The 144,179-nt window shown below is 44.6% G+C and overlaps 1 protein-coding gene across 4 annotated transcripts; it reads right to left on the bottom strand.

Moving 5' to 3' along the window:
- Positions 1 to 41,247: 41,247 nt before the first annotated feature.
- ASB5 (ankyrin repeat and SOCS box containing 5) lies at positions 41,248 to 118,438 on the bottom strand. 4 transcript variants are annotated; one of them, XM_068278771.1, is made up of 8 exons: positions 67,379 to 67,429; positions 66,738 to 66,822; positions 61,846 to 61,925; positions 55,838 to 55,945; positions 53,239 to 53,389; positions 51,662 to 51,796; positions 48,274 to 48,465; positions 41,248 to 46,386 (listed from the first exon to the last, which is right to left on the bottom strand). In XM_068278771.1, the coding sequence occupies exons 1-8, from the start codon at positions 67,385 to 67,387 to the stop codon at positions 46,241 to 46,243; spliced, it is 906 nt and encodes a 301-aa protein (XP_068134872.1). In that variant the 5' UTR covers positions 67,388 to 67,429; the 3' UTR covers positions 41,248 to 46,240. The 4 variants fall into 4 exon arrangements, with proteins under 4 accessions (XP_068134872.1, XP_068134870.1, XP_068134871.1 ...); XM_068278769.1 differs by lacking the exons at positions 66,738 to 66,822; positions 67,379 to 67,429 and adding an exon at positions 118,201 to 118,438; XM_068278770.1 differs by lacking the exons at positions 66,738 to 66,822; positions 67,379 to 67,429 and adding an exon at positions 68,847 to 69,110.
- Positions 118,439 to 144,179: the final 25,741 nt, after the last annotated feature.

The following is a 144,179-nucleotide window of genomic DNA, read 5'->3' as shown; positions in this document are numbered from 1 at the left end:
TATATCCACTTGGTGAGGAAGAAGTAAAGGATCTGGACAATTCACCGTCAGTTGACGCATCAGTAGTCAGATTAGCACGTCATATGACCCTACCCAGAGAGAACTCCACGAATTTTAAGGATCCCTTGGAGAGGAAGGTTGATAGTGAACTAAAGAAGATTTATACAACTTCAGGAGGTACGGTCAGACCGGCAGTGGCACTGACTGCGGTGGCAAAGGCTCTGCACGCCTGGACTCTTAACATAGAGGATGCTATACTAGCAGGTACAGACAGGGAAGCTATTCTTTCTGCACTACAGGATTTCAAAATCACAGCAGACTTTATAGGAGAGGCTGCGGTAGACATCGTTAGATGTTCAGCCAGAAACATGATATTCTCGGTCGTCGCTAAGAGAGCGTTGTGGTTGAGAGGATGGTCAGCTGACTTAGCGTCACGCCAAGACTGGTGTAAGATACCTTTCGACGGCAAGCATCTCTTCGGAGAGGAAATGGATTCTGCTATAAAGAGAGTCACAGGCGGAAGATCTGGGTTAATTCCCCAAGAAAGGAAGTCTAGAAGACAGAATCCACAGCAGAATGCGAAATTCCAACAGAATCGATTCAAGAATGCCAGGTCCTATAAACCAGGAAGGGATTATAAGAGAAACTGGCAGAGTTCTCAGAACAACCTACAGAGGCTAACCAAACAGAAGACTTCTAATGTTTCCTCAGGTCAACAAAAGCCCTTTTGAGGAGGTGTCCGCCCAGATTTGGCCAGTTGGCGGAAGGCTCCAGGCTTTCAGTCAAATTTGGACGGAACACGTTCACAACAAGTGGGTAGCCAACACTGTGACTTACGGACACCGTTGGAAGTTCAAGAGCAGTCCTCCTCCAGATTTTTTTATCCACACAAGAACTCCCAAGAACTCAGAGAAAAGGAGGATTCTATACGAATACGTAAACACCCTATTACAGAAGGAAGCAGTAACACCAGTACCGCAAAGAGACAGAGGAAGGGGAATCTACTCCCAATTATTCTTCGTTCTAAAGAAGACAGGAGACTGGAGGCCAGTCCTAGACTTGAGAGAATTAAACAGCAATATAAGGGTACAGAAATTCAAGATGGAGACCCTTCAGACAGTAACTCAGGCTATAAGGAGATGCGACTATATGCTTTCCCTGGATCTGGAGGATGCATACTTGCATATCCCGATACACAGACAATTCCAGAAATATCTACGATTTGCAATAGATCAGACACATCTTCAATTTACCTGCCTACCCTTCGGAATTGCCACAGCACCCAGAACCTTTACGAAGGTATTAGTCGCAGTAGTGGAATTGCTGCGGCTAAGGAACCTGAGGGTATACCACTACCTAGACGACCTACTGCTCCTAGCAGAAGATGTCCGGACTCTAGAGGAACACAAACAGATTCTAATGTCTACACTTCAAACCTTCGGGTGGATAGTAAACCTAGAGAAGAGCAAGCTGACTCCTACGCAGAATTTGATATATCTTGGAGCACAGATACAGACAGCGGACAATGTAATAAGACTCCCAACAGACAAGATTCACTCTGTGATCAGCAGAGTTCGTCAGATTCATTCAGCAAGTCATCTTCAGGCCAGACAGTGTCTCAGCATTCTAGGAACGTTTTCATCAACCTTTCTGATGGTGAGATGGGCCCACTGGCACTCCAGACCCTTCCAATGGGGCTTTCTCAGACAATGGGACAACTCAAGTATGCACCAGTGGATAGAAGTGACAGGGTTGATGAAGAACAGCCTGAAATGGTGGATGAATACAGAAAATCTGGAGAAGCACCATCAGCTTCAATCAGATCATCCCCTGATCATAACTACCGACGCGAGTTGCACAGGGTGGGGAGCCCACTATGGACATTTAACAGCCCAAGGGACTTGGGGCACAGAACAAGGCAATATGCCCGCCAACATTCTAGAAATCAGGGCAGCATATATGGCATTACTCAGTTTCCAGCACCTCATACAGGGGAAGAGCGTCTTATTGATGATGGACAACAAGACAGCTGTTTCATATGTCCGGAGACAGGGCGGCACAAGGAGTCTCGCTCTGCTTCAGGAAGTTTCCAAGATATTTCAATTTGCAGAACAGAATCTATGGAACATCACTGCCTCATATATTCCGGGCCAACAGAATCTGAAGGCAGATTATCTAAGTCGCCATACACTCGACAACAACGAGTGGAGTCTGAATCAGGAAGTGTTTCAGATGATATGCAAGAAGTTGGGGAATCCAGTCCTGGACTTGATGGCAACACCTTACAACAGGAAATGCAGCCGATTCTATTCCAGGTACCGATGTCATCAGTCGGAGGCAGTGGATGCAATTACAACCCAGTGGGACTTCACACTTGGCTATGTATATCCACCAACACCTATGATACACCGCATCTTGGTGAGGTTGTTGAGAGAGAAGGTTTCGCTAATAGCGATCATACCTCACTGGCCACGACGGCCATGGTTTCCACTACTTTGGGAGATGAGGACTCAGGCTCCAATACCATTGCCGGACAGATCAGACCTACTGAACCAAGGAGTGATTTTTCATCCCAACCCACACAGTCTAAGGCTGATGGCCTGGAAGCTGAAGGGCAAAGGCTAAGAGGTCTGGGATACTCAGAAGCTGTCATTGGCACAATTATGAAATCAAGAAAACACAGTACCAACACCAAATATAACAATATTTGGCAGAAGTTCAAAGAATACGCCACACTACAGAACTTTGATCCCTCAAAACCAGAACAACAGCATATTCTGGGATTTTTACAGACAGGAGTAGAGAAGGGTTTAAGCTACTACTCGATAAAGGGACAGATCTCAGCTTTGTCAGCTTTCACAGGAACAATTTGGGCTTCACTTCCGGTAGTGAAGCAGTTCATAAAAGGAGTCTTGAAGATAAAACCTCCTAGAAAAGCGATGTTTCCCAAGTGGGACCTTTCTCTAGTGCTGGAAGCATTATCTAGAACACCGTACCATCCATTAGACAAATGTACATTATGGAACTTGACATTAAAGACTGTATTTCTGGTCGCAGTTTCTTCCGCCAGAAGAGTCTCTGAACTCCAAGCCTTAGGCTCTACAGAACCTTACTTAACTTTCTACCCAGATAGGGTAGTGTTAAGACCAATACAACAATTCATACCAAAGGTCGCTTCTACATATCATCTGAACCAAGACTGGACGTTACCCACTTTAACAGATCCAGCATCAGAGACAATTCATCCATTGGATGTAGCTCAAGCATTGAAAACATACATGGATATGACAAAAGATATTCGCAAGTCGGATAGATTATGGATAATTCCATTCGGATATAGAAGGGGGCAGGCCGCCACCACTAGAACAATCTCCTCCTGGCTCGTAAGAATAATTCAGGACTGTTACAAGTCTCTCAACCTGGAGCCTCCCGGGCAACTTACGGCGCATTCGACGAGAAGCATTTCTACTTCCTGGGCAGCCATGAACAGGGTTTCAGCAGATACCATCTGCCAGGCGGCTAGTTGGACCACGATAAATACATTCATGCAGCACTATAGAGTGGATATGGCGGCCAATTCTTCACTTAACTTTGGGAAAGTTGTATTAACTGGACAACCTTCTTAAATTAAAGAATTTTGTTTTATCTGCACAAAGTATACAGTCTCCCTCCCTTCTTCAAATTTCTAGTTACATCCCACAGGTGTTGACATGGAGGCATAGGGAAAACGGAAAATTGTATACTTACCTAACGGTAATTTTCCTTTCCCGATGCCTACATGTCAACACTGGGATTCCCTCCCTTCAACTTCGGCGAGTCCGAGGTCCACATAAGACTAGGGAGGTGGCTCATTTCAGACTTTTTATAGATTGGTCCTCCGGGGTAGAGTGGGCGGGGCATCTACCCACAGGTGTTGACATGTAGGCATCGGGAAAGGCAAATTACCGTTAGGTAAGTATACAATTTTCCGTTGTCACTGCATGCCAGAACTGTGCAGGTACATTTATGAACTGTGCGAACACAGTGAAAGCAAGCGCTTGTTCATGGGTACTTTCTGCACAGATGCTGTCTGAAACTCATGCCTGCGCAGTTCATAATCACTATGTGCCGTTCTGAGGAACTTCCCGACGTTCTGGCAATGCATCCTTCAGAAGCATCACTGAACACTTTCAGCAGTTATTGTTGTGCACAGGCAGGTGGAAGAGCTCACATACAGGGAGAGTGGAGTGGACAGGGCATTCTACACTCACTCACGTTCAGTCAGAGGGGGGGGGGGGGGGTAAACAATGCAGGAAGTTAGCCCTTCCAAACAGAGGGACTTTTTAGTATTTGCACTCCAGGACAAACATTGGCAAAGAAGGGGCTACTGTTTACTTTAGTAAAGTTCAAGTGGTGTCCTTAACTCCTTTTTTGCCAATGTATATACTGTCAGTTACCATGATGTGCATGATATCCTCTTTAGATCTGTGGGGGGCAAGTTGTCTGCATATTATCTATGGGACGGGGCATAATATATGCATTTGATCTGTGGGGGACCACATGCAACTAGTATAGAATGTTGTTGCCAGATTGCTAACAAATCAGCCTCGCCACTGTCACATTACACAGATTCATCACTCCCTGCACTGGCTACCTGTAAAATGGAGAATGCTCAATTTAAACATTTAAATCCCTACACAATTTGGGCCCTGGATACATGAAGGCCTTGCTGATGAAATTTGCTCCGCACCTCACAACCTAACCTAACACATAAACTTGGTCATTCCCAGAGTGCACCTCAGAACCTGGAGCCAGAGCTTTCTGTCATGCTGCCCCTACCCTTTGGAACTCCCTACCACACCCAGTAAAGACAGCTCCATACCAGGAGATATTCAAATCCAGACTGAAAAGCCACTTGTTTATCCTGGCATTTGCAGACTTATAGAATTCTTCATCTGTACCACAATTTACCAATCATACAATTACTGGTCTGATTCATGCTTATGCACTTTGAGTCCTATGGGAGAAAAGTGCTTTACAGATGTTAGTTGTTGTAGTTATCTGCATTTGATCTGTGAGGGACATGTTATCTGCATTTCATGTGTGTGTGATCATGTATGTATGGGGGGGGCGCCATAGATTGTCAACCAAAAGGCAGATGGGGGGGGGAGGGGGGGCACCACAGGTTTTCTTGCCTGGAGTGACAAAAAGGCTAGAAGCGCCCCTGCCTCAACTGCTAGGCACCAGAGCCGAACACTGCTCCCTGCATCTATGCAGTCACACTATGTGGCTGCCAGAGCACAAAGCTTGCAACGCCAGAGGCTAACCTGAGAAACATCACGAGGTCTGATCAGCTGAGCAGTCGCCACCTATGTGTTTGCGGCCACGGGCCCAGGCAGGCACTTCACTGCTTCACTCTTGCTCAGAAGTACTACCTGCTGCCTAGAAAATTCCCACCTCCCATGCTGCCACTCTCCAGACCAGAGAATCAGCTACAATGATACTCCTGTTTAAGCTATGGCGTCCACCCACATGGCTATGATCTACACATTGGGACTCCACTGACACCGCTGCATGGTATGCAAAGATCCACCTCAAACCCATGCAGACCTCCCCTTCCCCATCCAAGAAGCAGTCATATCAGGATCCCTGCCATTGCCATGATGGTATCTGCATCTGTGTGCCTCCAGACCTCCTGCCCCAGCTGCTGCCAGTGTCATGGGAGCGCCTGGGAGTGAGAGAGAGAGCTAGCTGTGCGGAGCAGGAAGGAGGTGGACAGAGAGAAAGGCCGTAGCAGTTACCCAAAGAGTGAGAGGGGACCCGGCGGCCATACAGTGACCAGCGCAGAGCAAGTAAGGACAGCAGCAGCCGGTTGGACAGCGACCGGTGGCCGGAGGCGGCAGACCCTGCCCAGACCCAAGCTAGGCCGGAGGCAACAGACAGATGAGTACAGGCCTGAGTGCCAACTACAAGCCACAGGGTCTGTTCAGTCCTTGCTGCTGCTGAAAGACATTAGTAACCTCCCTAAAGTCCCCGTATAGCTGACTCAGCCACCGCTTTGCATTAAAGAGGAACTGTAACGTGAAAACGTCCCCTGGGGGGTATTCACCTCCGGTGGGGGAAGCCTCAGGATCCTAAGGAGGCTTCCCACGCCGTCCTCCGTCCCTCGGGGTTCTCGCTGCAGTCCTCTGTACAGCGGTGACGTCATTATTTACCTTCCCAGCTCCAGCGCAAGCGCTCTGACGGCTGTCGGCTCCGAAGTAGGCGGAAATACCCGATCGCCGTCGGATCCACTCTACTGCGCAGGCGCAAGTTTCCGGCGCCTGCGCAGTAGAGCGGACCCGACTGAGATCGGGTATTTCCGTCTACTTCGGAGCCGACAGCAGCCACAGCATCCCTGCTGGAGCCTGCAAAGGTAAATAGTGAAGTCACAGTCGGGTCTGTCGCCGGCTGTTCGGAGGGCTGCAGCGAGGCCCCCGTGGGACAGAGGACGGCGTGGGAAGCCTCATTAGGATCCCGAGGCTTCCCCCACCCAAGGTGAGTACCCCCCAGGGGCGTTTTTTAATTTTACAGAGTCTCTTTAAGTCCTGGTATATACAGAGATATTGTTCCTGTCAAGTCTGTTTTAAATCAGAAGTTAAAGTTATAAGTTCTTCAACTGTTGATGTGTTCTGCAGAATTACAGACAGTTTGAGATTTAGGGAGAACCTGACAGTATTGAAGAAGATAAGTGGAAGAGGAGTTGCATCTTGTCATACTAAAGTGTGCTGCAGGAGAAACCAGGTGATACCTGATCAAAATACAAAGTCAACTAAGTTGGAGTACAAGTTTTGCATCCGCTCTAAATTAGAGTTTATTCGGCTTTGAAGTCAAAGTGCAATTAAACAAAGTTATATTGTAGGAGGGTGATATTAATGGTATAGAGGGGTGCATCGGTCACTTTATATTTTATTTTATTTACTTTTATTTTGTTCTAACTCTTTCTGATTATTTGATTTATATTTGATTTTTTTTATCATTTTGGGAGGCCTTATCCTAAGGGGAGGTATTGGAGATAGAGTGCATTGAGTGTTACAATACAAAGAGTAAAGAGCCTAACAGATCTGTAAACAAGTTGAATGTCCTATTCAGGACCAACCAGCGAAATTGTGAAATCCCCAAGGTTTTGCTGAGCAATATAGCTTGGACTTGGTTAGAAGGGACTGAGAACTGTTTAGGAACTGAACTGAATTGCTCAGTAGACCAGCCCCTTTCCCCCAGCCCACGCCCAACAACGGTACTGTGTGTTACATATGCTGTAAAGTGGATTGTTGTACAAAAATGACCTTTGTAGCTCAAATAATTTGTAACTAACCTTTTTTATTCCGCAGCTTTTACTGGTGTGTGTTTTTACTGGCTTTGAAGACCAGGATATTGTATTATTTGACCTTTGATGTGCAAGGAAAGTGTATTGTGACATTGAAGTGTATTTGGTTGATTCATCTATACAGTGACCACTGTTGGGTCATGAATACATCTTTGATAATTTCATTTGAGTCAGTGTCCGGTGGATTCCACTCAGACGGGTGCCTGGTGGTAACGGATAAATCGGGTTACACCTGTATTTTACTTTTGTGCTTATTTGCCTGCATAGCCCTGGATGGGTGCGTCCTCAATCGCACTCCCTGTCACTGGGAGTGTCCTGGTTTCATTTTAATGCATGATCCATTAAACATCTACTGTATATGACTCTGTAGCCTGTCAGAGTCAGTCGCTGCACTATCGTTGACGGACCTTCTGTAACTAAAAATCTATATAGAGGAGACTTGTCAGGTATAGTAAACTACATGACATATGGTTTAGTCCTCTTTTCCCCTTATCCGTAACTGCCATGCCTGTGCAAACTCACACCCTGTTCCAAAGGGCCCCACACTCTCTACCCTTCAGCCAGGCATTCGGGGAGACAGGTGTCATTGCAGTCATGGCTGCGCAATTAGCCACTCTCCCCTTCCATTCAATCGCTGCTGCTGGTTCTGCTAGTACGGCTGTGCAATGAGCCGCTGGAGCCGCTCTCCCTATGTATTCAATCATGCTGCTATGCCTGCTTGCAAGGATGTGCAAGCGCAAAGCTGCTTTAGGAGATTGGGTGCATAGCTCTTTCCCTGATCTCCTAAAGCTGCTGTAACGATCTATCAAAGATCAGTGTCACACTGAGAACCTTGATTATTAGTGATCCGCAGAATCACTAATAATACAAGAATTTGCCCGATTATATAGCAATCTGCGGAATTGCTAATAATGCGGGCTGATCAAAAGGTAGTAGACACAAGAAACAAATGTAGCAAGATACAATACAGTGTAAATTCACAAGTTTGTGGAAATGTCCACCACACTGTAATTCCTCAGAGGTGTGGTTACCTCTGAATGGGAACCCCGTGTGTGAGATCCTCCAAGGGAAGCAGTGGAGGAGTCTCGGCCTCTAGCAGTAATGGTTTGCTAGGGGAGGGCGTCTCAGAGAGGCAAGCCTCTGATAGAGACCCTACACTGGGGGACGTTCCACTGAAGGGAGAAAGGTCAGACAAAATGAGGTTCGGCAACAGATCAGGCGGCAACAGTACAGAAACGTTAGACAAGAGAATAGTCAGAAACCAAGCCAATAGTCGATAACGGTACGGGCTGGAGAAGCACAGAATCAGGAAACGGAAGGATAGTCAAGACCGGCACAGAGTCATACACAATAAATCAATATGGTTCAATATGCGTATATATTGGCGATAAACCAGTATATAACGCAATATCAAATACAAAGCTAGCTAGGTGTGACAAGAGCCAGGGTCCTGCCGGATTATCACACGGGAACTGACTAGGTCTGAGTGCTGACACAGGGTATCGCAAACACAGACGAAGTGCAATTGAAAAGCACTTCCTTAAATACTGCCTGGGAGAGAAGTCCCCACCCCAAGCAGCAACCAATCAAAGCAGGCTAAAAATGTCAGCTGACCTCCAGGTCAGCTGACACGCTTTCTAGGGGTATAAAGGCGTGACTGGCGTGCGCGCGCACCCATTAGAGGCAAGATGGCAGAGCCCTGGTGAGCAGCACGCCGGTGAGTTTGGCGCGGTGCGCCCGGAAGGTCTTGCGCGGCGGACAAATTTCCGCATTCCACATTGGAAGGTCCGCCTGCCGGAATGGATGCGACCATATTTCCGAAATCCGTCCGGCGTCGTGGAATTTTCATTACAGTACCCCTCCCTCTAGACGTGGACTCCGGACACGTCCCACCTGGCCTGTCAGGATGAAGCTTATGGAACCGTTTTCTAATATTATCTGCATGTAAATCACCTGCTGCAACCCAGGATCTTTCCTCAAGAAATGCAATGCAATTTCTTCTCCAATGCACCAAATACTGCAGTGAACCACGAACTCGACTGGAGTCTAAAATCTCCTCAACCTCCCATTCAGGTTCACCATTAACTATGAAAGGTGAGGAGGGGAGGAATCCACCTGAACAGCCGGCTTCAAGAGTGACACATAAAAAGCTCTCCCCACCTTTAGAGAAGGAGGTAAAATTACTTTGTAAGTAACGCGATTAACCCTTTCGGAAATTGGATATGGTCCAATATACCTGGGCCCCAGTTTCGCGGACGGCTGTCTCAGAGCTATATGTCGAGTTGATACCCAAACTTTGTCTCCTGGTTTAAACTCCCACTCCGCAGATCGTCTCTTATCTGCCTGCCTCTTCTGTATGCAAAAAGCCTTTTTCAAATTCTCTCTGACATTAGCCCAAATCCTTTTAAAAGATTTCTGCCACTTCTCCAGAACAGGGAACGGAGAGGCCGTCACGGGCAAGGGAGAAAACTTGGGAAACTTCCCATTGACTATTTGAAAAGGCGCACACCCAGAGGACTCATTCCTGAGATTATTATGTGCGAACTCTGCAAATGGTAGAAACTCTGCCCACTGGTGTTGGGCATCCGCCACATAACATCTCAGGAACTGTTCCAAGGACTGATTGATCCTTTCCGTCTGACCGTTGGTCTGCGGGTGGTAACCCGACGAAAAAAACAATGACATACCCATCCTCTTACAGAAACTCACCAGAATCTCGAGACAAATTGGACCTCTCTGTCCGAGACGACGTTTTCCGGAATGCCGGGTAATTTGAAAATATTTTGAACAAAAAGATTAGCTAATTCTTGAGCAATAGGGAGACCACTCAAATGGGCCATCTTACTGAATCTGTCTGTGACTACCCATATGACAGTCTTTCCATTGGAAACAGGAAGTTCTCCCACAAAGTCCATGGAAATGTGCGTCCATGGCTCCTGAGGGGAGGGCAGAGACTGTAAAGTTCCGGCTGGAGCCTGTCGGGAGGGTTTGCTCCTAGCACAGACAGTACAAGCTTTAACAAATTCCTTGTAATCAGGTTGAAATGATGGCAACCAGATAGATCTACATAAAAACTCTTGGGTTCTGGTAATGCCAGGATGTCCGGCATCCTTATGTCCATGAAACAATTGCAGAACTTTGGGACGCAACTGACAAGGAACATACAGAACCCCTTCCGGTTTCCCTTCTGGAACTTCTAATTGAAAAGGACTTAGAAGGCTAGCAAGATCTTCAACTATTTCGGTGGCGGCCAGGATGATCTCTTTGGACAGAATACTTTCTGGAGAAGGAGATGGGGCTGTTTCAGACTCGAAACAACGTGAAAGAGCGTCTGCTTTAACGTTCTTACTCCCTGGTGTAAATACAATTATAAAATTAAAACAGGAGAAAAAGAGAGCCCATCTAGCCTGTCTGGGGGTGAGTCTTTTAGCTTTTTCAATGTACTGTAAATTTTTATGATCCGTGTACACAGTTATTACATGCTCTGCCCCCTCCAACCAGTGGCACCACTCCTCAAAAGCAAGCTTGATGGCCAACAATTCCCTGTTTCCAACATCATAATTCCTCTGGGCAGGAGAAACTTCCTAGAAAAAAAAGCACAGGGATGAAGCTTGTTTTGAAGTCCTGAACGTTGAGACAACACTGCTCCAACTCCAACCTCCGAGGCATCCACCTCCACTATGAATGGATAAGCAACATCTACATGACGTAGTATAGGAGCAGAACCGAATGCCTCCTTCAGAGAGGAAAATGCCGCACATGCTTCCTCTGACCAATGAGTGGCATCAGCCCCTTTTTTCGTCAAATTAGTAAGTGGAGTTACCACAGAAGAGAAACCCTTGATACATTTCCTATAATAGTTCGCGAATCCCAGGAAACTCTGTAGTGCTTTAAGCCCAGATGGTTGTGGCCAATCCCTCACAGCAGAGACCTTCTTGGGATCCATAGACAACACTGTCGTGGAGATAATGTATCCAAGAAAGGCAATCTCCTTTGCCTCGAAAACACATTTTTCTAATTTTGCAAATAATTGATTCTCCCTGAGTTTTTGTAGCACATACTTAACATGTTGGCAATGTTCAGTGAGATTTTTAGAAAATATCAAGATATCATCTAGATATACAATTACGAAGTGACTCAGTACCTCCCTAAAGATCTTGTTAACAAACTCCTGAAAGATTGCAGGAGCGTTACACAACCCAAAAGGCATCACCAAGTATTCGTAATGCCCCTTGGGAGTGTTGAATGCCGTCTTCCATTCGTCCTCTTCCCTAATACGAATCAAATTATAGGCCCCTCTCAGATCTAATTTTGTAAATACAGAAGACTCGGAAACTTGTGTAAACAGATCATCGATTAGCGGCAGTGGATAACGATTCTTAATCATGATCTTATTTAGACCCCTGTAGTCAATACAGGGGCGCAAACCTCCGTCTTTTTTTTTTGAACAAAAAAGAATCCCGCTCGCACAGAAGATCTCGAAGGGCGGATGAAACCCTTCTGTAGATTCTCCTGAATATAATCATCCATGGCCAGTTTTTCCGGGTGGGAGAGGTTATATAGGTGGCCCCTAGGAGGCATGGTTCCTGGTTTCAAATCAATTGGGCAGTCAAAAGGTCTATGAGGGGGTAATTGATCTACTGCCCGAGGACAAAAAACATCAGAATAGTCTTGATATTGTAGAGGCACTCCTTCTACATGAACCTTAGTAGAACATAAAGCTACTAGCCGACCCGCGGCGTAGCATACGCCGCATAAGAGGGTAGAGGGCAGGAAGGGGGTATTGGGCACAGCGGCGGGGAGGGGGGTTGGACCCCCCCTCACCTGGGTCCCCCATGTGCACTTCCCCTCCAGCTTAAGCACAGTAGCAGCCACCACTATTAGTAAGAGGCAGCGGGCGGGGATGACTCACCTTTTCCGTGTTCCATCATGCGTTCCACTGTCATCACTTCCTGCAATGCCGCACACTGTATTGCTGTAATTTGCCTTTTTAAAACAGAAGGAAATCTGCAATAATTCAGCTATAAGTGAACATTTGTGGTTACCCACAGTACACTGCTACTAAATATGCAAATTACCCCTTTTCCCCCTTGGTAAGCCAAGCAAGCATCCAAAGCTGCCGGTGTATAGCAAACATTAAGCTTTAAATTTTACACAGTCATATCAACCCCACAGGTAGACAGCCTGTTTCAGACTTTTGGTCCTCATCAGTAAATGGCAGGGATTGATACGGCTGTATGAGCTAGGGCTTGGACCAGTACAACAGAGTAACCAAGCAGCTCAGGGTGACCCAAACCACTCGGAATGTATAGGGAGATAAAAGGGACCAAAAAGACCTCCTACTAAAAAAAGCAAAGCTTGGTGTAATTTGCCTTCCTAAAACAGAAGGAAATCTGCAATAATTCAGCTATAAGTGAACATGTGTGGTTACCCACAATGCACTGCTGCTAAATATGCAAATAATTCATTTTCACCCTTAGTAAGCCAAGCAAGCATCCAGAACCACTGGTGTATAGCAAGCCTATAGCTTTAAATTTTACACAGCCATATCAAACCCACATGTGACAGCCTGTTTCAGACTTTTGGTCCTCATCTGTACATGGCAAGGATTGATAAGGCTGTATGAGATAGGGCTTGGACCAGTACAACAGAGTAACCAAGCAGCTCAGGGTAATCCAAACCACTCGGAATGTATAGGTGGATAAAAGGGACCAAAAAGACCATCTACTAAAAAAAATCAAAGCTTGGTATAATTTGCTGTCTTAAAACAAAAGAAAATCTGCAATAATTCAGCTATAAGTGAACATTTGTGATTACCCACAATGCACCGCCACTACATATGCAAATTTTTCCTTTTCACCCTTGGTTAGTCAATCAAGCCTATAGCTTCAAGTTTTACACAGTCATATCAAACCCACAGGTGACAGCCTATTTCAGACTTTTGGTCCTCATCAGTACATGGTAGGGATTAATACAGCTGTATGAGATAGGGCTTGGACCAGTACAACAGAGTAACCAAGCAGCTCAGGGTGACCCAAACCACTCGGAATGTATAGGGAGATAAAAGGGACCAAAAAGAGCTCCTACTAAAAAAAGCAAAGCTTGGTGTAATTTGCCTTCCTAAAACAGAAGGAAATATGCAATAATTCAGCTATAAGTGAACATTTGTGGTTACTCACAATGCACTGCTACTGAATATGCAAATTATCCCTCTTTGCCCTTGGTTTGATTTGACACTACTTCTTCTTCTTGCTTGGACCAGCCCCTTCTTTTTGCTTGGACCGGCCCTGGGGGCAGGGCGCTACTTCTTCTTCTTGCTTGAAGGTTGAGGCACTTACTCTATTATATATATAGATACTTTGTAGACAATGCTGTGAACAATAAGGAGACCAAGTAGTCAGCTGCCCATCCCTCCAATTAAACTCAGGAGAATGTAACCGTAACCAGGTAAGCCTAATATCACTGTAGAGGTAGACATTTTTAAAACAAAGAATTGTATGATCTCTTTGTGCAGAACTCCTACTTGAAACGAGAGAGGAGGTGTCTGGCACAGTGGGGACTTTCCTTGTAAAAGAGAGTCGTCAATTGCCGTAACGTACAAATGTTTTTCCACAGGAAGGACAGGGATATTTAAACTTAAAGCAAAACTCAAATCTATAAAGTTGGCAGTTGAACCAGAATCAGGTTTATAATCTAGTAGGTGGTGCGATGGATATAATACAAAAATTTTGCGTTTTCAATAAAAGTGTTTTATTATAAACAATGTTACAAACAGTAATTTATGCACCTCATACATATCCTCAGTCTGAAACATGCAAACATACACTCATACGCAGAGCTTGCTGGTTCCCCCGTAAAAATATATATATATGTAGGGATCACCAAAACAATTACTATTAGTAATGGGCGAAAGTCACAAAAAGTGATAAAATTGTATGATAAAATCTCACAAGATGTGGCAAGGGACTGTCACGTTCCTTATAGGCATAAAGTGCTGCTGGGACAATGGGGAACGCTAAACAACGTTACCAGAGATCGCTGAAGGTATTGCTCCTTAAATCCAAAGAATTTTGTTTCCTTCAATGGACAAACTCTTAATACTTTGTATACAAGCTATTGTGCAGACAGATCTCACCGCTCCCCACGATCTCACTTGTCCAAGCTCCGAAAAGTCCTCGGCTGGAATCTCCTCTCTAAGTCCAAATGATTCTTCCTTGTGCGTAGATTTCGTCACTCGGAGAGCAGCGCTTTATGCCTATAAGGAACGTGACAGTCCCTTGCCACATCTTGTGAGATTTTATCATACAATTTTATCACTTTTTGTGACTTTCGCCCATTACTAATAGTAATTGTTTTGGTGATCCCTACATATATATATATTTTTACGGGGGAACCAGCAAGCTCTGCGTATGAGTGTATGTTTGCATGTTTCAGACTGAGGATATGTATGAGGTGCATAAATTACTGTTTGTAACATTGTTTATAATAAAACGCTTTTATTGAAAACGCAACATTTTTGTATTATATCCAGCGCACCACCTACTAGATTATAAACCTTGTTCTTTTCCTAGGTGGGGAAAGGGGATATCCCCACCCTGGTGGTTGCAGCAGGAGGCAGCAGTTTTTTTATTGTGATAAGATAATTTTCTTTTAAAATAATTTTGACCCATATATGAAATTGGGCAGCGCCCTCCAGTGTGTTTTTTATTGTAGTTGAACAAGAATCCACAAATGCTGTGGTAGGAGAGTTTCACCCTTCCCAATTTATGGAGCAGGACAATAAAATCTTTTCTTGTTTTGGAGGTGAAACTAGTCCGCTTAGGGTGGTACCCCCAACCACACCTAAGCGGAAGAGTTTTCCGACTTCCTACCACAGTTTTGTGCAATGTGGCCCCTCTCTCCGCAGTACATGCAGAGACCCTCTCTGCGTCTTCTTGTCCTTTCAGCCTCCATGAGGCGCCCGTGGCCTAGCTGCATAGGCTCCTCAGTGTCAACTGTTGCCGAGCTACTAGCACCCGAACCCTTAGGATACATAGGGTACCTGCCCTACTTATTGTACCTAAGACGTCTACCTACTCTAATAGATAACGTTATAGCCTCATCTAGATCTTGAGGCTCTGGATGGCTGACCTAGCTACTGAAAATTTCTCAGGAATTTTCATTTTAGGCTCACTAGGAGCCGGGGGAAGGAGGTAGGACGTTTAGTGGTGGTTGCAGCCACTGGACAGTCTCAGTCAGCTGGTTAATCTGAGCTTGCTGTGTAGCCACAGTAACCTTCAGCTGTTCTAACTCTGCCATTACAGTCTGAAGCTGATTGGCCACCCCCTCCATCTCACTTCTTTATGGTCTATGTTTATGTAACGATCTATCAAAGATCAGTGTCACACTCAGAACCTTGATTATTAGTGATCCGCAGAATCACTAATAATACAAGGATTTGCCCGATTATATAGCAATCTGCGGAATTGCCAATAATGCGGGCTGATCAAAAGGTAGTAGACACAAGAAACAAATGTAGCAAGATACAATACAGTGTAAATTCACAAGTTTGTGGAAATGTCCACCACACTGTAATTCCTCAGAGGTGTGGTTACCTCTGAATGGGAACCCCGTGTGTGAGATCCTCCAAGGGAAGCAGTGGAGGAGTCTCGGCCTCTAGCAGTAATGGTTTGCTAGGGGAGGGCGTCTCAGAGAGGCAAGCCTCTGATAGAGACCCTACAGTGGGAGACGTTCCACTGAAGGGAGAAAGGTCAGACAAAATGAGGTTCGGCAACAGATCAGGCGGCAACAGTACAGAAACGTGAGACAAGAGAATAATCAGAAACCAAGCCAATAGTCGAGAACGGTACGGGCTGGCGAAGCACAGAATCAGGAAACGGGAGGATAGTTGTGAAGAAACGCGGAAAAGCCGCCGCATGGACGCAGGATGAGGCGGCTGTTTCCGCGGCTGGCATAGCGGAACACGGAGAAACCGCCGCGTCTGACGCGGCGGTTTGCGTGCACAGGCCTGCTACTGACAGTCTGACCAGGCGCGGGGAGGCCACCGCATGTGCAGATAGCGGTGCGTCTCACCCCGCATGCAGGCCAGCAGAGACATTGCAAAGAGTGACTGGTGTGGCTGGGACTGATAGCCCACACAGGTTCAGAATGACGCGCGTGCGCGCTGAGAGACAGAGTTTATATGACAGCCAGAAGAAGGTCAGCTGACCAGGCTGGTCAGCTGACATTTCCACCACTTTTCATTGGTCCAGCACTTAGGGGAGGCGCTGGAAGCGCTGATGTATATATACTGTGTGCTGGTCAGTTGTCTGGCGTTGCGATCACTACGTGGTAGCACTCAGACCTTGTCAGTATCTGTGTTCTAGCATAGTTTCCAAAGGTGTTGATGATCATGGAGCTCACACCTTAGCGTTAGGAATATTGAACTGTATTATTTGTTATGACCTTCTGCTTGCCTGACTAATCCTCCTGAACTCTGATTCTGTACCTTGCTATTTCTGATATCCTGTTGCCAAACTCTGCTCGTTCCTGGACTCTGTATTTGCCTCCTGATTCTGTACCTCGCTATTCTGATACTCCGTTGCCAAACCCTGCCTGTTCATTGGATTCCGTATCTGTCTCCTGAATCTGTACCTTATCTGTCTGTGTGTTGACGACCTGGCTTGCCCGACCTCGAGAACTGGCCTTACTGTTAGAGGCAGTTCACAGACCTGTTAGTGACACCCTCTCACTGGTGTCACTCACACTCTGTCCTTCCTACTCTCAGCCTAGCTCCTCCCCCGGGAGAGTCTAGGCCAACGGAAGGAACATACTCCTGTGCAGTACTCTAAGTATTGCTGTTGCACTTAACACTCACTTGTTATCTCAGGTGTCCAGAGGTTAGTAGATATATCTGATTATCGGTGATACTGCAGATCATCAATAATCGGGTATATTCTGTATTCTCGGTGATACTGCAGTTCACCGGTAATCAGACCCTCTCTGTGTTACACCGATCGTTACAATAGTCAAGACAGGCACAGAGTCATACACAATAAATCAATATGGTTCAATATGCGTATATATTGGCGATAAACCAGTATATAACGCAATATCAAATACAAAGCTAGCTAGGTGTGACAAGAGCCAGGGTCCTGCCGGATTATCACACGGGAACTGACTAGGTCTGAGTGCTGACACAGGGTATCGCAAACACAGACGAAGTGCGATTGAAATGCACTTCCTAAATACTGCCTGGGAGAGAAGTCCCCACCCCAAGCAGGCTAAAAACGTCAGCTGACCTCCAGGTCAGCTGACACGCTTTCTAGGGGTATAAAGGCATGACTGGCGTGCGCGCGCACCCCCTAGAGGCAAGATGGCAGAGCCCTGGTGAGCAGCACGCCGGTGAGTTTGGCGCGGTGCACCCGGAAGGTCTTGCGCGGCGGATGCGGACAAATTTCCGCATTGAAAGCTCCGCCTGCCAGAATGGATGCGACCATATTTCCGCAATCCGCCCGGCGTCGTGGAATTTTCGTTACAGCTGCTCTGTGTTTGCAGGTCCTTGCAAGCAGGCATAGCAGCGTGATTGAATACATATGGAGAGCGGCTCCAGCGGCTAGCAGAAACGGCAGCAATGATTGAATGGAGAGGGAGAATGGCTTATTGCGCAGCCGTGACTGCGCTGACAACTGTGCGAGGGCCTTTGGCTGGAGCAAAAGAAAGTACAGTGCGTGAGTTTGCACAAGCTCAGATTCCATTTACATTGCAAGTACATTGAGCACTAGTTGAAGGAATGGAGAGACAGGAGGTCAATCGGCACTGCAGGTGCTTTGTTCCGTAAGCAGGCACAGGTACAGTACAAAAATCATTTGAATAAAATTAGTTCACATACCATAAGGTGGAGTGGAGTGATGCGGTGGCCGGTGGGTGCTGGGGGAAGGTGCCTGACGGCCGTTTCGCGCTACAATGCGCTTCAACGGAGGCGAATTTGCAGGGCAGGGAGCCTCTTGCCGAGCTTAAATACATTATCAGCTCGGCGTTCGGCGTGTCCGCGCCGTTTGGTGCCGCCCATAGCTGCTCTGATTGGCCAGAAGAGCGGTGGAACGCGTGTGCGCTCCACCGAAGTGTGCTGGGATATCTGACGTCATGTCAGTAAGAAGGCTCATGCAGTCCACACTTATTAGGTGGCTGCGGATACTATTGAATCCTATAGAGCCTTACAAATGGGCATAGATTGCCATCTAGTGGCCAAATGTTGAAACAGCCTAGAAAGTGCTGTAAATTTAATGTGGATAACACACCTTGTGTATTTTAAATAGGAAGTGATATTTAAATATTGTGATAATTAATATAAAACTACATACAATTGATGTGGAAATATAAAAATATTTTTTGTGAACATGGTTGATAAGCTAAAATTGATTGAAGTGTGTTCATAAATATGTGGTAGTGTTATGGCTCGTAATGAGCTTCACATTAAAAAGGGGAGAGAATGGCCACTGTGCACAACCTGCACTGGAGCCATTCATAGGTGCTATAGGTGTCCATTAATTTGGTATGGATGTAGGGAAAAGTAAAAGGGCAATGTTAAACATTGCCCGTATGGAGAATTAAGTGAGGGAAAGGAGGACAATGTTAATTGTCAGTACTTATTGGGATTTAAACTGATCAAACAGCCCATTATCATTTTTGAAGGAGCAAATTTTTATTTTAAAACAGGACGTGGGTGGAAAACGTAAGGATAGAGAAGGAAGGTAAGGTGGGGGTGGTGGGAAGGAGGGGAGGGATGAAGGGGAGGAAAAAAAGGGGGGGGGGAGAGGGGGGGAAAAGGAAGGGGGAGGGAAGGGAAAAAAAGGGGAAAAGGTGGGGGGGGGGGAAATCAAGGAAGGGAACGTTAAAAAACGTAGCCTGGGAAAGAGGTCAGGGATAAGGCTGAGGGGAAAAGGGGAGGGGGAGGAAACAAATGGGCAATAATATAACATGCGATTGTCCCGGGGATATAGCATCTTTCTATGGGTGGGTACTTCAGTTCATGGGTCTAAGAAACATGATAGATCGGTAGCATCGTTTAGGCCTAATGGGCCCATTGCATCTGTCCGTAGGATTAATAGAGCTTCCTCTCTTTTTAAACGTTTTTCTTGGTTTCCTCCTCGTGATCCAGGGGACATTTTGACGATCCCTGCAAATGTACGTAGGTCAGAGTTCCCTTGATGGGCCTCTCTCATATGACTTATAACTCTAGGGGATCCATGTCCTGATCTTATGGAGTTATAGTGCTCTCTAAATCTCCTGTTGAGGGATCTGGTTGTCTCTCCTATGTAAAATCTGCCACAGGGGCACCACAACGCATACACTGCATAGTCCGTCTGGCAGGTAATAAAAGTCTTAACGGAACGTTGAATATGGCCAATTTGCTACAAGCCTCCCGTACGCATAAAAGGGCATGAGATACAGTGACCGCACTTGTGGTTCCCCCGTGGCTGTGTGCGTGTTAGCCAGGTTTCTCTTGAAGGTCTATGATATTCGCTTCTGCTTATTAAAGACCCAATCGTAGGGGCACGTCTCAAGGAAATAAGTGGTCCTCCTTCCGCCAGTGGTTTTAAGACTGGATCTTTGAGTAAAATGTCCCAATTTTTCTTAACAGTTTCCATTATTTATAAAGTTTATGAAAAACTGCGCCCACTGCAATTCAGTATCCACACCAACCTATTCACTATTCAATATATACATCAACCAATTAACTTTTGAGTCTTCGCTATCAAAAAGTCCACAGTCTGGTTATTGAAATGTTTGTATGACAGCGCTCCTCTTCTATCTCCTCTTTGCCTGCAAAATCAGAATCTGGACATAGTGCATTACTGTTGTTTTGTTTATATTACCACACTCCTAGTGCTAAAACGTGCGTTCACCCGTGCTCCACTTCAAGTGCAAAGGTTCTCCACACCACCCCTATAGGGTATATGCTCACCAGATAATGCTGCTTTAAATGCCAACAAGGTCTCTACTATGAATCAGCCAATTGTCGATTTGGTTTTCAACTCCAGTATGTTTTAATTCAATCCTCATAAAAATATATAAAAAACAGAACATAGCGGTGGTGATATAAACAAAACAACAGTAATGCACTATGTCCAGATTCTGATTTTGCAGGCAAAGAGGAGATAGAAGAGGAGCGCTGTCATACAAATATTTCAGTTTCCATTATTTGGTCGGACATGGCTGTGTACTCAAAGGAAAATGGTACTTTATTAGTTGGCATTGAGGGCTTATTATGATTTTTAAGAAGAGTCCTCCTGCCTATCTTCTTCCAGTGGCAGCTGCCCCTAAGCTGCAGTGCCAACTAACTCTTTCTCCCTTCTCCTTTTGCCTACATTGAGCACTAGTACACTTTTTCTAATGAATCACTCCATAAGGGACGTTTGAAAAGCAGTATGCCATTGGTGGTCCAGGGGTTAGGGGGAGCAACATTGCTTACCTATAGGGGGCTGCTGCTGTAGCCCCCCCCCCCCCCCTCTGTAATGGTAGCCATCAATGTCTGCAGCTGGCCACACTTCAAAGCACTGGCCTGTATAGCGCGCACTCATTGCCACAATGCATGCTAGGAGCTGTAGTCCGTACATCTCCCTAGTGGAAGATGTACTAACATCTAATTACTACAGCTCCTTGCATGCATCTCCCAGCATGCATTGCAGACAGGAGCACACTATACAGGCGGATCCTTTAGGCTGCTTTCACAGTAAGACGTTACAGGTGCACGTTAGTGCAGCCTGTAACGCAGCCTAACTCACAGCAATGTAAACTAAATGGGCTGTTCACAGTGCCCACGTTGCATTACATAGTAACGCTGCACGTTCAAATACAGTGCAGCAGTGTGTTCTAAGCGGCTTTAGCCGCGTTAGACCGCTTGCCCGTGTGCATTAATTAGCCAGATGGCTAATTAATATTCACTGCACTGCTGACGTGCAGTGTTTTCTTCCTGGAGCGGCCGATGTGTGAACACTCCGCATCATGTGGTCCCGCCAGCCAATCAGCGCCACGGAGACCACAGTCCGCACAAAGAGCTGCATAACGCTGCTCACTCTGACGTCCTCCGCAACACCACCAGGCGTTGTGTTAGGGGCACGTTATGCGACCATAACGTCCCCTAAAACGCAACGTCCTGGTGGGAAAGAGGCCTTAAAGTGCACTCAGCTGTGAACGGTGATGGCTACCTCCAAATGTCAGGGAATGAAGAATTGTTAAATATTTAATCAATGCTGCACCCTCTAACCTCCAGCCCCCCAATGGCGTACCAGGCGATAATTGCTCACATGCTTTAACCACTTCGGGACCACAGTCTTTTCGCCCCTTAAGGACCAGAGCCTTTTTCTCCATTCAGACCACTGCAGCTTTCACGGTTTATTGCTCGCTCATACAACCTACCACCTAAATGAATTTTACCTCCTTTTCTTGTCACTAATAAAGCTTTCTTTTGCTGCTATTTGATTGCTCCTGCGATTTTTACTTTTTATTATATTCATCAAAAAAGACATGAATTTTGGCAAAAAAATGATTTTTTTCACTTTCTGTGCTGACATTTTTCAAATAAAGTAAAATTTCTGTATACATACAGCGCGAAAAATGTGGACAAACATGTTTTGGATAAAAAAAAACCCATTCAGTGTATATTTATTGGTTTGGGTAAAAGTTATAGCGTTTACAAACTATGGTGCAAAAAGTGAATTTTCCCATTTTCAAGCATCTATGACTTTTCTGACCCCCTGTCATGTTTCATGAGGGGCTAGAATTCCAGGATAGTATAAATACCCCCCAAATGACCCCATTTTGGAAAGAAGACATCCCAAAGTATTCACTGAGAGGCATAGTGAGTTCATAGAAGATATTATTTTTTGTCACAAGTAAGTGGAAAATGACATTTTGTGACAAAAAAAAAAAAAAAAAAAAGTTTCCATTTCTTCTAACTTGCGACAAAAAAAAATGAAATCTGCCACGGACTCACCATGCCCCTCTCTGAATACCTTGAAGGGTCTACTTTTCAAAATGGGGTCATTTGTGGGGTGTGTTAACTGTCCTGACATTTTGGGGGTGCTAAATTGTAAGCACCCCTGTAAAGCCTAAAGGTGCTCATTGGACTTTGGACCCCTTAGCGCAGTTAGGCTGCAAAAAAGTGCCACACATGTGGTATTGCCGTACTCAGGAGAAGTAGTATAATGTGTTTTGGGGTGTATTTTTACACATACCCATGCTGGGTGGGAGAAATATCTCTGTAAATGACAATTTTTTAATTTTTTTTACACACAATTGTCCATTTACAGAGTTATTTCTCCCACCCAGCATGGGTATGTGTAAAAATACACCACAAAACACATTATACTACTTCTCCCGAGTACGGCGATACCACATGTGTGGCACTTTTTTGCACCCTAACTGCGCTAAGGGGCCCAAAGTCCAATGAGTACCTTTAGGATTTCACAGGTCATTTTGCGACATTTGGTTTCAAGACTACTCCTCACGGTTTAGGGCCCCTAAAATGCCAGGGCAGTATAGGAACCCCACAAATGACCCCATTTTAGAAAGAAGACACCCCAAGGTATTCCGTTAGGAGTATGGTGAGTTCATAGAAGATTTTATTTTTTGTCACAAGTTAGCGGAACATGACACTTTGTGGAAAAAAACAATTAAAATCAATTTCCGCTAACTTGTGACAAAAAAATAAAATCTTCTATGAATTCCCCATACTCCTAACTGAATACCTTGGGGTGTCTTCTTTCTAAAATGGGGTCATTTGTGGGGTTCCTATACTGCCCTGGCATTTTAGGGGCCCTAAACCGCGAGGAGTAGTCTGGAAATCAAATTCCGCAAAATGACCTGTGAAATCCTAAAGGTACTCATTGGACTTTGGGCCCTTTAGCGCAGTTAGGGTGCAAAAAAGTGCCACACATGTGGTATTGCCGTACTCGGGAGAAGTAGTATAATGTGTTTTGGGGTGTATTTTTACACATACCCATGCTGGGTGGGAGAAATAACTCTGTAAATGGACAATCGTGTGTAAAAAAATCAAAAGATTGTCATTTACAGAGGTATTTCTCCCACCCAGCATGGGTATGTGTAAAAATACACCACAAAACACATTATACTACTTCTCCCGAGTACGGCAATACCACATGTGTGGCACTTTTTTGCACCCTAACTGCGCTAAAGGGCCCAAAGTCCAATGAGTACCTTTAGGATTTCACAGGTCATTTTGCGACATTTGGTTTCAAGACTACTCCTCACGGTTTAGGGCCCCTAGAATGCCAGGGCAGTATAGGAACCCCACAAATGACCCCATTTTAGAAAGAAGACACCCCAAGGTATTCCGTTAGGAGTATGGTGAGTTCATAGAAGATTTTATTTTTTGTCACAAGTTAGCGGAACATGACACTTTGTGGAAAAAAACAATTAAAATCAATTTCTGCTAACTTGTGACAAAAAAATAAAATCTTCTATGAATTCCCCATACTCCTAACTGAATACCTTGGGGTGTCTTCTTTCTAAAATGGGGTCATTTGTGGGGTTCCTATACTGCCCTGGCATTTTAGGGGCCCTAAACCGTGAGGAGTAGTCTGGAAATCAAATTCCGCAAAATGACCTGTGAAATCCTAAAGGTACTCATTGGACTTTGGGCCCTTTAGCGCAATTAGGGTGCAAAAAAGTGCCACACATGTGGTATTGCCGTACTCGGGAGAAGTAGTATAATGTGTTTTGGGGTGTATTTTTACACATACCCATGCTGGGTGGGAGAAATAACTCTGTAAATGGACAATCGTGTGTAAAAAAATCAAAAGATTGTCATTTACAGAGGTATTTCTCCCACCCAGCATGGGTATGTGTAAAAATACACCACAAAACACATTATACTACTTCTCCCGAGTACGGCAATACCACATGTGTGGCACTTTTTTGCACCCTAACTGCGCTAAAGGGCCCAAAGTCCAATGAGTACCTTTAGGATTTCACAGGTCATTTTGCGACATTTGGTTTCAAGACTACTCCTCACGGTTTAGGGCCCCTAGAATGCCAGGGCAGTATAGGAACCCCACAAATGACCCCATTTTAGAAAGAAGACACCCCAAGGTATTCCGTTAGGAGTATGGTGAGTTCATAGAAGATTTTATTTTTTGTCACAAGTTAGCGGAACATGACACTTTGTGGAAAAAAACAATTAAAATCAATTTCTGCTAACTTGTGACAAAAAAATAAAATCTTCTATGAATTCCCCATACTCCTAACTGAATACCTTGGGGTGTCTTCTTTCTAAAATGGGGTCATTTGTGGGGTTCCTATACTGCCCTGGCATTTTAGGGGCCCTAAACCGTGAGGAGTAGTCTGGAAATCAAATTCCGCAAAATTACCTGTGAAATCCTAAAGGTACTCATTGGACTTTGGGCCCTTTAGCGCAGTTAGGGTGCAAAAAAGTGCCACACATGTGGTATCGCCGTACTCGGGAGAAGTAGTACAATGTGTTTTGGGGTGTATTTTTACACATACCCATGCTGGGTGGGAGAAATAACTCTGTAAATGGACAATTGTGTGTAAAAAAAATCAAAAGATTGTCATTTACAGAGGTATTTCTCCCACCCAGCATGGGTATGTGTAAAAATACACCACAAAACACATTATACTACTTCTCCCGAGTACGGCAATACCACATGTGTGGCACTTTTTTGCACCCTAACTGCGCTAAAGGGCCCAAAGTCCAATGAGTACCTTTAGGATTTCACAGGTCATTTTGCGACATTTGGTTTCAAGACTACTCCTCACGGTTTAGGGCCCCTAGAATGCCAGGGCAGTATAGGAACCCCACAAATCACCCCATTTTAGAAAGAAGACACCCCAAGGTATTCCGTTAGGAGTATGGTGAGTTCATAGAAGATTTTATTTTTTGTCACAAGTTAGCGGAACATGACACTTTGTGGAAAAAAACAATTAAAATCAATTTCTGCTAACTTGTGACAAAAAAATAAAATCTTCTATGAATTCCCCATACTCCTAACTGAATACCTTGGGGTGTCTTCTTTCTAAAATGGGGTCATTTGTGGGGTTCCTATACTGCCCTGGCATTTTAGGGGCCCTAAACCGTGAGGAGTAGTCTGGAAATCAAATTCCGCAAAATTACCTGTGAAATCCTAAAGGTACTCATTGGACTTTGGGCCCTTTAGCGCAGTTAGGGTGCAAAAAAGTGCCACACATGTGGTATCGCCGTACTCGGGAGAAGTAGTACAATGTGTTTTGGGGTGTATTTTTACACATACCCATGCTGGGTGGGAGAAATAACTCTGTAAATGGACAATTGTGTGTAAAAAAATCAAAAGATTGTCATTTACAGAGGTATTTCTCCCACCCAGCATAGGTATGTGTAAAAATACACCCCAAAACACATTATACTACTTCTCCCGAGTACGGCGATACCACATGTGTGGCACTTTTTTGCACCCTAACTGCGCTAAGGGGCCCAGAGTCCAATGAGTACCTTTAGGCTTTACAGGGGTGCTCAAAATTTAGCACCCCGCCCACTTGCCAGGACAGTTAACAAACCCCACAAATGACCCCATTTTGGAAAGAATACACGCTAAGGTATTCCATGAGGGCCATGGTGAGTTCATAGAAAATTTTATTTTTTGTCACAAGTTAGCGGAAAATGACATTTTGTGAAAAAAAAAAAAAAAACACAAAACCACAATTTCTGCTAACTTGTGACAAAAAATAAAACATTCTATGAACTCACCATGCACCTCACGGAATACTTTGGGGTGTCCTCTTTCCAAAATGGCATCATTCGTGGGGTCTGTCCTGGCATTTTAGGGTCTCTGCAATCATTACATGTATGGCCAGTATTAGGAGTTTCTGCTATACTCCTTATATTGGGCATAAGGGTAATGCACTGTGGGCTGAAAGGAAAAATGAACGTCAAACAATCAATCAATGTGGATGCCAAAAAATTTTGAAAAAAAAAAAAGAGGAGGAAGGCGTCTGCCAGGACATAGGAGCTGCCGCCCCAAAAATCCAAACCCACCAGCTCGTATGCCCTGGCAAACCTGATTTATCCATTCACACTGATCGATGTGGATGAACAAATCATTGCCAGAGTTCTTTTTTGATACAAAGTGTTTGCCAAAGCATATGAATCCCCAACACCACTCCTCGGCCCATATGCCTCGGCAAACGTATCTTTTTGACTGCGGAGGAGAAATCTCGTCCTGCAGCGCTACATGCACCGACTTGTGTGTAAGCTGACAGACGCGCAATGTTCTGTCAGGATGCACCATCAGTGCTGCAGCTGATTGGTCGGTCTGGATAGAAAAAAAGACAAAACAATACAAAAAGGAGGGGAAGGCGTCTGCCAGGACATAGGAGCTGCCGCCCCAAAAATCCAAACCCACCAGCTCGTATGCCCTGGCAAACCTGATTTATCCATTCACACCGATCGATGTGGATGAACAAATCATTGCCAGAGTTCTTTTTTGATACAAAGTGTTTGCCAAAGCATATGAATCCCCAACACCACTCCTCGGCCCATATGCCTCGGCAAACGTATCTTTTTGACTGCGGAGGAGAAATCTCGTCCTGCAGCGCTACATGCACCGACTTGTGTGTAAGCTGACAGACGCGCAATGTTCTGTCAGGATGCACCATCAGTGCTGCAGCTGATTGGTCGGTCTGGATAGAAAAAAAGACAAAACAATACAAAAAGGAGGGGAAGGCGTCTGCCAGGACATAGGAGCTGCCGCCCCAAAAATCCAAACCCACCAGCTCGTATGCCCTGGCAAACCTGATTTATCCATTCACACCGATCGATGTGGATGAACAAATCATTGCCAGAGTTCTTTTTTGATACAAAGTGTTTGCCAAAGCATATGAATCCCCAACACCACTCCTCGGCCCATATGCCTCGGCAAACGTATCTTTTTGACTGCGGAGGAGAAATCTCGTCCTGCAGCGCTGCATGCACCGACTTGTGTGTAAGCTGACAGACGCGCAACGTTCTGTCAGGATGCACCATCAGTACTGCAGCTGGTTAGTCGTTCGCTCGGTCCACCTGGAAGGTTATTGGATGGAAAAAGAGAAAAAAAAACCCAAAAAACAAGCAAGCAGCAAAGCAATTACTTCATTAACATTAATAACCTTTGAACTTTTTTAATAAAAAACTTAACATTGCAAACCAAACATTAACTTCTTTGCTTACCTGTTTTTTGTTTTTTTTTAACTTACCTCCCGAGGACAAACCTCTCCTCCCCCATGGAACAATGTGCGAAGTGCAAATCGCACAGAGTTGTGGCGAAATACATTCCGCAATTTGTCCCAAGTGAAAGGAGAGGTTTCTGGCAGCCCTGTGTATTAGGGTCTCTGGAAACCCGATGTTTGGTTTCACACTGCATATTGACATATCCGGTGGGTCGAGCCCGCCGCACCGTATCGTCCAAAACAGACCTTCAGGCAATACCACAAGAGTAGCATTCGGCCTAGTAATGAACTGCGTCGCCATAGACTAACATGACTTCCGCGCCGATCGATATTGCCACAGAAGCCACGCAGTAACGTAGGCATGCACTAGCGTTAAGTCAAGCACTTCCGGCGTAGGGGGGGACCGCAAAGTGTGACTTTTGCTAGGCATTTTGCCCTAACGCATCGCAGCAGTGTGAAATAGCACTGAGAGACCCTTGTGTGCCTACCGCTGTGTGTGGAGTTCCCTATTCTCTAATAGTGTACCTGCTCGTGGTACCTCTCAAAACACTCCCCTAGGCATAGGCCAGGCTGGTCAGGACAGGTGGGACAATAAACAGTGGTGTCACGCCTTATTCCAGCCCTGCTGCAGACACGACAGCGTTTTCTTCGGATTCGTTGACCTGGGGTAGTCGGAATTGGATAGGCGTAATGCCTTCCATGTAGCCGGCTAGTTGCATCTTGGGGTTGGGCCACGGCACCTCCTGGATACAGGAGTTCCATCACGATCTGTTTATTAAATTGAATAAACGAGCCAGTTCTCCCAGCCTTACTGTAGAGAACAAAGCTGTTGTAAATTGCCAATTGAATGAGGTAAAAAGACACTTTTTTATACCAGCGTCTTGTTTTTCGAGCAACTAAATAGGGCGCTAACCTCTGGTCATTGAAGTCCACCCCTCCCATGTTAGTATTATACTCGTGGGCGACAAGGGGTTTTTCAATGACCTTAGTTCGCCGTTGAATTTCAACTGTCGTGTCTGCGTGAATGGTGGACAGGAAGTAAACCTCCCTCTTGTCCTTCCATTTCACCGCGAGCAGGTCGTCAGCACACAAGGCGGCCCTCTGCCCCCGTTGAAGTTTGGTGGTAATGAGCCGTTGGGGGAAGCCCCGGCGACTAGGCCGCACGGTGCCACAGCATCGGATTTTTTCTATTTTTAAGTGCTGAAAGAGGGCCACACTTGTGTAATAATTGTCCACAAAAAGATGGTACCCCTTCTGGAACAAGGGTGACACCAAGTCCCACACAACCTTTCCACTGCTCCCCAGGTAGTCAGGGCATCCGACCGGCTCCAATTTTGAGTCTTTTCCCTCATAGACCCTAAAATAAGATGTATAGCCTGTGGCCCTTTCACAGAGCTTATACAGTTTCACCCCATACCGGGCGCGCTTGTTTGGGATGTACTGTTTGATGCGAAGGCGCCCGGTAAAGCGTATGAGGGACTCGTCTACGCAGATGTCCTGGTCAGGGGTATAAGCATCTGCAAATCTGGATGACAGGTGGTCTATGAGGGGTCGAATTTTGTGGAGCCGGTCAAAAGCAGGGTGGTCACTTCGATGACAGGTTTCGTTGTCATTGAAGTGCAGGAAGCTCAGGATGTTCTCAAATCGTGTCCTGGACATGGCAGCAGAGTACAGGGGAACATGATGTGCTGGGTCCGTAGACCAATAAGACCGCAACACATTCTGCTTTACTAGTCCCGTGTGAAGGATAAGGCCCCAAAAAATTTTCATTTCGGAAACTTGGACTGGTTTCCACCGAAAAGGCTGGGCAAGGTACTTTTCTGGATTGGCGGTTATATATTGTGTGGCCTTACGGTTGGTCTCTGCCACAATTAAGTCCAAGAGATCCTGGGTGAAGAACAGATAGAAAAAGTCTAGGGCCGATCCTAGATTATCTGTCTCCACCTGGACTCCAGACTGGGCGGTGAAAGGGGGAAGTACGGGTGCGGCGGAATCAGGGGATTGCCAATTTGGGTTTGCCAGCACCTCTGGTAAATTAGGGGTAGTACGGGCCCGTCTTCTTGGTGGCTGCGACTGGGATCTTACTGCACGTGCCACCGAACCAGTTTCAACTTCCATGCTGGTGCTCGCCACTTCACCAGGGTCTACGGAAGTACTGGTGCTAGGTCCAGGAGATGTTGTGCTGCTGGTGCCTGCCCCACTATGAAATCTCAGACCAGCACGAACACCACTCTGCTGCCCTTGAGGCTGATCCTGCGCCACCTGCGGTCCAACAACATGGGGTGTGGTACGCCTGGCTTTAGCCGGGACCTCAACCTCGTCATCACTATCGGTCAGTGAGCCACTGCTCAATTCAGGTTCAAACTCTGACCCGGAAGATTCGTCGAATGAGGCGTCCCAATCGTCCTCATCCGACTGGGCCATGTACCTGAGAACCTCATCATCGGAATACCCCTTTCTTGCCATGGTGGGCTGCTAAATTTAGGGGGTATTCCTCTGAGACTACGCAGAAAAAAGAGCACCTACCTAGCAAAAGGGAGTATTTGAGAGGTAGAAAGCTGTGCTCACTGAGTTTTGATAAAAAAAATAAATCAAAACTGAGGTTTACAGTGCCACAGCTATTGTACAGTGTTTTTTGCAGTGATCAGAAAAAAAATTCTGTCACTGCGGTGGGGCGGGCTGAACGCAAGTGCAGGCGAACGATCAGGCCTGATCGGGCAAACACTGCGTTTTTTTTTGTGGATCCTAGTGACCCTAATAGATCTGACTGCGATCAGTAATGATCACTTACAGATACTATATAGTACCAATGTTGATTAGCGACAGTGATGACGCTAATTAGTGACTGTGGTGCAGTGGGCTGAGCACTAACTGACACTTACAAAGGGGCCTAGCTAACTGGCCTAACTGCTAACACTAGTGATACTAAAAAAGTGACAGTTTTCACTGTTTTTAGATCACTTGGATAGTGACAGGGGGGTGGTGGCGAGTGGGGAATCGGAGGCAATCAGAAACAATCACAGGACAATCAAAGGCAATCACAGGGCAATCGCAGGCCAATCACAGGGCACTCAATTCCCGGGACAATCAAAGTCAATCACAGGGCAATCAAACCAATCACGACACAATCAAAGCCGATCACAGGCCAATCAAAGCAAATCACAGGCCAATCACAGGCCAATCACAGGGCAATCAAACCAATCACGACACAATCAAAGCCGATCACAGGCCAATCACAGGGCAATCAAAGCCGATCACGGGACAATCAAAGCCGATCACGGGACAATCAAAGCCGATCACGGGACAATCAAAGACGATCACAGGCCAATCACAGGGCAATCACGGGACAATCAAAAAAATCACGGGACAATCAAATACAATTACAGCACAATGAAATTGAATGTCAGCACAATGAAATTGAATGTCAGCACAATCAAATACAATTGCAGCACAATCAAATACAATGCACTGGGAAGGTGATTGGGGGGGGGGGGCTGAGGGCGATCTAAGGGTGTGGGGGGTTGATTAGGTGCCCGCACGGGGCAGACTGGGTCCTGATCTGGTGGGTGGCAGACACAGGGGGTGACGATAGGAGATCAGTGAGGGATTACAGGGGAGAATAGATGTAAACAATGCACTGGGGAGGTTATCAGGAGGGGGGGGTCTGAGGGCAATCTGAGGGTCTGGGTGGGTGATCAGGTGCCCCCAAGGGACAGTTTAGGGTCTGCGCTGATGGGTGGTGGTGACAAGGGGTGATAGACAGGTGATAGATGGGTGATAGACAGGTGATCAGTGGGTAAGGCAGCTATATAGCTGTATACACTATACAGGGGGGTGGTCTGGGAGGGGGGTCTGGGGGGGATCTGAGGGTAGGGGGGGTGATCAGGGGACCCTAGGGGGCAGTTAGGGACCTAACCTAGGGGATAGCGTCCCTAGATAGTGACAGGGAGTGATTGATGGGTTTTATGGGGGTGCTTGGGTGCAAAATGTGGTGTGCTGGGGTGAGCAGGGGGGGTTCTGAGGGCTGGGGTGGGCGATCGGGTGGTCTGTGTGGGTAAAAACGGGTGTTGATATGCTCACAGTAAGGGCTGCCGTCCTCTCTGATGGTCGCACGACGAGTGACCATCAGCGGAGGAGGCAGCCAGTATAATACACTTTGTTACAATAACAAAGTGTATTATACTCCTCTGATTGGCCGGATCGCCGCATTTGAAACCCGCCGGCGCTGCTAATTGGCCGGCGGGTTTCCGTGCAGAGTGGGCGGAGCCTATTGCCGGCGGCGATCGCGTCATTGATGACGCGATCGCCGCACAGCCACCGCTGATGCCGCCCCCGCCGATGGGCGTATTGCGGTCGTTTGGGCCCGGACTTTGCCGCCGCCCATCGGCTGGGGGCGGTCGTTATGTGGTTAAAGTATGTATGAGAGAATTGTCCCCATCAGGGATCCAGAAACAATCCCTCGGGTGGCAATTTGCAGAACTATGTTGTCCAGGCACATCCTGTGCCTTGAGGCCAGTGATTTTCTGTTGCTATGAAGAGGGTGGCGGGCCAATGGCATACGACAGAGCAGCTTTAATCATTTGGCAGGGCTACTAAAAACATTGCAATGATCGTGCTCGGCAATATTGATCGGCGGCCGATCTACACACATAACGATCGTTGGCTAAAATGGTTGTTATTGGCCGTTTCAGATAATGGTTATCGCATGTGTCTATATAACTTTAGAACTGGACCCACTAGCAATCATCGATCACAAATGCTTAAAATTTGCAACTTGTAACGAAAAAAAAAACACCATGATTTTCGGTTTGAAGGAATGCAATTTTGCCTCTCCATTCCATTAGGTGCAATTGCTCGAAAAATGCTGCAGGCTTATCACTAATCATCTGGCAATTTGCATAGCGAATCATCCTGATAAGGTTCTACTGTTGTAGCTCTTTGCCGGACACCAGCAAGTGCCAGCACTCGGCAAGTGCAGGAAAAGTGCTCCTAGTGGTCTCCAGCCCTACAGCTAAGTACACACGTGAGAAATGTCACCCATCCGGGAAGGAATGTGCTGTACAGACACATGAGGCTAGCGATGTGTTCTGTTGCTATGGAGAGGGGTGGAGGGACAATGATGGGCGGAGGATGGATCAGCTTCAGTTGGTCAGCAGGGGGAGGGGTGGAAACAGCATTGTGATCGGTAACGTTTGGGCATTGGGGGTCGTTAAAGATGTGACAGGATGCGAATACAATAATTCCCTCCTCCAATAAAGAATTTAACACCCCCCTGTGGCACAACCCTCAGTTACCGGAACTGAACTACATTGATAATTCTAACCTCTGGACAGCTAAAGGTATTATTTACCTTGGCCAAGTTATCCATAATGCTAATTTTATACCATTCCATACTCTCCAAGCTAAATTTGGCCTTCCGCCAATCTTCGAATGTATGTATCTACAACTTAAACGCGCTCTTAAAGCACAATTTCCCCATGGCCTACCTAATACAAACGTGTCCCTGATTATGGAGACCCTCAAGGACGGTCCTATGAAACACCACATTGGGATAGTATATTCACTACTACTGGAATACCAGTCCGCACATACAATACAGAACTCCCTATCCAAGTGGACGCAATTGGGGGTACAGTTGGATGAGGAGGAATGGGAGGACTGCCTTTTTACCCCCAAGCTAGTTTCCCCGTGTGTGAGTGAAAGACTCATGCAAATTTATACTTTGCATCAAAGCTATCTAATCCCCTCCCAGCTGAGGAAGTTTTCTCCCTCAGCATCAGCCTCATGTCCTAAATGCTATGCCCACAACCCGTCCTTTCTCCATCTCATTTGGCAATGTCCTCCCATAGCAGACTTCTGGAAACAAGTCACTGACTTTCTACATGATGTGATGGGGTCTCCAGTAGACCCAGACATCAAAACCTGTATCCTCAACCTCCTGCACGAAGACACCCCTAAATTCGATAAAGTCCTGATCATGGAATCCCTATTTGCTGCAAAGTAGTGCATTACCTTTAAATGGTTGTCTCCGATCCCCCCTACCCTTGAAGCTTGGAAGAATAGAGTGCGAAAGCATCTGCCCTTTAAGAAACTAGTCTACGCCCATAGAAAATGCCCAAATAAATTTAATCAGGTCTTGGATAAATGGTTAACTCATTAAATCTGTGAAATTTTCTGTTTCAAGTCTTGTATTTGATTCTGGGTCCTCGGGCTCCAGGATCGTAGCTTGGTTCTGATGTATGATTTTATATTTCCTCTGTATAAAAGCCTATTTGTCCAGTGTATAGTTCCTTATACTCTGTATATTTTCTTCTGGTTGTCTGCATACAATGACTATTACCTACTCCTTTTTGTATCAAAAACAGAAGTTGGAGGAGCACTCATCCATAGGAAGGAACTGTTGTGTGCCCAAGCCTTGGATCCCTGTATCCTCAGAATCCTCAGTAGTCAAGTGTAGAAAGGAGGCTGGCACCACCAGAAGTAGAAAAGTAAAAATTAGCTCTTTATTGATCAGTCATAAAATGACAGCATGGTCAAAAATAAGGCTTTGGCGGCGACAGCCCGCTGTTTCGAGCTGCTATAGCTCTTTCTCAAGCCGAACAGCCCATACAAAGTTAGCAACAATGACCACAATGGGGAACAGGCAGTGTGTGATGTCATCAAAACATACCTCCCAGTCAGCTGACCAAGGACAGCCCATCGCAGCATGGCAGAGAAAGTTCCACGTGTATAATGTTGGGCATTAGTTCTAGGCGTGACTTGATTTGAGTCCCGCCATGATGCTATGCATTATATCCTCTTTTTGTGCATCCATTTTTTATGCGCCCTGAAGGCATTTTTGCGACGTTTTTTTCGCATTAATGTGGCATTTGGCATGAACAGTATGCGACTATGTTGCGTTCAGTACCACGCGTTATGCGTCTTTTTGTACGCGTCCATTATAGAGTTATGCGGCCAGGGGGCGTTTTTACGTCGGTTTGTACGCATTATTATTGCGTTGGCATCAGTAGCGGCATGCGGTTATCTAGCGTCCAGTATTACGCATTATGCGTCTTTTTGTACGCATTGTTTTTGAGAATGCGTTTGGATGGCGAGTTACGGCGGCTATTATGCATTGATATCGCGTCTATAGGACGCGTATTATGCGGACATTTGTACGCGTTTACCATGCCATATTAAGATGGATGGGCCATTGGAGCCTGTCCCTATTGGTGCATGTGAACTTTGTTTACAGTGCACTTCCTGCTTTTACATGTGGAACTTTCTCTGCCATGCTGCGATGGGCTGTCCTTGGTCAGCTGACTGGGAGGTATGTTTTGATGACATCACACACTGCCTGTTCCCCATCAGGTCCATCCACATGCCCTTGCACTCTGATTGGTGTTTCTGATTTTGAAATGATTGGCTAATTGATGCATAGACCAGTATATAAGGGTGTGGTCATTGTTGCTAACTTTGTATGGGCTGTTCGGCTTGAGAAAGAGCTATAGCAGCTCGAAACAGCGGGCTGTCGCCGCCAAAGCCTTATTTTTGACCATGCTGTCATTTTATGACTGATCAATAAAGAGCTAATTTTTACTTTTCTACTTCTGGTGGTGCCAGCCTCCTTTCTACTCCTTTTTGTATACTTGTACCTTATTCTGTACTAATTTTTCAATAAACACTTTTGGTTGATGAAAAAAAAAAAAAAAAGATGTGACAGGATGGATCCTTAACCACTTTACCCCCACGCGTACGTATTTCTCCGCCCCTTTTTCCATCCTTTAAAAACCAGGGACGGAGAAACACGTACTTTCCGCGTTCCCGACGCTGCCCGCGCTCCCGCTCGTAAACACGCCGCCCGCCGCTAGTAAAACCGCCGCCGCCCGCTCGCCCAGAGATCAATGAACGGGAAAATCCATTCCCGTTCGTTGATCTAAGCCCCGCAATGATCAGCTGCTCTCCTATGGGCAGCGCGATCATTGTGAGAAAAAACTCACGTGTCCAGCCTCCTTATTCTTCCTCCAAGCTTCCGGAAGGAAGCTTGGAGGTCGCATTAAAACAAAAAGTTACTGTGGCCATCTTGTGGCCAAATAGTAAACTACACCCTACACATTTTTCACATACAAATAAATGACTTTTACACATAAAATTAACTCATTACCTCCCACACTCCCCATTTTTTTTTTTTTTGTAATTAAAAAAAAATTAAAAAATTTACAATTAAAAAAAATACATAAATAGTTACCTTAGGGACTGAACTTTTTAAATATTTATGTCAAGAGGGTATAACACTGTTACTTTATAAACTATGGGCTTGTAATTAGGGATGGACGCAAAACTGAAAAAAATGCACCTTTATTTCCAAATAAAATATTGGCGCCAAACATTGTGATAGGGACATAATTTAAATGGTTTTATAACCGGGACAAAAGGGCAAATACGTTTCATGGGTTTTAATTACAGTAGCATGCATTATTTAAAAACTATAATGGCCGAAAACTGAAAAATAATTATTTTTTTCCCCACATTTTTCCTATTTTCCCATTAAAACACATTTAGAAAAAAATAATTCTTGGCATAATGTCCCACCTAAAGAAAGCCTAATTGGTGGCGAAAAAAACAAGATATAGTTCATTTCATTGCGATAAGTAATAATAAAGTTATAGACGAATGAATGGAAGGAGCGCTGAAAGGTGAAAATTGCTCTGGTGCTCAGGGGGTAAAACCCCTCAGTGGTGAAGTGGTTAATGACCCCCAATGCCCGAGCAATATTGATCTACTGCAGCTGTACACAACGATCATGGGCAGAAACTGTATTTATCGTCATTTTCAGCAGACAACATAGGTAGATACAGGTGCCCCTTAGTATTAGGTAGCCAGACACACCCTCAGTATTAAGCAGTTAGAGATGCCCCAAAATATTAGGTAGGCAGAGGAAGCTCAATATTAAGTAGCTTGAGGTGCCCCGACTGAAGGGAGATCTCATCAGTGGAATGCCGAGTGCTGGGTCAGTAACCTCTAATTTACACTCTCATCAGGGCTCTGCATAGATGAGGCAGGAGGGAGGCACTCAGAGATGGGACTGAACTGCCTTTCCACCATCATACGCCTGTAGACACGTGCCTACAGTGCCTTATGGCAGTGTTCCCCAACCCTGTCCTCAAGGCCCACCAACTGTGCATGTTTTGTGGAAATCCACACAGGTAGGTAATCAGCTCAGCTGAGACACTAATTATCTCACCTGTGATTGTGTGTGGTTTCCTGCAAAACATGTACTGTTGGTGGGCCTTGAGGACAGGGTTGGGGAGACCTGCTTTATGGTATATCTGGCCCTGACCACAATACACCATTGCCTTACTTATCTGAGTATGTTATAAATATTGTGTATTGTTTCACATAAAAAGACTAAATAGGAATATAAAAGTGAAAAAAACAAAACAAAACAGACAGACAGCCCCTCGGCTGTAAATTTTCCCGACCCAGTCATAAGCATGTGAGGCCTTTCCACAGATCCAGACTTAATTCCATTGGCGACCACATGAAACAGCTAAAGGAGAAAATCAAGGTAAAAGTCTGCTTTTTTATAATGGACATACATGTTATTCATTACTTTATTCTTGCCAAGAACATGAAACAGATAAAACTTTTTACATACTGTATATCAAATTACATTTTAATTCTCTGCCAGACATATGTGCAACAAGGTGTATTAATAAATATAGATATTATTTTGGCATTAGTACAGTATAAAAAGAAGTGTGAAAGACCAGCACAATTTGAGCGCAGATCTTTAATCAGGTGAAGAGAGTAGCCCAACATATAAACATTACACAGTGTTTTAAATCTTAACAATTATTCCAATAGATATCCAGCAGATTTGGTCACTCTGATCAAATCTGCTAGAAATCGATGCCTGATCAATTTCTGTTCTAAATCAATTTGATTTAGGGAGCATGGCAGTGGCAGCTTTCAAATTTGGGATGACTAACGTGCAGTGTTGGCAACTGAGCTTACACTCACCTGTCCTCGGGTGCGTGTCTTCTCTCCATAGCCACAGAGCACACTTCCCTGTCTCTTCAACCCCGGAGCACATATGTCCGATGACAAACACTAGAGGCTTCTAATGGACACATTAGATACATGCCACTGGTCCTGTAGTGTTTGGCCTCTAGTGATTGCCACGGGACACAGGTGCCCCAGGAAAGAGGCAGCTAGGGAAAGAAGAACCGTGGTGGCAGACAGGTAAGTGTGGTGCTGGTTACACACAATTCAATTCCCTGTCCGTTTGACAGGTATCGTATGGATATGTCCGTATGTCCTGATCGATAACGGGATCAATTTTCCCATCATAACTCTGCAAAATGAGTCCTGTTATTAAATGGTAGCAGATCGAACATATTGGAAAATAATCATTTGATTCCCATCAGTTGGACGGGAAATTGCATTGTGTATTTGTGTGGCTCCACAGACAATGAAAGCTGAAATCTACTGAAAATCTGGGTACAGTGTGTTGAAGGATTTGATCCTTCTCAGATCTGATGGTCAAATCTGGTGGCCACCTATTAGTGTATAGACTACAATTAGATTTAGCATTATAAAGTCACTGAGACAGGCATATATTTTCCTACAGAGATTTAGCTATATGCTGAGCTGTTTTATTTATCTGACTTTAATTCTGCTTAACTTAGTTATGGCTATTAAAGGTTTTGGCAAATATTTCCTGCAGGAAAAAAAATAAAAAAAAATCAAATAAGCATACATTAAACTTCTGTCCCTAAAATAAATATACAGTATACTTTTCTGTTTTCAGTTCTAACCTTCTGCCTGGAGACAACACCTATATACCTAGTAAATCAGTCTTTTATTTTAGAGATTGGCCAACCTTGGCCTTCACTCACTAAACTACGGCAAAATTGCTGTGCGCAGACAGCACACAGAAATATTACTATTGTCTACACAAGCAACTTAAGGTGCATTGCACACACAGCAGAACGTGCACTGTGTACATAACACACTTTATGCAAATCGTGTGACAAGTGTTGTAGCAACAGTGTTGTAGCAACAGAAGATGTGCAATGTGCCCACCACACATTACGTTGTTTGCATAGACAATGTGGTATACTTACTGTGCGCTGTCTGCTGTGCTCATCTCTGCAGTGATTTACCTGGGCTCCTCTTTTGAACTATCCATCTGTTGCCTCTAAGGCCTCGATTCATGAAAGTGTGTGCGGGTAATGAAATCCGTGCGTGAAAACCCCTGCGCACGGTATTTCACACTTCTGGGTGGTCATTCATAAAATTTTGTCAGTTGCGATAACAGAGCGGAGATCTCCCGCTCTAGGCTGGCGGTAGGCTGGTGGAAGGCATGCGGAAAGGTAGGAAGCTGCCCGAGTCCCTCCGTGCACTCCTCTCAGTGCTGCTGCTTGGGAGGTCTGTCCCATTCACTTGCATGGTTATCGCTACATCCCGAGGTAGCGGTAATCCCCGGCCGCATCCCGCTTGCGGTCATTTTTATGAATGGGCATTTTGATACTTTTGTTAACATAATCACCGCACAAGGCGGTGATTTCTTGCTCTGCTCACGAATGTCGGCTTTTCATGCGGAAAAAGCCTTTATGAATACACATTTTGCTGAGTTATCGGTAAAGTCCTCTGCTTTCAGCATTCCCGCATGCGGGAATGCTTTATGAATCGAGGCCTAAGTTGGAGTTATGTCACAGAGTGGCATGGCCAACAGAGGAAATAATTATCTACGCAATCTCAAGCAGTTAATGTTTAGGCAGTCTCAGGGCTGGATTTACCATAAGGCACTGTAGGCAGGAGCCTACAGGCGCCAAATAATAGAAAGGCAGCTTACTCTACTCTTTGACTGCCTTCCTCCCTCCTTCCCTATGCAACTTAATAGTACGGGTACCTCTAATACTAAGGGGCACCTGCAGCTACCTATGACAGGCAAGGGAAGTAAGGGAGAAGGGACATCTGGGTCAGCCAGCAAACTTGCAGTGCTGATTAGTTGGGGGTTGTAGGTTCATGGAGGGCAAAGTCTAAGGTGCTAACACAACTGTGCCTATAGGCTCCTGTGATGTAAATCCGGGCCTGGGCAGTCTAAGAAATTGTATGTGTATTAATATAGCTGGCCCTATGCTCTCCACTCCTTTCTCACTAATACCATTTATATAATAAATTTAGTTATATAATATAATTATATAATATAATTTAGTATAGAAAGTGTGTGCAGCAATGGGTAGTCACTTGAGGCTCTTATACTAAAAATTTCCAATAGCAGTCAAGTGAATATGTGATATGGTGTGCAGGCTACATTAACCCTTATACACTTTCCTCGATTTAGATATCAACACTTATACCAACATGTTTAACACAATACTACACAATCAGCCACTGCTTTGTCTTCCACATTTTAGCATTGGGTACAAAGGCTGAATAGAGGTAGATGTTTAAAAAGGTCTGTAGCTACAGCATGAGGGCTACTGTGGCTACTGAACACAAAGGGCAGCACAACTGCTGAGAGGTTAGTGCTCTTACCAGTGAGGCTTCGTTTACATTGGTAGCGTGCAGAGGCCTGTTTAAGTGCATGATAAAAAACGCATGCATTGATATACATTTCATAACGCGTTTCAGTACGCTTTTTTGAAGCAGACCCATGCATTTTAAATGCACTTAAACACACTTGAACACGTTTTTCTCCACCATGCGTTTTCCTTATTTGATGTAGCAGTTGTCAATAAAGATTTGGTTTTAATAAAGATTTGTTTATAAAAAGGTGTTGTTTTTTTAATTAGTGGTGAAAATTGCCTCTCTAAAGCCCATTGCTATGCGCTAAAAAAGCACACCCATTCACTTGCATTGCTGTGCATATCACAACGCACAAACATGCATGCAACACCACGTTTCATAAATGGACAGTAACGCAGTGCATAGCTGTGAACGTGGTACATTAGAATCAATGGAAAAAGCTGTACCTAGCAAAGTGCAACATGCTGTGTAAAGCATACAGTGACGTCCCTAGTGTGAACGAGGCCTAACACTGTAACAATCAATCTGATCTCCAGCAAGGACATATTTTGTATACTTCCTGTTCTCTAGCCAAGTGAGTATAATTTTCCTCCTGCAGACCAAGTACACACTGATTAATTGGCTCTCCCAACTGGCCCAACCCGAACTCGCCAAAATTTCTGTAAATGCTTGTAGTAAGGACATCTAACTATAAGCTTGTTTAGGGACAGTGACATATATGGAAAGCAACAAATGTTTAGTATACGTATGTAAAATTAACATGAGTCAAAGACCAGACACAGAACATTTGTATTGCGCTTTTCTCCTGGCGGAATCAAAGCGTCAGAGCTGCAGCCACTAGGGCGTGGTCTTTAGGTTGCGGCAGTGTTAGGGAGTCTTGCCTCACTGAATAGGTGCTGGCTTACTGAACAGGATGCGCTGGAATTTGAATTCTGATCTTTTGTGTCAGAGGCAGAGCCCTTAACCAGTACACTATCTAGCTACTGGACATGGAAATCCCATTTGTAAGCTCTTTAAAATGTTTCCACGTTGCTGCAATGTATACCCCTCTCTGAGTGTAGGATGAACTGGTTCACCACAATGTTATTTATTTTAGTAATAACTATGACTTTGAAAGGACATTTATACTGTTATAAATGGTTTATTATAAGCCCCTCGGATATCAGAAGACTGTTACTAACTCCTGTTGATTTAGGCAGGACAATTTATTGATTGCTACAGTATCTTACAAAAGTGAGTTCACCTCTCACATTTTTATAAACATGATATCTTTTCATGGGACAACACTGTCAGTGTACAGCTTGTATAATAGTGTACCTTTGTTGCCCCATCAAATTACCTCAACACAGCCATTGATGTCAAAAACACTGGCAAGAAAAGTGAGTACACCCTTAAATAAGGAATGTCAAAATTATGTCTAATTCATGGGCGGCGCTACACTGTATAAGGTCTCAGAGAAAAAAAACACATATATCAGTAGCTAAATATTGGCTGTACTTACATGACATATGCATTTCACTGTCCAAGTTTGGATTTCACAGAATTTTTATATAGTATTTGCAGAGATTGATGCTCCTGACAGTTCATGGCAGGTTCCATCTTTGACTGTATTGTCTGAAGCCAATTGTGATGTAATATCCTCCCTTACCTTGCTTCCTGATTGATGATTCTTTAGCCCTCCCAAGTCCCAGCCCTCAGACACTCCCACCAGTCTCTGGTCTAACGGGCAGATTGTCTGTCACTCAGCAGGGGGGGAGGGGTGCGGGCGATCGTGCTGTCAGTGGGGGGGGTGCGGGCGATCATCCCAGGGGCTGTCAGATGAACAGAGGTGAGCCGTTTTAGTTCGATACTGGGAAGTTCAGATCTTTTCAATGATTCTGATGATTCGAATCGAATCATTGAAAAGATCCGGATCTTTGAACCGAATCTTTGAATCATTTGTAGCAGAGTGAGAGGTGCAGCAGGAAGATTGTGCTTGTGCACAGAAGCTGCAGTTCCTGTTTCTTCCAGACATCCACTGTAAACCGAATTGCGGATGATTCGACACACAAAAAAGATCCGGATCAAAGATCCGAATCGTTCATGATCTGGACAACACTACAGTGCAGTGAATATTAATTAGCCATGTGGCTAGGAACAATAGCCGACTCGTGCAGTATACTCTAATGCAATGTGTGCACTGTGAACAGCACATTGATTTTTCAGTGCTGTGAGTTGGGCTGTGTTAAGCTAAGTACGCACATGGGAGCGTGTGCGTGACAGTTTGTCGACAGCTCGTCGCCAGGTCCCTCTGCATCCACACGGCAGCAGAGGGATTAGCGATGCGGCGGAAGCTGTCGCCGAGGTTCCTCCCCCCGCCGGAAGCTCCGTGTGCTGTGTGTGGGTAGCTGTCGCTAGCCCGCATACACATGCGGGACTAGCGACAGTTCCGGCGAGGTTGCGGCGACGGCTGTAGCCGGCGATTGAACATGTCAATCGCCTGGCGACAGCTCCGACGGGCGACGGTTCGGAGCGCGCGCGTCATACACACGGGCGAACTGTCGCCGCAACATGCGCGTGCCACGCGGTTGCGGCGACGGCCGTCCCCCGTGAGTATGGACCTTTACAGGCTGCTGTAACGTGAGCCTGTAACGTCCCACTGTGAAAGCAGCCTTAGGACGGGATAGGGAAACGAAGGGGAGGACCAGGGAGTGCAGTGGAGAGAAAAAAAACCCTCCCAGCATGCTCAGCACCTTCTGTTATGCGGCCTGCTGCCTCCTTAGCAGCCTGGGGATAAAGAGGATTGCTATTCAGCCAACAACGAAGTAAGAGAGATTTTTAACTTCAGTATTGCCTTTTAGGCTTCCTTCTAACCTGTTTAACACAGGAGAATAGAGGTTTAAATTAGCTTTTTTTTGCCTAACAGTTACTCTTTAAACAACTCCATGTCAGCCTGAGTCTATGTAGGCATTAAGTTAACCAAGGATCTTATCTATTTGCCATGAATACCTCACAATCCTTGCAAGATATTAATGTATCTGGATGACACTTATATTGGCAAAAAAATCTCTCTACCTCCTTCTGATTGTATTGTCAGTCAACAGTAATAGAGTCTGAAGAAGGCTTACACGCTTACTGTTTTTATTTTAAATCAGTCAATAAACTAGAGCTCAGAGCTTACAAACAATACGTTTTGAATCAGGGTAATAATCCTGCTTCAAAACTTCCTGTCTGTAAAATACAAGCTCTGGTCATCAGCAATGCTTATCTACTAAGGAAATACACACAGTGTCTCTCTCCCGCTTACCTCGTCCCCCTCCCCTTACTTGTAGAGTCGTGACACACAGGCTGGGGGCTGGAATGATTTGTCTGTGATCTGACCACACAGGAGTAGCTTGCTAGCAAACTAGTTAAGTCCCTCTGTAGGTAACTTTCCTTCAATAATAGCACCGTCACTTGGTCAATCTGCTCTGCTCAAAAGCAAACATTTGGTTCCTATCATTGTTGAACTAGTTAGCCTTAATTTTATCAGTTGAGGCAAAACATATCTAAATCTTGCCATACAAACATTGATTTTGATCACCCAAATGTGCCCCTCCAGCCAGCCATTTGAAGCTGGAGCCGCCACTGGTCTAATTAGACATTTTCCCACCAGGGTCATGTTGCTTGCTAGTGTAACAAGGTCTCTGGTGTGAACGGGTAGCAGGTGTATTAAATAGGGTGCTTTCACTCTCACACTCTCTTATACTGGTCACTAGAAGGTCAACATGGCATCTCATGGCAGAGAACTCTCTGAGGATGGCCTAGTTTATAAGAACATGGCCAACACTGAAAGTGAGCTGCATCAGACCATACAACAGTTTAGTTGAGTGCATGATGCCTGCTCAGCTTCATATCCAGAGATTGCCTTTTGCAAATAGACATATGAATGCTGGCAGAATTGCTGTAGAGTTTAAAGGGGTGGGTGGTCAGCCTGTCAATTCTTAGATCACATGCTGCACACTGCATAACATCCATCTGCATGACTGTCATCCCAGAAAGAAGCCTCTTCTAAAGATGTTGCACAAGAAATCCCGTAAACAGTTTACTAAAAACATGCAGACTAAGGACATGGATTACTGGAACCATTTCTGATTAGACCAAAATAAACGTATTTGGTTCAGATGGTGTCATGCGTGTGTGGCAGCAACCAGGAGAGGAGTGCAAAGACAAGTGTGTTGGTGGGAGTGTCATGGCTGGGAGCTGCATGAGCACTGAGGGACGAGCAGTGATCACATCGCATTCAGCTAGTTCAGCTATGACTTGGCTACTCAGTAGTCAGTTTTAACTGCAGGATCATCATATGGCTACATAATGCAGAAGAATAGATGTCCAAGGTAGGAAACAGCACTTCCGTTTCATGATATAACAGTGGATTCATATACATGGATTCACCACATGGTCCCTTTATTAGAAGGATAGATCATAGCCTGCATACCATGTCTGATTACCAATGGTAGTTTTTTGTATGTGAGGTGAAACACCAAAGAATATATTTTCATGAGATGTCTCTCTCCAGAGTTCAGATACCACAAATAAATCTATTGGGATGGAAGTTCAATACAGCCATAATCAACAGAAATGGACAACACTCAACTGATGTCTTTGGATATCTTTCTATTAGAGTCATACTGAGTTAAGGTGGCCATACACTTAAAGATGATTGATATCAAAATCTAATCAGAGAGTGATCTATTACCATCACACACTGTATGTAGATTTTCAATAGATTTGTGGAGTGGCTACTGCCTCCAGGTCTCCCCATCTACTGTGCCCGCCCCACCCTTTCCCGGGCCATGCAGAGTGTTGGCAGGGGAGCGTATGCTCACCTGTTCTCCGGTGCACTTCATCTGTATGCTTTCTCCATTGCCGCTGGGGCACCTGTACCCCTTGTCCCAGTTGCACATACCCTATGTCAGCATGAACATGCCATGGGGTCACAGGACACACGCACCCAGCAGCAATGGAGAGAGAACACAGAAGAAGCACGCCAACTAATAGGTGAGTGTTATCTCTTTGCTGCAACAGGTCTGAGGGAGCATATTTTAAATGGGATGGGTGGTACATTGGTTCTCCCAAAATATCACGGCTACTGCAGCGCACCCACCCACACCTTTTTCAAATGAGATCTTTCCAGCCTGAACGATCGATAGTTTCGATCAATTTCAGCTTTAAATTGGTCAAAATTATGATGGGGTGGCTACTTTGCGACATCAATCTTTGGCAGATTCAAACATAATGATTGAATCTGCTGAGAAAACCAAGCAAGTGTATGGCACCTTAAAGTGCACTGAGCATAACTTTGTACTTTTTAAAAAACAAAACTCCCCATAAGGGACGTTTGTAATAGTGTTTACTGCTGAGGGTCAGAGGGAGTACCATTACTTTCCTACAAGGTACTGATCCTCCAGCCCCTGGCCCGTCCAGCATCCTGTGACCCCCATACCCCCAGCAGCCCACACTATTATGAACCTCCCTTATGGGGAGGTTCAATCTATAATAAGTAGAAAAATAATGTGCAGTGCATTAAGTAGTTTTTAGAAGGTTTTGTTAATTAAAAGACGTTAAAGTTCAAATTTTAACCCCCTTGCCGGTCTAATTCCTGGGTTCCTTTGGCGATCAGAGTAAGCAGGAAATCCCGTTCAGAAAGGGATTTCCTGCCGGGCTTCCCCGGTTGCCATGGCGACGGGGCGGGATGACGTCACTGACGTCAGAGGGAATCCCGATCCACCCCTCAGTGCTGCCTGGCACTGATTGGCCAGGCTGCGCAAGGGGTCTGAAGGGGGGGGGGGGCAAGGTGCTAGCTGCATGTAACAAAAAAAAAAATATGCAAATCGGCCCAGCGGGGCCTGAGAAATCCTCCTGCGCAGGTTACCACGAGCTGAGCTCGGGATAACCGGCAAGGAGGTTAAAGACCAAAGGGACCTTGTTACTGTGTATGAAAATATAACTTGTATATACCATACACAAAACAATTATACAAATGAAGTCTCAGCTAAGCAAAATAATCTTTTACAATGATAAGTGCACAGTTATTGTTTTAGAGGTGAAGAGCTATATAAATCACTAAATCCATGATCTGTCTTGCTTGATGAAGGGTGAGTTTGACACTATTCACACATAATGTGCAGGTAAAAATTCCAAGCAGATATTAAAAGATTAAAAGTTCCTCATTTTTTCTCGATACTGTAAGAAACCCTTCAGTACAGTTGGCAGCTGCAGGTGTGAAATAAGATGTAATCTGGCTTGTCCAAGGCAGTTTCGGATGCACAGTCGGCACAGCTGACATAGTGAACATGGGTTGGCTAGAAAAAGATAAGAAAGAATGAAAAACACTGCTCATCTTACTATCAACATATACTGCACGATAGGGAAATAAATTCACTAAACTAACGAGCATAATGGTTAGAGATGATCAGGAAGATCCTAATGTAATGTAATTCATTGATCAACTCTAATAATGGCATTCTGTGAATAAAATGTGAAACAGTGGTTTCCACTACTGTTCATCTGGCTGCACCCAGACTCTTTGCCTGGATGTAGAGAAGCACCCAGCTGGTAAACATAGCTAATTTGTCAAGCTAAAAGCTTTGGAAGGTTTGGATGGATGAGGTCCCGGGGGGGGGGGTTTGGAGGAAGGTTGGGTTATGGTGGTAAGCAGTAGGTTTAGGTTTCTGATTACAGCATTGGGCCATTGTTTGAGGTTGGGCATCATTTCAATATTGTAAGTATAGGGTTAAGCTTAGATGAAAAGTTTAATTAGGATTAGGCTTTTGTAGGGAAAAAAAGTGTGGTGGTTAGAATCAAGGTTAAAGGGATGTAAAGAAAGTTAGGACTGGGACTGATATGCATGTGCATGAAAAATACTTTACATCTGCAATAAGGTTAGGAGTGAGGTTAGGGTTATTTTGGTTGGGAATTTTGGGGCCATGAGAGGCCATGCAGGATGAGTATTAAGGTGTGCGCTAATAAGCATAACATGCCACACCCAGTTGAACACATGCATACATTTATGCTAGTTGTACTGCCATTCAGCTATAAATTCATTTTCAGGAAATACATTTTTCCCTATGAGCCTGATGCACGATGTGGCGATAATTTTGATGAGTGCACTGTGATTTTACAGGTACTAATGCCAGGGAGTAGCATACATTCCGTTATTAGCGCAACATGCAGTACTGGAGTAAGGCATACAGTAACGTGTGGCTTACAGCACGATTATTATAGTAACATGCGTTGCACTAATAGGATAACGCATGCTGCTCCTTTGGCATTAGAACCAGTAAAATTGCTGTGCGCAACTTGCACATTGCAAACTTACCGTCGCTTCGTGCATCAGACCATATTACTCTTGCAGGTGGAACTGTGTCTTGGAGCCCTGTTGCAGCCTGCTTTTGAATCGTTCACTTCACACAGCAGAGAAAACTTGTGAGAAGGCTGTTTGCTAAACTGTACAGACTTGCCACTTCAGAAGTGCAGGCTGCCACCATAAACAAGGTTCTTCTGAGCCTTGGTGAGTTTCAGCATTTATATGGATTCCTGGTTTTGCAGCCCAGGTATGACACCTCCCACCAATGCCATGCTGCCTCCTACCCCATGCCACACCGCCACTTGTCCCTGCCATACTTTCTTCACGGATTTGAGGGGCTGCTACTATTCACCCACCCCTACTCCAATACTGAGATCAGGTAACTATCAGGTGAGGAAGCAAGAGGAAGAAACATTCCCACCTCACAATGAGATAATCAATCATATTCATAAGAGATTGCCACATGTATTCCTGCATTGTCATATTGCTGTATGTCACTCCTGAATATTGTCTGTAATTTTAACTAATGTCCAGCGCTGCGTAATATGTTGGCGCTTTATAAATACAATACATAAATAAGACATTTCTTTGACTATTGCTAAAAAGTGCTGGTTGCGGATCACTTTCGTATGTTATTTACATAACCACACTGAAACAAGAAATATGCTGCAATGTTAATCTTTTGCCTTAAGATATTTCTCACTCACTGACTTGGTAGCATCTGATCTGCTTATGCTTTCTGAGCCACTGACTCAACATGTATTAAAGACAGAGGATCAGCAATATAGCCAGACATGATAAAGGAATAAAGATGGCACCTTGCAAATCTCTCTTTCTATCTGCTTAAAGTAAGGTAGACTAACACGTGAGGGTAAAAGCTCACCTTCATACAGGAGTAACTGTCTTTCCACTGGACTCCTTGGAACAGCTACATCAACTGGCCGTTTGAAGTCTGTGTTTCTGGCATTAATGTCTGCCCCAAAGTCCAGCAATAGACTCACAATATCTGTACTTGCTTGCTGTGCAGCAGTGTGTAGCGGAGTATCCAAGTGTCTACCTTGCTGTACTTGAGCACCTAGAAGGAAGGGAAACACACTCGGTACCTTCTGAGGGTTAATACAAGTTGACAAATATACATTTTGGGTCTTATTTACAAGAGCAGATGTAAACAGTGACCTACCACATTGAGGCGGCTTTTACATCTAAGCGGTGTGGTGATCTGTACTGTATCGGTGTACTGGCCTTGGCTGAAAAACACCTTGCTGCAAATTGTAAATCTACCCATCTGTCCACTGATGTAGTATTTAATCTCCTACATAAGAGCATGTTGTCTGAATACATCTTGGCAAAAATTAAAGAGACCATACCTAACTGTTTTGAAAACTTAGACTCCATGGATAACGTAGCAAGACAACCTAAGCCTGCCCTACATCCTTTATTCCTTTTAATTTCCATTCCCCCGGCATATCATGTTTCTACTCTTGTTCAGGTAGGCAATCCGCACTGTGCTCCCTGGAGACTTGGTACACGTATCTCGGTTTGGTTCTATGTTTACTGTAGAATCATGAGTTATCCCTACCTGTCTCTACCCTTCCTCTCCCTCTTGCATTGGCCCAATAGGCTTGATGTGGCAACACTCTTGGGCCATTCCCAGCTATCCTACCCTTCCCCCTAGTATTGAAAAATGGGATTGGACAATTGTAATGTTTATGCTTTGTAAACACTGCTGCCCCCTTGTGTGGGGATCATTTGAGATATATGTCTTTGTAATTGATTCTATCGTTCGATAAACACCCTTGAAACTAAAATATGTTTATTGTAATTATAAAATGGAATTAATTTTTTGGGTGATCCTCACTGCTTTCTTGATGATTAATTGTCCGCAGTTCCATCTTGTCAGTAAGTCGGTTAAATCTCTTCAACCAGGTGCGTCTGACGTCACTGGGCAGCGGGAGATTCGCCAATCCAGGAACACCTGTACAGCGGAGGTACGAGATGCCGGAACCGCACAAGAGAGGGATACTGCTGGGCTGCAAAGGTCTGATAGGCTTCATAACCATCTGGTTCAAGTGAGTGCGCTTATATGCGCAGGTCCAATACGCTAACTGTCAAGGCTGTTTTACGCTATGTTTTGTTTTATTTGTTTTTATATGTACTGTGGATTAAATACTGGATTTATACCTTTGGAAAATTGGAGCAGTGGAATCTGTGGCCTTTGTGTTGACATACTAGACCCACCTGGATTCTGAGGTGGTGTCAATCTGGTGAGCTGCTATATTGAAGGGGTGTTTGTGGTTTGAGACACGGAGTGGAGCACGGCAATTCACATTGCATGCAAGGGTGGCTGCATGCTTATTGCAATATCATTTTTACAGTAAAGCACTATCTGGAGCCTTTCTTTCTAATTTTGCAGATCATAAGAAGAAGAGCGCTGTCACAATCTTTGTTTAACTGCTTTGAAGATAAGCAGCTAGTATAGGGAAAGCATCTGTCAGGAACGGAAGAGGTTAAACACTGCTGAAGGGCTGAAAGGGAAATTTTATTGGTTCCTCTCTCTCTGCTCACTACCTGGGTGGTAGAAACTTTTGTTCCACCTGCAAAGCCTGCACTTCCTATCAGCATCGGATCAGCAGGACCTGAAGCAGACAGGAGCTGTTTCTATTCCTCTTGTCAGTCACAGCTTATCCCCTCTGCTTGTGGCTTTCACAGTGTTACCGTTCTCCTATCGCCAGCCCAGAGCAGGCGGTAATTTTTTGGCTTGTTATCGCATGTTCTAACTTTTATGAATTGACATTTACTGACATATTTCCCACTCAAGTCAGTAATTTACCTCACTGCTCGGTAATTGTAGCTTTTCATGCGGTAACTGCTTTTATGAATTGACACTTTCCTAAGTGCTTGGTAAAGTCAGCTGTTTTCAGCATTACCGCATGCGGTAATGCTTTATAAATCGAGGCCAATGTGGTAATAGGTTTTTACTGCTTTCTCTATTCCATTCACAGTTATGCCCTGGCTGTGCTAACATTAGAGCCCACTGTGTCATTGCGGAGATCGAGGAATTATCCTGAGTCTAAACACAGACAGCAATAATGGCCACAATTCACTAAGACTTACTAGTGATAGCTAAGCAAGTGAAAACCTATCACTATACATCGATTAGTATTTTAAAGGTCCGTACACACGCCGGACTGGAGGCAACGACGGGTCAGTCGTCACCTCCCGCTGGGTGGGCGTTCCAACAACAGTCCGGCGTGTGTACGTACTGTCGGCAGACTGATACGGCTGTTTCTGAGCGATCCACCGGGCGGATCGCTCAGAAGCAGCCGTATCAGTCCGCCGACAGTGCGTACACACGCCGGACTGTCGTTGGAACGCCCACCCAGCGGGAGGTGACGACGGACCCGTCGTTGCCTCCAGTCCGGCGTGAGTACGGACCTTAAGTGTTATTCCACTAAAGAAGCTTGCCCTATTTACATGTAGTGATAAGTTTTACAGTGAGAGTGTTATCTTATCACTCACTTAAGTTAACACCTCTGTAGTTATTCTTACATGCAGTAGATAGGGAGTGGAGGAGCACATGCAGGCAGAATGTAGCTTGGCCCCTCCTGCTGCCTTCTCTGTTGGGGAGATTACAGCTAGCCTGCAGTAGGACCCTTTGTATGGCAGCCAGGGAAGAAGAAAGACAGGCGGTGTCTCCATGTGTAAGTGTGTCTGCGTATGTGGCTGTGTGTGTGTGGCTTTATGTCTATCTCTAACTTCCTCTCTGTGTGTCTACTGTGTATTTCTCACCATACATTGTTCTATTCTCTCCTTCTGCATAAAATACTAAAAAATTAAGCAGGCAGCTCCGAATCCTCCACTTTACATTTCAGTCTCTAGTAACACTCCACATAATAACAGCTGAGGGTAGGGGATAATTCCTTACACACTTTTGAGTTGTTATCACGTGCATTTCTCTCTGTGAAGCAACATCCCATCTTTAAGTTTAGAATTCAGTCATTATTCTAAGGACTTAGGAATCAATCCTTAACTTAAGGACACAATCCTTAATACTGCATGAGGTAAATTGCTTAGTGAATAATAGATTTATCACCATTGTGATGACAGTAAAAACATCTCAGAGTCATTATTAAAGACAGAAGATAAGCTTAGTGAATTGTGGCTCCATCCCTTCCCCACTGTATTCAAAACTGCAACATTGTTGGAGTATCAAGGTTTATTTTACTGTACATGTTTTAAAAATGTGACATGGAGGTTAGTTTTACACTGACCTGCATATAGAAGTTTCCTCACACAGGCTATGTGCTGTGCTTTACATGCCACATAAAGAGGAGTGCCCAGGTGAGGAATATCTTGGTCCACATCTATACCCCATGAAATCAGGGCCTCCAGACAGTCACTGTGACCTAGAAGTACACAGATTACATTAGAATGCATTAGTGGAAAATGTTTAACAAACCTTAAGCTGCTTCTAAAACCAGAATAGATTGCATGTTCTTCACTTTAGCATAATATGCTAAGACTATTAACTATGAAATAAGCCAATCCATTAAGAAAACAGTGATCTATTTTGCTTCTTGTTCACGACTCCCAATTTGACAAGGGTGCCATCCTAATCATCTGCTCATATTGCTTAACCTTTTCCCACTCCTAGACATCCTACTTTGTTATTACTGGCTGAGCCTGGTCAGCATGGCAGAGATGCAACTGAGATGAGGTAGGTAGGACACCCTGCTGACGGATTGCATATATTTTACATAAGCCACCCTGCTGACAGATGGCTTATATTTTACATGTGGCTGTAGGGGCGTAACAACACCCCTCCGTGCTCCTTGGCAAACAGATCAGCATGGGTCCCCTGCAGCCTCACGCACCCCCAAGGAGACCAACGGCTAAGTATGCGCAGTGGAGCACTTTGTGAAAACATTCACCTGTTCCCATTTTGTTGGGTTTTCTTCCCGCGTCCGAGCAGTTACTGTGATGCATGCCTGGATCCCGATGATGCATGTCAATGTCATGTAATCAGGAGAGGAGGCAGCTTAAAGGGATACTGTAGGGGGTCGTGGGAAAATGAGTTGAAGTTACCCGGGGCTTCTAATGGTCCCCCGCAGGCATCCTGTGCCGGTGCAGCCACTCACCGATGCTCCGGCCCCGCCTCCGGTTCACTTCTCGAATTTCAGACTTTAAAGTCTGAAAACCACTGCGCCTGCGTTGCCGTGTCCTCGCTTCTCCTGATGTCACCAGGAGCACACGGCGCAGGCACAGACCATACTGGGCCTGTGCAATACCCTCCTGGCGCCATCAGCATGAGCGAGGACACGGCAACACAGGCGCAGTGGTTTTCAGACTTTAAATTCTGAAATTCCAGAAGTGAACCAGAGGTGGGGCCAGAGCATTGGAAAGTGGCTGCGCGGGCACAGGATGTCTGTGGGGGACCATTAGAAGCCCCGGGTAACTTCAACTCATTTTCCCCTGACCCCCCTACAGTGTCCCTTTAAAGCAAGTGTCTGCTGGGAGGAGGAGGAGATGTGCTGAGATCAGGCATTTTATTGACAAGTTTGATCATTTCACCTAGGAGAAGAAGTTGGGCCTGTAGGCCATATTCAATTAACCTTTTCTTCTGAGTTTTCTCCTAGGAGATCATTTTTCATCTTCGATTTAGAATAACGTTTTAGCACTTTGCAATATAAAAAGTATCAAATAGTAGATGAAAAAGCAGTATCAAAATTATGTTTTGTTATTTTGACAAATAGCCCATTCCTGAATCAATTTTTATTACAAACACTGAAATAAACCTTGGTTGTTTCACAGTAACGTATTGCACTTAGATTTGGAAGTCGTAAATTACCTTTAGATGCTGCCTCATGAGCAGGTGAAGGAAGACATGGTTCCAGCTGTGCTTTTGCTCCATATTCCAAAAGCAGCTCCACACAGCTTGCGCTGCCTCTCGAGCATGCATTAAATAAAGGAGTCACCCCATCAATAGTTGTGGCATTCACCTAAAACATACCAAACATGCCTTGGGATAGACACGGTGACTTGCTTCAGAAAGACCTGATGAGCTCTGATACAAGACAAATATAAAGCAGCTCTATGGCACTCACGACAACGGACAAGGGGACATGATCTGTGTTTGGAAGAAAAATGTTTTTGCCATCTATTTACAAAGTGGCTCTTTACAGTGAAAGTGGTTAAAATCGGCAATATCATGCCTTAAAGAAGAACTGTCGCGAAAATCTTAAAATTTAAAACATATACAAATAAATGCATTTCTTCCAGAGTAAAATGAGCCATACATTACTTTTCTCCTATGTTGCTGAAATTACATTAGGTTGTAGAAATCTGACATTGCCGTTTTTGGTTAGTCCATCTTTTCATGGGGGATTCTCAGCATGGCTTTTTTTCTTTATAAAGACACTCCCTGAAAAAGATTTATACAAAGATGCTGGACAGCCTCCCAGCTCGCTGCACACTTTTTTTGGCAGTTGAACGGAACAATTGCCATTCAATTAGTGCTTTTGAAAACAAAGAAAACCCTGATAATACCCCCACCCCCATGAGAAGATGGACTAGCCCAAAATCTGTCGGTAATGTCAGATTTCTACTTCTTGCTGTAACTGACGGCAACATAGGAGAAAAGTAATTTATGGCTCATTTAACTCCGGAAGAAACATACTTCTTATCTGTATATGTTAACATGTATTTTCAATTTTAAGATTTTTGCGACATAGGTCCTTTAAGAAGTAGTTATGGCAAAACTATATCTGCATTTAAAGAGGGCTTGGATACTTTTCCTTGCATTGTTCCACATCTGCGGCTATAATTACTAGGTAATTCCAGGCAGAGTTTATCCAGGGATTTATTTGACTCCCTTGTTTAGTCGAAAAGGAATTTTTCCCCTTTTAAAAAGGATCCGTGACTGAGCGGAGCTATTTCTGCTGGAGCCTGAGCGGAAAGCTGCTGATGCGCCAACATGCAATGGCGACAAGCAGACTTTAGAATCCAGAGGCTTTCCCCTACTGTGGTAAGTACAGGCCAGGGGCAACTGTAAAGGTTTTTTTGCCTACCCCTGGATCAACTGGTGAATATGTGAGTACAAAAAGTGAGGATAACCAATTTCTCCTCAAAATGCAATGGATTGACATGGATACATATTCTAGTTTTCAAAAATTAGACCAACAATATCAATTGTAGTTTTTTACCTATACATCCTTGTTTTCTTCCTGGTCTGACTCATATCTCGGTATATATGATATCTTAAAGTTTATATGATTATAGCAATGTTTCCTGTTTTCAAGTCATGGTGAAATTGCTATTTAAGGCCCAGTGCACACCAAAACCGCTAGCAGATCTGCATAACACTAGCGGTTTTGGGAGCAGATTTCAGAGCGATTCTAGGCATGTTTAGAGAGGATTTCTAAACATACCTAGTGGTTTTGGCTGCGTTTTTGTGTAACAGATTACACAAATTGTTACAGTAAAAGCTGTTACTGAACAGCTTCTGTAACAAAAACACCTGGCAAACCACTCTGAAGTAGCGTTTTTCAGAGCGGTTTGCGTTTTTCCTATCCTTTACATTGAGGCAGAAACGCTTGCTACAATCCTCAAACCACCGGTGTGCACCATCTCATTGAGATACATTAACCGAGCGGTTTGACAGGTGGATGCGGCCGGCGGATAGCATCAAAAACAGCTCGGTGTGCACTGGGCCTAAGTGTAATATAGGTGTCAGTATCCAGTGCCTTGTGCTAGACAAATGTAGAGTACCTCTTGGAGTACCTACTGAACCTGCTGGAAGCACAGTACAAGCGTATGAGGGCTGTGCTGACACATGCATGTAAAAAGGGTGGCAGGAAATTTGGGCGCAGGGTGAAGCCGAAAAACGGCTCAACCTGCTGTGGCAAATTTCCCGACGGTATTAATTACTATTCCCCCTTCAAGGTGACATACAGTGAGGATAACGCTGGTGGACGAACTGCGCTGTTTTTCTCGTACTTTGGGCTTTGTCCTTTTCCGGTGCCCAAATTACTCACAGAGTGCTGCTATAGCCGTAATTTACATTATGGCCTATGGGGGTGCCCAAATGTCCTCTGCTGCGCAACGCCCTTTTTACCTGTCTCATGTCCTGACAGTAATGCCTGTTTACCATTTTATCTGAAAGAATTAACTCAAATGTGATGATTTACATCCCGACAGAGTATCTCTTGATTGCATGGTTGCCATAGTTGTGGGATTGATTCACAAAACTCTCATGAATTATCCCTCCTTATCTGTCTTAACTGATATTTTATCCCTCGCTATAGGTCAGATTCACTAATCGCTAGTAAAATTTACATGCGCACATAGTACGGTTCAGTGTGCGAGAGCTCAAGTGATTGTGGACTTTAACAACTGCACAATTAACGTTTCTCCTGCGTTTGCATGCAGTATGGTCTGGTGTAACTTACATGTGCTCCAGCTTCCAGAAGTGTTCTTGCACACCCAACATGATCTCCCAGGCAAGCTTCATGTAGTGGGGTCACATGATCTATAGTCAAAGTGTTGACATTGTATCCCTTAAAAGTAAAAACATCTGCAATTATTTATACAGCAATTAATTATTAGCATTTGTCATACTGATCCAAACACCTGTAATCAAACAGCGACTATTTTATTAGAAAAAGCTATGAATTGTAACCATCAAGATTTGCGAGGCCTAATTTCAAAGTCATGAGTTGGATGCAATTCGTTGCAGAGACCTAAGAACATCCAAAACACTTAAGGACACCAGAGAGCCACAGAATGCCACTTGAGTGACCAATCACACTTATTAGAATTAGTGTGTCTCATGCGGCTTAGCATTTGTCTCACATCTATCGCAATTCAGTGCAATGGCATTTGGCAGTGATACTTTTTTTCATGTGCGATTTGTGTTTCACATGTAATTGTGAGTCAATGGAAATGCTAAAAAAAAACAAACACATTTGTTTTGACTTTAACCACTTCAAGATCACAGGTTTTTCCCCTTAAAAACCAAAACAACTTTCACATTTCAGCGCTCCTCCCATTCATTCAGCGATAACTTTTTTGTTACTTATCACACTGAAATGATCTATATATTGTTTTTTTCGCCACAAATTATGCTTTCTTTGGGTGGTAGTTTTTGCTCTGAATTATTTTATTTTATATGCATTGTAAAGGGAATAATAAGGAAAAAAAGAAAAAAATGATTATTTCTCATTTTTCAGCCATTATAGTTTTAAAATAAAATGTGCTTTGGTACATAAAACCCACACATCTTATTTGCCCATTTTCGCCGGTTTATTACAACGTTTAAATTGTGTCCCTGGTACAATGTATGGTGATAATATTTTAACTGGAAATGAAGGAGCATTTTTCCATTTAGGGATTTTTAATACTTTTTCACTTATTACAAGAACTTTTTTTGAAAAAATATACTCTCATGACATCCGTATTACAAAAGTCCCTAAGGTAACTATTTATGTAAAAAAAAATTAGATGTAATTTTAAACATTTTTTTTTAACAAGTGTTTTATTTCTGTAACTGTGGGGCAGGGATGGAAGGGGTTAAAAGTAATAAAAAATAATAATAATAATAATAAACTTTCTATGGAAAACAGTATATTGGCATAAATAGGTGTATTTTACTTTTTGGCCACAAGATGGTGATATTGAGACCGTGTTTCTATTAATAGAACACAGCCTAACACGGAAGTGTCGGGTCTAAGAGCTTATGCGATGTTAATAAGCTCTCCGAAGACACAGGACGGTGATCGGGATTGAGAATCAAAAGATTCTCACATCCTGATCACAGATGGAGGTGGCTGCGACGGTGGATCGGCGGGAAAACAGCGCGGGGATCGTGAACGTGATGGTAAGGCAGTAGTACGCATATCTACGCCCCTGATCCGCACGTGAAGTTGAAGGCAGGGGTCACACTTGTCTTTCAGTTTCTGCACTTTTCAGAAAACTGAAAGACAAGTGTGACCTCTACCTTACAACAGCTAATGTAATTTATAGAGAAAACTGACAAATTGCGCAAGATGTCAGTTTTTTTTCTGCGCGCAAAATCTACATTCAAGTGTGACCTAGCTCATTGATTAACATGAGTTCTCAGTTGAAAACAGTTTTTCTATGCAGAAAACGCGCACGCAAGCCGACAAGTGTGACCCCTGCCTAAAGGGGCGTGGATATGCGTACCAAGGATCCTAAAGTGGTTAATTAGATTCCGTCTCCAAAAAATTACGGTAGCTTTATTAGTGTGCACAAAAAATTGCATTATGGAAAAAAATGCAAAAAGGTGCGCAGAAAAGTGAGATCACAGAGCAAAAATGAAAAAACATAGAATCGGGAAAAAAAGCAGGAAATCACAGGCGGAATTCACAGGGATAAGTGTGAAAGCTGCCTTAGGCTGCTTAACAAAATGATACCTGTGGCTCTACTAGAGGGAGTGGAGCAATCACAGGACTGATGAACTGTTCAGCTACGTTTAAAATCAGATTGAATTCATATTGCCCTTAAAGGGGCAATATGAATTTTTTAAAAAAGCAAACAATTAAGTGTCAGTGTGTAATCAGTTCACCACCGTCTGTAATCAGATCACCTCTCTCTATAAATAGGTTCTAAACATTTCACTAAATTTATGTTTAATACAGGTTTATCATGAATCTTTCTAAAGGTGGCCACACACCATATAATTTTTTAAATATCTGTTCAATTTAAGAATTGCAATCAATTTTTCTGACTGATTGTAACATTCCAAAAATCTGACCAATGTACCACACACCTGTGTTCAATTTTTCCCCAATTATGATAAAAATGATTGGAAACTATGACAAAATTGCTAGGATGTGTATAGTAATAAATTGACAATCTAACACACACCATACAATCTTTAGAAAGGTTGAAGAAAAATCTGGCATACCAGGTCGATCAAAATCGAAGAAAATGGGAAATCCCATCGGATTTTTCAGTCGAATGAAAAAAAAAGCTTTCGATTTTTTCGGGAGATCCGATCGTCTTTATCGAATTGCCGTAAAATCGGATCATTTTATTGTATCGTGTGTGGACACCTTAAGATGAGCTCTGCAGGTTGATCGGACCATGGGATGAGATGAATAAAGAAAGACACCTTGACTTACAGCACCATAAATCATACAGCACCATAAATCATACAGCACTCCCACGGAAAACAGAAAGGGTGAGATCTGCCTGAGAAAACTGCTTATCATACTGTATATTTATATATGTGGAGGTCGGTATAAGTGTGTTTAACCTCTTGAGGACCACAGGTTTAGTGACCAGGCAATTTTTTACAATGCAGGCCACTGCAGCTTTAATTGCTCACTGCAGGGCCATACAACTGAGCACACAAATAAATCTTGTCCCCTTTTCTTGCCACCAACAGAGCTTTCTGTTGGAGGCATCTGATTTTTTTTTTAATTATTCTTTATTTGTCTTTTAATTTGTAATAAAATTTACTATTTTATTAAAATGTATCCCTCCCACCGAGATCCAATCATACTGATCACCTCTCATAGGCATCAGCCTATGAGTGGGATCAGTTTCCATTAATCTCCTGGGGTCAGCTCCGCGACAGAGCTGTCCCCCGTACAGCGCTGCACCAGATCACAGCGCTGCACATGTAAATAAAGGTTTTTTTTCTTTCAAACAGCCTGCTAGCCACAATTGCGGGCTAGCAGGCTGACTGCTGCGGCCGCCCCTCTCCTCCTGCAGGGAACAGCCACTGAGTGTGTGCTCATTCCCTGCAAATCTTGTGCATCGCGAGGTGACGCAATCCTGGGTTAGGCGGTCCCAGGAGAGCCACTCTGCGGCTGCAATTCTGGGTGAAGTGGTCGCAGAGTGGTTAAACTAAAGGCCTGTTTCCACTTGGGATGCTTGTGCCCGATTTCACGCACACAAATACAGGTCCCGAATCTCACCCTACTGAAATCAGCAGCCTGCTTCTTTTTTTGTGTACATGTAAAAATTCTGAAGTACTGCTCAAGGTGTCAGAATCCCAATAGTGTTCATGGCTCAGCTACTAGGATTCAGATGCGTAATAACAGTGCACAAGTGTTGGCGCTCGTCTCAGAGAGGGAAGGACATCACTAGTGGAAATGGGCCTTTACAATAAATTATTTAGCCATTACAGTGGCAAAACAGTCTGCTTTGAGTGATCCCAGTAGTATATTATAAGGAAAGTAAAGAGGTATTCAACAGTTAATTACTTTATTTACTCCTAATGCAAACAAAAAAAACTTTCACCCCAAATTACATCTTAAGGTGGCCATACACTGGTCGATTTGCCATCAGATTCGACCAACAGGTAGATCCCTCTCTGATCGAATGTGATCAGAGAGGGATCGTATGGCCACCTTTACTGCAAACAGATTGTGAATCGATTTCAGCCTGAAACCGATCACAATCTGTGGAGCTGCCGCTGCTGAGCCCCCCTCCCCCCCCCCGCATACATTACCTGTTCTGGCCGGCGCGAGTCCCCGCTGTCTTCTTCCCTGCTCCGGCTACTGAACTTCCTGTCCAGGAGAAGTTTAAACAGTAGTGGGTGCTCTACTGTTTAAACTTCCTGCTGGGACAGGAAGTTCTGTGTAGCTGCAGGAACGGTCTGGAGCCCGAAGCGGAGAAGAAGACCAGGGGACTCGCGCCGGCCGGAACAGGTAATGTATACCCGCTGTATTGCGTCGGTCGTCGGGCATTCGAACGCCGCTAACGACGCACTCCCGACCCGCCGGCGACCGAGGAAAATTTTCCGCACGGATGGGTCGACGAGAATCGACGGGAACGATCGATTTCAGACGGAAATCGATCATTCTGTCAGCGGTGTGCGCGCCGATTTCACAGCCGTTTCGATCACTGTGATCGAAACGGCTGTATATCGGCGGGAAAATCGTTAGGTGTATGGGCCCCTTTAGATGCATGCCAGTTCAACATTGAGTGTGATTCCCCTACGAGTCCCTCTGCAAGTGGGACTCCATAAAACTGAGTATGTAGTGAAGCATCCTGGAGGGGAACTGGTACACCCATCTCTCCTCATTCCAGTCTCTGTAGTTCTGCTGCTACCCACCCACATGTCATTTGGGTTCAGTCCACTGCTACAGTAATCTAGCTCCATTTTGGGACCTGCTCTCCCCACCATCATCCCACTTAAATGTGGAAATAATATCTGCAATAAGGTTTAATCATGACATGGCAGTGTTAGAATTTAGAACACCAGTCATACATAACCTGCATATTCTAAAAGGCCGCAAGCAGAGAGGGGTGTGTAAGACATTAAAGAGAATCTGTATTGTTAAAATCGCACAAAAGTAAACATACCAGTGCGTTAGGGGACATCTCCTATTCCCCTCTGTCACAATTTTGCCGCTCCCCACTGCATTAAAAGTAGTCAAAAACAGTTTTAAAAAGTTTGTTTATAAACAAACAAAATGCCCACCAAAACAGGAAGTAGGTTGATGTACAGTATGTCCACACATAGAAAATACATCCATACACAAGCAGGCTGTATACAGCCTTCCTTTTAAATCTGAAGAGATCATTTGTGTGTTTACCTTCTTCCCCCTGCAGCTCTCATCCACTGAATACTAGTGACAGGCTAATTGTTTCTTCCTGCAGACAGCTCTGCTTTGTCTGTAATTCCTCAGTATGTGTCAGCCAGCTCCTTTCACAGCCTAACAGAGGAGGATTTTTATCCAGCTCTCTTCTCTCACTGATATCAGAGAGCAGAAACGCTGCTGGCTTATGTAAATAACACACACACTGGAGTGTGCATAGAGGGGCCTGGAGTGGGGAATTGCATAACAGATCAGCACAGAAGAGTTGGCAGCCTTCCAGACACAGGGCGACCAGTCCGACAGGGGAAAGATACATTGATTTATTACAGAGATGGTGATAGTAGAAAGTGCTGCAGTAAGCCAGAGCACATTAGAATAGGTTTAGGAACTTGTAGGATGGTAGAAAAAAGGATTACATTTTTGTTACAGAGTCTCTTTTAGGTTGGATGCGAAGACAAAAGGCTGGCCAATGTCAGATCTGAGGAAACACAATGGCTGAAACCAGGTAAGGTAGCTAAGTCAATTAACCTGTAGCATTACCCGTGTGTGCATTGTGCTCTACAGGGACACATGTGGGTGTAAGACCAATAGGTGGCAGACAGACCACACTGACAGCAGGTCCAGCCAGGGAAGAGCGACAGCTGAACCAGTGTGGGTATGGGACTGGTAGAGAGTATGGTCCCCTCTACGTTTTCTACAGTTGTCTAAGGGCAGGTTCACATGAAAATAGGGGAAATTAGAAAACTACAGTAAATTCTCCCCATGATGACCCACCAAAGCAGCTTGGAGGAGATCTCATTGAAATATAAAGTGGACAGCCTGGGGCGTTATGAAAGTTCAGCATTGTGGATATATACCCTGTATTATAATTCAGTTATATTTACTTGTGAGAGCAAAGTTTTCAGAGCAAGGAGACGCCCCTGGCTTGCTGCCTCATGCAGTGGTGATCGATCTGCCCAGGATCCTATAAAAGACAAAACAGCAAAAATCATGAGCAGTTAGTTGCTACATTGACATTCGTGAAAATGTATCCCCTCCCGCCCAGTTATTATTAGCCTATGACATCATAAAGCCTATTTATGTACCCCTGGTAATATTCCTGAAATATTCAAGGGGTATTTCTGCTTGTTAACTTCATATCAATAACATGTTTTTAAAACATACAGTAGGTAATTCTTTTAAAACCATTCATGCACTATTTGGGGGTTTCTTTCAACAAAACGAAAAGCAGCCCTGTGATTTCTATAAGGGGACTCAGCCTGGGAAAAGCTCTCAAATTCTGCCTCACAGCAGCACTGAGGGAGAATGATGTCATCTGAAGCCGTAACCCTTGCGTGACAGAAATGAGACACGTGTGCCATAAGTCACCACGACAGTACCAGTAGTTAGTGAACAACGACCATTATAAAAATAAAATAAAAAGTGCATGCTTTAATAGGGTTCTAAAATACAATCAAAAATAAAGTGCTAGATGAAACTAGTTTGACTTGAATGAACTGAGAAATATTAATGAGACATATTAGTTACCAGGGTAAATTCACAAAAGAATGGCAAGCTTTGTGCGTTCAGACAGGGCACATTACACAGGATTTACACACTTTATGTAGTGAGTTCCTGTAAATTGCATAACCCGCTTTATACATGCATCACATTGCCAGTTATTCAAACAACGTAAAGCTGGCCATACACTGGCCCGATTTGCCACCGTTTCGACAGCAGATTCGATCACTGGGATCGAATCTGCTGCCAATCGTTCGCGCTACACGCCGAATTTCGATCCATTTCATCCGATCCCGTCGATCGCTCTGTGCGGAAAATTACCGTCGATCGCCCGCGGGTAGGGAGCGCATCGCTACCGGCGTTCGAGTGCCCGACGACCGACGCAATAGAGCGGCAATACATTACCTGCTCCGCCGGCGCGACTGCCCCGGTCACCGCTGCTCCGTCTCCGCTTTGGTCTCCGGCATGCTTCAGTTCCTCCTGCCCGGCAGGAAGTTAAAACAGTAGAGGGCGCTCTACTGTTTAAACTTCCTGACGGGCAGGAAGAAGTAAAGCATGCCGGACCTGGGACCAGAGCGGAGACGGAGCAGCCGTGACCGGGGGCAGTCATGAGCAGGTAATGTATGCGGGAGCAGGTAATGTATGCGGGGGGGTAATGTATGCGGGAGCAGGTAATGTATGCGGGGGGTGGGAGCGGGCGGCAGCAGCAGCACCACTACAACAGATTGTGATCGGTTTCAGGCTGAAATCGGTTCACACTCTGTTTGCAGTAAAGGTAGCCATACGATCCCTCTCTGATCAGATTCGATCAGAGAGGGATCTATCTGTTGGTCGAATCTGATGGCAAATCGACCAGTGTATGACTACCTTTACTGTTCTTTGGATAATTTGCATAGCTCATTGTGTAAATCCAGCGCTATCTGCACACCTTAAATTTACCAGTCTTTTCTGAAGTTACCTCTTTGTATGCCAGTGTTGGATTAAATGAAAGGTACACACAGGTTTTTCTGTACACACAGGAAATGCTCCCTAAAGGGACACAGATAACTGTCACACCCAACTCCACCCTTCTCCACTTTTTTTTTTTTCATTTGTGTCATGTAAGTTCTTACATCACACAATTTTTGTTAAAATGACAAGAGCCAGCAGTGAATGGCTGTCTGTGCTTGCAAATCTTTCCTTTACAAAACAAACAGAGGTTCAAGCAGACCTGAACTAGGAACTTCCTCTCGGCTCTAAAAGATATGCAACAGCATAATAACCTTTAAAGAAAAACATTTCTTTGTTACAGCCAATACAAATCCTGCAATACATCTGCAGTGTGTCTACTTCCTGCTTTCATGGAAGAATATATATATATATATATATATATATATATATATAGTACATATTGTTAACATCCTGTGTGCAAATTATGTCATCTGTCAAGGCAGAGGAGATTCCTGAGCTGACACAACTGAGAGATCAAATTATGCTGGTGATTAGTCACAAATAAGGGGGGATTGGACAGGCTAAACTCTCTAAATACATACAGGGTGCATTTCTCTATGTTTTCCTTCTGTCCTGTGCAAGAGTTCAGGGCCACTTTCAGTACTATTCAAAAACCCTCTGATCTGGGTTGTTTCTGATCATTTTGGTGGACAGGGCATCTTTTGCTCTCATTATGTGAATAGGAAGACCGTAGCGCAGGTATGGCCCTCCAGCTGTTAAGGAACTACAAATCCCACAATGCATTTCCCTTTATGAGTCATGACTGTGGCTGTCAGACTCCTGCAATGCATTGTGGGGCTTGTAGTTCCTTAACAGCTGGAGGGCCAAGTTTGCCCATGCCTGCCATAGCGTATATTGATTAGGTTTGCTGGCTTAGATAGCAAATTAATGTGTTATGTTTCTCAGAATAATGTTATTTCTTCCAATACAGTAACTCTATAAAGGATTACAAATTATTACCAGGACAGATACACCTTACTAGTCCAAACTCACCTTTCCTATAGCTGTTATAAGGGATATGTAGTCAGTTATATTGTTTATGCACAGCCCGGGTATTTATATGTTGGAGAATATTTGTTGTTGAAACCCTGAACAGTGGCAACAATCAACACAGAACAAAGCTAAAATAATTATAGCCTAATAAGCACATTTACAGTATCTCCCATCTTCCTATTCAGGGGCTTCATATAGGTGTTAAAATTACTATCCATACTTTTCTTAATGGAAGTTGGGTATAAGAATTCCATAAAACACTGTGGGGTTGATTCGTCCGTGCCCGTCGTGTAAAGTTGCATGTTCCTGTGGGTAGGAAGATGGATCAGGGAACGCTTGTTCATTGGGTGACATCCCTGTGAGGTTCCCTGGTCCATCTTCCGGCGTCTTCAGGTGCACATTGTGCATGAACAGTTCTGGCTTACTCTGCAGGCGCAGTCAGGCCGCGCTCATGCTTGAAGAAGAGTGCAGCCCTGATCAGACCACTGACAAGCCTTTGATGGTAATATGTGAGGGTCCCCGCTCAGTGACAGAGGACCAGAGTACAGCAAGGGAAGCCTCATTAGGATCCAGGGGCTTTCCTCTTCTTGGGTGAGTATGTGATTTTGTTCCCAAGTTTCGGCTCGGGTACACTTTAAAGGAAATATTAAGTTAAAAAAGCAGTTTAATTTATCTGGGGCTTCTTGCCACACACTGGGGTCATCCAGTGCCTGTGCCGTCCTTCGACGACCCTCCAACCAGCAGCGGCAACCCGCGCAAAGCTGGCCGTCCACATTACGTCCCTATGCACGGCAAAATTTTGCACATACGCAGTATGGGAAAATCGCTGCTGCACATGGGCAGAATGCTCCCGGCAACGGGTGCGGGATCAGGCTGTGCGCAGGTCGAGGCCACGCATGCACAGTAGCCTCCAACTGGCCAGGTTTGCGGGGGTTGCCACTGCTGGCTGGAGGGACGCGGAAGGACAGCGGGCACAGAATGCTCCAGGGAGCTGCAAGAAGCCCCAGGTATGTTAATCAGGGATGGGCTTTCGAGTCCAAAAGGACTCAAATTCGGAATTCAAATGAAGTATAATTACTTCAGCTGTGACCAAAGGCAGCGGGGAGTCAACTTACCCAGAAGTCTTCGGGGTACGTCTGCGTTCCATAACACGTCATAGGCGTAATGAAAACGGCTTTAATTATGTCTATGATGCGTAATGGAACGCAGACATCCCTGAATACTTCTGGGTAAGTTAACTCCCCACTGCCTTTAATCACAGCTGAAGTACAGTAATTATACTTCATTTGAATTTCGAATTTGAGTCCTTCTGGACTTGAAGGCCCATCCCTGATGTTAATCTGCTTTCTTACACTATCCAGCAGTGGCTGGAAAGTGTAATGGTTATGGGCTCTGCCTCTGACACAGGAGACCTGGGTTCAAATCTCGGCTCTGCCTGTTCAGTAAGCCAGCACCTATTCAGTAAGGAGTTTCTTGGGCAAGTCTCCTTAACACTGCTACTGCCTACTGAGTGCGCTCTAGTGGCTGCCTTGCAAGCGCTTTGAGTCCGACAGGAGAAAGGCGCTATACAAATACTGCCATTATTATTATTGGGGGGGCTTAAATAACCCTTTAAGTCACTGAACCTACATGCGATGGTAATGGTTCTTCTCAGGCCTGCTTAGTAGATGAATGAAAACTATGCTAATGACAAAGGCTCAGATACAAATAACTTCACTTTTAGCCAGATGCGTATCTAGAGGGGTGCAGGCATGGCTCGTGCCATGGGCGCCACAGCACCAAGGGCACCATGCCTGCCCCCATACCTCCCCATCACACAGAACTCATACCAGATTAAATCTGTTATCAGGGGAACATGGCTACTTAACTTATGTATGTAGGGGGCACTTTGCTTAGTGTTAGAAAAGAGGACAGAGAGGGAATAAGAAGAGATAGTTCCAAAGAAGTAACTTCAGCAATATCCAGAGCCAAAAACACAGTCAGCCATAACACATGTACACAAGAGAGGATGCTGTTTTCAGATTCAAAGGGGGCTCTGTTGGAAGGGGGGGGGGGGCAATTTTGCAATTTTAGTGTTTGCCACAGGCTCTATATTACCCAGATACGCCCCTGCTTTTAGCCTAGACTTTGAAGCTTTTTCTATATTTTATATTAACAGTACTTTATTCAAACACATTGCTCAAAACATACAGCAAATAAGACTATTTAGTTGGTTATTTAGTGGGTATTATTAATATTGGTAACTCTTATCATAAGGTCAGGGCAATTAAAAAAAATTTCAATTTTGACAAACCTGAATCAATATCCAGGATAACACCTGCAGCATTCCAAACATTTTCATTACCGGTATATTCATCAAGAAGATCAGTTATAGATGTCTGAAGATGGAGGTCACAAAATACAGTTCAGTAAAGCTGCTGCCGATACCCTAGCAGGTTTTGCTCATCAGAGACCAGTACGTAGACAATAATAAAATCTTGAGGTTGCCAACAGAATACATACACATAGAAATATCTAAACACATCCAAATGTTTTATCCAACTTCAATCTCCCTAACAATGCCGTGATTATGGTACCTGATGCATACCTCAACTTTAAATTTGAAATAAATTGTGAATCAAGCAGCAAAATTGGCAATATATGCAGACTGCAGAGCTGAGTAAGCAGCATATCCCCCTCAAACATCATATTTAAGCAGCGCCTTCCCCAAAACAACATAATTGCACAACATATCCAAAAAAAGTACGTAAACCTGAAGCTTGGTAAACAAATACAGTACTGTTGACGGTCAATAAATTCACTCCAATCTCATATGTTTTAAATAATATTGCTATTCCTATCATATATCACAATCTAACGTATATACAGTGCTTGCTGTCTGGATAAATAATTACCACGCTTTAAAACAAGCTGATAAATGTATTCTATACTTACATACAACATTACTGGTTAGAAATAAGAGATTACAATACAAAAAAATGTAATCTGTAGCATGCTATAAAACAATCCAAACCAATGAAAATTGAAACTATCAGAAGGAGAGGAAATATAGCTGTCAGGTCACACAATAATGACTTCAATAATGGCTTGTAGCTCCTGTGATTCTGCTTGGCTGGGAGCTATATTTAGTGGGACAACATGATCCAAGTTCTCCGAAGTATACAAGTGTACAGCCCTGCTTTGTAAACATGGTAGTCCAAGGGCAAAACAAGTAAATGCAGGTATACATTACCTAGATCTCCGTCTCCCCAAGGTACTTCCAGGTATTCACCGTGTACCAAAAAAGCACTCATGCTTGTGCTATATTAGGACCTTATAAAATGCTAGATCAGTGTTTGTGTGCCTAGTATGGAAGCTGGGATTGAAGAGCTGTAACTGAAGCCTCTCACTAGTTAACACTTGTCGGTGCCTGTCTGTGCAGAAAGCTCCATCAGACATTGCTGCATGTGAAGTGCTGAAAATGCTTTGCGGTATAATGTAAACATTTGCTTGTGAAAGGACGGAATGAGAATGTCATAGGTATGCTGAACTGCATGGTTATCTTATAGAAGTCACAATGCAGTAACAAGATCCAGTTATATAACAAACTAATCTCAGCACAGCACACACTGTCTTTAGTTATGGTGAGAAATGACTGTGCTACAGTCACCCTGTTTGTCAACAATAATGGCTTCTCTCCTCCAGCATTACTGCATTATTAGTGAAACGTCACTGCCTGTTTTGACTCTATCAGTCTACAGCCTGCGTCACTACCCCCCGCTGCCAAGAAACTCTATATCCTTGCATGGGTGATGCCAGGACAGTGAAATATACCAGGCAAGGGCATTTACACAGTTACTGCCAATGCCTGCGCAGTGGAAACTACGGGGGGGGGGGGGGGATTTGGGCAAAGCAACAAAACATTAAGTAATGGGGTTAGTATCATGCAGTCTGGCCTCTGTGTAGTTTAACTGGCAAATACATCAGTATAGTGTGACTTCTTACAGATTATGTGTGTTTGTGTCTATTTATCTATACTGTCAGGAGCTGTTTTTCCATTAATAAACTTAACATAAATAATACAACTTTTACTGACTTTCAGAATATAAATCTTTTAAATATAAAATTCCTTTTAAGTTGTACATTTAAACTAATAACACTATAATAACGCACCAATAATATGTGAGCTGTTAATTTAATAAAATGTGCACTCCAGGCTTCGAATGTAATTATCAGTAAGCAAATTAGGAATGAAAGTACAATTATGAGATTGCTTGGAAAATAAAATCTAGTCTTCATGTTGCAAGTCTGTTCTTCATATTGGAAACATGTAGGGAATACAGCACCTGAGTGCACTCTGTTCACTCTGAAACTTAAATACTGTCTATATGAAAGGCCTGCAGGACAATGCTGGGATACTGACCTTGGTTAGTGAGGATGCCCCAGCTGGCAATTCTCTTCACAGGATACTTTTCTGAGCTATCTACATTCCTTTTCCTTTTGCGACTACACTGTACTGCAGGTTCTGTGGACATTCTCTCCCCTGCTGCATATGGCTCCCTCCTCTTCTGTGGATTATTAACAGCACTCTTAGGATTCAGTCTGCATGTTCCACCAAGAGAATGTTTGTGCTCTATTCAGAATGGCAGCAGCACACTGGATCTTTTCAGTAATCGGGCTGGGGCTGGTGGGTGCTCAAAGGGGGAAGGGATGGACTGCACTAGTGTTTGCTATTTTTAAAACAGGGAGAAGAAGAATCAGCTTAGCTGCAGCAGGATCCAGCAGTTTGGCAGTGAAAAGCAGTGTAGCAACTGCAGCAAGGGCACACACATACACGCCATGGTTTTACAATCCTCTCAGCATGCGCTGTTATGCATCATTCTACAGCATGTCATCAGGATTGTGTGATTTCTGCTGTGTGGGTCCCGTGAGTGCAGAAATCACAGTTCTGCTCAGCAAGAGTGAAAGTTGCATCAGAGCTGCGTATTTAATATGCAGGTTTGTTTGTTGTTTCTGTGCTGTACCATTGCCAGGAAATCTGTTGCTATTTGTGTGGAGGCTTCAATGCACTTCCCTTACTTTCCTCCCTTTACATCACTGAGTAACCAAGCAGCTCAGGGTGACCCAAACTACTAGGATAGGCATGATTAAAGGACACCCGAAACGAAAATAAACTAATGAAACAAATAATTGTATATATCTTCCTTCTCCTAAAAATGACTTTTTAAGATATTTTACAGTTTCATTTATGTTTAAGTCTACTTTTTAAGTTTTAAATGTTTTATTGTTTTTGCCCAATGGCACATTCATTAAAGTATGCCACAGCTAAAATCTATGAACTATTGACCCTTTTTATCTCTTTACTGCTCTCAGAAGCCATGTTCTGCTAGGAAAGTGTTTTATAGTTGGAATTTCTTATCAGTGAGGGTCACACTGTAGTCACTTCCTGCCTGAGTCAGGACTGAGTCAGCCACTTACATACCTGATATTTAACTCTTTCAGGCAGAGAAAGAAAAAAAAGGAACACAGCATAGTTATTAGTGTGTATAGTGCCATACACACTAATAACTATGCTGTGTTCCTTTTTTTTCTTTCTCTGCCTGTGCCGTACATACCCATGTCTATCTCATGTCACACGTCACTTCGGGTATCCTTTAACTTCTTGGCTGGAAATTCGCGGAGCACACAATACAGATCAAAACAATCTGGTTTAGAAGTACCCTGGGGGTACTTACCTCGGAAGAGGTGCCAGCCTGATCCTGTCCTGGGACCCCCAGATAAAAAAAAACAGAAACAATCTCCTTTGCCGCAGGTGCAGTAGCCGCGTCTCACTTGGGTTCCGGTAAATAAAAGCCGATCCTGATCGGGTCCGCTCTGCTGCACAGGTGCGAGGGAGTCCCAGCGCTGGATCCCCTCTACTGCATGGGTGAAGCTTTTTTAGGGTCTAGAGGTGTCCCTGTCCCAAGGTAAGTACCCCTAGGGAAACTTCTTTTTCACTACAGGTTCACGTAAAGGCAAATCTAGGTAGATGGAAGCCTCTGGATGATCCAGGGCCTTCTCCAGTCCTCCTACAGATCACCACTGTTTGCCAGGACCTTATTCTTCTACATAGCCGCACCCCTGTACCAGCATGGCCGCACTGCTCAGTTGCAAAGATGTCCTGCGCCTGTGCAGTAACCCAGAGCTGCTAGTGCACGGTGTAAAAAGCGGTGGATGAGCAGCTTGATGCTACTGTGCAGGCCTTCTTTGCGCTTGCAAAGTGCGACCACACTCACACATGGACGACAGCAAGGACATACTCAGCAAGGCATTCATATAAGATACTCGCACAAAGGAAGGACGTGTGTATTTCAGCTGCAAATTCTTGCTGGTGGTTCTTTATCACTATTAATGTAATTATTACCCTATAGGTGATGGTGATTAAGGGAAATGATCTGTTGAAGAATATAGCAAATTTGTCTCACACTCACTGTTGGTTTAGCCACTACTGTTGTAGCAGGGGTGCTCAAGCTAAAAGGAGGGTGACCCCTCCCCAGTCATACATAATCAAATATGGAGTTGGCACTTTCTTATATGTGATTTATTGATTATAGAAACAATCCAAAAGCCAAAGTTTTGGAACTATACAGGGTCCCTTTATCAAGGCAAAGCCTGCACAAAGGCAAGAATCTTTCCGCCACTTTAAGCAACAGAAAAATAGGTTAGCGTGTTGGTTGAAGTCACCTCTATGTACTCAGTCCTGTGATGTGCAGTGTACAAGCGGCTGCATCTTAGTTAGAGAGCTCCATCGCTGCCTCCTCCTCATGTTTTAAACTTTTTAGATACTTTTATCCTTTTGGTGTTTGAGAAACACCAAAGACAATGAATGACTTATCTCTGCTTTAATTGTGGGAGATCTGGTTATTTCTTGAACAGCTGCCCAGTGCGAACTATCATAGAAGCTCAAGAGGAACCGTATAGATTAAGCATATCAAATTATTTAGGGTACCAATTTTTACATTAATTATCCTGGTTTCAGCATCAGAAATGCTTCTTATATCTAAATATACGGACTTGCTGTTCATTATCAACCTCCGCAAAGAGCTGCCCCGCTTCGATCAGCACATCATCTGTCCCACCAGGAGTGCCAACACCCTCGACCACTGCTACACGGCCCTGAAGGATGCATACAAAGCGACACTGTGGGCAGCCCTAGGCTCATCTGACCACTGCATCATCCGCCTGGTACCTACTTATAAAAGGCGCCTGGAAACCTCAAAACCTGTCACTAAGTCCTCCAAAGTGTGGTCAAGTGAGGCTAAACTTCAACTTCAGGCCTGCCTTGACTGCACAGACTGGAAGGCTCTGGAATCGCCTAACCTGGACGAGTGGGCAGACAACGTATCCTAGTACATTAGCTTCTGCGGGGACTCTTGTATCCCAACAAAAACCTTCAAACTGTATCCAAACGATAAACCGTGGTTCTCAAAAAGACTACGACGTAGCAAAGAAGCTGCACATAAGTCCGGCAACCAGGAGGAATACAAGAAGCCAAGAAACGACCTAAACAGAGAACTGAGGTCCGCTAAGAGGTGCTACGTGGAAAAGCTGGAACAGAACCTCTCCTCAAACGACTCACAAGCCGTGTGGAAAGGGTTGAAGGCGGCCACCAACTACAAGCCCCCTCCTCAGCAAGCCACACCGAGCACTGAGCTTGCCGAGAGTCTCAGTGACTTTTACTGCAGATTCGAGAGCCAGCCAGCACCTGCAGGACTCCCACAGCCACCTGCACATATATATAGGCGTACAGCGTTGTACTTAGGTGTCCTCCTCCCTCTCCCTCATGTAAGTCATTTGCCTCTATCAGTTCTACTTTTGGTTGCACGGATTGTTATCTATTGCCAGTCTTCTTCACTTACTATTGCCAATACATTAGCTGTTGCACTTTCTTACTTTGGCTACCTCATTTTTCTTGCTGTGCTTCATTGTGGATTGCCCATTTACGCACAGTTTTTTGCACTTTAGTGTGGTTTACACTGTCAACCATTACTGCTCCTATTGAGACTGTTGGAATATTTTGTGATGTTCATTTGCACTAGATAGCACTTTTTTGCCTGAAATACCATGTATTGCACCTTATATATGGTCATTTAATACATTATTTTTGAGAGCATGTTTGACCTACTGGTTATTTATTAATGGTTTATTTATTTATGTATTACCTGTGGGATTAACTGTGAGGACCTATGATTCATTTATTTTATGTAACCACCAGGGGCGTAGGGCCTGTGGTCGCAGCGGTCGCCGTGGCGACTGGGCCCGGCACCTGAAGAGGCGGGGGAGGGGCCCGGGGGGCCCATGTAGTGCCGACCGTGCGCGCTATTTCGAGGGGGGAGCCGGAGCCGCGGGGAGGGCAGCCCGACCTCTCCCTCCCTTCCTCTCCCTGGGCCCCCCCCCTTCAGATGCAGAGTGCGCGGCGCACGGAAGCGCTGTAGGCAGAACTCACCTCCGTCCCTGCGTTCCAAGCTCCGCTGATCTCCTCCCGCTCTGCATAGATGCTGTTACACACTGCTTCCGGCTAAACAGGAAGCAGTGTGTAACAACATCTATACAGCGGGAGGAGATCAGCGGCGCAGGGACGGAGGTGAGTGCTGCCTACAGCGCTTCCGTGCGCCGCGCACTCTGCATCTGAAGGGGGAGAGGAAGGTAGGGAGAAGTCGGGCTTCCCTCCCCGCAGCTGCGGCTCCCCCCTTCATTATGGGGGGGCACCTACCTACCTACCTACCTACCTACCCACCCTATGCTGTGGGGCAGCTACCTACCTAACCTATCCTGGGGGGGCAGCTACCTAATCTAACCTATCCTGGGGGGGCAGCTACCTACCTAACCTATCCTGGGAGGGCAGCTATCTACCTAACCTGGGGGAGCAGCTACCTAACCTATCCTGGGGGGGCAGCTACCTACCTAACATATCCTGGGGGGGCAGCTACCTACCTAACCTATCCTGGGGGGGCAGCTACCCTACCTAACCTATCCTGGGGGGGCAGCTACCTACCTAACCTATCCTGGGGGGGCAGCTACCTACCTAACCTATCCTGGGGGGGCAGCTACCTACCTAACCTATCCTGGGGGGGCAGCTACCTACCTAACCTATCCTGGGGGGGCAGCTACCTACCTAACCTATCCTGGGGGGCAGCTACCTACCTAATCTATCCTGGGGGGAAGCTACCTACCTAACCTATGCTGGGGGGGGGAAGCTACCTACCTAACCTATCCTGGGGGGAAGCTACCTACCTAATCTATCCTGGGGGGGCAGCTACCCACCTAACCTATCCTGGGGGGCAGCTACCCACCTAACCTATCCTGGGGGCAGCTACCTAATCTAACCTATCCTGGGGGGCAGCTACCTAATCTAACCTATCCTGGGGGGCAGCTACCTAATCTAACCTATCCTGGGGGGCAGCTACCTAACCTATCCTGGGGGGCAGCTACCTACTCTATCCTGGGGGGCAGCTACGTACTCTAACCTATCCTGGGGAGCAGCTACCTACTCTAACCTATCCTGGGGGGCAGCTACCTACTCTAACCTATCCTGGGGGGCAGCTACCTACTCTAACCTATCCTGGGGGCAGCTACCTAATCTAACCTATCCTGGGGGAAAGCTACCTAATCTATCCTGGGGGGCAGCTACCTAACCTATACTGGGGGGCACCTACCTCATCTAACCTATACTGGGGGGCAGCTACCTAATCTAACCTATACTGGGGGGCACCTACCTATCTAACCTGGGGGCACTTACTTGTCTAACCTGTATTCGGGGCACCTAGCTAGCCTATACAGGTGGCAACTATACTGGCTACCTATATTGGAGGCACCTACCTAACTAACCTATACTGGGGGCACCTACCTATCTAACCTATGCTGGGGGCAACTATTCTGGCTACCTATATTAGAGGCACCCACCTAGCTAATCTGTACTGGGGGCACCTGTCTAACTTATCTAACTTATACCGCGGTCACCTGCCTATCTAACCTATACTGGGGGCAACTATACTGGCTACCTATGCTGGAGACACCTACCTGGCTAACCTATACCGGGGGCAACTATACTGGCTTACCTATGCCTGGCTACCTATACTGGGGGGACCTATAGCTGGCTATAGGGATTCGGATATGTGTGTGCGTCGGGTGTTGCCGGGGGAGGGGGGCTGATGTTGCCGTGGGGGGGGCACATCCAGATTCCGCATCGGGGCCCAGAGGTTTGTAGCTACGCCACTGGTAACCACCAATTCTGTACTCCGCCATTTTCACCTTTGGTGAATTTTAATATTGTTTTTAACTATGGTTGCTATGTTACCAAATAAAGTTTTGTACTTTTGAACAATATATTTTTGAGAGGTTTGGTGCTGTCTTATTGGGTACTTTTTCTTGGCTGCTTGCAGCCACCTGCACAATCTGCCACTTTAGCCTTAGGCCCTTACCCACCCCCACCGTCAGTGAGGGAGGCAGATGTACTGAAACACTTGCTAAGGCTAAATGCTAAGAAAAGCCTCAGGTCCGGACGGAGTGTCGCCAGCCTGCCTGAAAACCAGTGCTCGTCAGCTCACTTCCACCCTCTCTTCCATCTTCACGAGGTCCCTCCAGGAAGTTCCCGCGTGCTTCAAGAGGTCTGCCATTATCCCTGTCCCCAAAAAGCAGGGCATCCTTGACCTCAACAACTTCAGGCCCATGGCACTTACATCCGTGATCATGAAAGCTTTTGAAAGCATGGTGCTACCCCTCCTTAAGCACTCTACTGAGGGACTGCTGGACCCGCACCAGTTCGCGTACAGAGCGAACAGGTCCACAAATGACGCCATCAACATCTGCTTGGGGCATGTCTATGATCACCTGGATAGACCGGACTCCTACGCCAGGATCCTCCTACTGGACTTCAGCTCAGCATTCAATACAATCAGCCCTAAAATACTTCAGGACAATCTCGCTGCGCTAGGAGTCCACTCCACCCTACGCCTGTGGATCACGGACTTCCTCACCAACAGGTCCCAGGTCGTTAGGTTAGGCACCATCTCCTCACAACCTAGGATCAACAACACAGGGGCCACACAAGGCTGCGTCCTGTCGCCCTTTCTGTTCTCTCTGTATACGAACAACTGCAAATCCACTTCAGACTCAGTAAAAGTAATCAAATTTGCAGACGACACGACCATTGTGGGTCTCATCACTAAAATCGATGAGAAGGCGTACCGCCACTAGTTTGAAAGCATATGCCGCTGGTGCAGAGAGAACGGTTTGGTCCTAAACACAGCAAAAACGGTGGAGATGATCGTTAATTTCAGGAGGCGTGCCTCTACCCCACCTCCAACCCACATGGATGGCATGGAAGTGGAAAGAGTCCCCAGTGTACGCCTACTGGGCACAACTATCTCCAATGACCTAAGGTGGAACACCAACACTGCCTCAACACAGAGGAAAGCCCAACAGAGACTTTTCTTTCTCCGCCAACTGAAAAAGTTTGGTATGGCCCAAAAACTTCTGACAAATTTCTACTCAGCCACGATCAAATCCGTCCTATGCTCGTCCATCCTGGTCTGTTACGCCAGCTCCTCCGCCAGCGACAAGCTCAAACTGCAGAGGGTCATCAAATCTGCAGAGAGGATCATCGGGAGATCCCTTCCCACTCTGGACCTCCTCTACCACTCCAGGCTGAACACCAGAGCATTAAAGATCGCCAACGACCCCTCACACCCAGGCTACCACTTCTTTAATCAGCTCCCATCGAGCCGGAAGCTCCGGTTCCGATCCATCTACACCAGGACCTCAAGACATAAGAACAGTTTCTTTCCCTCGGCTGTCAACCTCCTGAACTCTCTCCATGGAAATGCCCATCCCCACCCCACAATACCATGATGCACTGAAGCACTCTGCACATAGACGGCGCTCCAGCTCAAGCGTACTTTTTTGGTTGTTTTTTTGTATTGTAACTTATGCCACATTGTCTCCCTCTGCATAAATGTTATATAATGTTCTGTTTTCTGTATAATGTTCTGTTACTACTGCATGTCCTGTATCTGTAACTACTGTATACCGTGTATCAGTACCCTGTACGTGCCAAGCCCAATTCCGGGCACGACCCAGTCGTGCTTGGCGAAATAAAGTTTCTGATTCTGATATTGCTGTAATTTGGTATGTGAACCTGCCCTCCTAGTGATGTTTAGCCTAGGCAGTGATGTCACGGAGCCTTCTGCCTCAAATCACTCTGAGAGATCAACCTATGTTCCTGCTCACTACACAGATTGAAGAAAATCATGTGATTCACCTTGCCAGTAGTAAAGATTCATCATTGCTTACAAGATTAAGAATGAAGATCAGGTGAGGAAAATTTTTACAAAGAGCAAACAATGACTTAATAATAAAAGGGCTGTGTCTGTGCGTTTGGCGTACTGTGCATGCGTGGCACGCAGGCGGACTTGGGACAGCAGAAATCGGGTGCAGGGGGGCAGGCGCAGTGGTGTGAGAGTGTAGGGGAGAGAGGCAGTGCGGGGGGTCACGCCAAAGCCTAGCTCCCATTTTTAAACGAGCAGGCGTTTATCTAGTGACTTAATAAATACACATTTATATTCTAAAAAATAAAAAAAAGCTTTTTTTAATTTATATTGAATAAAGTTCTTCCAAAAGGCCTGCCATCTACCGAACATCTCCAGTTTGGGTCCTAGTCCTGCTCAGGTCTTTCTCCCTCTTACATTGCAAAGACCAAGGGGATCTGCCCACGTTTAATCTATGTGTGATACCGGAACTTGCTCATTTCATGGACCTGCAATTTGCTAACCAACTTCACCTTCACTCAGTAATAAGAATCAACCCTCAAAGGTTCATGTAGCTGATACCCTATCCAAGCTGAGCCTGTTCCCAAGGAACTTCACCATTTCATTTTACCACCTTTCAAGGACACAAGGAGTTTCTTTGTTTTGATCTAATTCATTCACTGCTTTCTGGTATTATTTTAGGAATGCCTTTTTTTCTGAACGAACAATCTTCTTGTTAACGGGACCTCTAGAGAGTTTCCTTCAGCTTTCCAAGTATCATGCCAGCTGCTGATGGCAGCATATCGTGTCAGGCTGCCTCGGCCCTGCACAGTGGCATAGCAATAGGGGTTGCAGAGGTTGCTACCGCACCGGGCCTCAACCACAGTATTAGCTCTCTATTGGTCCTGTGCCGGTAATAATCACTTCTACAGATGCTTTGAATAGTAGTTGTCATTAATAAACTGTTTCCCATCCACATCTTACACCTCGGACACACAAATTGTTATGTATAGAGTGCTGGGGGGGGAGGGGCAATGCAAAACTTGCTCTGAGGCCCACATCTCCTTAGCCACGCCACTGGCCATGCAATGTCTCCATCAGGCAATATCGATTGAGCTTGTGTGCAGGTCTTAAGTGCTGCTTGCTCACAGCTCCAGCGTCCCTGCCATAATGTCCCTTGTGTCCTAACTTTTACCTGTTTTTCAGACCTGAAAATGGATGCGCTGACTGCTGGTATATAAAACAGCATGTGGTCACACAGATGCAATAAAAGGTATGCAGTGACTGGTATATAAAACAGTGTGCGGTCACACAGATGAAGTGACTGCTACATAAAACAGCATTCGGTCACACAGGCTCAGTGAAATGTATGCAGTAACTGCTGGTATATAAAACAGCGTGCGGTCACACAGATGCAGTGAAATGTATGCAGTGACTGCTACATAAAACAGCGTGCGGTCACACAGGTGCAGTGAAAATGGATGTACTGACTGCTGGTATATAAAACAGCGTGCGGTCACACAGATGCAGTGAAAGGTAAGCAGTGACTGATATATAAAACAGTGTGCGGTCACACAGGTGCAGTGACTGCTATATAAAACAGCGTGCGGTCACACAGGTGCAGTGAAATGTATGCAGTGACTGCAATATAAAACAGCATGCGGTCACACAGGTGCAGTGAAAATGGATGCACTGACTGCTGGTATATAAAACAGCGTGCGGTCACACAGATGCAGTGAAAGGTATGCAGTGACTTGTATATAAAACACCTTGCAGTCACACAGATGCAGTGACTGCTATATAAAACATCGTGCGATCACGGATATGCATTGAAAATGGATGCACTGAATGTGCTGGGCCTGGCAGAGTATAGCAATTAGTAAGAACCAGCTGCAACAGACAGGGCTGTATATGCAGTATCAGTGGGCCACCCAAAAAAAAAAAAACACATCACAAGAACATTAGCTCTCAAAAGAGCTGTTTTGGTGGTGCTTTTCAGCAACAAATATCAGCAAGAAGCAAGCTAACAAGACCCTAACTAAGCTTTCCCTATCTCTGCAGAAACCTCTCCACCTTCTCTCACTAATACAGCAGCACACAGAGTGAGAAAATGGCCGACACTGCTGCCTTATATAAGGGGGGGGGGGGGCCTCCAGGAGGGAGTGCAGCCTGATTGGCTGCCATGTGTCTGCTGACTGTGATGTAGAGGGTCAACGTTTAGCCCAATGATGTAGTATAGGGGGCAGGTCGAACCCGCATAAAGTTCACGATCCGATGCAAACGCGAACCCGCATTGTTCGCGCAAATAAGTTTGCTTGCAAACCGTTCGGGACATCTCTATCCATTAATTGCTGAAGATTAAAAATGTATGGTTAACCATACCAGAGGTAAGCCTTCCTGTCACTATAGCTACCTAATATGCCAAACCCCTCCTTAGCTTTCACCACTTGCAACATTGCTAGAAAATTGATATCTAGACCATATAAGAATTAATTTTCATAACTTTTCGAATGTTGTGTGTGTTGTTTAATGTTTACTTTTTTAGATCTTAATGATATACAGCATTCCGTGGTATAGACTTTGCAACTGGTGGTAAAATTCCATTTAAACTTACGATTCTGTAGTTAGGACATTCCAGCACAGAAGATAAAGACAATGCAAGAATACAGCTGTATTCATTGTGGATGCTGATCATAGAAGGATATTGGAGAATTTCATCCAAAAAGAAAACATATTTTAAAGATATTTGGGAAACATTTAGGGTTCGACTCCATACGTTTTCTTGCTGCTCTGATATTTCTTCTGAACTGAAGTTGAGGTTCACAATCCATATGCACTTACTTCCTACTTATGTCCACTAGATGGCGAACAATCATCTTGATGGCTACTATAAATTAAATGTACTTAATAGGAAACAACAGTTGAATTACAAAGGTCTAATTTAAAGGCCTAATTTACACAGATGGTTTTCCCAACACTAAAAAGCCTATAACATTTATAATAAAGAAGATAATATAAGTTTCCTGCAGATTTCTGGCACCTGGAAAACAAGGCATTTTGCAGCCCCAGCACCTCCAGGTGCCAGATGGAAAGTTAGCAAATGGTGGGGTGATAAATTATTTTTGATTTTTAATTATTGTCCAGCAGGGTCATACCATAGAAGTCTCTCCAACTCACACGTTGGATGCAGAAATTGAGCAGAAAAGACCCACTGGTACCTAACTAGCTGAAAAATGACCTCTCAACTGGACTGCATTGTCTTTTCCACACCTCAGAAGAAGCCACATTAGAAAGACAGTGTTTTTTTTATTCAGATATCACTAAGTGTGAATAAATGGAGCACTAATCTGTCACCACAGATGGAAAAAATAGAATACAGGTACGAAATAGCGGTAATAGAATAACAGTAATGTTACCAATATTATGTTATTCGCTATAGTAAAATATTGGTAATGTTACAGATATTCTACTAAAATCCTCTGTACCCTAACTCTCACAAGAACCCTCACCATCTATGCCTAACAAGAACCCTCTCCCAGTGATGCCTAACAAGAACCCTCCCGTATATATTCCTAACAAGAACCCTCTCCTAGTGATGCCTAACAAGAACCCCCCCCCCCCCGTATATATTCTTAACGAACCCTCTCCTATGGATGCCCAACAAGAATACTCCCCTATTTATGCCGAACAAGAACCCCCCCCCTATCGATGGCTAACTAACAAATAACTAACTAACCAGCCCCTACCTACTCCTAACCCTCCATTTTCTCATTCAGTGAATTGCCAGATAGAGAAGCATGATTCTTCACTAGTGATGGTCGAACATTACGATTTCATGTTTGCCAATTTTACTGATAAAATTATGTACGTATTTTATACAGGTGCTTTTTTAATGTTTTTTTAAAGAAATGTCAGTGGCCATAGACTTTACCGGTTAATAGTAAAGCCCCCATGAATGCTAGAATCACCAAATATGCAGGGTAAGTTATAGAGTGGGAACAAGGGGAATTATTTTTTCAAAAAGATCTTGTAGTTTTTGATCAAATCAATTTTTACCATAATAGGTTATTTTCCTTTAAAAACCAGAGTAATTTTCACACATCACACCATTTATCCGCCAATTACTTTATCACACCTATGACACCAAAATTATCTATATATCGTTTTTTTCACCACAAATTAGGCTTTCTTGGGGTGGTACTTTTTGCTAAGAATTATTTTATTTTAGCTGCAAGAGAATAACAAGAAAAAATCATTAGTTCTCAGTTTTCAGCCATTATAGTTTTAAAATAAAATGCGCTACGACAGATAAAAACAAAAGTTTTATTTGCCTATTTGTCCTGGTTATTACATTGTTTAAATTGTGTCTCTAGTACAATGTATTGCAACAATATTTTATTTGGAAATAAAGGTGTATTTTTTCCATTTTCACTTCATATACTAGATAAATAATTACAAGCTCTAATTTGCAAAAGTAATAGTGATATACCCTGATGGCATATATATTAAAAAAGCTAAGTGGCTAAGGTAAGTATTTATGATTTATTTTTATGCTGTCACTTTTTTTTTTTTAAACAAGGTAACTATAGTTATTTTTTTAATTTAAACATATGTAGGTGTATTTTAATTTTTGACCATAAGATGTCCCCATACTATCCTGTGTACAGTAGTAAAGAACTGGGAATGACATAGTGAATACATCTATTAATTGAATCTGTATAATAGAAAAAAAGACAATAGATACAACATGAATGTTATAATGATATTATTTACATCTCTAGACTGCAATACTAAACAAGTAACGATAATATAAGAGGAACTTGGCTACATTGAAATTATAAATAGGAACAGTTGTGTTTTCAATTTATGACTTGTTGTATATTTAGAATAAACCACTTTGACAGAGCCCATCTCTTAGCATCCTGAAAATGCAATTCACAGAGTACCATGACAAAACCACCGCTGGCCATATGACAAACCACCTCTGGCCATAAATCACACTTGCAATTGGATAATGAAAATCTGATGAGATCCTGCCGTGGTGTAAAATGTGCCTGCACAGGACTTGGCATGCAGTAAACTAATGAAATAAACAATTGTATCTATCTTCTTTCTCCTAAAAATGACTTTTTAAGATATTCCACAGTTTTATTTTATGTTTAAATCTACTTTTTAAGTTTTAACTGTGTTATAGTTTTTTCTCATTGACACATTCATTGAAGTATGCCAGAGCTAAAATCTATGAACTATTGACCCTTTTTATCTTTATGCTGCTCTTAGAAGCCATTGTCTGCTAGGAAAGTGTTTTATAGTTGGAATTTCTTATCAGTGAGGGTCACACTGTAGTCACTTCCTGTCTGAGTCGGGACTGAGTCAGCCACTTGCATTCCTGATATTTAACTCTTTCAGTCAGAGAAAGAAAAAAAGGAACACAGCATAGTTATTTGTGTGCTAGGCACTGTACATACTCATGTCTATCTCATCATGTCACATATTTTTGTTTAAATTACAACACCCATCTTGAGAAGCAGAAAACATGCCTAGCTCAATGGGACATACAGTTGCCTATACCGTGTACAGCAAACGGGCACAAACTACTATTTAACAGCAAAAACAGAGAGAATATACCTAGCAGTAACACCGTATTTAAGAAAAAGATAATAAAAATCAGCCTACCTTAAAGGAGACGACTCGAGAATTGTTTTAGGAAAAAAAACTTTATTTCAGCACTAGGACTAAAACAATACCTGTTTGTCAATTACAAAAAGGATCCAATTGCCTAACCATATCATACAAAGCTCTACAAAAGTCACCTCAAGAAATTAACAAATCTCCCGATACCATCCCTCTCAGAATCTTTGCTAATCTCACGAAACCTTTTTGTCCTCTAGATTGATCATCTCCTCTCACTCTGAAATGTAGGACTTCTCACAAGTGTCACTGTAATGAATAGTGGAGATGCCGCCGCTAGGCGGCGGGGCGGCTGTCTCCGCGTTCAGACCGGCGGTTTCCGCACAGCAACATGTGTCTGGTTTGCCTGGACCTTCTAGTGCACACAGATGGAGAGCTAAGCGTGCGCGCGCCAGAAGACAGGACCTTTATGCCAGCAGGAGAGGGAACCCAGCGGAACTCCTGATTGGCTGAGTGGCTGGGGGCGGCGCTACGGAGTGCTGTAGTATATATAGATCTTGCTTGTCAGTTGCTGGTTGTCTGCCGTTGCGAATACTTACGTGTGAGCACTCAGACCTCAGTCAGATCCTACAGTGTGTTAGAACCAGTTGGAACTGGGAATTCACACTTAGCCAGATTCCGCTCTTGATGTTTACTTTGTCATCACTGTGTTATACTTTAGATCAGTTCCAGGGTGTTGAGACCAAGGACCTCACACCCAAGCATAGGATTACTGTGTTATTACTGTGTTATTACTGTGTTATACTTTAGACCAGTTCTAGGGTGTTGAGACCAAGGACCTCACACCCAAGCATAGGATACGGTGTTATTCTTTAGACTAGTTCCCGGGTGTCGAGACCAAGGACCTCACACCTCAGACTAGGATTGTGTTTGATATCTGTTATGACCTCTGGCTCTGTTGACCTCTCTCTTGCTTTCTGATTCGGTACCTCTGCCTGTCTGTCTACCAGTTGCCAACCTTGCCTGTACCCGTGTTACCGAATCAGCCTTCTGTCTCTGTACCTTATCTGCTCGTGTGTTGCCGACCTGGCCTGTCTGACCCTTCTGACTGTCACTCATCCCTCGAGTGATCAGTCTGTCTGTACTACCCGTGACACTAATCCACCAGGTGTCAGTTAGCTGCAAGGACCTCCTGCTCCTCAGAGAGTCCTTCCTGCAGTTCAGCCAGTGGCCTCTACCCCATATGAGTCCACTGGCTGCAGTACAGTCTGATTCCCAATCCATATGGGAATCCTTGGCTGCAGTACAGTCTGATTCTCAATCCATCAGGGAATCACTGGCTGCAAGATCATCTCTATCTCCTCCTCTTAAAGAGATAGTTACTGCACCTTATAGCCTTACAGTTGCACCAAGCACTTACACTTCATTAGGTGTCCAGAGGTTAGTCATACTTGTATTATTGGTGATTCAGCAGATCATCCATAATCGGGTATACATCTGTATTCTTGGTGATACTGCAGATCACCAATAATCAGATACTCTCTGTGTGCTGACACCGATAGTTACAGTCACCTCTCCTTTAGAACTATAACACAAAGCCTGCCCATCATACTCTGGAAACCTTCAAACATCCTCTTTACCATTTCAGCCCGTGGGCAGGGCCAGATTTATACTTTCCAGTGCCCTAGGCCTGCTGTCACCAAGTGCTCTCCCCCCCCCCCCCCAAAAAAAAAAATTTGTCCAACACTCTGACTAGCGATCATTGGCTTGAATTGACTCATTTCAGTTGTGCTGCTCTGCCCCCCATTCAACAAATAATACCTGTCATTTGCGCTCCTGCCCGGATGTGCACAGCAGCTGATAGTGTTCTGGGCATGCATACTTGAGAAATGACGCTGATGTATAACCGGTACTTGTCAAGAATGCATAACACTGTACCGGCCATGGGCAGGAGCGAGAAATAACAGGGAGCGCGAGTGGACAGAGCATGCGCTGCTTCTTTGTCTTCTGTGAGACTGGCTGCAGTCGGAGCCACAAACAGGTGGCAGGGCAGTGCAATGGAGAGAAGCCCATCCAAAACAGAGAACAGGTAAGTAGCAAACATCCTGTCAAGACCCACTTTGGATGTTCTGTTGTAATTAGAGTGGACCTGAACTCAGAACTTCCTCTCTGCTCTAAAAGATATGCAACAACATAACCTTTAAATAAAACATTTCTTTGTTACAGCTGATACAAATCCTGGTATAAATCTGCAGTGTGTCTACTTCCTGCTTTTATGGAAGCAGACATATTTTTAACATCTGTGCTTTCAAATGAGCTTAAATGTTGTGGCAGTCAGGTGACACAGTGTAGAGATAAATTACAACTTGTGATTAGACACAGAGGAGGGGGAATTAGACAGGCTCTCTAAATACATACATGGTACATTCTCTGTTTTCCTTATGTCCTGTGCAAGAGTTCAGCTCCACTTTAAAGCATCTTTTCCATTTATTTATATTTGCTGAAAAATCTATGTATCTCTTTTGAATGCTGAATGTATATATGGTGGTGTGCACTAACATATTGACAGTATACAGGAACAAAGTCTGAAGAAGGTTTATTAGCAGAAAGCTTACTCTTTTTCTTTTAAGCCAATAAATGGTATCATCCTGATTCAAAACTCTCTGCTTTCTCTGATGGCTAAGATGGTACAATGCTCTACTGCTACAGGAAAGTATAAGGATGCCAAACCATAAACACTAGCATAGAGGTAGTAACAGCTCAGGTGTCCTTTAAAGTGACAGTTTAGCAATGAAAGGGAAGCAAACAGCATTTTTATTCCTGCAGTTCTCATAGATGGTAGGAGCTTAAAGGGGAACTGAAGAGAGAGGTATATGGAGGCTGTCATGTTTATTTCCTTTTAGACAATACCAGTTGCCTGGCAGCCCTGCTGATCCTCTGCCTCTAATACTATTAGCCATAGCCCCTGAACAAGCATGCAGCAGATCAGGTGTTTAAGTGGTTCAGACTTATAAGTCTGATCTGACAAGACTAGCTGCATGCTTGTTTCTGGTTTTAATCAGATACTACTGCAGAGAAATAGACCAGCAGGGCTGCCAGGCAACTGGTATTGATTAAAAGGAAATAAACATGACAGCCTCCATACACCTCTCTCTTCAGTTCCCCTTTAAGGACAGAAAATGATCCAGGAAAGAGTAAACTGAAGCAGACAAGTGATCACTGCTAGCTAGGGAAAAAAAAGAGAACCATAAATTAGGGTTAGATAAAGTAATTAACGACTGCTGGGGTCAGTGTCAAAGCTGCAAAAGATGTGAAGAAACTAGCAGAGCTCACAGATGTTTATGAATGCCTGCATTAAAACTCAGCGGAGCTTAGTTCTATCTGCTTTGTAATGTAAATCTCTGGTATTTCTCACATCGATCTGTATCTCCATCATACAGATTATCAGGTGACAGTCCTTTCTGGCCTTCCCAGAAATCCGGTCCTGCCCGTGGGGATTTTTCACCTTCTGCAACAGAGCAATTTTCACCCGCCATTTATTCGCCAATAACTTTATCACTAGTTATCGCAATGAATTGATCTATATCTTTTTTTTTTCCGCCACTAATTAGGCTTTCTTTGGGTGGTACATTTTGCTAAGAATAATTTTTTTCTAAGTGCATTTTAATAGGAAAAGTAAGAAAAAATGGAAACAATTCATTATTTCTCAGTTTTCGTCCATTATAGCTTTAAAATAGTACATGCTACCATAATTAAAACGTATGCGCCAATATTTTAATTGAAAATAAAGGTGCATTTTTTCAGTTTTGTGTCCATCACTATTTACAAGCTTATAATTTAAAAAATGGTCGTAATTTACACTCTTTACATGCATATTTAAAAAGTTCAGACCCTTAGGTAACTGTTTATGGTTTTTTTTTATTGTAATTTTTTTTTTTTGTCATTAAATATTTTATTTGGGTAATTTTTGGTGTGGGAAATAAACAGTTAATTTTAAATGCAATGTGTGTTTCTTACTTAGTTACTGTGTACTAAGAAATGTATGTAGATTACTATTTGGCCACAAGATGGCCACAGTGGCCTAGTGCACACCGGAGCGTTTCCGCTGCGGTTTGCGATCTGCTTGCGGGTGCGGATCCGCTAGGGTAATGTATTTCAATGGGCCAGTACACACCAGAGCGGGAGGCGTTTTGCAGAAATGCATACTCCCGGGCTGCTGCAGATTTTGGATTGCGGATGCGTTTGTGCCTCAATGTTAAGTATAGGAAAACCGCAAACCGCTCTGAAAAACGGCACTTCAGAGCGGTTTGCCAGGCGCTTTTTGTTACAGTAGCTGTTCAGTAACAGCTTTACTGTAACAATACATGAAATCTACTATACCAAAACCGCTACACAAAACCGCAAAACGCTAGCTGAAACGCTGCAGAAAAATAAGAAAAAGCGTTTCAAAATCTGCTAGCATTTTGCGGATCTGCTGGCGGTTTTTGGTGTGCACTAGGCCAGTGAGTTTTTTTTTTCCAATCCTCCTAACTTCCCGGAAGCATATAGAGGAGATCAATTAACGGGAACCATTTTCCCATCGATTGATCCCTGGGCTACTGGGGGGGGGCGGCACTGGGGCACGCCCATGATCGCCTGCGGGAGCGCGCTGAAGCGCTCATCAGCATTGCAGCAGCCGCCTAAACGTGAGTACCACGTCCAGGCGGCATAAATGGTTAAAAGGCATCTCTTCAGACAATCTCATTTGCTAACCCCTTTGTCTCCTCTCCTACCCTTACTTTATCAAATGATCGATCATGTACATCTCGTGATGTTTCAAACCACACATTAACTATGTATGTATTTGTACTTGTGTTGCTAAATGTCCTCATTGTACAGTGTGTTAGAGATGGCTCGAACCTCCGATTTTCGGTTCAGTTCGCGCAAACTTTTCGAACTGCAATAGACTTAGAAACATTTATGCTGGCCACAATAGTGATGGAAAAGATGTTTCAAGGGGTCTAACTTCTGAGTTTTTGCATGGGGGAGTGGGATACACGCTAAAAGTCCCGGGGAAAAATCTGGATTTGACGCACAGCAGCGTTTTAAGGGCAGAAATCACAATGCATGCTAAATTGGGGGCCTAAAGTGCTTTAAAAAATATTGCATGTGTTTACATCAATCAGGTAGTATAATTAGTGTACTGCTTCACACTGACAGACCAAACTCACTGTGTAACGCACCGCAAACAGCTGTTTGTGTAGTGACGGCCGTGCTGGACTGGTGCGCACCATGGCCAGAGTGCAGGTGATGGTGGCTTTCTTGCCCATATGGTCGCCGGGCTGTGGAAGCTCAATGACAGAACGGTGACTGTGCAGCTGATCAAATTTAGTCTGTCCACAATGAAGCAATGACCTTATTATCTTGGTTGTGCCCCCCGAGACACTCATATAGCCGGCGGTTAATTGCTTCATTGTGATACGCAAGCCCCTTCACTGCGGCAAGGTGATGATCACGAAGGGGAATTGACACATGTACATGCCTTTTGCTTTGTTGTTGCAGCTGCAGTGCAGCCAGAAAAATTAGGCAGGCATGTACACGCACCAGAAAAATTATTATAGCAGCCGTTAAAAATTCAGCAATCCGCCTGGAGTCCTGGACCCTGTTGGTGGTGCCGGAGAAGGTGGTCAAGCGGCCTGCAAGCAGAGATGCTGTGTGGGGAGCGACTTAGCCATGGGGCAGGCAGTCACACGGCGTGCAGGCAGAGATGGTGTGTGTGGGGACTGACTTAGTCTTTCAGGCGGGCAGTAGCCCTCCGGGACCCATGCCTCATTCATTTTGATAAAGGTGAGGTACTGAACACTTTTGTGACCTAGGCGACTTCTCTTCTCAGTGACAATGCCTCCAGCTGCGCTGAAGGTCCTTTCTGACAGGATGCTTGAGGCAGGGCAAGACAAAAGTTGGATGGCAAATTGGGACAGCTCTGGCCACAGGTCAAGCCTGCGTACCCAGTAGTCCAAGGGTTCATCGCTGCTCACAGTGTCTACATCCACACTTAAGGCCAGGTAGTCAGCTACCTGCCGGTCGAGGCGTTGGTGGAGGGTGGATCCGGAAACGCTAAGGCGAAGCATTGGACTAAAGAATGTCCGCATGTCTGACATCACCATGCGATCGCTAGAGCGTCCTGTCCTTGCTTGCGTGGACATGGGAGGAGGAGGATTACTGGCAGTAGCACCTTTATTCCGTTGTGCTGTGACATCACACCTAAACGCATTGTAAAGCATAGTTGCCAGCTTGTCCTGCAAGTGATGCATCCTTTCTGCCTTCTGGTGATTTGGAAGCATCTCCACCACTTTGTGCCTATACCGAGGGTCTAGTAGCGTGGCCACACAGTACAGCTCGTTCGCCTTGCGTTTTTTTATACTGGGGTCCCTCAACAGGCTGGACAGCATGAAAGACGCCATCTGCACAAAATTCGATGCAGACGTACCATCTCCTCTTGCTCTTCCTCAGTGATGTCAGATAAGTTCTCCTCCTCCCCCCAGCCACGAACAATACCACGGGAAAGTTGAGCAGCACAAGCCCCCTGCGATGCCTGCTGCGGTTTTTCTTCCGCCTCCTCAAAAAAAACACCTTCCTCATCTGACTCCTCTTCCCCACATGACTTTTCCTCCTCCTCCTTCCCCCCTCTGTGCTGCCGCAGGTGTTGAGGAATCATCTGGTTCTGATGAGAATTAATCCCACAACTCTTCCTCCTGTTCCTGTTCACGCTCCTCCACAGCTTGATCCACCACTCTACGGACGGCACGCTCCAGGAAGAAAGCATATGGGATCAAAGCGCTGATGGCGCCTTCACTGCGACCCAAAAGGCCGCATTAGCCTGCAGGCATTTCGCATGAGTGTTCAGTACTTCGGCCAGAACATCCCCATCTCCCCAGAGCATGTCCTTTGACTGTAGTTGTAGAGATACTGTTTGACGGCTTTCTCCTGTTGTAGCAGGCGGTTGAACATCAGGAATGTTGAATTCCAGCGAGTCGGGCTATCGCAAATCAGGCGTCTCACCGGCAAGTTTTTTTCTCCGCTGAATATCGGCAAAGCGTGCCATGGCCGTGTAAGACCGCCTGAAATTCCCACACACCTTCCTGGACTGCTTCAGGACGTCCTGTAAGCCTGGGTACTTAAACACAAATTTCTGAATTATTAGATTCAGCACATGTGCCATGCAGGGTACATGTGTCAACTTTCCCAAATTCAAAGCCAAAATGAGATTGCTGCCGTTGTCAGCCACTGATCCACAAGTGTGTTCAGAGCAGCCAGGAGAGCTGCTCCAGTGTAACTCTCAAGCTTTGAGGCAAGACACCATCGTACCTGGCATGCAGCATAGGACCTGGGGAGCTGGGGCTGAGTAGCTGGAGAGGAGATCGCAGCACCAGTAAATTTGAACTGCCACTCAGCCAAGGAGGAGGAGGAGGACGACGACAGCGAAAAGGATGTCGCACGAGGAGAGGAGGTGGCAGCAGGCCTGCCTGCAAGCCGTGGAGGTGTCACAACTAGGTCCGCTGCACAGCCACATACTCCCTGCTTGCCAGCGGCCACCAGGTTGACCCAATGGGCTGTGTAAGTAATGTACCTGCCCTGACCGTGCTTGGCAGACCAGGCAACCATGGTCAGATGGACCCTTGACCCAACGCTGTGTGCCAGAGATGACACCACTTTCACCTTCACGGTACAGTTTGGGTATCACCTTTTTTGAGAAATAATTGCGGCCTGGTATCTTCCACTGCGGTGTCCCAATGGCCACAAATTTTCGGAAGGCCTCAGAATCCACCAGCTGGTATGGTAACAGCTGGCAAGCTAACAGTTCCGCCCAGCCAGTTGTCAGATGCCGGGCAAGGGGGTGACTGGCAGACATTGGCTTCTTCCGCTCAAAGATTTCCCTCACGGACACCTGGCTGCTGCTGTGGGCAGAGGAGCAGGAACCGCTCAAGGTGAGAGGCGGAGTGGAGGAGGGTTGCTGTGATTGTAAAGGTGCAAGGGAGAAAGATGATGCACCTGAAGGAGGAAGAGGAGAAGGAGGGTGGCTTTGCTTTTGTGTGCTGCTTTTCCTCTGGTGCTCTTTCCATTGCAGTTTGTGCCTTTTCTCCATGTGCCTTCATAAGGCAGTTGTCCCTACGCGGCTGTTGGCCTTTCCACGGCTCAATTTGTGGTGGCAGAGAGTACAGATGGCATTGCTCTGATCTAAGGCAGACACACAAAAAAATTTCCAAACTGCTGAGCTGGCTGTCCATAGGTGGCGAATGGCGATACATGGCGCCGGATACTGCCACCAACTGTTTCTGAAGACAAGCTCCCCCTGCTTCTTTCAGCAACTCGTCTCCTCCTACTCCTCTCTGACTCCTCCTCTGAACTGTCCCCTTTGTCATCTTGTCTCTTAGAATCCCACGTGGCATCCGTATCTTCATAATCATCCTCCCCAGATTCGCTTGCCTCAGACACCTCATAAACTGCACCAACAGCAGGTACTTCATCATCCTCCTCCTCACACATTATGTCCATATTGTCGCCCAACTCAGACATATGAGGTGGTGTAACTTGCTTAGCGCCTTCATCTTGTTGTAACAATAATGTCCGTGGATCAGTTAATTCCCCACCAAATAACTCCTGCGAAGTGTCAAATGCAGCGGATGTGGTGCTTGTAGTAGCATTGGTGGCTGCAGAAGATGAGGTGTTCTGTGTTAAATAGTCAACCACGTCCTGACAATCTTGGGAGTTGATGGGACGTGCCTTCTTATGAGCATTATACTTTGGGCCAGGGCCGCACGAAATCACGTCAGCACGACCTTGAACAGACTTGCCGGGGGGCCTGCCTCTGGGTCTGCCTCTGCCTGTTGTTTTGTTCATATCGGGGGGGGGGGGGGGGGGGGATGAAGTGAAAGGTATGCAATGACTTGACTAATACAATGTGCAGTCACACAGGTGCAGTGAAAAGGTATGCAGTGACTGGTATTACAATACAATGTGCAGCTGTCACACATGTGCAGTTAACAGGTATGCACGGACTGGTATATTACACAGCGCGCGGTCACACAGGTACTGTGAACAATTATGCAATGACTAGTATTACAAATGTGCAGCTGTCACACTCACAGGTACCGTGAAGAGGTGCAGTGACTGGTATATAACACTGCTTGCGGTCACGTAGGTAGGTAGGTGCACTGAACAGGTGGGTATGCAGTGATTGGTATTACAAATGTGCAGCTGTCACACAAACAGGTACAGTGAACAGGTGCAGTGACTGGTATATAACACTGCTTGTGGTCATGTAGGTAGGTAGGTGCACTGAACAGGTGGGTATGCAGTGATTCGTATTACGAATGTGCAGCTGTCTCTCACACACACAGGTACCATGAATAGGTGCAGTAACTGGTATATAACACTGCTTACGGTCACGTAGGTAGGTAGGTGCACTGAACAGGTGGGTATGCAGTGATTGGTGTTACAAATGTGCAGCTATCACACACACAGGTACCGTGAACAAGTGCAGTGAAACTGCGTGCGCTCACGTAGGTAGGTAGGTGCACTGAACAGGTGGGTACGCAGTGATTGGTATTACAAATGTGCAGTTGTCACACACACAGGCAGTCACTGAATGTGCTGGGCTTGGCAGTGGCACAGTAGGAATTACCAAGGGTCCAATGTCCCACCAGCATCTGCGACTGACTGACAGGGCTGTATATGCAATACAAGTGTCTGTGGGACACACACACACACAAAAAAAATAGATCACAAGAACAACATTAGCTATCAAAATAGCTGTTGAGGATGAGAAGTGCTTTTTAGCAATAAGATCAGCAAGATGGAGCAAGCTAACAAGCCTAACTAAGCTTTCCCTATGTCAGCAGCCAGGTTCACTCCCTTCTCTAATTACTGCAGACACACGAGTGAGTGAAATGGCTGACGCTGCCTGCGTTTTATAAGGGGGGGGGGGGGGGCTCCAGGTGGGAGTGTAACCTGATTGGATACCCTGTGTCTGCTGACTGATGTAAAGGGTCAAAGTTGACCCTAATGATGTAGTATGGGGTGGGTCGAACTCGAATATAGTTCGTGGTTCACCGCCAATGCGAACCACCGAAGTTTGCGCAAATAAGTTTGTGGGCAAACCGCTCGGGCCATCTCCACAGTGTGTGAAACTAATAAAGTATCTTTGCTCCCCATTATCAATTGTTTTGTACTATGAGCAGCGTAAGAGCAGATGTTGGTACTATATAAATAAATAAGTGTAATTGTAACATAATGCTGGTGTTTGGTCCTATTTATTGCTGGGATGCACCTGCTAGGGGGAAACACAATGCTGAACAACTGCTGAATGAACTCAATGCGTTCCTAGAAGGAGTTTGTCATCTTTAAAATGCGAGTGGTGACAGTTTTGTACCATTCAGTAAATGCAGTGCGGAACAAACACTGCTAACCATCCCCATGATTTTCATACAGAACTTTGGCTTGCTTTTTGTAACAGCGGTGGTTTGGAAAATGAGCACCAGGGTAAGAGTGTGAATGAGGCCAACAGTAGTGCTAAATAAATCTAAATCATCTCACAAATAAAGCATTCCTTGATTAAACAAAAGAAAGGGGTCAACTAAGAAATCGACTTCTACCTTTCTTAATCTGCCTCTAATACAACCAAACTTCAGCATAGATGTTGTAATATTGATAGTTCATTAGTTTAGTTGAGACAAATACTGAGAAATACATATGGGTAGTAGAGCATGTATGAATTCCACCCACCTACCACCACCACCACTTTCCCAGTATACCAGGGGAATGGCTGTCTGCTTACCAAGAAAGTTTTATTGGAGTGTTCTCCTCTTTTTAAACCTAGACAGGGCTCGCTTCTAGCTACAATGGGGCCCCGGGCAGACGCGTATCTGGAGGGATGCAGGCATGACACGTGCCCCAGGCGACCTCCCTCTTCAATCATCAGGGGGGCGCAGTGCTGCTGACAGCATTCCTGAGTCTAAGGGAGTAACAATCATCCAGCAGCCTGCCTGTCTCAGCCTTTGTCTTATATCTACATTACAAGCTATTGAGATGTGAGCTCCGAAGTTTTCCCTCACTCCCTAATGTCTCAGTCCCCTGAGATAGCAGCAGATGCCTCTGGTCTGGAGGTTACAAGATCTCACATCCATTCAGCTCTGTCATTCACATATTCCTCAGCCTTATCTCAGTGTGCTGTTTACTTACTTTTATTTATGACACTCTCTGCACTTTAACCATTACGCTGCTGGCATCTCTGTGGCCAGATTTAACAACCTCTCTCTTGTACAGTGTACCTCAGTTGTTAAAATGCATTATATTTCTAGCTCAGTACCTATTTACTGATATTTAATAGGTTGTCAGCCTTTTATTATGTTATAATTGTCACTGCAAATGTTTCATTGCTTTCATTCATATGAGAGTGGTGGCTGCCATATTTATTTCCTTTTAAACAATACTGGTTGCATGGAAATCCTGCTGATCCTTCCGGTCACTAGGGTCTAAATCACACACCTGAAACAAGCATGCAGCTAATCTTGTCAGATGTGTTATAGACATTTGATCTGCATGCTTGTTTAGGGTCTATGGCTAAGGCAGGGATCACACTTGTTTTTCAGTTTTCAACTCAGCTTTTTCTGCGCACATTTTCTGCACACCAAGTGTGTTTCTATGCAGAAAAACGTGTGCTTTTTTCACAACAGTTAATGTAATTGATACAGAAAACTGACAAAATGAGCAGTATTATCATGCAGAATGTCAGGTTTTTTTTCTGTGCAAGAAAAACATATTAAGTGTGAACTAGCCCCTTGATTAACATGATTTTTTAGTTCTTCTGTGCAGAAAAACGCATATGAAAACAGTCAAGTATGTTCCCTGCCTTAAAGTATTAGAGGCAGAGGATCAGAAGGATAGCCTCATTTATTTCATAGTGACTGTCACATTCTGGTATTTGTGTGTGCGTGTGTGTTCTGAATGCATGATGGGGTTACCCTGTCCAAAAAGGTTAGGCAGGATGCTGTTGATTGTAGGTGTGTGTGTGTGTGTGTGTGGGGGGGGGGGGGGGCGCAATTTTAGAATTTGCCATGGGCGCTTTCTTGCCTAGATACGCCACTGGCTCCGGGGCAAAAGCAACTTGAAGCCCCCTTGTAACACCCCCACACGGTCCCCGAGTCGACTCCCAGGACCCATCTCACCACACTCCTAGCCACACAAAATCATTAGGCGTCCATCATATTTCCCTAAAAACATTGTTGGGGACCCCATTTTCCCTCCTCTTTTGCCTTACAAATTCAGAATGTGCACACATTGACACAGGCTATGACATTGTGGGAATAACCGAGACATGGATGGATGAAAGCCATGACTATATAGCGGATTTAGAGGGATACAATATGTTTAGGAAGGACAGAACAAGGAAAAAAGGTGGAGGGGTTTGTCTCTTTGTTAAGAACTCTTTTACAGCTGTCATGAACGATGAGATGGATGAAGATTGTGAAGATGTGGAGTCCATTTGGATAAATATTCATGGTGGAAATAAGGGCTGGTTCAGACAGACGCTTTTGCGGCGTTTAACGTGGCGTTTCAGACACAGCGTTTTTTGGGATCTACCGCCGTCCCATTCAAGTGAATGGGACCGTTTATGGCTGGCTTTTGCAAGCTTTCATAAACGCCTGGCGGTTGATCCCCGCGTCGCTTCTAGGCTCGAAAGCAACATGCTGCTTCTCGCAGGTGGTTGCGTCTGGTCGCATTGCGTTCGAACACGTACGAAAGCACGCGAAAGCCACTGAAACGCCTGTGAAGGCGTCTGGAGGAGGGGCCGGAAGGCTACGAAGAAGGAACCACAATGCAAAGCGACAGGAAATGTCACATGCGACAGCAATGGCGGCAGCAGCAGAGTGCAGGGTGGAGTTGGGAGAGCTGATGGAACAAATCCATGGCCAACCAGCTATTTGGGACTGCAGCAGCGCGGAATACAGTAACAGCATCCGCAAATCACGCGCATGGGAGGCTGTCTGCAATCCCTTCTTTGAAAATTATCAACAGTACAGCGCATCCACTAAAGATAGCATTTGTAAGTATGCTGTGGCTCACTGTATTTATTTATTTATTTATTGTATTTATAAAGCGCCAACATATTACGCAGCGCTGAATGATCTGATTGTATTGTTTCTAACATGTGCTTTGTACCGCACCTCAGGCCCACTGAATGCATTGTACTGCACCTCATGCCCACTGAATGCATTGTACCGCACCTCAGGCCCACTGAATGCATTGTACCGCACCTCAGGCCTACTGAATGCATTGTACTACACCTCAGGCCCACTGAAGGCATTGTACTGCACCTCAGGCCCACACAATGAATGCATTGTACCGCACCTCAGGCCCACTGAATGAATTGTACCACACTTCAGGCCCACTGAATGCATTGTACCGCACCTCAGGCCCACACAATGAATGCATTGTACCGCACCTCAGGCCCACTGAATGAATTGTACAACACTTCAGACCCACTGAATGCATTGTACCGCACCTCAGGCCCACACAATGAATGCATTGTACTGCACCTCAGGCCCACTGAATGAATCCATTGTACCACACCTCAGGCCCACTGAATGCATTGTACCGCACCTCAGGCCTACTGAATGCATTGTACCGCACCTCAGGCCCACACAATGAATGCATTGTACCGCACCTCAGGCCCACTGAATGAATTGTACCACACTTCAGGCCCACTGAATGCATTGTACCGCACCTCAGGCCCACACAATGAATGTATTGTACCGCACCTCAGGCCCACTGAATGAATTGTACCACACTTCAGACCCACTGAATGCATTGTACCGCACGTCAGGCCCACTGAATGAATGCATTGTACCGCACCTCAGGCCCACTGAATGAATCCATTGTACCACACCTCAGGCCCACTGAATTAATTGTACCACACCTCATGCCCACCGAATGCATTGTACCGCACCTCAGGCCCACTGAATGAATTGTACCACACCTCAGGCCCACTGAATGCATTGTACCGCACCTCAGGCCCACTGAATGAATCCATTGTACCACACCTAAGGCCCACCGAATGCATTGTACCACACCTCAGGCCCACCGAATGCATTGTACCGCACCTCAGGCCCACACAGTGAATGCATTGTACCACACCTCAGGCCCACTGAATGAATTGTACCACACCTCAGGCCCACTGAATGCATTGTACCTCCCTTGTGGCCTTGTGCTTGCTACAACCTCCAAATAAGCTCAAGGTTTTTGAGCAAAAAATAGTATAACTTGTATTTGGAACCTATGTTATAATAGCACATTTGTAATCTAGTTTTTCTGTCTTTTTTCCTTAGTAAAAATGTAAAAAAAATGGAAATCTATTTGTGATAGATACTCAAAAGATTTGCGGGAAAGCTGACAAAATCGAAGCGGACAGGCTCCAACTCATTACAAGTTCCATCCACTTTTCGAGGAACTTGCGTTCCTGATGAGGACAATGGAGAGAAGAAGGTAAAAAAAAATAAAGTAAATTAAATAAACATGTTTCCGACATGTACTTTACATGGCAATCGACCTAAAAATCTTCGAAATTCGTTCGGAAATGCTCGGAAATAATCGAATCGACGCGGAAACTCATGGTGTGTATCCAGCAAAAGGAGAGTCCTTAAGAAGGGCAAAAAATCAGATCCGGGAAATTATAGACCTGTAAGCTTAAGATCAGTTGTATGCAAACTATTTGAGGGGTTACTAAGAGATACAATACATGACTTCATAGTAAAAAATAATCTTATTTCTCAGCATCAACATGGGTTTACTAAAGACAGGTCCTGTTTGACTAACATGCTCAGCTTTCATGAGTTAGTGAACGCTAATGTGGATATTGGGAATGCTGTAGATGTGATATACTTGGACTTTGCAAAGGCCTTCAACACTGTACCCCACAAAAGTCTGGTGCAAAGGTTGAGGATGCAAGGACTGGGGAAGAGTCTGTGTGCATGGATAGGGAACTGGCTAATGGACAGAAAACAAAGAGTTGTGGTCAATGGATCATACTCAAAATGGGTGACTGTTAGCAGTGGGGTCCCACAGAGGTCTGCACTGGGGCCAGTGCTCTTTAATTTATTTATTAATGACCTAGTAGATGCAGTAGAAAGCAATGTTGCTATTTTTGCAGATGATACAAAATTGTGCAGAATCATCAACTCTCAGGAAGATATTGCAACAGGATCTGGATAGGATGGCTATATGGGCACATAAATGGCTGATGAAATTCAATGTTGAAAAATGTAAAGTCATGCATTTTGGTCGTGCCAATGGTCTAGCACCATACAAAATAAATGGGATACAGTTGGGGACATCAAACTTGAAGAAGGACTTAGGAGTACTCATCGACAGCAAGTACAGACCCCCTTTACCTCTATGGAAGCGCTGGCCCTGATCCTAGGTTTACTAGGTTGGGCAGGGGGAAAATGGCTGTATGCTTATTTTGGGAGTCTAAAATAACAGTGAGGTAGAGCAGAGAGGCAGTATGTAATAACTGCTTACCTTGAGAGAAGAGAGGAGGCAGAGGCATGCTACAGTACATCAGGAGGCTGAGCAATATGACTCACTTAATGCATCAGAGAAGATGGGGCATGTTTAAGTGGTAAGTGTAGTAGGTAAACAACATGGAATCATAAGGGAGGGGGAGCAACAAAAATGCACAACATGAACAGAATTTTGATCTTGACGAAGACTCACTACATAACTGATTGTACATCAATCTTGACCCATGTAGGCTGCCTGCATCCTACACACGAGGTGATACAATAAAATCGCCAGGGAGGCGGTGCAGCACTTTTTAAAAAATTTTCCCGTCGATCTGTCTGCGTGGAAGATTTCGCTCAATCGCCGATAGCGGCGTTTGAATGTCCGACCACCGTCGCTAGCGGCAATACATTACCTGATCCGGCCGGCGCGTATCCCCTCTGTCCCTGCTGCTCCTTCTCCACTGGGCTCCGGCAGGCTTCACTTCTTCCTGTCCTGAGCGCCCTCTACTGTTTAAACTTCCCCGGACAGGAAGTACAGTGAAGCTGGAGCCCAGAGCGGAGAAGAAGACAGCGGAGAGCGGGGGACTCGTGGCGGCAGGATCAGGTAATGTACGGAGGGGGGGGGGGCGGGCTACAGCGACAGCTTCACAGATGGTGAATCGATTTAATGCTGAAATCGATTCACAATCTGTTTGCAGTAAAGGCAGCCATACGATCCCTCTTTGATCAGATTCGATCAGAGAGGGATCGATTTATTGGTCCATCTGATGGCAAATCGACCAGTGTATGGCCACCTTAAAAGAGCCCTAATGGCCCATACTCCCGGGCTACAAATGTCGCCGCAACACGCGGCGGACGCGTGTTGCAGCGACAGGTTGCCCGTGAGTATGCGGCGTTGCCCGGGCGCGCACCCCGAACTGTCGCTCGTCGCTGATGACGCCGGGCAATTGAACCGCTCCGCCGCAACTGTCGCTAGTCCGTGTGAGTACGCGGACTAGCGACAGCAACAAGATAAGTATCCATTGGGCTTCCGTCGGGGGGAGGTGCAACAGCGACAGCTTCCGCCGCATCAGTTGCCAGGTCCCTCCGCCGTGTGTATGCGGAGGGACCTGGCGACGAGCTGTCGCCGGCCTGTCGTGCACACGTCCACGTGTGCTGGCGACAGGCCAAAAAGTTGCCCGTGAGTATGGGCCATAACTGTGGAAGGCTAATTACAAGAGGAAATTGTAGGACAATCAGCACATCAGTGAGCTGCTGAGTTGGTCTCACTACCGAAAATTAACTGTATAGGTAAATACTGTCCATCACATGTTGCCGACCAGGCTTGACCTTGTTGTACACACTATAGTTAATTAAAACGTATCCCTGGGTAGCAGTGTATGTTTTATTTGTATATCTGCTCGCAGGGGTTTACTAAAAAATGTACTGTGTATTGGACAATGTTCAATTTGTCTCACTGCTGCCTCTATCTGTAATTGGTTGAGTCGGTGAGTATTGCTGTAGGGGTCTTTGCTGATCCCCCCCACACAGGTGTTGTGGGGTGTAGCTATCCCACAGCTCTTACTCCTTCAGTATTCTAGAACCAATCGGATATGCCAGATATACAGTGAGACATTAGTGTCCAACTACACCCATAAACGATATCAGAGATTGGCCTGTACGTTTGTGGCCAATCTGATGTATGTATCATACATAGTTCCCATAGGGGACATAAATACCTTCATAGAAGGTGGCTGGGTAAGAATATTGTCACCATTGGGGTGTGTGAACAGTGAAATACAGATGCCCAGAAGGTGCCACTCAACAATTGTTTCGTCTCAAAACGAGGCGTCGTCAGGAGTATGTGAAACACAGCATTAACAAGTATATACAATTCAACCCTCCACCCAACCAACAGAGATTCCCCTAGCAACTCGCTCAAGTCAGAGCTGAGTGTGTAATGATGCAGGTGGCTTAAATAGCCCTGTCCATATCCCCCTCCCACATAGATGCCTCCTCCCCTTCTATATGCGCATGCAGCTTTATCCCTCACCTGAAGCGCTATACCTGACGGCGCTCTGTATTCTAAATGCGTTGAAAACACTCCCTCAGTGTGTTTCAGAGGCTTCCTCGTCCGTGACGTCACATCCTGCGACGTCACATCCCCTTTCCGTCTATGTCATCTGATAGGCTGGTTTGGCAGGGCTGGCTGCTCCGCATCGCTGTATCTGAGTTGCCATGGCAACCAATCAACACAGCGCGCTGTGTGTCCTCTGATAGGCTGGTTTTGCAGGGCTGGCTGCTCTGCATCGCTGGGTCTGAGTTGCCATAGCCACCAGTCAACACACCGCGCTATACTTGTAAACATCACAGGGGGGATTGATAACCCCCACTGTGATCGGCAAAATTCCTGCTTAGTTTATCAGGCGTTACTGCTGCGTCTAACAGGCATTTTGATCCCATTGTACAGGGATCAGATCATGCAGTACTTCTCCCTGCCATTTGCTATACTGTATCAGGGGAACTTCATAACTATTTTTAGGCAGATCACATTCACCCACAGTATAAACCTCAATCCCAGTGTCACTATTTAGGACGCTGATCCTGGACAACTATGTTCTCACTTTATACTGACATCTTAGCACATCAGAGGTGCTATCTTCATTGCCAATTGAGGTGGAGGGTTTGTATGTATATATAAATATATATGTAAGTGTAATTGATCTGAACATATCTGAGTTACTAGGGAAGGAGGGGAGAAAGTAAGGGGGGAGGGGGGGGCAACGCATCATGATTGTATGTAGATACTAAAGGAGGAAGAACTCGGTGGAGGAATAGTGAATCAATTACCCATGATGAGGCATGGCAGAAATTGTGATATGTAGTATCATGTATTATATAGATATCTATGAGGGCCCATATTAAATGAAGCCCTTTACAGAGAAATCCTTGTTCAGACCCCGTGGGGCCACAGAGTCCAAACGAAAAATCCATGCTAGTTCCAGTTGTAACAGTTTTTTATCTAGGTCACCCCCTCTTTTGCCCTGTTTCCATTGCTGGACACCCCAAAATGAGATGGCCAGTGGATTTGAAATGTGGTACGTATCCATGTGTTTGGCAACCGAGGTGTCTCGTTTATGTTTGATGTCTCCAACGTGCTCCAGGACTCTGTCTTTTAGAGCTCTAGTCGTTTTGCCCACATAAAGTAGATCACATTCACAGGTAGCTGGATAAACAAGGCCTCGGGTGTTACAATTAATGAAAGTCCTGATCGCAAAAGTCCTAGATATAAATGGACAGGCCTTGCAGTGGACACATTTAAAACAGCCACTTGGTTTTGGTGGCAGCCAATTGAGGTGTGGTTTATTATCTTTTCTCCCGGAAAAAGAACTATATCCCTTAGGTTGTCTGTCCGTTTGTACGTGATCGACGGATTTGTTGATAGGTGTCTAGTTAGCGCTTTGTCCTGATGTAGGACTGGCCAATATTTGTCCATAATTTCGTAAATTTGGTGTGATTGCTTAGAAAACGAGCCTATAAGCCTCACTTTGGATGTTTCTTTTGATATTGGGGGGCATTTCTTGTCACCTAAAGTGTCCTCCCTTTTTCTCGCTTTTGCTCTTCCATAGGCTCTCTCAATGACATTTTTTGGAAAACCTCTCTGTTCGAATTTATTTCTCAGAAGGTTACTTTCTTCCTCAAAGCTCTCCTTAGTCGAGCAGTTCCTCCTTGCCCAACTGCCCAACCGGGATACCTGCCTTTAAAGATTTAGGGTGGGCACTCTGCCAGTGGAGCAAGGAATTTGTTGCTGTCTCCTTTCTGAAGATTCTCGTGTTTAGGGCCCCTTTTGTGTCTTTTGTGATTTCCAGGTCTAAGAATGTAATTTTGTTTGCATTGATCTCTGAAGTGAAGTGCATTCCTATTGCATTGTTGTTTAATAGTTCGACAAAGCTGATAAACAGATCTTTTGGACCCTCCCATAGTAATAGCACGTCATCGATAAATCTTCCCCAGAATGAGATGTGGGACGTGAAGAACAGTAAGTCCTCACTAAACACAACTGTGTCTTCCCACCAGCCCAAGAACAGATTTGCATATGAGGGGGCACAGGCCATCCCCATGGCACTGCCCCTGAGCTGGTGGTACCATCTGTCATCGACCATGAACGTGTTGGACCTGAACTACGCAGCCAGCAGGCTGGGAAAAGGGTGTGCTGCATGCTGTGTTGGTCAGTTATTGAAGGTGGAAATACAAGGACACAGTCTTGATTGATTGGATCACAGGACTGGCTGTACAGAATTTAAAGTCTGTTGGAGGGTATGAAATTTCATGTACTGTTTTTCTGTTGTGTACTTAGCTGCCTGCTGGGAGTTTAGCTTTAATACATGCACCATACTCTGTGAAATAAAATACAATGTAGAAGCGCACTGTCTCCCTAAGCAATCTGTCATCTAGTGATCAGGGGGAGGCAGATGTATCAAGGTAATGTTACAAAACATTGTCCTGTCAGATTATCACTAGCTGGGGATTTTAGCCACTCTAATGCTGGGCATACACGGACCTAGTTTTCTTATCAATCGAGCCGCTGATGGCTCGATTGATAATTTCCGACGCGTCCGATCACCCGCCGGATCGATTCCGCGCTCGATACCGGTGGGCAAAACAATAGGATAAAACGAAATGCAGATAAGAAGTGCCTGCGGGGACAAGTGGGAATCGATCCGGGCAGCCGCGGGGACGAGCAGGGACGCGCTGGAATCGAGGCAGCGGCTCGAATCTGCTGTAGAAACAGTCCGTGTATTCCCAGCATTAGCAACCCTTTGCTGAGAGCAGTTCAGATTAGGTTGCACCAATATGTGAATCAGAATGAGCAGGGGTGCCTGGGAGCAGAAATACAGGTGGTACAAATACATGGATTTTTTATATTAATAAATTGTGCTGCATGAAGTACCTTTTTGATTTCCTTAAGGTGGCCATACATCAGGCGACTTGGTGGGCCAATCGACCATCCAATTTGATTATGATAAACGGAATCAGTTGAAAATCAGTGCCTCAAAGTGCATACCCAACCGTCAATGCAATCAATTTTGGCCCGTAATTAATCGGTCAGACATGCTATAAGATGTAGGGCTGACTTGCTTGATCCCCCCTAATGTTTAATGTGCCCACTGCACTCTATACATTACCTGTCCGCGGCCACCGCTTGCTACGAGCTCCCTTTCCTGTCCATACATGCTGTACATAGTTTGCTGTATTACAAATTGTGTGAAATACTGATCCATACACACAGCAACAGCTCCTCCCACCGTGGCAGCCCCAGGACCGCCTGACGCAGATCGGCGTAAGGTCCTGCAGGTCTATTTTGCAGGAGATCGCGTGCGCATCTCCGCTTCGTAGGCGGAGCTCCGCCCACCTTCAGTCTCCCAGCAGCGATTGCTGTCTCTTCACTTCATGCAGTGCTGCGATCTAAGGCAGCACTGTACTGGGGACAGCCGTGTACCACGGCTGTTCCCTCCAGAGGCTCAGGGGTGATCGGCTGAAGCCTATGACAGCCGATCACAGTGATTGGCTGGCGGAGGGAAGGAGGGCTGGTGTTAAAAAAAAAAAAAAAAAAAAAAAAATAAGGAAGTTTATTTTAAAAATAATGACCTAAATATTTGTAAAAAAAAAACAAAAACACTGGGGGAGCGATCAGACCCCAGTAACAGAGAGCTCTGTTGGTCGAGATAAAAGGAAGGGGGGGAATCACTTGTGTGCTGAGTTGTGTCGCCCTGCAGGGAGGCCTTAAAGCTGCAGTGGCCTATTTAATGAAAAATGGCCTGGTCTTTAGGAGGGTCCTCAAGTGGTTAAAGGGCAACTGAAGTAAGAAGGATATGGAGGCTGCCATATTTATTTCCTTTTAGACAATATTAGTTGCCTGTCAGACCTGCTGATCGATATGGCAGCTATATCGATATGCAGCTAATCTTGTCAGATCTGACAATAATGTCAGAAACATCTGATCTGCTGCATGCTTGTTCAGGGCCTGTGGCTAAAAGAATTATAGGCAGAGGATCAGCACGACAGCCAGGCAACTGGTATTGTTTAAAAGGAAATACATATGACAGCCTCCATATCCTTCTTAATTCAGTTGCCCTTTAAGGACTGGAGTGATTACACGTTCATAAGGCAAACTTCTTTAGTGAACTGACAATTAAAATACTGATCAATGTGTGGCGGTAAGTTTTCACTTGCCTTATTATCATCAACATGATCTTAGTGAATTGTGCCACTAACAAAAGGCTACAGGGGGGAATGCGAGATTGAGGGCATATTCACAGTGGGACGTTGCGTTGTAATGCGACGTTAAAGTCACAACGCAGCATTACACCGCAATGCAACAAAAAAAAAAGGTGTTAACGCTGCGTTACCATGGAATATAGTAGATACAGTGGAGTATAAAGTCAATGAAAAGTATGCCTCTCTGTATCTGTTTAACATCTGCATTTAGAGGTAACGCGCTGCAAGCAGTGAGTAACCATAACGCAACATTTACAACGCAGGACAATAACGTCCCACTGTGAATGCGCCCTCAGTGATGTAAGGAAGGGGGGTAGACACATAGGGACCATTCCTTCGGTCTGGGCCCAATAGCAGTCACTGTCACAGACCTGAATGGAGAAACAGGATGTTGACCACAGTTTGCAGAATACAGACACTGGAACCAAGGAATATGGTGCAAATATAATGTTTTATTGCAAATGCAGGCATACACACAAACGTGAATGCATATATCATGCAAACATATGCACAGCACACAATAAATACAAACAACCCGGGAAGCAGTGACAAATATATAAAAAACCCTGACTGTCTAACTAACTAAATATATACAGCAAATATATACAGGATAATATGTACACAATCAAAGTACAAAAGGGATCAGGCAGAATATCAGAGTCAGCAGGAGAGCAAGGTCAGCAACAGGTTAATAGAGAAGCATGGTACCAGGGATAAGGCGAAAGCAAGGACTCAGACAGAATAAACAGGGTTCGGCAACAGGAAATCATACACAGAAATCAGGGCAAGGACCAGGAACCAAGATGTCCAGAAACTCAGACCTAGGAGCTCAAAGTTCTGGCAATTATCAAGAGGAAGAGCCAGCTCTTAACCCTCCTGGCGGTCTATTAAAAACCGCCAGGGGGCAGCACAGCCGTTTTTTTGAATTTTTTTTTCTTTTAAATCATGAGCAGCGGCATCCCCCTACCCTCTTCCAAGAACGGGATTTCCTGGAGGGCTTCCCCCGTCGCCATGGCGACGGTGCGGGATGACGTCACCGACGTCATGGACGTCGTGACGTCTAAGGGAGTCCCGATCCACCCCTCAGCGCTGCCAGGCAGCGCACCGGGTCTGGGGGGGGGGGCTCTGCGGCACGGCAGATAGCGGCGAATCAACACGGAGCGGCGGCGATCGGTGTGCTCATGCAGCTAGCAAAGTGCTAGCTGCGTGCAGCAAAAAAAATTGCGCAAATCGGCCCAGCAGGGCCTGAGAAAACCTCCTGCGCGGCTTACCCCGAACTACGTTTGGGGTTACTGCCAGGATAGCACGTGTGATAGCAAACACAGGATGCAGCTGGTGGTGAGAGTTCCATTAGAGGCCTCTGCAGGCCAGACAAAGAACTGAACGTCCTTAGCATTAACAGGCCCCCTACTGGTGGATGGTGGAGTTTTAGGACATTGCAAAGTCCTCAGAGCCATCTGCTGGTAGAATACTAGAAGTCCATAACAGTCCTGCTCCATGTCGCCACCAGCAGGCAGAAAGCGGCAACACAAGGTTCCTGACAGTCACTATGGCTGCTATAGGTGAGTGTTGTGCAGGTAACAGGTTTAAAAGAAGTATATTTGAAATCAGCAAATCATGGAATTTATACACCAATAAAAATAGTTCTAAAGCCTGGTACACCCTTCTGTAAACAGACGTGTTTATGCTTCTTTGTGTGTGTTGGCCACCGTGTTAGACTTCCTCTAGCTCAGTTTTCTCATGCAAACATACTGTGCATTTATGTTTTATTTATAAACCTGTGATGTGTCCGGAATGAATGCTGAGAACTTGATCTGCACATTTTATTTCCCTCAACAACTGTTGATGATTGACATTATCAATTGTTAAGAATGGAGACAAGGAAAACATCACTGACCATTTGCTTTAGCACAGTCATACTTTCCGCTGCTGGATAAAAGGGGAAAGCTTCCCACAGACCTCTGACTGCAAGGCAAGAACAACAGCTTACATGTTTTCATTTAGCAAAGCATGCTCCACATACCATCAACAACTGTCTCCACTGAACACACTTCTGCAGGCAAAGACTTTCTGGCTTGATGCACTTATCTGCATAAATGAATGTATTTACCTACTAGAATAGTGGTTACATTTTTATGTCTTATCTTATTGCACGGCTGAAACTCAAATGCTAACATAAAGGAAGACTGGTGATGGGCCAAAACGATGTATTTTGCTCATAAGTTCTTCAGGGCGTGTTTGACTGGAAGAGGTAATGAAGGTGTGACTGGAGGTGTGATGAAAGCATTACTGAAGGCTTGGCGGAGGCTGGACTGAAAAAGCAATGTAGGTGTGACTAAGAGCACACACGCATACACATACATACACAGTTCCTCACACTATACAGTGGAAGTTGGACTAAAAAGCGATGGAGGTGTGACTAAGGACACATGCGCGCACATACATACACATACCATATCTCCCAACTGTCCCTCTTTTGGAGGGACAGTCCCTCTTTGGGAGCCCTGTTCGTCTGTCCCTCTTTCCTCCTCACTTGTCCCTCTTTCAGGACTTTGTCCCTCTCTCTATGTAAATATATATATTTCTCTACTAAAAAATGTGTTTGATTGACTCTAAACTTTATTCCCATCCTTTAAGTTGATATATTACTAATTTGAAAATGTTAATATGAAGGAAAATGACCCAGGATAGAAAGGGCCAGTGTGGTTTGAATTATAAAACAACATACTTTTCTTATGAAATCTTTATGGTATGCGTGATTAGAGGTGTGATGGGGGCGTGATCAGGGGTGTGGCAGGGGAATGGCTTAAGTGTCCCTCTTTCTCATCTCAAGTCACACACTTTCTCTCACACACACACACACACACACTCTCACAAACATTCATACACGCATACATACACTATACAGCTCACACTGCACTCCATGAAGATCACAGATGAGAAGAGCTGGCCTGCATTTGTCTCTGAAGGAGGAAGGCAATAGGCAGCTGCAACACTTCAGCATCTTCCTTCTCCTTCTCCAGTCAGACTGACTCTGGGCATGCTCTTCAAGTACAGGCATAGTGCAGCACAACATTCTACAAACTGCTCCTGGGAACTGAGAACTCAAAGGTATAAATCTAAGGTACTGCAAGCATGGCTTTTGCACTTTACCCTCAACTAACATAGCAAAAGCCATGCCTGCCATACACTAGATTTGCCTCAGAACTGGAGGTGTGATGGAGGTTTCACTTAAAGGGACTCCGAGCAGTGCAGAAACTGTGGAAAGATGCATTTCATTTTAAAGCTCTCTTTCTCCTCTTTCCAATGATATATAAACCACCGCCCTACGCCTTTTAGTTTTCGTTATTTTTGTGATTGAAATTGCTGCGGCCACAATTTCAATCGCGAAAATAAAGAAAACTAAAAGGCGTAGGGCAACGATTTAAGTGTCGCCAGAAAGAGGAGAAAGAGAGCTTTAAAATGATATCCATCTTTCCATAGTTACATTGTATTACACGGGCCGACTTTTTCTGCTGAATGGAGCTGCTGACACTGGGGAAAGTGTCGTCCTGTGTAATACAAGTAACTATGGAAAGATGGATATCATTTTAAAGCTCTCTTTCTCCTCTTTCTGGCGACACCTAAATCGTCGCTCTACGCCTTTTAGTTTTCTTTATTTTCGCGATTGAAATCGCGGCCACTGCAATTTCAATCGCGAAAATAGCGAAAACTAAAAGGCGTATGGCGGCGGTTTATATATCATTGGAAAGAGGAGAAAGAGAGCTTTAAAATGATATGCATCTTTTCATAGTTTCTGCACTGCTCGGAGTCCCTTTAAAGAATGACTGGAGGTGTGATGGAGGGGTGACTGGAGGTGTGAGGGAGGGGTGACTGGAGGTGTGATGGAGAGGTGATTGGAGGTGCGATGGAGGCATGAGTGAATGTGGCATGTGAAAAAGACATGACCTGAGGTGTAAAGAAGGGATAACTGGAGGTGTGAAGAAGGCATTACAAGAGGTGTGCAGAAGGCATGAACGGAGGTGTGAAGAAGGCATGGCTAGAGGTGTGATAGATAAGAGGCTAGAAGTGTGAAGAAGGCATGACCGGACGTGTGAAGAAGGCCTAACTGGAGGTGTGAAGAAGGGATGACTGGAGGTGTGAAGAAGGCATTATGAGAGGTGTGCAGAAGGCATGACTGGAGGTGTATAAGTTTTAGAGCAGTAGGAGACAGGCCTTGGGGGTGGCAGCTCCAAGGGTTTGGCTGCGCTCACATATGGTGTTAGATGCTGGTTCTGGGGCCCTGGGCAGTGAGAGTTCCCGGGGCCCCAGGCTGGCTCATGCACCATTGTTTTTAATTTTATTGTAGTATCCCATGCAGTTTAGTTAGGAGGGGGGCAGATGAGAGGGAATATCCTGCACGCTGGTGCCCCCTGCTGGTCATATAGCTATTGTCTATATGCAACTGAAGCCCTCTCCAACTGACTGGCTGACTTGCTCAGCTTCTGCTTGATTAATCACTGCAAGCTAGGTGCATTATATGTGTGCATTTCTCATTGGCTTTTAAACAGCCTGCAGGCTTTATAAAGCAGCAGAGAACTGTTTGGGAGTGAGTTTCTCCAATTGTGTGTTTGGTAAGTTTTAGAGCAGTAGGAGACAGGCCTTGGGGGTGGCAGCTCCAAGGGTTTGGCTGCGCTCACATATGGTGTTAGATGCTGGTTCTGGGGCCCCGGGCAGTGAGAATTCCGGGGGCCCCAAGCTGGCTCATGCACCATTGTTTTTAATTTTTTTGTAGTATCCCATGCAGTTTAGTTAGGAGGGGGGCAGATGAGAGGGAATATCCTGCACGCTGGTGCCCCCTGCTGGTCATATAGCCATTGTCTATATGCAACTGAAGCCCTCTCCAACTGACTGGCTGACTTGCTCAGCTTCTGCTTGATTAATCACTGCAAGCTAGGTGCATTATATGTGTGCATTTCTCATTGGCTTATAAGCAGCCTGCAGGCTTTATAAAGCAGCAGAGAACTGTTTGGGAGTGAGTTTCTCCAATTGTGTGTTTGGAGGTGTGAAGAAGGCATTACTGAAGGTGTGAAGAAGGCATGACTAGAGGTGTGAAGAAGGCGTGACTGGAGGTGTGATAGATAAGAGGCTAGAAGTGTGAAGAAGGCATGTCTCATGGGATGAAAAAGGTCTAACTGGAAGCGTGAAGAAGTCATAACTGGAGGTGTGAAGAAGAGATGACTGGAGAGGTGATGAAGGCATGACTGGAGGGGTGAAGAAGGGATGACTGGAGAGGTCATGAAGGCATGACTGGAGGTGTAAAGAAGGGATGACTGGAGATGTGAAGAAGGCATTACAAGAGGTGTGCAGAAGGCATTACTGAAGGTGTGAAGAAGGCGGGACTGGAGGTGTGATAGATAAGTGGCTAGGTGCGTGACGAAGGCTTGACAGGAGGTGTGAAGAAGGGATTGCTGGAGTTGTGATGAAGTCCTGACTGGAGGTGTGAAGAAGAGTTGACTGGAGATGTGAAGAAGGGATGACTAGAGATGTGAAGAAAGGATGACTAGAGATGTGAAGAAGGGATGACTGGAGATGTGAAGAAGGGATGACTGGAGACGTGAAGAAGGGATGACTGGAGTTGTGAAGAAGGGATGAATAGAGATGTGAAGAAGAGATGACTGGAGGTGTGAAGAAGAGATGACTGGAGATGTGAAGAAGGGATGACTGGAGACGTGAAGAAGGGATGACTGGAGTTGTGAAGAAGGGATGAATAGAGATGTGAATAAGTTCTGACTGGAGGTGTGAAGAAGAGATGACTGGAGGTGTGAAGAAGAGATGACTAGAGATGTGAAGAAAGGATGACTGGAGATGTGAAGAAGGGATGACTGGAGATGTGAAGAAGGGATGACTGGAGATGTGAAGAAGGGATGACTGGAGATGTGAAGAAGGGATGACTGGAGATGTGAAGAAGGGATGACTGGAGACGTGAAGAAGGGATGACTGGAGTTGTGAAGAAGGGATGAATAGAGATGTGAACAAGTTCTGACTGGAGGTGTGAAGAAGAGATGACTGAAGGTGTGAAGAAGAGATGACTAGAGATGTGAAGAAGAGATGACTGGAGATGTGAAGAAGGGATAACTGGAGGTGTGAAGAAGGCATGGCTGGAAGTGTGAAGAAGGCATGACTGGAGGTGTGAAGAAGGCATGACTGGATAAATAGCTAGAAGTGTGGAGAAGGTGTGACTGGAGGCGCAATGAAGGTGTGACTGGAGGTTACCGTTCCTGCTTCGTCTCATAGAGGAGAGACACAGAAAAGCAAATTTATGAGAAATATTTGAAACCTTTCCTCTGCTTATACTTGCGCCAAAGGATTTTGTTTTTACATTTATAACAAAAGTGGAGTTACCCTTTAACCTTCTAACGACCACGTCACGCTGATTGGTGTGAACGCGGTGGCAGCCCCAGGACCGCCTAACGGCAATTGGCGTCAAGTCCTGGGGCGGGGGTTTACAGGAGAGCGCATCTCCGCTTGAATGACGATCGCAGTGGCAATCGCTGCTAGGAGACTGTTAGATGGCGAAACTGCCATCTATTTGCACTGTACAGTGCTACGATCTATGGCTCTCCCAGCCGTGTCACTCGGCTGTCCCCCTGGGAGACAAAGAAGCGATCGGCTCTCATAGGCTAATGCCTATGACAGACGATCGTGCTGATTGGCTGGCAGGGGGAGGGAGGGATACAAAAATTATACAAAAAATATGTATGTTTATAAAAAAAAACATAAGTAAATGAACAAACATTGGGGGAGAGATCAGAGCCCACCAACAGAAAGCTCTGTTGGTGGGCAGAAAAGAGGGATCACTTGTGTGCTGACTTGTACGGCTCTGCAGCAAGCACATAAAGCTGCATAGCCCTAATTAGTAAAAAAAATAGCCTGGTCACGGGGGGGGTAAAGCCTGTGGTCCTCAAGAGGTTAAAGCTCAGCTCCAGGCTTTCCTTACGTATTGCAGCACCGCCACATGACTTGGTTGCTGGGTGGGGCCGCTAGTAAAAATATTGGTAACTTGTGGTGGTACATTGTCTACCTTGTGACGATCGGGTACTTTGTTCCCGACCAACCTATTATCTGATTGACTACTAATGTAGATTTTTTTTTTATTAGAAAAATATTATTTACAATTATAATACAAATAAATAAATAAAATAATTTGATCAATTAATCATACCAACTGTAACAAAAAACAAGATGAAAGAAACAAGAAAAAACAATCAATTCTGCATATATATGCACAAACAAAAGCAGGACTTCTATGTCCAAAAACAACAAAATCAACATAACATTATAATACAATATTAATCTGTTATGAAGACCTGAGCAGAAGAATGCTCAAACATACCACCGATTCAAACAACGAGACATGACTAAATAACACAGACCCAACACCTGAACGTATGCCACAAAACAATAACCAACACCACACAATACCTGACATCACCTAACAACAATCATACAAAATAAATGCACCAACACTAACAATCAAACTACCACATATTCAGGAAAAGGGCAAGTGTACACATACGACGATAAATAATCAAAAACCTGCACAAGACAAAAAAAAAAAAAAAAAAAAAAAAAAAAAAAAATGACTACTAATGTAGCTGATCAGTAAGTAACATATTATGTACGGATAAATCTTGGTTCGCACGCCTTCAGTTAAGTGCAATTTCTGCGTTTATTGCATGATTAAGCACAAATGACAATTATTTCGGGGCTGCAAAAGTTCCCCTTCTTCAGAAAAGTGCAAGTAACATATTGTGCAGTCAACTCGCAGCCAGAGCACCAGATTAATGGCACTTTCTACTTTCGCCTGCCAATGTCACAAAATCACTAGCTTTGTAATTGTTTTCCTTTTTTTCTGTAAGCACTCAGTGGCAACACTGCTAAAATCTTCGGTGACCCTGAAAAAAGCCAATAATGTCCTATTCACGTGGTATTATGCTAAAATCTACATATTGAAACCATCTCTATATGATAATATTCTAAAATCTACATACTGAAACCATCTCTGTAAACATCCTAGTGACTAACACAGCCGCGTGCCAACTGCCTAAGTGGCATTAAGGTGAATATTGGCCACAGCCCCACCCACATGTTAAGTTGTAAATTGATTATATTATATATGACAGATCATCACTAGAGGAAATCACAACATGCACAAGATATAAAACATATTTTCTGAATTAATTTCCATTCTGAGCAGTTTTCTTACATCAGGATTTCAGACTTGCTATGTTCAAGCTACCGCAATCTATAAATGTAACTGTCCTTAATGTCTCTCCCTCCTCCCCCATCCCCTACAAAAAGTAGAATAATCCACAATATATTCTTGAAGGCGTGAACATCTCTGTCCTATTTTTAATTATGGTGCTGAAGGACAATATTACAGTCCTTTTGTATGGCCGGGACTACCTCTCATGAATGTCCACACTTTTTGGGACTCCTTGGAAGGCATCTACGCACATTTCGCAGTATGGGCCCGCTTGTCTTCGGAAGTACTTAGGGATGCAAGTACTTCCAAAGCCTTCACAAGGACTCCTGATGGGGGTATTCAACCACTCGATCAAAAAACTTCTATGGGTGGACAAAGGTGGACTGAGGGCATGGGGAGATGATCGGGAAGGCTCTATGAGATCCAGGGCCTTCTCTCTACATAGGGGAGTATGTAACGTTTGCAGATTGGCTTCAATTTTATTAAAACAAGGTGATTATGTGAAAAAATAATATAGTGTGTCTAAAATAAAATAAATAAAATGTTTCCTGAATTGATTAATTGAAAACAACTACTGTAATTTCCAGTAGACCCTTGTAATAGGAGCCACATTTTTTGATACCAATTTGATACTTTTTTGATACCAATAAAGTTTTTGTGATATTTGGCTCACAGTGTGTTATTTAATTTTCCAGCTCATTTTTTCTCCAATAATTATTGTTTGTGCTGCCTGACTTCAGTTTATCTGATGCAGACATTTATAATTAGGATCTCTCATTGCAAGAGATAGTTTTTGTTTGTTTTTTTGTGGCACAGACTTTTTGTCTTGCTTGTTTATTATATTAGAAGGGCGTTTTGAATCAGATGATTAAAAACTTCTTGCTTTTACTGATGGCTAAAGTGGTACAATACTCTACTGCTACTAATTATTGTATTATATTGATGTTTTTCTTTGCAAGAAGATTTTGACTTACTATAGATAAAAGGAAGTTTATTTTTACCATATAATGCAACTTATAATTAGGCTTCTACATGCCTGCATTAAGGGCCCGTTTCCACTGTTGCGACGCGATTTCGCCGGCATCCCGACGCTTGTAAAAACGCATGCGGATGCGTTTCCGCATGCGCTTTTACCCGCGATTTCGCGTGCGATTTCGCATGGCAGGGTGCCATGCGAAATTAACCATGACTCTGCCAGGGCAAAATAACATTGAAAAAGGTGCGAAATCGCACGCGAATCGCGGGTAAAAACGCATGTAAAAAATGCATGCGTTTTTCCTATTAAATACATTAGCGGCGATTCGCATGGATTCCCGACGCAGGCGAATTCTGTGGGTCTTGTCGTGCAGATTTGGCCCGCCGCCAAATCGCTCCCGCACGCCGCACATATGGAAACAGCCCCGCCCACTTCAATGTACCAAGCGAATCCGCATGTCGGCGCCGCATGCGGATTCGCTATGGTGGAAACGAGCCCTAAAGCTCTCTGTCAGGATTTTTTAAAATTATTTTTAGATAGTATAGAAAAGGATTACAGCATTTTTGTCAACTGTCCGTCTCGCAATTGGAGAGATTTGAATCATTTTCTGAACTTAGGACCTCTATGAAATTTTTGTGGTGTGAAACTTGTAGCCCTTGGGACAGCAATAGAAGCTTGGCTGGTATTCTAAAGGCGTACATTTAAAATTTACTGGAATTAAAAATGTACTGGATAGTAAATTTACTGATATTCTACTATCACATACCCTAACCTAACGCTCACTTGCATTACCCCTCCCCTACCTACACCTAAAGGTAGCCATACATCTAGTGATGATGGGCAGATTCGACCAAGAGACACATTTCTCTCTAATCGGTGAGATAATGTTGAGGTAATGATTAGAGAGACGCCTGTTGGCTGCCCATACATTGCAGGCCGATTCCCAATCAATTTTCTGTAATGTATACTGCACTGGGAACTAGGGGAGGGGACATTGGACATTAGAGGGGACAGCGTCAGGGGTTTTTTATCGTGTTCATCACTTGTCCCGATATTGCTCGCCGTTACTACTGCGCTCCCTACTGACCATGAAGGGCCGACATCTTGCAGCATGTCTGATCGACATGCTTGGCCTGAAATGTTTATCAAAAGATGTGATTGTGTGTACCCTAATGGTCTTAATGAGTGCTTGAGCTGAAGTGCGTTCTATGATTCTGTCTTTAAGTCTCATTGTGGTTTGACTATGAGTACTCCCAACAGGGCTTTTTGAAAATCATGATTGGTATCATAAAAATATAAGTATTTAAAGAGGAACTCTAGTGAAAATAATGTAATCAATAAAAGTGCGTCATTTTTCAATAATTATGTATAAATGATTTAGTCAGTGTTTGCCATTGTAAAATCTTTTAAATCCCTGATTTACATTCTGACATTTATTACATGGTGACATTTTTACTGTTGGCAGATGATGTAGCTGCTGCATGCTTTTTTGGCAGTTGGAAACAGCTGTAAACAGCTATTTTCCGCAATGCAACAAGGTTCACAGACAGGGAACTGCCAGGAGTACCACGGTCCTCAGAGTTTCTTGTAGGAGGGGATTCACCACAATATCAGTCATACAGCGCCCCCTGATGGTCTGCTTGTGAAAAGGAATAGATTTCTCATGGGAAAGGGGGTATCAGCTACTGATTGGGATGAAGTTCAATTCTTGGTTGGAGTTTCTCTTTAAGTTCTGGGAGGTGAACTCCTCAGCTATCAGCTGGAGTAGACACTAGTATGTATGGTTCCCCAGATTGGTAAAATGATGTTTGGACTGTTTCATTTTTTTCACTTGGTTCTAATACTGCTGGTATGTTGATCATATGATGTATTTGCATATCAAGTGGTTTCCTGTGGGTGGGGTATAAAGTTGTCACTAAGGTGAGGGATGTTACACCGGAGGCAGGGCAACACAAGAAACATTTTGTGTGTACCTGTGCTTGCCCTCAATACAGTCTGAGTTGCTGAGCCATTAGTGTGCCGTGTCCAAGTTTGTTCTTTTACCTGCAATAAATCTTGTTTTCTTCTTGGCTTGGACCCCAGGGGTGTAACTACAAATTATAGGACCCCCCAGAAAAACTATGATGGGGCCCAACAATTATCACAACCTTTTTCTTGCTTACCCTTGGTTATCCTCACAGCCCGGGGGCCCATCTTGCAAGGGTCATAAAACAAGTGTGAACATCATCATTTTCACATCCCTAATAAGTGTAACCATAGAAACACCTGATCTTAGGGATGGACCCCATTATTGGAGCAAGGGAAGGTTGGTAGTGGGGGCCCCCCTCACAGGTCTGGCCCCCCCTGCTGTTGCAGGGGCTTCTCCCCTGATGTTACTCCTCTGTCTGATCCCCTCACCACCTGCTTGGCCTCTGTTCCTGCAACCCCTGTGATGTGGTCCCAACATGCTCCCTTTCCCCACAATTCCTTAGATACCTGCGCCATCCACCCCACATGCTCATTTACTCTCATTTTATATTGGTCCCTCTCCATAGAACACAACAGGCTGCTCAGCAGACTGTCCAGCAGAGTGTCTGTACTGCAATCATTCTGTGGGCAGCACAGTGGCGTAGTGGATAACATTCTTGCCTTGCAGCTCCGGGTCCTGCATCTTCTGCAAGGAGTTTGTATGTTCTCCCCCTGTCTGCTTGGGTTTACTCCGGTTTCCTCCCACATCCCAAAAACATACAGATAAGTTAATTGGCTTCTCCCTAAAATTGGCCATAGATCAAAACATTAGCAAAATAAATACCTTATAACAATAATTACTAAGAGATATGACCAGCTAAAATGATCAATGGTATGATCAGCTAAAGCTATGTGTAAAGGTTTAGCTAATTAGCAACAACAGTGTTATATTGCGAATACTATATGCAATGTTCTACTTTGTTCTTTATTTCTATTGTTCACCAAATGTTTGATGCTAAGGAAATTCTACCGGTACAATATAACGCATATGTTTTAATTGTCTAATTGTCTTCTAACAAGTACCAATAAAAAGTTTTTCAAAGAATTTGAAAAAAAATGGCCATAGACTACAATAGACATATGACTATGGTAGAGATTAGATTGTGAGATCCTCTGAGGGACAGTTAGTGACAAAATTATATATATGCTATACTATATATACTCCGTGAAGCGCTACAGAACATGTCGGCGCTAAATAAATAAGAATAATAAAATGATAGTCACCCAAGACTATTACAAATGATTGTTTCCGGTGTTTCGGATTCAGTTATTGAAAGAGTAATGTACACAGCTTAAAGGGAGTCTGAAGCCCAAAAAAATAACTCTTTTTACCTGCCATTTATCTTCAGCAATAAGATCCTAGCTGAAACGCTGAATTCCCATGGCAGAACGAGGTCTTTATACCCCCAAATCCCTAGAGCAAAATTCAGGGCTCCTTCCTGGTAGAGGCAGAGCTTTGCGCTGTAGCTCTGCCTCTGCTGGAGTCAATCTCTGCCTCTCCCCACCCCTCTCAGTTTTCTTTCACTGAGAGGGGCGGGGAGAGGCGGAGATCGGCTGAGATTGGCGCGAGCAGAGGCAGAGCTACAGCGCAAATCTCTGCCTCCCCCGGGCAGCAAAATCCACGACCTGGAAAGTTGCTGAATTTTGCCCTGGGATTTGGGGGTATAAAGACCTCGTTCTGCTGTGGGAATGGGGCATTTTAGCTAGGATCTTATTGCTGAAGATAATTAGCAAGTAAAAAGAGTTTTGGGTTGTTTTTTTTGGCTTCAGACTCTCTTTAAAGGACAACTAAAGTGAGAGGTATATGGAGCCTGCCGTATTTATTTCCTCTTAAACAATACCAGTTGCCTGGCAGCCCTGCTGCGCTATTTGGCTGCAGTAGTATCTGAATCAACCCAGAAACAAGCATGCAGATAATGTTGTCAGATCTGACAATAATGTCAGAAACACATGCTCTGCATATGCTTATTCAGGGTCTATGGCTAAAAGTATTAGAGGCAGAGGACCAGCAGGGCCGCCGGGCAACTAGTATTGTTTAAAAGGAGATAAGTAAGGCAGTCTCCCTATCTCTCTCACTTCAGTTGTCCTGCAGCAATACAGCCTTACCATTATCTAATATTTGTAAATGGATACAAACTTATTTGGGCACAAACATATTCAAAAGTCATTCAATACATTTACTGACAGATAGGAAATAGTGGTGCAGTGCTGCTGAATGTAACACAGCCACAACAAAACAGCAATCCATCTGCACAACACAGCTGGGTAACACTGCTGCCCTTCCATTAGTGGTCACATGTGTTGCTGAACAAAACAAAAGTCCCTCGTTTAACGAAAACAGCCAAAATATCTGTATCCAAACACTGTGTACATATTCATAGCTCAATGAAACATTGCAGATTTAATAGCAAAGAGCTATAGAGCTCAGGTACATGACAACCAATCACGCTGCAGCTTTCCTTTTCTAAGCGACACTTAAAGAAAACGAAAAGGCCAGACTAACACGGGTAAGAAACGTAGCAAACTGAAAGCTAGTGTGATCCCTAGCAACCAATAAGAAATCACCATCTGTCACTTATCTGGCTACCTAAAACTGCAGGCTGGCACTTGATTTACAGTAGGACACTGCAAAACTCATATTGCTTCTTTGCACTGCCTTGACGAAAGACAGTTCATTATCCTCCTGCAGTGTGGCCTAGGTAAACAAACCCAGTCTGCTATTGTAATTACTGCTGAAAGGCTCCATGTTTCAGACATAGTTAAAGTTGCTTTGTGGTTAGTGCAAAGTGAAAGAACTAGGAAATAACTGTAAAATAAGTGGAGTGCAGTACCTTGCCCTTGTGCCACTGCATAGAATTCTGCCTGAATTCGTGCTGCCTCCTTGCGATTCCCTTTCACAATGTAGAAATGGCTGAGGATTGCCAGGCTGATTTTCACAAATAATTTAAAGCAGAAAAGAGCCAGGATAGTGAAGTAGACATTGGAAAGCTGCTGAGCAAAAGGTTTCTCCTCCAGCTCCGTCATAGCGATCCCAGAGTCTTTGTCACTGCTCAGGAGTGGCTGGGTCTGAACTGTTGACAGGATCACATGGCTACAGCCAGGAGCTGCTCACAACAGCTGGTACTAAGGAAATCAGATAGCAGGTGGTCATGATGCCTGCCTCTGAAAATATAAGGATTATTTGTTGGGCATAATGCGTAAGGCCGCATCTAATTCCATAAAGTCAATTACTGAGGAAAAACAATGTAAAGGTTCTGTCTCAGAGTAAGCAGAACAAGCTTAGATCTCTCTGTGATAGGGCAGCAAGATTTAATTAAACATATTTTTACACTGGTATTACTTCTAAATGGCAACCTCTCCAAACACTCAACATGTGTTTTATATGATAAGCATCAAATGTTCTAGTAGGAATTGTATTTAAAGGATAACTGAAGTGAGAGGTGTATGGAGGCTGCCGTATTTATTTCCTTTTCAGCAATACCAGTTGCCTGGCTATTCTGCTGATCAGCGCCATGACCCCAAGTAAAACTTTGGCATCAGGCGGCATAGACGCTGGAGAGGCACTCCTTACCTTGTGAATCAGGTAATAGCGCCACAAGGGTAGCCACGGCACGCAGCAAGCCACCTCATCTCTCAGGATGTCAGTGTCCCCAACTGCATGGCATGAAGGAGATGAGGAAATCTGACATCAGCATCTAAGCAGCTGAACACCCATAACATAGAGTACCGTTGCCCAGGAGAACAGGACGCCAAGACGCGCACGAGGGCAGTTCCACAGCTAGGGAGGCCAGCTTGCCGCCACTCATCCAGTGGGAGCAGGCTGGCTACCAAATCGGGGGGTGGTTATCAGGCAGCAAAATCAGCAGCAGCCCTGTTGCTGATTCTCTGCCTCTATCTAATACTTTTAGCCTTAAGCTGAGCATACACGGCTCGTTTTTTATTATCAATCAAGCCGCTGATGGCTCGATTGATAATATCCGACGTGTCCGATCACCGCGCCGGATCAATAACGCGCTCGATCCCCGCGGGCGGACAATGGAAGAAACGAAGCGCAGATAAGGTAGTGCCCGTGGGGACAAGCGGGAATCGATCCGGGGCGCCCGCGGGGACGCGTCGGGATCGAACCAGCGGCTCGATTCCGCAGCACAAACGAGACATGTATGCCCAGCATTAGACCCTGAACAAGCACTTGCAGATCAGGAGTTTCTTTCAGATCTGACAAGATCTTGCTTGTTACTGTTGTGGTTCAGACACTACTGCAGTCAAATATATCAACAGGGCTACCATGCAACTGGTATTGTTTAAATGTGCGAAGGAAAAACAATGCTCTCAGGTGGCACTCCAAATCATTCCTCCAGACTGATTGCTGGGCGAGTCATTGGAGGGCATCGGGAGCTGTTGTACATACAGTGGAGGAAATAATTATTTGACCCCTCACTGATTTTGTAAGTTTGTCCAATGACAAAGAAATGAAAAGTCTCAGAACAGTATCATTTCAATGGTAGGTTTATTTTAACAGTGGCAGATAGCACATCAAAAGGAAAATCGAAAAAATAACCTTAAATAAAAGATAGCAACTGATTTGCATTTCATTGAGTGAAATAAGTTTTTGAACCCTCTAACAATAAAAGACTTAATACTTAGTGGAAAAACCCTTGTTTGCAAGCACAGAGGTCAAACGTTTCTTGTAATTGATGACCACGTTTGCACACATTTTAGGAGGAATGTTGGTCCACTCCTCTTTGCAGATCATCTCTAAATCCCTAAGGTTTCGAGGCTGTCTCTGTGCAACTCTGAGCTTGAGCTCCCTCCATAGGTTTTCTATTGGATTAAGGTCCGGAGACTGACTAGGCCACTCCATGACCTTAATGTGCTTCTTCTTGAGCCACTCCTTTGTTGCCTTTGCTGTATGTTTTGGGTCATTGTCGTGCTGGAACACCCATCCAAGACCCATTTTCAGTTTCCTGGCAGAGGGAAGGAGGTTGTCGTTCAGGATTTCACGATACATGGCTCCGTCCATTTTCCCGTTAATGCGATTAAGTTGTCCTGTGCCCTTAGCAGAAAAACACCCCCAAAGCAAAATGTTTCCACCCCCATGCTTGACGGTGGGGACGGTGTTTTGGGGGTCATAGGCAGCATTTTTCTTCCTCCAAACACAGCGAGTTGAGTTAATGCCAAAGAGCTCTATTTTGGTCTCATCAGACCACAGCACCTTCTCCCAGTCACTCACAGAATCATTCAGGTGTTCATTGGCAAACTTCAGACGGGCCTGCACATGTGCCTTCTTGAGCAGGGGGACCTTGCGAGCCCTGCAGGATTTTAATCCATTGCGGTGTAATGTGTTTCCAATGTTTTTCTTGGTGACTGTGGTCCCTGCTAATTTGAGGTCATTCACTAACTCCTCCCGTGTAGTTCTAGGATGCTTTTTCACCTTTCTCAGAACCATTGACACCCCACAAGGTGAGATCTTGCGTGGAGCCCCAAAGCGAGGTTGATTGATGGTCATTTTGTGCTCCTTCCATTTTCGAACAATCGCACCAACAGTTGTCACCTTCTCTCCCAGCTTCTTGCTAATGGTTTTGTAGCCCATTCCAGCCTTGTGCAGGTCTACAATTTTGTCTCTGACATCCTTGGACAGCTCTTTGGTCTTTCCCATGTTGGAGAGTTTGGAGTCTGGTTGATTAATTGATTCTGTGGACAGGTGTCTTTTATACAGGTGACTAGTTAAGACAGGTGTCCTTAATGAGGGTGACTAATTGAGTAGAAGTGTCTAACCACTCTGTGGGAGCCAGAACTCTTAATGGTTGGTAGGGGTTCAAAAACTTATTTCTCTCAATGAAATGCAAATCAGTTGCTATCTTTTATTTAAGGTTATTTTTTCGATCTTCCTTTTGATGTGCTATCTGCCACTGTTAAAATAAACCTACCATTGAAATGATACTGTTCTGAGACTTTTCATTTCTTTGTCATTGGACAAACTTACAAAATCAGTGAGGGGTCAAATAATTATTTCCTCCACTGTATGTTAGATTATCACTTTCACTATCGGTGGCCTGGGCTGAGTTTTATCTAGTGTGTGTTTGAGGGTTAAAGCGGACCTGAACTCAGAACTTCCTCTCTGCTCTAAAAGATACACAACAGCATAATTACCTTTAAAGAAAAACATTTCTTTGTTACAACTAATACAAATCATAAAATAAATCTGCAGCGTGTCTACTTCCTGCTTTCATGGAAGCAGACATATTGTTAACATCCTGTGATTTCAAATGAGCTTATCTGCCATATCTGCCTTATCTGCATTCTCTCTGCCATGGCAATCAGCTGACACAGCTGAGAGATCAAATTACAACTTGTGATTAGGAACAGTTGAGGGGGAATTAGACAGGCTAAACTCTCTTAATACATACACAGTGCATTTCTCTCTGTTTTACTTCTGTCCTTTGCAAGAGTTCCGGTCCACGTTAATCTCCAGCTGCAGCTCTCCTAAAGTTACTAATAACTATGACACGTGGTAGCCACAGCTTGTTGCCGCGCAGACTTGCCTAGTATACAGCTACCAGTCTCTGCTGCAGTAGCCAGTCACCAGTGTGAAGCATCTTGTATTGCACCACAGCCCCTCACAGAACTCCAAGCTCAGATTTGCTGTGCCTCAGAGTTCAGCTTTTAGGACAGAGATGATTTTGTAATGCTTCGTTTATTTTGGCTTAGCCATTCGTAATGCAAAACACATCTTCTATTTTGTAATGCATATCAAATATTATGGGATTATAAATAATAAATGTATTATTGTTACACAGGTCATTTTTCTAAATATTTCCAAGATGTTTGAGCTATTAAACACTGATGAATAACACACTTAATTTTACACATATCTCTTCCCACGACTTGCTCTTTACAGTGAGATTTCTGTATGATCTCATTCACCACTATGTAAAGTGCTAGAATTCTAGGTCAGTTTCACTGTGACCTTTGAGAACGGACTGGTGTTGTGGACTGAATTATATCTACAGTCTGGAAACACTCTAATTGTGTAACGATTGTGGAACTTTCTCCGTGATCAGCGCACAACGCGTGCGCTGACACGGCGTAAATCCTCCACAAGCGTATATTTGCAGGCACCCAGCAAAAGGTGCTACGCACCTGTAGAGGGAAATTCCTGTCGGCAGATGGCGCTGAGGAGTGCAGAGGAACCAATCCTCTGTACCTCCACAAATGCCAGACAGGAATTGTATGAAGCGCAGAACGCAATCGCAAGAGAGGCGATTGCGAATGGGATTGAGCAAAGGGACAGGTTGTATGTGTGTGCGCCAATCCAGTCGCCACCCCGCAACCGCGCACACACAACAGCAGATATGAAATAGGAACGCGATCGCGAGAGGTGCGATCGCCAGACGTGACACCAGGCAGATCAGGACAGAATACGAGGGTAGCAAAGGCACAGCAAATACAATAAGGAGATACGGAAAATAACAACCGCTAGCTAACCGCGAACACCGCACTCATTCGCAACAGTGCACGCGGTTATGCGCGGTCTCCACGTGTTAAGCACAATAGAGACAAGCACGCCTAACTTACCATTAACAGACAAACATGAAACAGAGGACGCGAGCGCTTGCTTAACGGTTACCTCACCGAGCCTCCAGCAAGCGTAGCAGACAAGACAGACACACGAAATCAGGGACAAACGAGAGATAGGATCCACAGCACTAGCGAAAAGTGGCTAGCGCGATCCAGGTACAGAGTAGCAGAACAGAAGGATCCCCAGCGCTAGCGAAAAGTAGCTAGCGCGATCCCAGAAGACAGAACAGAAGGATCCCCAGCGCTAGCGAAAAGTAGCTAGCGCGATCCCAGGAGACAGAACAGAAGAGATAGCTGGTAGCAACCGCTGCACCAGCTATACTCCAAGAACAGAGATCAGAACCATTTCCTGTCCACCACCGTTGGGACAGGACAATGGCAACAGGCAAGACAAGACAGAACAGGCAATACAGATAATACAACCTGACTGGGCTAGAAGGGGAGCCTAAAGCAACCCCCAGGAATTAACTATACTAGATAGTAATGGCTGACACTCCAGCAGTGTCCATCAGGAACAGACCATGGAAGGGAAATGACCAGCAAAGCCTTCTGGGAAACATAAAGCTCTTATAGTGCCAGTCATCAAAGAAGGCAGGTAGGGGATTTGCATAACGAATGTATGCAAATTCCCCAGCAAGAGAACAGACCAGAAACTTGCAATGGAAAGACAGGTCTCTGTTTCAGAGACCTGCAGCCCACAGACTAGAGGAATGGACAAACAGCTGTCTGCCTGTGCAGCCAGCTGAGCGGATCATCTAGGGATGGATTCCAGACATCCCTCAGAACTGGTATAATCACAAAAATCTAACTGAAGACTCATGAAGGTCGGGACAGCCCGACAAGGCACAATCACAGTACCCCCCCCCCCCCCCTCTAGGGATGGATTCCAGACATCCCTCAGAACTGGTATCATCACAAAAATCTAACTGAAGACTCATGAAGGTCGGGACAGCCCGACAAGGCACAATTCCAGAGTCAGTCCATCCGAAACCGACCTCATCGGAAGCAGAAGCCACCGAAACATGCCCATCAGCACCACAAGTCTCAGCGTAACACCCATCAGGACTGTGGACACCAGAGAAGAAGCCATCGACACCCTCCAGACAATACCCACCACCTTCCAAGGAGCGTCCAAGAATACCAAACCTGCCGCAATACCTGTTCGAAGTGTCCCTTACAACACCAAAGCCATTGCTGATCGTATTCAGGGCACCAAGCAAAACCTTTCCCGGAATCTCCCAGAACGCCTTGAAGCTCCGCAGAGATCCCAAGAAGCCAGAACGCTCACCAGGCTCACATGGAGAACCACCAAGAACCCCTATGGAACCTATGATCATTCCAGACTGAAAATTAGCAGGACACCCATCAAGATCAGGACTTTCAGGGACAACTTCTGGGCATGCAAGCAGGCAGGCTATATCAGAACATGTCTCCACTGAGGAAGCATCTGAGTACGCTGGTAACCGAGGCATACTTGGGCTTTCTGGGTCACAGAGCACATCGGGGTACACTAGTACAGGAGAAACCTCAGGACATGTCGGGGATCTGCCAACCTCAGAGTCCGACACGACAAGACCAAAACCAGTACCGGGCAGAAAATCATCACGAGTAAAGGTCACAGGTACTGGTCTTTCAAAAGAAGACTCGGACTCAAGTTCAGAATTTTCTGTAACTGTAATATCATCATTGACTACACATGAATGAAGCTCCACAAGAGCTGCAAAAGTAGTCAGCAAGGCAGCAATGCCTACTGAAGTGGGCAACACCTCAGAAGGACCTGGGGGGCAGGAGACATCTCCAACAAGTTCTGCACCCTTTGGGAGGAACTCGGAGATCTCCAGGACATCAGACAAGACCTCAGGAACACCATTTCCCAAGTTTTCTAAGAAGGATTCTGAACTATCCATGTTACAGGGCAAAACTGGAACTTTATTTTGAGAACAGGGCAGATGTCCCAGGGAAGGTTCCACCATAAACTGAGACTGAATTTCATCATCATGAGTGGAACGTACAGAAATATTCACTGGACCACACACTGACTCCCTAACTTTAATCTCGCTGCACCCAGAATTCTGCGTAGCAGTCAAACTAGCTTGCAACTCCAAAACTGCAGAAAGACAGGTAAAAATAGCAGCAATACCTAGACGAGCCTCTAGGGGCAGGGCAGGAGATATTGTACAAGGCAATATTGACTCATCCAGAGTACAGGGTGGAGAGTCAGAACTTCCCTCAGAGCAAGAAAGGGGCTCACAAACATCAGTGTGAAAGGAAAACATGTTTTTATTCATGGTACAGGGCAGGTTCAGAGAAAGCGTCTCTGAATAAGGCAAAGAGGGTTCAGCGTCAGATTCGCAAAACCGAAGCGCTGTCTCACTCTTAGATTCGGCTAACAATGTCGAATCCGAGGAATCAGAACGCAAAACCTGCGAATCAAAATTCACTTTAGGTTGTGAAACTGACGCTTCTATAGCGCAAACCTCCGCGATCTGCGGAGCAGACTGCAAGGCATCTAGGACCGAAACACTGGAGCAACTGTCCCCAGGCAACGGGCCCTTACAGGTGTGAACAGGGTGAGACAGAGACTCATCTGCAGAAGAAATAGTGACATCAACAGGACAAACTTTATTAGGCATATTAATTTTACTTTTGACGCTGCACAGTCGAGAACTTTTCCCCATAGCAGGGTCACAGACGGAAGATCTCAAAGATCTGTTTCTAAATGACAAGGGGTCCCACACATCCTTGAGGAAACCGGCAGACTCCTGCCGATCACAATCTGCAGGAACATCCGAGAAACAGGCATCAGATCGCACAGATTCAAACTGCACACTGTCAGGAGAGAATCCTTCAGGATTCGCACAGGAATCAATCACAGCGGCATACTCATTCATTTCAGATTGCACAAAGTCAAGACTCATGCTTTACCCCAGAAAGGCAGGAACAATCATCCGACAACGATGTCTCTTTATTGGAATCAATTGGTTGGTGTGTGTGCAACTCATCCAAAATCGTTTGCCATACATAGATCACCAGATCCACATCATCCTTGTCACATTCATCGGAATCAATCAGAAAGGTACATTGAATCGAGACAAGCATTCAAGACATTTTCGCTTTTTGCGATGTAAAAATTGCAAAAGGCTTTCCAATCAAAATCGAATTCTTCCAGCAAGGCCCCAATATCCCAGGAAGCAAATGGGGGTTCAAACAGGCCAGTATCCAAATAATCTCCATAGGGGTGGAGTTCAGGAACAAGAACAGATTTTTTAACTGCTTTAAAGGGACTCTGAAGCGAGAATAAATCTCGCTTCAGAGCTCATAAATAGCAGGGGCACGTGTGCCCCTGCTAAACCGCCGCTATAGCACGGCTTAACGGGGGTCCCTTCACCCCCAAAACGACCACTGCGACACTTGGTCGCAGATTTGGTCGTGATTTATTGCTTCCTGGAGGCAGGGCTAACGGCTGCAGCCCTGCCTCCATCGCGTCTGTCAGCGGCGCATCGCCGCCTCTCCCCCGCCCCTCTCAGTGAAGGAAGACTGAGAGGGGCGGGGGAGAGGCGGAGATACGCGCTGACAGACGCGCGTGGGGCAGGGCTGCGGCGGCTAGCCCTGCTCCAACCAGGAAGCGCTCCCCGGGTGTATCGAGGGGGATTTGGGGGTGAAGGGACCCCCGTTAAGCCGCGCTCCGCCTCTCCCCCGCCCCTCTCAGTGAAGGAAGACTGAGAGGGGCGGGGGAGAGGCGGAGATACGCGCTGACAGACGCGCGTGGGGCAGGGCTGCGGCGGCTAGCCCTGCCCCAACCAGGAAGCGCTCCCCGGGTGTATCGAGGGGGATTTGGGGGTGAAGGGACCCCCGTTAAGCCGCGCTATAGCGGCGTTTTAGCAGGGGCACACGTGCCCCTGCTATTTATGAGGTCTGAAGCGAGATTTATTCTCGCTTCAGACTCTCTTTAATGTAGTGTGCGATCCTACCTATAGCAGGATCCACATAAGCTTTGGATTGGGGCAAAAAACCTGGAAACTGATCAGCAGATGCATTATAAACATCATTATCATACTGCATGGTTTTGCCCATTTCAGACTTGACAGAAATAACCTCTCTATCTGTGGTTGCCATGGGCAACGGATCTTTCCGCTGGGAAGCCTTCCTAGATCTTTTACGTTTAGACTTAGAGGCTTTGGATGGCTGCTTTATGGATGAAAGAGTAGATGGAACAGCTGATTGAGCTGCTGACAACAACTCATTAAGGGGGTATGGTAATTGAGGTAATCTCAGCCAATTGTGAATTAAAAAGGCCAAGAATTCCAGGGGTCTTTGACTCAGGGTGGTATGATCTAACACATCATAACCCCACATTGACATTTCGCCCCCCAACAGAATGTAGACCATTTGGGGGTCCCAGGTAGACACTGGGGTGCATTGGAATTCAGGGTTCGCTAACAGTTTCGTACACTCAGACAAAAATTCGTCTGTTGATTCAGGTTCAAGTTTTTTAAATCTCTTAAAGGTACAAGAGCCATATTCGACAAAATCGTACAAATCGGAAATTCCGTCTACACTGGGGTTTTGGGTTTGGCTGGTCATTCTGTAACGATTGTGGAACTTTCTCCGTGATCAGCGCACAACGCGTGTGCTGACACGGCGTAAATCCTCCACAAGCGTATATTTGCAGGCACCCAGCAAAAGGTGCTACGCACCTGTAGAGGGAAATTCCTGTCGGCAGATGGCGCTGAGGAGTGCAGAGGAACCAATCCTCTGTACCTCCACAAATGCCAGACAGGAATTGTACGAAGCGCAGAACGCAATCGCAAGACAGGCGATTGCGAATGAGATTGAGCAAAGGGACAGGTTGTATGTGTGTGCGCCAATCCAGTCGCCACCCTGCGACCGCGCACACACAACAGCAGATATGAAATAGGAACGCGATCGCGAGAGGTGCGATCGCCAGACGTGACACAAGGCAGATCAGGACAGAATACGAGGTTAGCAAAGGCACAGCAAATCATACAATGAGGAGATACGGAAAATAACAAATGCTAGCTAACCGCGAACACCGCACTCATTCGCAACAGTGCACGCGGTTATGCGCGGTCTCCACGTGTTAAGCACAATAGAGACAAGCACGCCTAACTAACCATTAACAGACAAACATGAAACAGAGGACGCGAGCGCTTGCTTAACGGTTACCTCACCGAGCCTCCAGCAAGCGATGCAGACAAGACAGACACACGAAAACAGGGACAAACGAGAGATAGGATCCACAGCACTAGCGAAAAGTGGCTAGCGCGATCCAGGTACAGAGTAGCAGAACAGAAGGATCCCCAGCGCTATCGAAAAGTAGCTAGCGCGATCCCAGAAGACAGAACAGAAGGATCCCCAGCGCTAGCGAAAAGTAGCTAGCGCGATCCCAGAAGACAGAACAGAAGGATCCCCAGCGCTAGCGAAAAGTAGCTAGCGCGATCCCAGGAGACAGAACAGAAGAGATAGCTGGTAGCAACCGCTGCACCAGCTATACTCCAAGAACAGAGATCAGAACCATTTCCTGTCCACCACCGTTGGGACAGGACAATGGCAACAGGCAAGACAAGACAGAACAGGCAATACAGATAATACAACCTGACTGGGCTAGAAGGGGAGCCTAAAGCAACCCCCAGGAATTAACTATACTAGATAGTAATGGCTGACACTCCAGCAGTGTCCATCAGGAACAGACCATGGAAGGGAAATGACCAGCAAAGCCTTCTGGGAAACATAAAGCTCTTATAGTGCCAGTCATCAAAGAAGGCAGGTAGGGGATTTGCATAACGAATGTATGCAAATTCCCCAGCAAGAGAACAGACCAGAAACTTGCAATGGAAAGACAGGTCTCTGTTCCAGAGACCTGCAGCCCACAGACTAGAGGAATGGACAAACAGCTGTCTGCCTGTGCAGCCAGCTGAGCGGATCATCACAAATTGTTAGTAAACTCTACAAACTATTTATGAATAGCTAGCTATACGATATACAGCAATACAAATATAGTGGTATGGTCTTAAAACCCAGGATAGCATCAGATGTATAGATATCCAATCTCTGAGAACTGCAGTAAAAACATGCTTAGCGGCTGACATAAAAATCAGGTGACCATGATGCTCCTATCATTTCTTGTGTCCTCAGCTCAGGCAGTGAGGCATTATGTCTTATGTGACTAACGTAGCACCACTGTATACTTCCAGTCTGCCTTACGAGTGTTGTAGCTAGATGACTATAGGGCCTATTACAAATATTGCATTGGACTTTCCCCATATAACAAGTACTTCCATCATGTCCCATCTACAACCAGTACCGCCATTATGGCCCAATTCACTAAGGGCAGTTAGGTAAAATAATTTAGGTTGGTAAAATACCGCATTCGTTATTTTTACATTTTTCCCCCCCAAATTCACCAAGATTTCATGCATGCGGTAGAAGTTCAGTAGTTTGCCAGTTAAGTTATTAGCTGGTTAGAGCTGAAGGTAAATACCGAACACTTTTACTTGATTTACCGAATGATCTTTGTAAATTGTAATTTCTTCAAATTTCTTGAGGTATTTACCGCAAGTTGATAATTTACCTCACTGGTCGGTAATTTGACTTTTCAGTGCAGTAATAGGTTTAGTGAATTGGCATGTGGCAAGGTGATCGGTAAAATCAGCTGTTTTTTGCATTACCGAATGCGGTAATGCTTTGTGGATTGAGGCCTGTGCCTCCCTAAGACAAAATCACATGGCATCTGTGTACTTTCAGCACTGGATTTCTTCACTGCCAAGTGTTACAATCACATGAAACTGACCTGGCGCTAAAGCAGGGAATCATTTTTCACCAAAAATAAGTGCAACCATGTTTGATTGTTAACGAACCAGTTGACAATCCACTGAGCCAAACAGTAAAGAACCATTACAAATGACTGCTGCAGTTTTCCACCACCCACTTGTCCACCACTAATTTTTGCCTTCCCTCTTGGGATAATCTTGGGATTACAACGCAATGCAAAAAAAAACGTGGTAACGCACACTAATGCTGTATTACCGTCACAAACAGTAGGTACAGGAAAGCATACAGGCAATGAAAAGTATGCTTTCCTGTACCTGGTAATGTGCATTTAGAGGTAACGCACTGCATTACCATAACGCTACATGTTACAATGCGACACTAATGCTGCACTGTGAACGTCCCATAGGATTATCATTGCAGTGTAGTAAGCTGCGTTATACGTTTATAACACAGCTCCGCAACATCCCACTGTGAATGCAGCCTCAATGTATTTTCACCTTATGCATCTGAGCAATTTTTACATTGCAGCGTCCCTCCCATTCATTCACCAATAACTTTATCACTACTCATCACATCTATATGATCTATATCTTGTTTTTTTTCACCATCAATTCGTTTTTTTGAGGGTGGTATTTGTTTTAAGTAATTACTTTATTTTTTATGCATTTTAAAGGTAAAAATTAGGGGAAAAATTTAAAAATATTTTTTTTCTCCAATTTAATCCTCTACAGTTTTAAAATAAACACTGCTATTCTAGATAAAACACACACATTTCATTTGCCCATTTGTCCTGGTAATCCTAACATTTAAATGATGTCCCTAGTGCGATGTATGGGGATAATATATCACTTGGAAGTAAAGGTGTATTTTTTCTGCGTTCTTCATTGTTTTCACATTGTTACCTAGCAATAATTACAAGCCCTCATTTGCAAAAAATAATGGTAATATACTCTCATGGCATACATATTAAAAAAAAGCTGAGTCCTTAAGGTAACGATTTATGTATTCTGTTTTGAATTCTGTCACTTTTGTTTTATTTTTACAAGATTTTTATTTTGGAACTGAATATATGAAAATAAAAAAATATATTGCTTTTGATTCAGTTTGTCACTAAAGTAATTCATAAGACATAGGTCTCAACCCCCCAAAAGAACTTAAAATCTATTCTACTACTTGTCATGGTTAAAAGGATACCCCATATATGTAATCTGATAACTATCTGGGCATCTAGCATGCCATTAGCGTGGAAGTGTCCATGTGGCTTTGGACAGGCCAATATTTTTTCACAAAGTATTTTAGCACCATACTTAGTTTGCAAAGCCCCAGAAAAGTCTGGACAGCAGAAAAAGGCCACAAATGTCATCATTATGGAAAGCTAACAACCAGGGCTGTTCAAAAGTGGGTGTTTTGTAAGCTACCGACTCGTGTAATTTTGCTGAAACTCTCCCAAGTTTGATCAGAACGTTAAAAATGACATCTTTTTTTCACAATGGATTGAGTTTTTACTACCTATTTTTTTATGTAACAGTTGCCCAAGCTATAAAACACATCAAAACGTATTCTACAACTCATTATGATTAAATTGAGGTCACATGCACGATTTGATAACAAACTGGATGCACAGCAATCCATTATTCTCAAGGTGAGCCTATGGCTTTTAGATAGGGACTGGTTAGTGTTAGGAGTAGGTGATGGGTGGTTAGGGTTAGGAGGAATGGGGGAGTGGCTAGGGCAAGGCATAGGTAGTGGAGGGTTCAGGTGAGAGTTAGGTGGTGGGTGATAGCAGAATATCAGTTAAAATACCGATATTCTACTATAGTGGATAATAGAATATCTGTAAAATTACCGATAATCTATTACCGGTATTTCATGCCCATTACTGTAATTTTTGCACCAATTTTTCCTCACGGTGCAATTATACATGCGCCCTGTTTATGCTTAACTTTCCCCTATCTATGCCTAACACCAGCCTCCCCACACAGACTGCTAACACTAATCCTCCCCAATCTATATATAACACTAATGGGTGCCGCCATAGGCACCCATGTAAAACGCCGCTAATAGCAGCTATAACAGTAAATTTGGGTGCCAGAGTCGCTCGATAAAATAAACCGAGACCGCCCACTACAGGAACTGCAGTTATAAATAGCAGATGTTGTGGAGTTTTACATGGGTGCTTTTTCTCACAGTCAATTGTTTGCGTCCTGTTTGTGTTGTTGCACGTATGTCATCCACCGTAGACTGCCGGCTCCTGTTAGTAGTCTATTGAAATTGAACGCGCGTTACGATTTCTTTCAGGAGGAAATCATTTTTTACTTGTGCAAATTGTGGCCTGGAAATTAAACATGTGCATCGCTATTTAAAAGCATGATAATCGCACTCGCTTTTCAGCAAACCCTGACTATTTAACATTGTTACTTGTTTTTATGAATGACGACTGTTATTATTGGCTGTAACAGTCGTCATTCAAATATAAACTAACTACTGACGTGAAGATGGATCGGGGATCAGCGGCGGACAGCGATCGTTAACCAATCCATCTTCACTACCATGGTAACAAAGGTGCAAACAATCGTTTAATTGTGTTAAAATGATCATGGCGGGCCACGGGGATCTGAGCAATGGGTCGATCAGTGATCCGTCATGACAGTCGCAAACGCCACATATCGCTAAACATCGTTTAACTAATTTTCGTTAAACGATGTTCGTGATATCGCAAGAACAATAATTTAATGTGAAAAAGTTGCCCGCCGCGAAAAAAACAACGCAAACATTGCAACGGGGGTATGGACCTTCAGGCACACTGATTGGTTCAGGGACCTCATGATCCCTTGCACCAATAATTGCCTTGGAGGGACATAAACACTTTTTTATTATTATTATTACATTAAAAAAGGTTATTTTATTTTTTACTTTTTTTTTTTCAATGAAAACTTTCAGAGACAGTGTTCATTGAAGGGACAGCGAGGACACTGATTGGACAAGGGATCACATGATCCCTTGGATCAATCACTGCAGCCTGAAGGGTCAAGGGATCACATGATCCCTTTGACCAATCAGTGCTGGGGTTATGCGCATGTGTGCGCACGCACACGAGCATTAGTAAGTCATTACAGAAAGTAAATACTTACTGTAGTGGCAGTAGTATTGAATGATCGCAGTTACCCTTGTAACTTAAAGGGGCACCGATCGGGTAGAGGTGGTCCCTTGTGCCCAACCAGTGCTGCAGCAGGGAAGCGCGTGGGAACATGCATGCTCGTTTGTGGCGACGTGTTTTTTAACGGATATATCTCCTACGTCCTGGAGGCTTGAGCAGCCTGCTTTTTGGACGTAGAAGATACGTCCCCAAACCTTAAGTGGTTAAGAGACACAAATTTAACTGGTCACCAAAGTAGCTGTTGGGCCAATTACCAGTAACAATATAACATGTTTAATTTTTCTCCACATGTTCTTTTCTCTGCACTGGAGCAGATCAATCATGGCTGTGGGAATGGGAATCAGTGATTTCCCTGCTCACCTGCCACAGAAACACGCACACAGCTTAACATCCTATTATGGAAGTTCAAGAAAGTACATCAAATCCAGCAAAACCAAACATCAGTGCTAGCCGTCCAGTTCCTGTCACATTCATTCTATGGCTGTCAGGCTCCGGTGTTACAATAGCAATTAATAAAGCCTACGATAGACCTGTACTGCACTCATCTTTGTCTTCCTATAAAATTACTGATGGCTGCAGTCTTGCCAAGCGTCATTCACTCCTATGGATTTTGGGCTGGATGTGATTTATAATGGCTTTGTTTTCAGACATGTATAGCCAGTATAAATAGATCCAAACAATATATCAGATCCCAATAAAACCAAGAGGCTTATCTTAAACAATGTGTCTGAAAAACATTTTAAACTTCAGTGGGCTGATTCCAAAAGTATGCAGCAAAATGTGCAGAGGGAGACAGAGGCATATAAAACACTCAGACGAGTGGATACACACTGAAGATATGTGGAAGAGGTTCTTAATGCCCATATGTGGGGAAAAGACACCAGCCAAGTATGTGCCGCTTCTGCTTCCAAAACACTTTCATAACTCTAATTGCCAAGAACATTTTGTCACACTGTTGCAAGTAATGGGTGAGTTTGAAGTGAGCGTGAAAAAAGTAATATATGTCAAGGATTAACACATCTCTTCACTTTACAATTAAACTGGGCCTATTGTATATTCAGGGCTAGAACTATGAGGGCCACTTCAGATAGACTGTTTAACTGTGTGGTTTAAAGAGAACCTGTAAAAAAAAACAAGCAGCCCCTGGGGGTACTTACCTCAGGAGAGAGAAGCCTCTGGATCCTTCCTCCGTCCTCTTCACCCTCCGGGATCCAGCGCTGGCAGCCTCAGTACAGCAGACATGTAAATATTTACTTTCTCCGCTCCTGCACAGGTGCAGTACTGTCTTTCCGATGGGCTCCGGCGAGTCCTACTGCGCAGTAGAGCAAACTCGATCGGGCTTGGCTATTTCCGCTGGAGCCCATCGGAAAGCTGCTACTGCATCTGTGCAGGAGAATGGAAGGTAAATATTGCAACCGCCACTGCACTGTTACAGATTTCCTTTAAAGAGGAACTCCAGTGAAAATAATGTCATAAAAAAGTGCTTCGTTTTTACAATAATTATGTATAAATTATTTAGTCAGTGTTTGCTCATTGGAAAATCTTTCCTCTCCCAGATTTACATTCTGACATTTATCACATGGTGACATTTTTACTGTGGGCAGGTTATGTAGCTGCTCCTAGCTGTTTTGTTTGTTACAGACAGCTGTAAACAGCCATTTCCTGTCTGTGAACATTGTTACATTGTGGCAGTTTGCCTCTTGTGGGAAGGGTTTCATCACAAAATCAGTCATACAGCGCCCCCTGATGGTCTGTTTGTGAAATGCAATAGATTTGTCATGTAAAAGGGGGTATCAGCTACTGATTGGGATAAAGTTCAAATCTTGGTCGGAGTTTCTCTTTAAGCACTAAGGCTTGGGTCGCACATAAATCTCTACATTTCTAGTCCAGTACTGTCCTGTCAGTTTTACATCCGTTTTCTATCAGTTTTACCCGACAGGATTGGAACTGTGCACCTTTTGTGTGAACACAACCATAGAAACACATACAAAATGATGAGGTGGGTGGAGTACAGTCGGAGCAAGAAGCAGAGGTAGCAGCTAGTTGGGTTACAGTTAGAAGGGGTAGGGGAAAAAGTGGCAGGGAGGCTAGTCCTGATTTGTCCCTCCCTAATAAGTATGCTTGTTTGCGTAATATTGGGGAGGATGATTCTGGAGTAGCAATGCTGCAGCAGGATGTGCCCCTTAGCAACCAAGGGGCAGACTGCTGCAACGAGAAAGGGAATAGGAGTGCAGCTAAGGCTAGACAGGTACTGGTGGTAGGGGATTCAATTATTAGGCACACAGATAGGGTAATCTGTCGAAGAAACCGTGAATGCCATACAGTCTGTTGTCTCCCGGGTGCTCGGGTTCGGCATGTAGCGGAAAGAATTGACAGATTATTGGGTGGGGCTGGGGAAGACCAATAAAATAGACGAACTAGAGTTCATTCTGAATGACAAAGGCTATGACATTGTGGGAATAACCGAGACATGAGTGGATGAAAGCCATGACTGGATATCTAATTTAGAGGGATACAATGTGTTTAGGAAGGATAGAACAGGGAAAAAAGGTGGAGGGGTTTGTCTCTTTGTTAAGAATTCTTTTACAGCTGCCCTCAACAATGAGATGGAGGAAGATTGCAAAGATGTGGAGTCCGTTTGGGTAAATATTCATGGTGGAAATAAAAGTTGCCAATTGCTTATTGGGGTATGCTACAGACCACCTCATATTAATGAAGCTGCAGAACTGCGATTACTACAGCAGATTGAAAAAGCTGCAAGTACAAATGAGGTCATAGTTATGGGTGACTTCAACTTTCCAGACATTGACTGGAGTATTGAGGCTACCCATTCTGGTAAAAGCAGCAGATTTCTGGCAGCACTACAGGACAATTACTTGACTCAAATGGTAACGGAACCAACTAGGGGGAATGCGTTACTGGATCTGATTATTTCTAATAGACCAGATTATGTATCATATGTGCAGGTTCAAGAACATTTGGGAAATAGTGATCACAACATGATAACGTTTGATCTGGTGACTGATAGGCCACGGGGCAGCGGGACCACTAAAACTATGAATTTTAGTAAAAGCAAAGTTCAATCAACTTAGGCAGGCACTAAGTTTGGTGAACTGGGATAATGTACTACAAGGGGAGGACACTGAAGGGAAATGGCAAGCTTTTAAACTTATTCTCAATCAATATTGTAGTACGTATATCCCATATGGAAACAAAATGTCTAGGAATAAAAAAGGCCTCTATGGATGAATAGAAAGGTGAGAGATAAAATGAATGCCTATAAGGTCCTAAAACAGGAGGGGACCGAGGCTGCACTAAGCAATTATAAGGAGTGCAATAAAAAAAAGAAATTAAGCTGGCAAAGATTGAAGCTGAAAATCAAATCGCTAGGGATATCAAATCTAACCCAAAAAAGTTTTACAAGTACATCAACTCTAAAAAAAGAAAGGTTGACTGTATTAGACTCCTAAAGGATGAGGAGGGGAACTCAATGGTGGATGACCAAGGTAAGGCAGAGTTATTAAATGCTTTCTTTGCTTCTGTCTTAACAAAGGAAACAGCACTGTTGCAAATTACAGAGGCAGAAGAGTCTCAATCTTCCAACTGTAATATTAAATACTTAACACAGGAAGAAGTGAAGGCAAGACTAAATAAATTAAAAATAGACAAGGCACCTGGCCCGGATGGCATGCATCCTCGGGTCCTAAGGGAATTAAGTTCAGTTATAGATAAACCCCTTTATCTTATCTTGTGTGACTCTCTTTCAACTGGCAGAGTCCCAGTGGATTGGCATACAGCCCACGTTTTCCCATTATTTAAGAAGGGAAAAAAATCAGATCCAGGAAATTATAGACCTGTAAGCTTAACATCAGTTGTATGCAAACTATTTGAGGGGTTACTAAGAGATACTATACATGACTTCATAGTAGAAAATAATCTTATTTCTCAGCATCAACATGGGTTTACTAAAGACAGGTCTTGTTTGACTAACATGTTCAGCTTTTATGAGGTAGTGAACGCTAATGTGGATATTGGGAATGCTGTAGATGTGATATACTTGGACTTTGCAAAGTCCTTTGTCACTGTTCCCCACAAAAGTCTGGTGCAAAAGTTGAGGATGCAAGGACTGGGGAAGAGTCTGTGTGCATGGATAGGGAACTGGCTAATGGACAGAAAACAAAGAGTTGTGGTCAATGGATCATACTCAAAATGGGAGACTGTTAGCAGTGGGGTCCCACAGGGGTCTGTACTGGGCCCAGTGCTCTTCAATTTATTTATTAATGACCTAGTAGATGCAGTAGTGATCAATGTTGCTATTTTTGCAGATGATACAAAATTGTGCAGAATCATCAACTCTCAAGAAGATAGTGTCATATTGCAACAGGCAACAGGATCTGGATAGGATGGCTATATGGGCACATACACGGCAGATGAAATTCAATGTTGAAAAATGTAAAGTCATGCATTTTGGTCATACCAATGGTCTAGCACCATACAAAATAAATGGGATACAGTTGGGGACATCAAACTTGGAGAAGGACTTAGGAGTACTCATCGACAACAAGTTAAATAATCGTACTCAATGCCAAGCCGCTGCAGCTAAAGCTAACAAAATTTTGGGATGCATTAAAAGAAAAAGAAAAACTTGAGATGCTAGCATAATATTGCCCCTGTTTAACTCTCTAGTAAGGCCACATCTGGAATATGGAATTCAGTTCTGGGCACATTACAAAAAAGATATTGCAGTTTTAGAGCAGGTGCAGAGACGAGCAACAAAAATTGATACGTGGGATGGAAGGTCTCACTTACCAAGAAAGGTTAGATAAACTGGGTTTATTTAGTCTAGAGAAAAGACGCCTTAGAGGGGATCTAATTAACATGTATAAATACATCAGAGGGCAATATAATAGCTTGGCGGATGAGCTTTTTGTCCCTAGGCCTTCTCAAGGGACTAGAGGACATGATCTGCGCATGGAGGAAAAACGTTTTAGCCATTTATTTAGGAAAGGGTTCTTTACAGTAAGAGTGATTAAGATGTGGAATGCATTGCCACAGGAAGTCGTTATGGCAAACTCTATACCTGCATTTAAAGGGGGCTTAGATGCTTTCCTTGCGTTGAAAGACATCCATGGGTACGATTACTAGGTAATGCCTAATGATGTTGATCCAGGGATTTTATCGGATTGCCATCTGGAGTCGGGAAGGATTTTTTTCTCCCTTATGGGGCTAATTGGACCATGCCTTGTAAGGGTTTTTTCGCCTCTGGTTCAACAGGGATATGTGAGGGAGCAGGCTGGTGTTGTACTTTGTTCTCTGGTTGAACTCGATGGACGTATGTCTTTTTTCAACCAAAATATAACTATAACTAAAACTGAAAGGACTGGACTGGACTAGACCAGAAATGTACAGATTTATGTGTGAACTTATGCCAACTGTCAAAAACAGACAGGACAAGACACCTTTTCATGTGTGAACCAAGCTTTACCTCCCACAGTTAAATGTGTAGCTGCTAGGGATACATCAAGGGGTGTGTGTGTATGTTAATGCTTGCCACATTTCATGCTGCTGCATTACATATGATGGAAGCAACGCTTGCCACATTCCATGTATGTAATGCACCGTTAGCCGCTTTTCATGTATGGAATGTACCATTTGCCGCCTTTCATGTATCGGATGTAGTTTGCCACGTTTCATGTATGGGGTGTAGAGATGTAGCGAACGGTTCGCCGGCGAACGGCTCCAGGCGAACTTTGGGGGTTCGCGTTCACCTGGACCAAGCGAACTTTTGCGGAAGTTCGATTCGCCCCATAATGCACTATGAGGGTCAACTTTGATGCATCACAGTCAGCAGGCACATTGTAGCCATTCAGGCTACACTAAGCCCTGGAGCCCCCCCCCCCCCCCTTATATAAGGCAGGCTTGCCGGCCATTACACTCACTCGTGTGCCTGCTAGAGACAGACTAGGGACAGCTGCTGCAGACTTGTTCTCCTAGGGAAAGATTAGTTAGGCTCTTGGTCTTGCTCCTGGCTGATTGTTATTGCTAAAATAGCACCCCTCAACAGCTCTTTTGAGAGCTCTAATGTTTTCCTGATGTGTTTTTGTGTGTGTGTGTTGCTCACTGAATTATACAGCCCTATCTGTTGCAGCTGGACCTTGGTAATTGTTATTACTGTGCCAGCCAGGCCCTGCCTAACTATCTATACTGGGACACCTACCTATGCCTACCTAACTACTGGGGCACCTACTTACCTATATGGGGACACCTACCTACCTACCTATACTAGGGGACCTACCTATGCCTACCTACCTATACTGGGTCTCCTACCTATGCCTAGCTAACTACTGGGTCTCCTACCTATGTCTAGCTAACTACTGAGGCACCTATCTACCTATACTGGGACTTCTACCTATGCCTACCTACCTATACTGGAACTCCTACCTATGCCTAGCTAACTACTAGGACACCTACCTATGCCTAGCTAACTACTGGGACACCTACCTATGCCTACCTACCTATACTGGGTCTCCTACCTATGCCTAGCTAACTACTAGGACACCTACCTATGCCTAGCTAACTACTGGGACACCTACCTATGCCTACCTACCTATACTGGGTCTCCTACCTATGCCTAGCTAACTACTGGGACACCTACCTATGCCTACCTACCTATACTGGGTCTCCTACCTATGCCTAGCTAACTACTGGGACTCCTACCTATGCCTAGCTAACTACTAGGACACCTACCTATGCCTAGCTAACTACTGGGACACCTACCTATGCCTACCTACCTATGCCTAGCTAACTACTGGGACACCTACCTATGCCTACCTACATACAAGAAGATAATAAGGTCGTTGCTTCATTGTGGACAGACCAAATTTGATCAGCTGGACAGTCACTGTTGTTCTATCATTGAGCTACCACAGCCCGGCCACCATATGGGCTTGAAAACCGCCACTGCCTACACTCTCGCCACAGTGCGCACCAGTCCAGCATGGCCGTCACAATGCAAACAGCTGTTTGCGGTGCGTTACACAGTGAGTTTGGTGTGTCAGTGTGAAGCAGAACTCTAATTACACTCCCTGATTGATGTATACCCATGCAAGATGTTTGAAAGCACTTTAGGCCTGCAATTTAGCATTCAATGTGATTTCTGCCCTTAAAACGCTGCTTTGCGTCACATCCAGATTTTTCCCCGGGACTTTGGGCATGTATCCCACTCCGCCATGCCCCCCTCCAGGTGTTAGACCCCTTGAAACATCTTTTCCATCACTTTTGTGGCCAGCATAATTTTTTCTATTTTTCAAAGTTCGCATCCCCATTGAAGTCTATTGCGGTTCGCGAACTTTTCGGCGAACCGAAAATTGGAGGTTTGCGACATCTCTAATGGGGTGTATCATTTGCCGCATTTCATGTGATGTACTGTTTTGTGCTTATCATGTATGGGATGTACTGTTTGCCGTGTTTCGTGTATGGGATGTACCGTTTGCCGTGTTTCATTCGGGGGAGGTAGCATTTGCCACTTGTGAAATGCAAAAATCTCCCCCCCCCCCTCAAATCCAACCCCACCCGGCTACTTTTTTATGCCACCCAGCTGGAAAAAAATTCTGGGAAGAACACTGGGAGGCATTGAAAGGGTATACCTGCATGTAGTGCCCCCTGCTGGTGACGTAGTCCACAATTATGTCCGACCAAACCCTCTTATCTGAAATTTGCTGAACTTATGCAATTCCTGCCAGATTTGGTACCGCAGACATGGGTGTATACCATTAAACTTGATTGGCTGACAGGTTGTTTGTAGGCCATATAAAAAGGCAGAGTGCTGGCTGGGAGTGAGCATTTGCTTCTAGTGTGTTTTGCTTTCAGAATTGAGACAGAGGCAGTGTGGGTAAATCTCTTGGTGGTGGGAGTACCGGGGCTCACCTGCACGTCCCATCTGTCATGTGCACCAGTGTTTGTGGTTATAAATCAATAATTAAAAGAAGAAACCTGCTCACTCTCCAACCTCACCAGTTTTCCCAAGTCACCGACCCTGGATCCAGCAAAACAGCCCCATACCATCATACTTCCTCCTCTAAGTTTGACAGTTGATGTCACACACTGAAGAAACATTTTTACACCTACTTGATGGGATAGGCACGGTGAACCATGCCTATCTTAGGCAATTGCTTTCGTGCTGCAACTCAACCTGTCAAACATGAATCTTAAAGACTTCTCCTTTTGAAACTGAGACCATACCTGCTTACTATGACAAATATTAACCTATTTTGGTGCGCGTGCACGCGCACTCCCGGCCACGGATTCGGTAGCCAAGGAATCAATGTATCGGGCTATGGAGCCCGATCACTGATTCCTCTCCCCCCGCTGAAAAAGCGACAGCTTCTCTCGGAAGCTGCGCCTTTTCTGGCCGTTCCCTTCCCGATGTGTCACTCTAAGCGCGTGCTACGCTTAGAGTGACGTCATGTAAACAAACTCATGGCCGCCATCTTGTGGCCAAAAAGTAATACTACACCTGAAAAAAAAAAAAAAAAGAATTAACACACATTTACATTATAAATCTATTGTTTACTTCCCACCCTCCCAAAAGTACCCAAATAAAATGTTTACTATAAAAAAAAACAAAAAAACATTACAATAAATAAAAAAAAACATGTAAATATTTACCTAAGGGTCTAAACTTTTTAAATATCAATGTAAAGATGAAATATTTCTATATTTTTTTTTATTTTAAACTTGTAAATAGTGATAGATGCAAAATGGAAATAATGCACCTTTATTTCCAAATAAAATATTGTTGCCATACATTGTGATAGGGACATAATTTTAACGGTGTAATAACCGGGACATATGGGCAAATACAATACGTGAGTTTTAATTATGGAGGCATGTATTATTTTAAAACTATAATGGCTGAAAACTGAAAAATAATGAATTTTTCCATTCTTTTCTTATTCTTCCTGTTTAAATGCATTTACAGTAAAGTGGCTCTTAGCAAAATGTACCCCCCAAAGAAAGCCTAATTGGTGGCGGAAAAAACAAGATATAGATCAGTGCATTGTGATAAGTAGTGATAAAGTTATAGGCTAATGAATGGGAGGTGAACATTTCTCACGTGCAAACGGCGGAACCTAAATGGGTTAATGGGAACCTTAACCCAGTATTCAACTTCATTCCAATCAGCAGCCTTTGCTATGATAAAGCTTTACCTTTTCTAAAATAATCATCTGGGGTGTGCTAAAACCCTTCCACAGTGTGATGTCCTGACAGTGTCCGCGAACCTTGCTGCATTGTGGGAAATTATGGCTGTTTCCAACTGCCAAGCAAGCACTATCTCACTCTGTGCATAGAAAACGCAGCGTCGGGTGTGAAAGGTAAAATGAAAGTCTATGGACTTTCATTTTACCTTGGTTAACGCAAACGTTAGCCGTTGGGTCAAAACGCAGAAAATCTGCGCAGATGTGAAAGAGCCCTAAACAAACATTCTGTAGTGATTGCCTGCCAGTACTGATGTTGTCGCCTTTGATAAATTTCAGAAAGTAAATCAGGCGAAATAAAGATGTTACAACGGGCAAACAGTGACTAGTTTCTATATGAATATTGTAAAAAATAAGCAATTTTATTAATTATGTTTTCACTACAGTTCCTCTTGAATTGAGAAGTATATGGAATACTGATTTTGAATTAATGGATTGCCATTTTACCCGGCAGTCCTGCTGATCCTCTGCCTCTAATACTTTTAGCCATAGACCCTTAGCATGCAGCAGATCAGGGGCTTGATTCACAAAGCGGTGCTAACCTACTTAGCACGTCTAAAGTCTTTAGGTGGGCTAACCAGGTTGCTAAGTAGGTTAGCACCGGTTTTCTCAATCAGATTGCGCGCTAAGTACCGCACGCAAAGTCCTATGCGTGCACTAAGACCCATAGGCTTTAATGGGCACTTCGCACGGAGCGCCCTGCGCTCTGTGCAGTGCGCGCATAAAGCTTTTGCGTGCGTAAAGTTTTACGCGCGAAAAGCTCGTTTAGACGTGCTAAGGGGGTTTTCACAGGCGTGCTAACAGTTAGCACCGCTTTGTGAATCAAGCCCCAGGTGTTTTTGACATTATTGTCAGATCTGACAAGATTAGCTGCATGCTTGTTTCTGGTGTGATTCGGACACTACTGCAGCCAAACAGATCAGCAGGGATGCCAGGCAACTGGTATTGTTTCAAAGGAAATAAATATGGCAGCCTCAGAATTGTTCTCACTACAGTTGTCCTTTAAATATCCTGACCATAGTTTTGGGGTCTCCTGTCCCAGGCTGCAATGTGTCCCGGGTAACATTCTGCTTTTGGCCCTCGGGCGTGTCGGTACTCATGGTCGTGTATGCTCTGCCTCCTGCCCACCCCTCCGATCGGCCGTCAATCCAGCAGCTCCTTGTCACACTTATCACTGGCACTTCTCACCCAGAACTAAGATACAGGTGAAATGAAGAGCTTGGGGAGCAGAGATCCTCTTTGTGTGGCAGACCAGGAGTGCTGTGTTTCTCTATGTGGAAAGAAGTTGGAGCGGATCGGATGAGGTAGGGAAGGATAAGATGAGATGGACATGCTATCCCCACCTAGTGTCACCCTTCTCCCCACCCAGCGTCACCCTCCTTCCTACTACTGCTAGTGCTACTACAATATTTACTACTTCCTCCACTAGTAAAACTACCCCTATCCCGGAGCAGTGCTATTTCAAATGTATGCCCCTATCCCTATGGTTACTGCTCTGTATACTATCACCACCCACCTCACTATTGCTAGTACATCTATTACTGCTGCTGCTGCTGCTGCTATTAAAATTGTTTTTACTACTTCTATGCAGCTATTGTCACCACTCTCCCCTTATGCTGATAATACAAGGGGCCATAGCCCGTCCAATTTTGGACACGATGCGCAAAGCATTCCACTAACGTAATCCCCAAAGCCCCCCCCCCCCTCCCCAGGTTGGGCCGAGAAAAATCTGGTCACTGTAAAATACAACTGTAGCGAGGACGTATATGAACGCTGCCATATGTATTTCCTTTTAAGCAATACAAGTTGCCTGGCAGCTCTGCTGGTCAATTTAGCTGCAGTAGTGTCCAAATCACACCAGAAACAAGCACGCAGCTAATCTTGTCACAATTGACAAAAATGTCAGAAACCCCTTATCTGCTGCATGCTGGTGCAGGGTCTGTGGCTTAAAGTATTAGAGACAAAGGATCAGAAGTATAGCAGGGTTGCCAAATCATCCCTTTACATACTGACACATCTAAGTAAT

Source organism: Hyperolius riggenbachi, chromosome 1 (assembly GCF_040937935.1).
Source record: "Hyperolius riggenbachi isolate aHypRig1 chromosome 1, aHypRig1.pri, whole genome shotgun sequence".
Classification (NCBI taxonomy): Eukaryota; Metazoa; Chordata; class Amphibia; order Anura; family Hyperoliidae; genus Hyperolius; species Hyperolius riggenbachi.
This window is presented reverse-complemented; position numbering and strand designations above follow the sequence as displayed.

What these genes read in the sequence shown, in the direction of transcription:
- ASB5 (XM_068278769.1), bottom strand. Translation starts at nt 118,393, where the DNA reads ATGACGGAGCTGGAGGAGAAACCTTTTGCTCAGCAGCTTTCCAATGTC. An exon ending in TGAAAACTTTGCTCTCACAA is followed by an intron (nt 55,946 to 61,845) that starts GTAAATATAACT and finishes TTTACTTTTAAG; the next exon opens with GGATACAATGTCAACACTTT. An exon ending in TCATGAGGCAGCATCTAAAG is followed by an intron (nt 51,797 to 53,238) that starts GTAATTTACGAC and finishes GTGTACTTCTAG; the next exon opens with GTCACAGTGACTGTCTGGAG.